General features: G+C 50.0%; 2 protein-coding genes across 2 annotated transcripts; both read right to left on the bottom strand.

Annotated features, from left to right (window-relative positions):
- Positions 1–11,037: 11,037 nt before the first annotated feature.
- On the bottom strand, positions 11,038–24,840 carry LOC144278050 (uncharacterized). The gene is made up of 2 exons (XM_077839184.1): positions 24,379–24,840; positions 11,038–11,799 (listed from the first exon to the last, which is right to left on the bottom strand). The coding sequence occupies exons 1-2, from the start codon at positions 24,797–24,799 to the stop codon at positions 11,234–11,236; spliced, it is 987 nt and encodes a 328-aa protein (XP_077695310.1). The 5' UTR covers positions 24,800–24,840; the 3' UTR covers positions 11,038–11,233.
- A 56,297-nt stretch (positions 24,841–81,137) lies between these two features.
- Positions 81,138–129,303, bottom strand: LMOD1 (leiomodin 1). The gene is made up of 3 exons (XM_077839451.1): positions 129,043–129,303; positions 82,278–83,963; positions 81,138–81,164 (listed from the first exon to the last, which is right to left on the bottom strand). The coding sequence occupies exons 1-3, from the start codon at positions 129,301–129,303 to the stop codon at positions 81,138–81,140; spliced, it is 1,974 nt and encodes a 657-aa protein (XP_077695577.1).
- Between the last annotated feature and the right edge of the window lie 12,050 nt (positions 129,304–141,353).

Genomic DNA, 141,353 nt, shown 5'->3' with positions numbered 1-141,353 from the left:
CTCTGCCCCTCGTTGGCTCCTTGAGCACTTGCACCAGGAAATTGTCCCCTACACTTTCCAAAAACTTCCTGGATTGTCTGTGCACCGCTATATTGCTCTCCCAGCAGATATCAGGATGACTGAAGTCGCTCATGAGAACCAGGGTGTATGATCTAGTAGCTTCTGCGAGTTGCCGGAAGAAAGCCTCGTCCACCTCATCCCCCTGGTCCGGTGGTCTATAGCAGACTCCCACCATGACATCACCCTTGTTGCTCATGCTTCTAAACTTAATCCAGAGACTCTCAGGTTTTTCTGCAGTTTCATACTTGAGCTCTGAGCAGTCATACTGCTCCCTTACATACAGTGCAACTCCCCCACCTTTTCTGGCCTCCCTGTCCTTCCTGAACAGTTTATACCCATCCATGACTGTACTCCAGTCATGCGAGTTATCCCACCAAGTCTCTGTTGTTCCAATCACATCATAATTCCCTGACTTTGCCAGGACCTCCAGTTCTCCCTGCTTGTTTCCCAGGCTTTGTGCATTTGTATATAGGCACTTGAGATAACCCGCTGATCTCCCCTCATTCTCAGTATGAGGCAGGAGCCCTCCCCTCTCACATGCTCCTGCTCGTGCTTCCTCCCGGTATCCCGCTTCCCCACTTACCTCAGGGCTTTGGTCTCCTTCCCCCGGTGAATCTAGTTTAAAGCCCTCCTCACTAGGTTAGCCAGCCTGCTCGCGAAGTTGCACACCGGAAGAGGAGGCGGCCATCTTAGAACTTTGAGACCAATGGCTGCAGCAGTCATCTGAAAGGTGTGGGAACCCCTGTTCAAATCCTTTCTTCCCCTTAGGTCGGGGGAGGGAGGCAACTGACCTTGGGTTTCCCACATCCCAGATGAGTGCTCTGATCACTGGACTAACAGTGATCAGCATCACCTCTTGCTGCCAGCTTTTGAATGGGGCCCAATCCATTAGGTGGTCTCTGAGCACGCCTCCCTGATCAGGCCCCACAGAAGAGTTAGGTGGAGAAGCACCTGTCTTCCTGTGGGTCATGGATAGCACCGGGCCTTAGACGGGAGACAGACATCCAAATGCTTAGCCTTAGGCCTGGTCTACACTACAGTTAGGTTGACATAAGGCAGCTTCATGTCAACCTGATTATGGCAGCGTACACACTACAGCCTTGCTCCTGCCAATTTAAGTGCCCTACTACACTGACATAATAGCACCACTTCTAGGAGAGGTGTATGGCTTATGTTGCTGTAGTTAGGGTGACATAGTGTCCATGTACACAATGCCTTACATCAGCTGTTTGCTGTCTGCCAATTTCATGACTCTATGCTGGAGCTATGAAATTGACAAGAAAGCTCAGGCCAGTGGTGGGCTCCAGCTACAGCCCAGCTCGCCCCCATCTCAGCTCCTCCCCATCCCAGCCAGGCTGCTGCCTGTGCTCTCTGCTGGGAGCCGGCTGCCCCTGAGCTCCCAGCCGGGCTGCTGTCTAGTGCCCTGGCTCCTTGCTCAGGGAGCCGAGAAACCTGGATGGCTGCTCCCTGCTCCCAGTGAATAGGTGAGAAGCCCAGGTGGCTGCCCCCTGCTCCCGATGAACCCCTGGTGGGGAGTTGTGTGGAGCTGAGAGTTTTGGCTCTCAGCCCCCCCACACTGCTCCTCTTCAGTCGGTGGAAGCACTTCTGGTGAGCATGCGCACCACCGACAGAAGGAGGGTAGTGTGGACATCAGCCACTGCCGTAATTACAAAAAAACGAGGAGTCCTTGTGGCACTTTAGGGACTAACAAATTTATTTGGGCATAAGCTTTTGTGGGCTAAAACTCACTTCATCAGATGCATGGAGTGGAAAATACAGTAGGGAGGTATAAATACACAGCATATGAAAAGATGGGAGTTACCTTACCAAGTGGGGGGGAGTCAGTGCTAAAGAGCCAATTCAATTTAAGTTGGAAGTAGGCAATTCTCAACAGTTGACAAGAAGGAGTGGAAGTCACTTTTGTAGTGTTAATGAGGCCAGTGTAAACAAGGTGGCCCATTTCAAACAGTTGACAAGAAGGTGTGAGTATTTAGCAAGGGGAAGTTAGTTTTTGTAAAAACAATGAGGAGTACTTGTGGCACCTTAGAGTCTAACAAATTGATTTAGTTTCTGTAGTGACCCATCCACTCCCAGTGTCTATTCAGGCCTAATTTGATGGTGTCCAGTTTGAAAATTAATTCCAGTTCTGCAGTTCTCGAGACTGGGAGTGGATGGGTCACTACAGAAACTAAATCCATTTGGTAGACGCTAAGGTGCCACAAGTACTCCTCATTGTTTTTACAAAAACTAACTTCCCCTTGCTAAATACTCACATCTTCTTGTCAACTGTTTGAAATGGGCCACCTTGTTTACACTGGCCTCATTAACACTACAAAAGTGATTTCCACTCCTTCTTGTCAACTGTTGAGAATTGCCTACTTCCAACTTAAATTGAATTGGCTTGTTAGCACTGACCCCCACGGGGTAAGGCAACTCCCATCTTTTCATATGTTGTGTATTTATACCTCCCTACTGTATGTTCCACTCCATGCATCTGATGAAGTGGGTTTTAGCCCACGAAAGCATATGCCCAAATACATTTGTTAGTCTCTAATGTGCCACAAGGACTCCTCGCTGTTTTTGCTGATACAGACTACCACTCTGAAACCAGTAATTACATAGGTCAATTTAAGTTCGTAGTGTAAACATGCCCTGAGGTAGCAGTGCACATGCCCACAGGCAAAAACATAGGTGCCCACGGAACATTTACCCTGCAAATGTAGGTGCTGAGTTAGTTTAGGTATCCGTAGGGTTAGATAGCAGCTGAGTGGGGGGTTTGTAGATCACAGTGGCATCTAAATCTGGGATTTAGGGCCCAAAAACAGAAAGGTATTCAGGCTCCAAACGTCCATTGAAATCAAATACGTTTGTGGATCTGGGCCCTCTTCACTTTCTCTTGGCTAAGTTAAATAGAGTGAACTCCTGGAGTCTCACTGTGACGCAAGTTTTCTAGACCTTAAAAAGGGTGAACAAAATGACCTGTGGAATTAGGAACCTATTAGTCTGAGATTGATCCTGGGTAAAATAATTGATATGGGACTCCATCAATAAAGAGATGAAGGATAGAAATATTGGAGCCATATAGTTCCATAGAAAATAGGTCTTGTCAAATGAATTTGATATCATTGTCTGACAAGTTAGTCTGGTGGCTAAGGTAATTGGATGGCCTATACTTATAGCTCTGTAAGGAGTATGTCTTAGTACCACACAACAATCAGCAGTATTCAAAATCAATATGGCCCATAGTTAATAGATTAAAAAAGTGGCTACTGAGAAATCTCACAATCCAGTGATTGTTAATGGGGAATCAGCAATTAGTGAGGTCCCACAGGGTTTGGGTCTCAGCCCAATGCTAGTCAATATTTGTATCTATGATCTGAAAGAAAATACGAAATCATTGCAGATAAATTTTGCAGAAGACACAAATTAATGGAGAGGTGAATAGCGATGGGGGCAGATCAGTTCTACAGAGCGAGGTGGATCACGTGGTCAGCTGGGCTCATTTGAACAACATGTGATTTCATACAGCCAAATGCAAGGCCGTAAATCTAGAAACAGGATGGGAAACGGTATGCTGGAATGCAGTGATTCTGGAAAGACCTTGGGATCCTGGGCCCAACTGACCATGAGCTCTCAGGCCCACGCTGTGGCTAAGAGGGGTCACATGAGTCTTGGCTGGATAAGCAGAGGAATGTAGAGTAGGAGCAGGGAATGGAATTTGACATTGGTGAGAGCAGGACTGGATACTATGTCCACATTTCTAAAGGGATGTTGACAAATTGGAGCGAGTTCAGAGTAGAGCTACAAGAGTGATTTAAGGTCAGAAAACTTGCCTTACTGTGAGAGAATCATAGAATCATAGAATATCAGGGTTGGAAGGGACCTCAGGAGGTCATCTAGTCCAACCCCCTGCTCAAAGCAGGACCAATCCCCAACTAAATCATCCCTTTGTCAAGCCTGACCTTAAAAACCTCAAAGGAAGGAGATTCCACCACCTCCCTAGGTAACCCATTCCAGTGCTTCACCACCCTCCTAGTGAAATAGTTTTTCCTAATATCCAACTTAGACTTCCCCCACTGCAACTCCTTGTTCTGTCAGAAGAGCAGACAGTCTATTCACTGGACTTGAGAGAAGCTTAGGAGTTAACTTGATGGACTATGAAGGAGCTCCCATGGCTTCACTCCTGCTGTGACCAGGTGTTCCCTGTGGATGGCTGCTCACAGGCTGCTGTTAGGTGAGCCTCAGTTCAGTGTTCAGGGAACAGCTGGCCGCAGCAAAAAGCTATTGGAGCTCACAGGCCTGGTGCAAAATCAGTCCCAGTTGGCACAGGCCCCCTTGCTGGCAGCCTCAGCAGGTGAGGAGTAATGTTGCTGTGCAGACTGAACCCCCAGATAAGGAGGGGGAGGCTTACCATGCCTTGTGCAATTAGGGTGACCAGATATCCCGATTTTATAGGGACAGTCCCGATTTTTGGGTCTTTTTCTTATATAGGCTTCTATTACCCCCCACCCCCTGTCCCGATTTTTCACACTTGCTGTCTGGTCACCCTATGTGTAATGCAGATTTGAGGGTTTCTAGAGCCTTTCAGCTGTGCCATCCAAGCTGTAAATCACCAAGAGCCACAATTTTAGGGAAGTTTAGATTCATGGATTCCAAGACCGGAAGGGATCATTGTGATCTAGTCTGCCCATCCCTGTAACACAGGCCAGAGAACGGCCCCAAACAATTCCTAGAGAAGAGCTGTTAGAAAAAACATCCCTTTTTGACTTAAACATTGTCAGTGATGGACACCACACCCCTGCAGCAAATTGTTGCACTGGTTAATTATGTTGTTACAAATGTAGACCTATTTCCACACTGAATTTGTCTAGCTTAAACTTCCAGACATTGGATTGTGTTAGACCTTCCTCTGCTAGATCAAAGAGCCCATTCGTAAATAACTATGTATTTCGCAACTGTAATCAAGTCACCCCTTACCCTCGTTGTTAAGCTAAACAGATTGAGCTCCTTGAGTCTATCAAGTTTGCTGGTCTGTGCTATGCGGGAGGTCAGACTAGATGATCACAGTGTTCCCTTCTAGCCTTGGAATCTAGGAATTAGGCCACTGAGTTAGTGGGGTTTCAGAGTAGCGGTGGCTTCTGGGATGCTTGGAGCTTGTGCAGCAGGTTCCCTATCTGCAAGCCCCCAGCAGGGCAGTTTCTGCAGGCACAAGGAAAGGGGAGAGCAGGAGGAAGAGGCTTGGCCAGGCCTATGGATTGTGTCAGGCAGGCCTGTGCGTGCCTTACTTTTCTTGGGTAGCCTGCAGTCTCTTCCATGACAGCAGGGTCCAGGCCAGAACGTCAAGGGAACCTGCCTGGCGATGGTAGGCAGCTGGGGCTGTAGTATCAGGCTGCGAGCTAGAGTGAGTCCTGGGGCCTGTCTGTGACCTTGCACAAGAAGCCCCTTTTATGTTCATTGCAGCCATGCTCTGTCCACTGTGTTGGGCAGCCCAGCCTTGGAGTCTCCCAGGGGAGGAGGCAGGGGGAGGCTGGGGCCTCTGCTCTCCTTTGCACCCAAAGACACTGCAGGGGCAGTGGAGCAGAAGCTTGGTCCCAGGGCATCAGAGCAGGGCAAGTGTCCCACACGCTGGGGCTTTGTGGTCTCTCCACTACTTGCTGCTCCGTGTGTCCACCTGATGGCAGCACGGCCGTACGTTACAGGCTCCCTGGCGGTGCCAAAGGATGGGAAGAAGGGGTGGCATCAAAGAGAGGGGCTTTGTGCCCCGAGAGGGCAGTGGTGCCCGGGGTTCTCCGCTCCCAGCAGGTGAACAAGGGGCAAGGGTTGCAGACACAGGGGTGGATTCTTGCTCACACACAGGGCTGAACACAGGATCAAGATACAATTTGTTCCAATGACAAGGCCCTTGCCTCAGTCTTTGTCCTCTTATGACTCGCTGTAGCAAATGGGAATGGCCGGTGAGCACTAACGGGGCAGGCTGCCCTATTGCACGTGGGAGGGGACTGGTCCCTGGCCAGTCCTCCAGCCCTAGCCCTAGCCCTAGCCCTGACATGCAGAGAACGGTGCTGCCCCAGGCGCATGGTGCAGCAGCCAGAGTGCTCGCTGGCCACCCGCAACAGGAGTTTCATTCCCACAAACCCAGTGTTGCAAATGCAGGAATTGCAGAGTTTGGGTGACCCCCCCCACCCCCCTCCCCAGCTGCCAGTGCGACAGGCATTGCCAGCAACTCCAGGACTGACAGGCAGCCGGTCCCACCATCCAGCAGCCCTCCGTGGGCTGGCTGCCTTCTCAGGGCTGCTCCAGAAGGCTCACCCATTACTGCCTTGCCCAAGTTACCATCACCCTACGGTGCAAGAGCAGACTGCAGCAGGCCCAGCCAGGGGCTGCGTGCGGTTCGGGCCCAGTGCAGCCATGCTACCGCACTGGAGACCCAGCTCCTCAGTCACCAGTGCTACCCGCTCCCCACGGGTGCCGGAACCCATGAGCCCAGCTCAGCAGCTCAGGCCCAGCAGGGCTGGAAGGCGTCACCGCTGGTTCCTGCTACAGGCACCAGCCCTGCAACCCCCCAGTGTGAATTCCTGCTAACACCACAATAGAGCTAGTGAGGGACCCTCCCCACTCCTGGCTGCCCCGTGCCTCTCGAAGGGCTGAAATGGGCACAGCTACCAGCTAGAAGCAGCCCTGGGGGGAAGGGGAGCCTGAGTTTTAGAGCCCAGAGATTGGAGAAGGGGGCTCCGCGCTGCCCTGGCCCTCAGGAGCAGGAGATGCTGCTCCCCCGCCCCATTGCAGCTCCCACCAGGAGCAGAGCAGGACCTAGGTTTGCCAACAGCCCTTTATTACAAAGAACACCCCTGATTTTTTCATCTCTGTGATGAAAACTTTCATCTCGGGAGTTGCTGAGTGCTGCTCAAAGCAGCAAGAAATACCCCTGGCTCATGCAGGTGAGTCCTGCTTGGTATTAATAATATGGGGAGGAGAGGTGGGGCAGGGGGCTCAGAAAACAGTCCCTTCACTTGGAAATACAATGTTGGCATCCCTGAAGCTGGGGTGGGGGCAGCTCTGTGGGCCGCGGCCCGGTCAGAGCAGGCAGAGTTAAGGCCAGGGATGGAGTGCAGTGGCTGCACTAGTCCTCTGGAGACAGCTCCAGCACGAGCTCCCTGCCCGCCAGGCTCCCTGGTGGGTGCGAAAGGGGAGGCGCTGCTAAGTGGAGCAGCCCCAAGCGGGCCCCTGGCCTGGCAAAGCACCCTTCAGGCTGCCCCACTGCAGCCCTGTTTGCAGAGGATTCAGCTTTGAGCAGAAGCCCTGCTGCACAGCCAGCCACACACATGGGATTCCTTACCCCTTCAGCCCTGATGGTCACAGCACTGCCCTGTGCTCCCTGCAGGTGACCCAGCCGCGCCGAGCAGTGGGGGTGTGGACTAGGGGGGTCGCCTCCCTTCCTCTAAAGGCTTCTTGGTACGAAGGCAACCAGCCCTAGCTCCTAGTTAGGCTGATGGGAAATTTCCCATCCAATCTTTCCCCAGATGGAAAATGGGGCCATTTGCCTTGCACAGGCAGGGTCCCTTTTCCCTTATAAGTTTTCAATTTTGTCAAAAAAGTGAAAAATCCAAAAAAAAAAAAAAAAAAAAAAAATTGGGCCAAAAATGAAGTTTTCAGTGTTTGGCTGAAAAGACTTGGTTTGCCAATGAAAATCAAAATTTTCCACTGGGGGTAAAACCTGTTTTCCAACCACTACTCTCCTAACCCTCAATGAGCAAAAAATGGACGAGTCAGGCCTTTGAAAAGCCCACTCTGCAGCTGGGGAAACTGAGGCACATAATTAAGCAACTTGGGTAAGCTCAGCCAGAGAGTCTCTGCCAGTGCTAGGAGTTTCTCCCTAGTCCATTGCCTTAACCACAAGACCATCCTCCCCCAACATCTCATGGTGTGGGGGGTAGAAGCATTGACTGCGAAGAGGGGCCAGTTCTGGCCCAAGGCCCAAATTTTAACAGTATTTAGGGGCCTAACATGCTGCCGTGCCCAGCCCACAGCTCAGCCTCATCAACCAAGATGTTCACAGGTATTTAGGCTCCTAACTTCTGTTGATGTCAGTTGAAGTAGGAGCCTAGACACCTTTGTGGATCTGGGCCAGAGTCCATTACCATAACCACTGCATTGTAACTCCAGCCAGTTCAGCACCATGCCCGTCAGCATAGCTACGCCTAGCACTGGTACCTTCATCGCCAAAAGCGGGTGGGTGAGCGACTGAGACTTGGTTCTGCCTCAGTGGAGAGCTGGCTGCTGCTGGCTGCTCTGGTACACAGCACACTGAGGGGTGGGGTGGGGTGATAGTTGCCTGCTTCTAGAGCAGCCAGAGGAGGGCTTGGTTACTAGAAAGGATTGTGAAGGTCACAGAAATATTAGCAGCCAACAGAAAGTAACACTCTAACTCGCAGCTTCCCAGCTCTCAGCCCGGAGCACCTCCTCTGGGCTACGGGTGGATGGGGTCTCTCCTGCGACATACAGGGCTGCCGCTTCAGGCAAGGAGCACGGCAGCCCAGGGAGCCACCAGATCAGAAAACAAGCCCAGATCACTAACAAATAGGGTTCTGGAACTACTCTTGGTACCAGACACTCGGTCTCAAGAGGAGCATGCCAGTGACAGCTGTTTCATGTTGATCCCACCTCCCCCTCAAAGCTGGCTGTGGACAAAACCCCTTCTACAAAGGGGAAATGTGACTGATCTGTTAAAAGGTCAGTTTTTAGATGGCTCCACCTCACAATGTCTGCTTTACCAAGGACAGGGCTTGGGGCAGATCTGTCCTGAACGGAAACATACAGGTGAGTTTTGACAGAAGGAAGTAATTAAGAGCTTGTAAAACAATAGAATGGTGGGAAACATGAACATGTACAACTCCACTGGCTCAGACCCTATTGGGCTGGAGGGGGTTGAAGGAATTAGCTAACAAACCTCTGACAATGACTGTCGAAGTGTCAGGGGACTGGAACAGGAACATTCAGTAGCCTGTTTAAAAATGGGAAGGAATGCAATGCAGACCCCGCCAGTATGTCTACCTGTCCGCCTTGCGTAAGAAAAGACATTAAAGGCAAAAGCCACCACAGATGTAGATCAACATTTTCACCCCTAATTATGTGGGATGATTGAACATGCAACACCTCTCTGTTGAAGCAGGTGGCAGCTGCTGGTTCCCTGCCCCTCTGAAAGGGAAGGCACTTATTGGGGTGCCCAATGGTAGGGTCCCACAGGGGAACATTTTTGCCAACTGACCCATGTTCAGAACAGGAGCAAGAGGGGTACAGACCGTTGGGGAAGATCTCCGATTGCAATGCAGCAAGTACAGAAATCGCTGCATTGAGTGAAGTGTCTGATAGGGTCCCCCAAAGATCTTATAAGCTGGCGAGTGAGCAAGACCATCCAACAGGGACTGAAGGAACTGGTGTTGGGTCCTTCTCTATCACTTCCCCACTTCTCTGGGAGGGAGCCTGCTAATCAGCTAAAGATGACAGGAGCTGACAATGCCTGGGGAGACAGGGAAATAATACTAAGGGTCTGGAAAGGCTTCAAACATAATAGCCAATGCCATTTCGCATGGCCTCTGCACAGAACGGAAGCAATAGGCCTTCCATGTGCTGGGCTCTGGGATGCTGCCACTGCAGTACATCCCTTTCCAGACTGGGCAGCACAGTCCCAGAGGGGGAGAGGCAACAGGGAGGGAAGTCAGAGAAAAGCAACACAACAAAGGGGCTGGAGTGATTGTTGGCTCATTAGGCCAGATCACAAGAAAGGTGCAAGCTCATGCCAATGCAGAGTAGCTAGGCCAAGGGGAAAGCCCCAGACATGCTGTCAGCCATGGACACGGAGTTTATTTCTGCCTCTCAGAGGCAGGGTGCGTGTAACCCTGCTGCTCTGGGTTAGATTCTACCCCCCACCCCTGCAGCGAGAGTCTCCTAGTCCCACTTCCTACAGTAGGGCTGAGTAGCTCCCGAGGGTGGGCAGCATTGGGAAAGCACTTACCTGGTCTATGCTGGAAGAGCCCCACAAGGACTCACTGTCGGACCCCTCATGCCCTGAGCCTGGGGGCCTGGCCTGGCTGGGATCAGAGACCCTTCCCACTTTTCTGGAGAAACAGCAGGGAAGGCTGGCCCAGCAGCTGGGCATGCTCTCTCCCTGCACTTCGGTGCTGCAGCCCCACTTCAGGAAACCAGCAGAGTACAATGAGGGCACAGGCCAGGCTGCCGCCATGGAGAAGACGGCACTGGCCAGGCACAGCAGCCTGGGCTAGTCACCTCAGAGTGTGCAGCACTTACCCATCGCCAGGCGAAGAAGGCTCTGGCCCAGGAGGGAGGGAGGGACAGGATTTAGTGTGAATAAGCATATTAGTGTCACCCTAAGAGACTGACCTTCCCCCAACCGCTCCCCGTCTCCCCTCAATAGCACTACTGTTCCGGAAGCACCTGCAGATCACTGTTGATCACAAGCTGTCTTGTTTCCTAAAGCATCCAATGCCAGCCAGTGGGGCAGGGATCTCCAGAGGGCTGAGCACCCCCACATGCAGACAAGCCAGGGAGCCACCAGCACCTCTGAAAACCCAGCCCCACGCATGGCAAGCTGGCGGCCCAGGAAATGGGTCACTCACGCAACCAACAGACGCAGCTGAACATTTCTGGCTTCATGACTCCCTGCCCGAGGATCCCCTCCTCCAACTTCCTTCCCCCCCAGCCCTAGTGACAGCCCAGTCTGAGAGAGGTGGCCACATCCCAGTTCCACGCAGAGCTCTGGGGACTCTTTCGGTGTCAGTGTGACAGGGCAGGGCTGCAGCAGAGGAGACACAGGAGGGACAGGCAGCAGAAGCAGAGAGGGCAGCAAAAGCAGTTAAGTGTTTGGGAAGAAATGCCACAACCATGCCCCAGCTACTCTTACTGGTGTGCAGCTCCCTGCACAGGCCCTGGCTGGAACAGATACTGATGGGGGAGCACATGGCCAGTTCAGAGTTTTATTGAAGTAGGGAAAGTGTGGGAGAACCATGTCCCCAACCCCAGATCTCTCTCCCGCTGGCTGAGGGGTCGTTCACGTCTCTGTTTCATGCAGCCCCTCTCAGCACTTCCCTCCCTGGCAGTGGGAGGTCCTGCCTGTCCCCCCGACCCCAGCTGTGTGATGATGTGGCCTAGGGGCCCCTCACTGCTTGGGGGTCACTTGCTGTCGGAGGTAGAGATCGCGGATCTCACAGAGGCTGCTGCTCACGCTGCTGAGGGCCTTGGCGATGATGCGCAGGATGGAGGCAGTTTCCCTGCGGCTCTCCGCATATTCCCTGCGGAAGGCTCGCATCTCCTGCACCAGCTGCTCATTGGACTGGAGAATCCGCTTCTCCACAGGGCTGAGATGGCCACTCTCCAGCCCCCCCTCTTGCAGTGCCCCAGTTACAGGGGTCACACTCTCACTCGTGTTACAATCATTCAGTGGCTCTGCCTCTTGGTCAAAGATAATACTTGTGAAATCCGTGCCCAGGGGCTCCTGCTGACCCCCCAGCTCGCTGATGGAGAGTTCGGTTTGCGAGGGATTCTGCGGGCTCTGGCTCCAACCTTCACATGGATCGTCCGGCACATGGCCAGCGCTCCTGAGGAGCCGCCTCTCTCCTCCCCGCTTCACTTGCTGATGGGTGGCCTCAGTGGAAGGCGCATGGAATGGCTCTGGCTTCACGTCCACCGGCTCCTCCTTCACCGGCTCCTCCTTCACACCCGCCCCTGGCAAAGAGGATAGATCAGATCAGATCAGACTGGAAAGAGAACGCAGGCAGCAGGCCAGAACCAGGGTCAGCAACAGAGGGCGGCTTCCCACCTGGACATGGGCCACCAGGGAAAATACAGCCCCATGCTTCGGCTCTGGATAGCCAGGGTTACTGTTGAAACCACCCCCACCAAAGCAAGGCCAGAAAAGCCTTCTGCCTCCCACTCTCCTCCAACAGGAGGGCTGGGGGTCAGCCAGAGCACAGTCTTCCAGTCTCAGCTGCCATTAAATAAGGGTTTCCAGTCCTCCCAGTTGCAGGGAGAGCCGTGTCCTAAGCCTGCCCTCCTCTGCGATTTCACCCCATGCCAGGACTGGCAGCATTGCACAGTAAAGCCATCTAGGCTACGTGGACAACATACATGTAATGGATTTAATTTTTTCCCCCATTCCAATTTTAGTAACTACCACACAAACTCCCCTGTGAAGCAGCTAGGGGTGCCACACACGCCCCTCCCATACCCAACACAAACCCCACAAACGCTTGAGCCATCTAACAGCACATGTCCTGGGTGGATCAAGAAACCTATTAATCCACAAAGAGATTAGCTGAGGATCGTATAGAATGGGCTACCATGGGTGGAAGCCTCCAGGAATGGAGATACCACAGAAGAGACTATTCCCCCTTCTCTCCCACCAGTAGTTGTGGATGGTGGTTGTGGTGGGAGGGGGCACTCTGGTAAAGGGGTGATTAACGGTAGCAGTGGAAGGCTGGTACCCAAGGGGACAGAGGTAGACTGCACTGTGTGGCTTGTGGCAAAGATAAGGTGTGTGCTTGCAGATGGAGGAGTGGTACATACTGTTTGTTAGGTGGCTTAATTTCATTTCCTTGCTTTTGTGTCAGGTACGTTGTGTAGCAACTGTAACTGCTTACCAGCAGAGCTGTGTGTACGAATTTCCAAGCATTTTTTAAGTGGTGTCGTGGGAGTGGAGGGTTACGCGCAAAGAGGGATGGAGGAGAAATGAGAGCAGATGATACGGGTATTTGAAGTACAGCTGCTGAGAGAAAATACATTTTAAATCATTCAGCAGCTGCACATGAGCCCTTCTCAGCTGTAGGATAGAATCTGATAGGAAAAACTAGTCAGTCAATCTAGTCTAGGTGCACTGTGCACAAGTTTTCAGTTCTAGCATGAACAAACAGCTAAAACTGTCCCTCCAACACACCTCCATATTCCGCGCTGCACCCCCTGTGCCCACGACCCACCCCTCTACATTTTGTGGAGCTAGACAAGGTTTATTGAAGAGACAGCATCACCAAAGTACCAAGGAAAAATTTCAACCAGAGCCCAAATAAAAAATATTTTGAGAGAGAAAAAAACCTCACGACAGCATGACGAAGAACATTCCGGTGGCCTGAAAGTGACCCCAGGTGAGTTGTCACACCAATGGGCCACCTGCTTTTCCAGGAGAGGGGAAAAAGCCCTCACAAACCTACAACCCCCAAGACAGGAAAGTGGTCCCATTTTAGAATATAACCTCAACAACGGCGCTTAATCTGAAAGCACTCTTTGAATGCCCTTCACAAATGTCAGCTAATTAAAGCCCAATTCATGCAAGTCTTCACTAACGTGGAGTCCTATGTGAAGCCCTCATGAAATCAAACGGGTTATGCAGGGTCTGTGCTAAAAGACTGCAGAGTGGCTCCCTAAGATCTCAGGGAGGTAGGCAGGCAGCTACCCCATGTCACAGAAAGGCAGAGAGCAAAGAAGTTACGTGACTTGCCCAAGGCCAGAGAAGCAGTAAGGTGCTGTATAGCCAGCTGTAGAGCCAAATTCAGTGCCGGTGTAAACACACCACTCCACTGGCGCTATTCCTGCATGCGCCAGTGCTGAATTTGGCCCATGAGTTACTGTATATGCTCCTCTGGATCTAAGCACTAATAAAAATATTGCGGAAAACTGAGCTGTCTGGATGGGTTTGTCTCACATGGGGCCAAGTGGTATTAACGATCTGGAGGATGACATGGATTGCACCCTCAGCAAGTTTGCAGAGGACACTAAACTGGGAAGAGAGGTAGATACGCTGGAGGGTAAGGATAGGATACAGAGGGACCTAGACAAATTAGAGGATTGGGCCAAAAGAAATCTGATGAGGTTCAACAAGGACATGTGCAGAATCCTGCACTTAAGACGGATAATCCCATGCACCGCTACAGACTAGGGACCAAATGGCTCGGCAGCAGTTCTGCAGAAAAGGATCGAGGGCTTACAGTGGGCGAGAAGTTGGATATGAGTCAGCAGTGTGCCCTTGTTGCCAAGAAGGCCAATGGCATTTTGGGATGTATATGTAGGGGCATTGCCAGCAGATTGAGGGACGTGATCGTTCCCCTCTATTCGACATTGGTGAGGCCTCATCTGGAGTACTGTGTCCAGTTTTGGGCCCCACACTACAAGAAGGATGTGGAAAAATTGGAAAGAGTCCAGCGAAGGGCAACAAAAATGATTAGGGGGCTGGAGCACATGACTTATGAGGAGAGGCTGAGGGAACTGGAATTATTTAGTCTGCAAAAGAGAAGAATGAGGGGGGATTGGATAGCTGCTTTCAACTACGTGAAAGGGGATTCTAAAGAGGATGGAGCTAGACTGTTCTCAGTGATAGCAGATGACAGAACAAGGAGTAATGGTCTCATGTTGCAGTGGGGGAGGTTTAGGTTGGATATTAGGAAAAACTGTTTCACTAGGAAGGTGGTGAAGCACTGGAATGCGTTACCTAGGGAGGTGATGGAATCTCCTTCCTTAGAGGTTTTTAAAGTCAAGCTTAGACAAAGCCCTGGCTGGGATGATTTAGTTGGGGATTGGTCCTGCTTTGAGCAGGGGGTTGGACTAGATGACCTTCTGAGGTCCCTTCCAACCCTGATATTCTATGATTCTGAAAGAAATTCCCAGTTCTCACCATTCCCAGCCCTTTGGCATTGCCAGCCCTACAGAGGCCAGAATGGGAAGAGATTTTTCCATGTTAAGGACAGCTCCAAAGCTACACATGCAGAGGAGAGGAGGCCAGGTGAGCTCACTTATCCCTTCATAAGGGAGGGCTAAGGATATTTTAACCCAAGCAAGAGGAATACATCAGAGCAGAGTTGGCTCAGAAAACATCAGAGTGCCAAAAGGAGGGAGGGCCAGCTGACGTCTTAGTGAGCAGTTCTGCATTCAACAGCTGTGTGGGGCAGTCTGGCACCCCAGTTTCTCAGAACCGCACATTATTGATGACATGTGACGGGCTACTTAGAGCGCAGAGTTGCTGAAGAGCTGGGAGGAACTTAGGAATTTATCAGACGAGAGAAAAGCAAGTTTTCCAGAGAGGAAAGGCATGTAACTCAGCTGATCACTGCTTGGCCAATCTAGTTTCCTTCCCTAGGAAGCAATGGCAGGGGAGGGGGTTGCCAGATAAGCTCAGGACCAATCTTCCCCCTCTCCCATTACCAACACTCCGGCACAGGCACCGACTTTCCAAAGTGCTGGGGGGTGCTTGACTCCCCAGCTCTGTCCCAGGCCCCATCCCCACTCCATCCCTTCCTACAAGGCCCCACCTCTTCCCACCCCTGCTCCGCCCAGTTCTGCTCCCTCCCCATATGCACCGAGTCCTCGCTCCTCCCCCTCCCTCGCAGTCTTCAGCACACTGCGAAACAGACTGTTTGCAGCAGGTGGGAGGTGCTGGGGGGATGGGAGGAGTGGATAGCAGGGCTGCCGGCGGGTGCTCAGCACCCACCGTTTTTACCCCGGGGGTTCTCCAGCCCTAGAGCATCCACAAAGTCAGCACCTATGCACTCCAGTGACTTCCCTGCTCACCCTCCCACCCACTGGTGCCAGGGACTCAGCCCTGACTCCTGACCGCTTGCCCCCATCCTTCTGCTCTTGTCCTTCAACATACAGATGTGCATGGCCTCTCAGATCATAAAAAGCTATCTTGACCCCAACTCCCCATAAGTTACTGCCCCATCCCCTCATTGAGAGCATGCTGCTACAGTCACTGTTTGCAACTCCTCCCCAATTCCATTCAGAGCCCTTCCAAGCCAGCACCTGCCCCCTGCATTGTCCTGAAACGACTCCTGCACGGTCCTGGTGCCCTTCATGACCCATTGGCTGCCTTTGACGCAATCACTCCTTCTCTTCTAAAAAGAATCCTGTCAGTCCAGGGCTTTCATGAGTGAGACCTTCTTTGGTTCTCCTAGCACTTCTCAGATTGCTGTCAGTGCCCTCCCTTCTCCCTCCATCTGTCCTTATGCCCAACCTGCACGGCCTCCATCCTGGCCTTGTTGCCAGTGCTCTCAGCTGCAAACTTGGCTTTGGCTACTATCTCTATGCTGCTAATAGAGACAAGCGGGTGAGGAAATATCCTTTACTGGACCAAATACAGCTGGTGAGAGAGACAAGCATTCGGGCCACAAAGAGCTCTTCTTCAGGCCTGGGAAAAGTACTCTGAGCATCACAGCTAAGGGCAAGGTAGAACAGATTGTTTAGCCAAAGTAGTTAACACACACAGTAAAGAACCGTTCAAGATGAAGTGGCCCGCTAACACCCCTGCAGTCAGAGGGGGAAAAAGTGGGGGTTAGTGGGTTACAGATTGTTGTAATAAGCCATAAATCCAATGTCTGTACTAAGGTCATGGCTACACTACCACTTATGTCAGCAAAGCTGGATGTCGCTCAGAGGTGTGACTATTCCCACTCCCAAGTGACAAACTACACAGGCATAAGCACTAGTGTGCACAGCGCTGTCAGTGGGAGAGCTTCTCCTGCCAACACCGCTACCGCCGCTCGTTGGGAGTGGGTTAATCATGTCGACAGGAGAGCTCGCTCCCGCCAGCACAGAGCAGCTACATGGAGACCTTCCAGCTGGGCGGCTGTAAGCTCTCTAGTGTAGACAGCCTGAGTCCATGATCGTTAGCATCTAGAACAGTTATGAATAGAAGCTCCCAGACTTGTCTTTTGACTGTGTTGTGCAGGTTTCCTTTGAGGATGAGGACTGCAGGGTCAGCTATAGAGAGATGCTTTGTGAAGCGTTCACCCACAGGTGGTAGGGTGTTTTTGTCTCATTTTTCTGCATGCATTAATTTCAGCATGCAGCAATTATCTCATTGCTCCTATGTAGCTGTTACTGGACCATTTAGTGTGCAGGATTGGGTACACCACATATTATGATTAGCATGTGTACGACCCATGGATCCTGAAAGGTGTGTTGTGGGGGTATTGTGGAGATATGGGGGTAGCTGTGGAGATACGGCTTCAGGTTTTGCATCTGCTGTTACAGCAGGGTCAGATGCCGCTTTGAGTAGGTGTGTCCTGGTCTGTGGGGAGCTTGCTTCTGCTGATGAGCTGATAACTCACAGACCTAACTTGACTCCAAACGTCTTCCTCTGATTCACAGACTCCAAGGCCAGAAGGGACCACTGTGATCATCTAGTCTACAGCCTGTGTGATATAAGAAATCAGAACTTTCCCCAATTAGTGGAGCAGATCTTTAACAAAAACCACCCATCTTAACTTTAAAATGGTCAGTGATGGAGAATCCACCACGCCCCTTGTTCCAATGGTTAATTTACCAATGACCCTCACTGTTACATTTACACCTTATTTCCAGTCTGCATTTGTCTAGCTACAAATTACAGCTGTTGGATCACGTTAGACCTTCCTCTGCTAGACTGAAGAGTCTATTTTAAAATATTTTTCCCCATGTAGGTACTTACAGACAGTGATCAAGTCACCCTTTGATGTTCTCTTTGTTAAGCTAAATGGATTGGGCTCCCTGAGTTTATCACTATACGGCTTCTTTCTAATCATTTAATCAAACTCCCAGATCTTCTCTGAACCTTCTTCAATTTATCAGCATCCTCAGAATCATAAAAGAATTGGCTTGGAAGAGACCACAGGAGGTCATCTAGTCCAACCCCCTGCTCAAAGCAGGACCAGCCCCAACTAAATCATCCCAGCCAGGGCTTTGTCAAGCCAGGCCTTAAAAACTTTTAAGGATGGAGATTCCACCACGTCCCTAGGTAACCCATTCCAGTGCTTCACCACCCTCCTAGTGAAATAGTGTTTCCTAATATCCAACCTAGACTTCCCCCACTGCAACTTGAGACCATTGCTTCTTGTTCTGTCATCTGCCACCACTGAGAACAGCCTAGCTCCATCCTCTTTGGAACCCCCCCTTCAGGTAGCTGAAGGCTGCTATCAAATCCCCCCTCACTCTTCTCTTCTGCAGACTAAGTAACCCCAGTTCCTTCAGCCTCTCCTTGTAAGTCATGTGCCCCAGCCCCCTGATCATTTTCACTGCCCTCCGCTGGACTTTCTCCAATTTGTCCACATCCCTTCTGTAGTGGGGGGCCCAAAACTGTACGCAGTACTTCAGGTGTGGCCTCACCAGTGCCGAATAGAGGGGAATAATCACTTCCCTCGATCTGCTGGCAATGCTCCTACTAATGCAGCCCAATATGCCGTTAGCCTTTTTGGCAACAAGGGCACACTGTTGACACATATCCGGCTTCTCATCCACTGTAATCCCCAGGTCCTTTTCTGCAGATCAGCTTAGCCAGTTGGTCCCCAGCCTGTAGCAGTGCATGGGATTCTTCCCGTCCTAAGTGCAAAACTCTGCACTTCTCCTTGTTGAACCTTATCAGATTTCTTTTGGCCCAATCCCCAAATTTGTCTAGGTCACTCTGGACCTACCCTCCAGTATACCTACCTCTCCCGCCAGCTTAGTGTCATCCGTGAACTTGCTGAAGGTGCAATCCATCCCATCATCCAGATCATTAATGAAGATGTTGAACAAAACAGCCGCCAAATGAAATTTAACATGGCCAGGTTGGATCTCCTGCTCTTTCACTTTCTCTAGCACAATGGACAGCATCTCTCAAGCCCTATGTTTTACGTGGTCCCCTCCTTTGACTAGGCTGTGCCTAAGTTCTGCTACTTCTTCCTACATGAGACCTCCTTAGATCCAGTCTTCCCACCCAGCATGTTGCCAGAATTCTCATCTGAGCCAGGATCATCCAGTACTTTCACACTTTCTCCCAGGCTACCCCTCCATCCCAGCCAGAATCCCTAAAGCCATCAATCACCGTATCCTCCTTGGAGTGTCTCCTCAAAGCTTCCCAGCCATAATGCAGCCATAGAACAGCCTGGCAGCCATAAGAACAGAACAATGACCATACTGGGTCAGACCAAAGGTCCATCTAGCCCAGTATCCAGTCTTTTGCCCCAGAGGGAATGAACAGAACAGGTAATCATCAAGTGATCCAGCCCCTGTTGCCCATTCCCACCTTCTGGCAAACTGAGGCTAGGGACACCATCCCTGCCAATCCTGGCTAATAGCCATTGATGGACCTATCCTCCATGAATTTATCTAGTTCTTTTTTTAACCCTGTTATAGTTTTGGCCTTCACAACATCCTCTGGCAAGGAGTTCCACAGGTTGACTGTGCGTTGTGTGAAGAAATACTTCCTTTTTTTTGTTTTAAACCTGCTGCCTATTAATTTCATTCAGTGACGCCTAAAGTTTTTGTGTTATGAGAAGGAGTAAATAACACTTCCTTATTTACTTTCTCCACATCACTCATGATTTTATAGACCTCTATCATATCCCCCCTTAGTCGCCTCTTTTCTAAACTGAAAAGTCCCATTCTCATTAATCTCTTCACATACGGAAGCCATTCCATACCCCTAATAATTTTTGTTGCCCTTTTTCTGAACCTTTTCCAATTCCAATACATCTTTTTTGAGATGCGGCGACCACATCAGTATGCTATATTCAAGATGTGGGCGTACCGTGGATTTATATAGAGACACTATGATATTTTCTATTTTATTACCTATTGCTTTCTTAATGATTCCCAACATTCTGTTTGCTTTTTTGACTGCTGCTGCACATTGAGTGGATGTTTTCAGGGAACTATCCACAATGACTCCAAGATCTCTCTCTTGAGTGGTAACAGCTAATTTAGACTCATCATTTTATATGTATAGTTGGGATGATGTTTTCCAATGTGCATTACTTTGCATTCATCAGCACTGAATTTCATCAGCCATTTTGTTGCCCAGTCACCCAATTTTGTGAGATCCTTTTGTAACTCCCCACAGTCTGCCTGGGACTTAACTATATTGAGTAGTTTTGTATCATCTGCAAATTTTGCCACCTCCCTGTTTACCCCTTTTTCCAGATCATTTATGAATATTTTGAATAGGACTTGGCCCAGTACAGACCTCTGGGGGACACCACTATTTACGTCCCTCTATTCTGAAAACTGACCATTTATTCCTAAACTTTGTTTCTTATATTTTAACCAGCTACTCATCCATGAGAGGACCTTCCCTCTTATTCCATGACAGTTTACTTTGCTTAAGAGCCTTTGGTGAGGGACCTTGTCAAAGGCTTTCCTGAAAATCTAAGTACACTGTATCCACTGGATCCGCCTTGTCCACATGTCTGTTGACCTCCTCAAAGAATTCTAGCAGATTGGTGAGGCATGATTTCCCTTTACAAAAACCATGCTGACTCTTCGCCAACAAATTATGTTCATCTATGTGTCTGACAATTCTGTTCTTTACTATTGTTTGAACCAGTTTGCCCGGTACTCAAGTCAGGCTTACTGGCCTGTAATTGCCAGAATCTCCTCTGGAGCTTTTAAAAAATTGGCATTACACTATCTATCCCCCTGTCATTTGGAACAGAAGCGGATTTAAATGATAGGTTATAAACCACAGTTAGTAGTTTTGCAATTTCACATTTGAGTTCCTTCAGAACTCTTGGGTGAATACCATCTGGGCCTAGTGACGTACCTCCACACTCTTACAGCTGCTGATTAGCTAAGAATTGAGCACACAACTAGTCTGTCCCAAGACATCAAATTATTTCTGTTCCCCCATCCTTGCTTCATGCACCTGTTATGTCTGGCCTTTGAAAATATAAGATCCTTGGGGCAGGCACTTCCATTTACTATGGGTTTGTACACAGCACGGGGTCCTGGCCTGGTTGAGGCCTCTATGCATTACCACAATATAAGCATTAGACAACAACCTCAATGGGAAACTGTAGACATAGATGATGGGGGGCGGGGGGCATGTTACATACTTGGACTTCGCTAAAGCACCTCATACTCTGTTTCACTGAACCTGTCTCACAGTTGGGTCAAATTGTTTGGCCAGAAGCACTATCATTTGTAACAGAAAGTGGCTGAAAGGCTGCAGACAAAGGGGATCACCGGGTAAGGAGAAGCGCCTGGTGTGGCATTAGAGGGAGCAGCGTTAGTTGTCCTTTTAACATCTCCATTACTGACTGGGAAGGAGTGGGAATGATGTATCTGACTATAACAGTTTGGGGAGAGCTGCACAGAATCATAGAATATTAGGGTTGGAAGAGACCTCAGGAGGTCATCTAGTCCAATCCCCTGCTCAAAGCAGGACCAACCCCAACTAAATCATCCCAGCCAGGACTTTGTCAAGCCGGGCCTTAAAAACCTCTAAGGATGGAGATTCCACCACCTCCCTAGGTAATCCATTCCAGTGCTTCACCACCATCCTAGTGAAATAGTGTTTCCTAATAACCAACCTTGACCTCCCCCACTGCAACTTGAGACCATTGCTCCTTGTTCTGTCATCTGCCACCACTGAGAATAGCCGAGCTCCATCCACTTTGGAACCCCACTTCAGGTAGTTGAAGGCTGCTATCAAATCCCCCCTCACTCTTCTCTTCTACAGACTAAATAACCCCAGTTCCCTCAGCCTCTCCTTGTAAGACTATAACAGGGTTCAAAAGAGAACTGGATAAATTAATGGAGGTTAAGTCTATTAATGGCTATTAGCCAGGATGGGTAAGGAATGGTGTCCCTAGTCTCTGTTTGTCAGAGGGTGGAGATGGATGGCAGGAGACAGATCACTTGATCATTACCTGTTACGTTCACTCCCTCTCGGGCACCTGGCATTGGCCACTGTTGGCCGACAAGATGCTGGGCTGGATGGACCTTTGGTCTGATCTAGTATGGCCATTGTTATGTTCTTATGTAAGTCATGTGCCCCAGCCTCCTAATCATTTTTGTTGCCCTCTGCTGGACTCTCTCCAATTTGTCCATATCCCTTCTCTAGTGGGGGGACCAAAACTGGACACAATACTCCAGGTGTGACCTCACCAGGGCCAAACAGAGGGGAATAATCACTTCCCTCAATCTGCTGGCAATGCTCCTACTAATACAGCCCAATATGTCGTTGGCCTTCTTGGCGTCCACTTTAATCCCCAGGTCCTTTTCTGCCGAACTTCTGCTTAGCCAGTCGGTCCCCAGCCTGTAGCGGTGCATGGGATTCTCTCTTTTTAAGTGCAGGACTCTGCACTTGTCTTTGTTGAACCTCATCAGTTTTCATTTGGCACAATCCTCCAATTCACAGGTGGGCAAACTACAGCCCGTGGGCCACATCTGGCCCGTGGGCCCCTCAGGTGCCCAGCCCCTGAGCCCCCAGCCCCTCCCCTGCTGCCCCCTCTCCCTCGCAGCCTCAGCTCACTGCGCCTCCGGCACAATGCTCTGGGTGGCATGGCTGCAAGCTCCAGCTGGGCAGCGTGGCTGGCTCTGGCCAGTAAGGGACAGAGGGTCCCAGGGGGCAGTTGGATGGAGCAGAGGTTGGGGGAGGTGGGGTGGTCGGGGGACTTGGATAGGGGGTGGAGTCCTGGGGGCCTGGTTGGGGTGAGGGGTACTGGGAGGGGGCGGTCAGGGGACAAGGAGTGGGGGGGTTGGATGGGTCAGGAGTTCTGAGGGGGGGCAGTTAGGGGGCAGCATGTGGGAGGGGGCAAATAGGGGGCAGGGGCCAGGCTGTTTGGGGGGCACAGCCTTCCCTACAGTTTACCAACCCCGATGTGGCCCTCGGGTCAAAAAGTTTGTCCACCCCTGCTCCAATTTATCTAGGTCACTCTGGACCCTATCCCTACCCTCCACCGTATCTACCTCTCCCCCCATCTTAGTGTCATCTGCAAACTTGCTGAGGGTGCAATCCATCCCATCATCCAGATCATTTATGAAGATATTGAACAAAACCAGCTGCAGGACTGACCCCTGGGGCACTCCGCTAGATACCAGCTGCCAACTAGACATGGAGCCATTGATCACTATCCGCTGAGCCTGACAATCTAGTCAGCTTTCTATCCACCTTATCGTCCATTCATCCAGCCCATACTTTTTTAACTTGCTGGCAAAAATACTGTGGGAGAGCATGTCAAAAGCTTTGCTAATGTCAAGATACCAGGGGGGACACAGGAGTTATCCAAAGGCTCTTGCTGAAGCTAAAAATAAAAGAGCAAAAGCACAATAGTGAAAAGAAAAGAAAAGAAAAGAAAAGAAAAGAAAAGAAAAGAAAAGAAAGAGTGCCATGGAGGGCAGACAGCCTGAAAGAAAGTCTTCTCAGGGAGGGAGAAATCTGAGAGGCAGCAGTGCTCTGCACGAGCCAGAGGAAGGACTGGGAATAGCAAGACAGATGCGAGTTTGCAGAGCGATATGGCAACAAAGCAGTGTGGCACTGGGCAGCAGCTGCCGAGGTATCATGTTCCCAAGCAGGGAGGCAAGGCCCTCTCCCCACAGCTGTGTGCCAGCCACACCCAGATCACAGTGTTCTGTTCTGGAGCCTTTTGGAAGCAAAGATTTGCTTGTTAAAGCACAGTACTGCTAATGGGGAAAACTGCTTCTATTCCTGGCACTGCCAGACTCTTTGTGTGAGCTTGGACAAGTCCGTGCACCCCCACATGCCTGAATTGCCCCCTCTAAAATGGCCACGATACTGTGCTGTGATAGAGGCTTAATCCATGGATGCTGGAGGTGCTCGGATACTATGATAAGAGCCATAAGGTACAAACACCACCACCCACTGACCAAACAGAGAGAAATGGCACCCAAGCGCTATTAAATGCCCCAGCTGGGCTGGGGCCCAAAAGGAGAGACCGAGTATGTCTGCATGTCAAGCTACTGTGCTAACAAATCGAGCGGAGCCACATGGGCTGAGGGTCTAGCCGCCCAAGCACCCGCCTAACGTCGCGGACAGGTATGTGGGGGGCAGCCAGGGGCTCACGCTATGCCCGATACCCTCGGTGTTTAGCACACTCCCGTGATCAGAGCCACCGCGAGCATGTCCCCCCACACCGGGAATCACCCCCGGGGGGCGCAGCCTGCCCCGTCTCTTGTAACATGGCCTCGCTGCGAAAGCTTCGGTGAAAAGCCCCAGGGCACGCAGCTCGCGTGGGACCTGCTCCCCGGGGAGCCGGGCGCAGAGGCAGGGGCAGGCCGCCGGCTTGGCCAGGCTGCATCACGCAGCCCTTCCAGACTCGAGCCATCTCCGCACCCTCGGGCATTCGAGACCTGCCCGGGCACTGCGCCCCACAGACAAGCGGCTGCCGTGCGGCCGGGGGCGAGCCGGGGGCGAGCCCGCACTAGCCAGCGGCCGGCGCGGGCTGGACGGGCCGGGGAGGGCAGCGGGTCACGCGGCGGCCCCGGCGAAGCGGCCCCGGGCCAGGCAGCGCCGGGGGACCGAGCCCGGCCCAGGGGCGCTGGCGCGGCCGGGCCCGCCTCACTCACCCTGCGGCGCGGGCACCTCGCCGGGGCCGGGCGGCGCGTCCAGCGGGCACACGCCGTGCAGGCCCCATTGCGGGCCGAGCCCGGGCTCGCGGGGCGCGGGGCAGCCGCGGGCGTCGGGCGGCGCCTGGCGCTCCTGGCGGTGCCGGGTGATCTTGTCGTTGGCCCGGCGGCGCAGGCCGCGCCAGCGGTTCTTCACCTCGCCGATGTCGCGCTGGTTGCGGCCCGCCGCGTTGATCTTGTTGGTGATGCGCCACCAGATCTTCTGCTTCTCGTAGGCGTTGACGTTGGTGGAGCTGGCGCCGAAGAGCAGCTGCTCGTAGCGCAGCACCTCGCTCATCAGGATGTCGATCTCCTGCAGCGTGAAGTTGGGCTTGCGCTTGGGGATGCCGCGCCGGCCGGCCCTGGCCCCGGCCCCGGCCATGCTGCTCGCCGCTGCGCCCGCAGCCCGCGCCTCATGGCTCCGCGGGGCCCCCGGAGCCGCCCATGCCGCGCGCGGGCCCGGCGCGGAGCTGGCAGCCGGCGGGCGGGCGGGCGGGAGGCCGCCTTTGTCTGCGGCCGGGCGGGGAGCGGAGCGGAGCGGGGCGGGCCGGGGGAGCGGCTCCTGCGCGGCGCCGCCGCCCCCTGCTGGAGGCTGCGGCCCGGCCGGCCGGGGGGACAAAGCCCGCGGGGTGGGGCCCGGCCCGCCCGGCCCGTCGCCGGGCCTTGGGGCTCCGCTTTCTGCCCGGCTGCTGCCTGTGGGGCGCCCCGGGCTCGCCCGGCCGCGCCGCGCGGGGGAGGTGCCGGGCTGGGGCTTGGCCGGGGCCGGCTCGCCGAGCCGAGGACCCAGCCCGGACTAAGGGACGAGGAGCTTGGCGCCGGGTCCGCCTGTGTCCTGTGCTGCCCCCAGCAAACCCAGCGCCGCCGGGCACTGTGCGACGCGGGCCTGCAGGCTGGTGGATGTCCCGGCAGCGGCTCTGGGCCAGCCCCAGTGGGCAATGGACCTGCCCAGGGAACCGGGGGCTCCCGAGACCCGCCTTGGGGGGACTTTTGGCCCCACTTTCTGGCTGTGGGCCGTGAGCCCAAAGAGTCCAGGCCAAACTTGTCAAAAGGGGCCTCTGGCGCAGGTAGCAGGGGCCTTGTTGTCAGCTGGGTTTTTTAGCTGGGCTGAGGCCTCCAGCTGCAGTACAAGCAGCTCAGCAAATCAGACCCAGGGGGTCCCAAGCTGGCCTGCTAAAATTTGAGGCACCCAACATCGGTTGCCGTTTTTGAAAATATGGACCTTTGTGAGATGCCTGAGGCCAAGCAGTGAATCAGTGTCCATCCACCCAGGACGCAGTTTGTTTCAGGCTGTCAGTCCCATACTTAATCCAGAATGTCTTCTAGGCAGGTTGCTTAACCTCTTGGAGCCTCTGCCTTTCCATCTGTGTGTTGAGGATCATGCCTCTTACTCAACATACATAGCAGCTAACAGAGGTGCAGGCCACTTGTCACAACCTGAATTGCTGAGTAGGGCCTAGGAATTATTGTGGGGTGGGTCTCTGGCCTGTCTATCCAGGAGGTCAGACTAGATGATGACAATGGTCCCTTTGTTACACCAATAAAATAAAAACCAGGAGGATCTTATTAAAGGGAAAAAGGCAAAATACCACATTTATTGTGAATACAGAAAGAATCGTAGTAAGCAGTTAGTTATAGCTATAACATTCCATTCAATTTCATAGTTATTCACACACACACAGGTTCTGCAAGGTTGTTATCATAGTTACCAGCCTTAGAGTTGCTCATGCCAAGCCACTGGCCAGGTGGCCTGGACCTGAGGAGGGAGCAGGGCCTTGTTAGATGCTCATCTAACGCTCCTCCTGGAAGTTGATTTGCAGAATCAGAGCCCCAAGTTCTCACTTTCTAGAGTCCATTTTTATAGGAATTTCTTCCTATGCCAGTCTATGGGAATTGCTTCATCATGCTGTTGCTGAATCAATCAGCAGATGGCACGTTCCTGATGGCTCCCTGCTGCTAGATGTTATCTTGTTCTTTGGTTCTCCCATTCTTGAGGCTGTTGGGTGGATTCCAGTCTACCCTCTGGGGGTCCTCTGGTTATTTCCACTTGACGCCTTCTTCAGCCGATGGACACTGGATTCTTAGGCTGGCACCTCCCTGATCATTCAGTTATTATCCACACCAAGCATCCATCCGCATACATCCTCTATCTCTATTTTAATCACAATTGTTAATACAACAAAAGGGCGGGGAGTGTCTGGGTGCTGTTTCTGTTGTTACAGAGTATTGTTTTGAGTCTCTCTCTGTGTGAATTGCTTTGAGAACAGACTCTGTCTTAGAATGTAGTAACGCAATTAGCAGCTTGCAAGTTTCACATATCGAGGGAGAGAAACAGTACCAAAAATCAAGAGACCTCTTAATTAGTAATACCCTGGAATTTAAACTATGGGGAATCACACTCATTTGTGATTTTAATACAGAACTTCTTTAATATGATCCAACACCTTCTGACCTTGGAACCTAGGAATCTATGAGTACCCCCGTAGGCCAGCAGGAAGCAATGCTGTGTACAGGCAGCTTCTGGAACAGCCTGTAGCCAAAGAGGGTCTTAGCAGAGCCACTCTTGTCCCATGGGGTTTGTCGCTTCAGGCAATGGGATAGTACCTGCCGCGAGGGGTTGCTTTTACATTGATTTAACAAATCTGTAATGAATAGTTGAGGGATGCAGCCAGTTCCCCTTCTTCACTCTTTACTGTCCACTTGATTCCTACCAGCCACTCAGCTTTGTTTTGTTCTTTGGTAGAAATAGGGTGTTGGGTGCATTCTTGTTTGGTAGAGACCTTTTGATGTCAGTGGAAGATCCATGCATGTTGGTGCATTAGTCAGACCCTAAATGTCTACAACAGATTGCAAAAGGAATGCAGTTCCAGAGTGCATCATGTTACGTACTTGTTCCATCCATCTTCTCATTGTGGGATGTGTTGTTGCAGTAGGAGATTACCTGGGTGACTAGGATTGGAATGGTTGATTTGTCTGGTGTTATGAAGTGTGTTGATTTAGAGTGTGGCAGGATTCACAGTGTGCCTGTTGAACTCATGCATTTGCCTTTTTAATTCTGTTTTGTAGGAAGTAACATCTGGATGTTTTTGTTCTCTGTTAGTTCACAGTAACACTGGAGATAAACTCTCTCTCTCTCAGGAATTCATCATCTGCTGCTGATTTGTTCTGTTGATTTGTTGTACGTTTGTCTGCATTTTCGGAGGCAGAAAGTTAAGGTTGGGTGAGTGGTGTAGGTGGGGTAGTGTACAGGGCCAAAGGCTCTCAGCATAGGCACTCTAGGTCTGTGCCCAGGGCCCCAACCCCTGGAGCTGTGATTTAAAACAAAACCAAGAGTCTGATGTAAAGTAAGTTTCTAGCTCATAGTTTCAAAGAAAACCTTGAAAATATGAGCAGTGTGTGGCTAACGTATGATGCCTCCATCACAGCCTGGAGCAGCAGCTGTCAGAGGGGTGAATTGCCTCACAGGTGTGAAGGGCTGTTAGCTCAAAGACACCCCCCTTCCAGGAGCTCTGCCAATACCAGCTCAGCAGAGGGCTGTGTCCGGAGCCCAGCCTACCCGCATCAGTTACTGGAGTAAGTGTTGGGGGCCCTCTGCTGTCACACCTGTCTCCCGGGGGACGCGGGGGGATACCTGCTACCATTCCTCCTACTCCTGAGGAGATAAGGGGCCTGCTGCATTCCTGGGAAGAAGAATGGGCCCCACGCTGCTGTACCTGCCTCTCTGGAAGTGGCCCCCCTGCTGCTAGCACTCATTGCTCTGGATGAGGGCCCTGAGGCAGGGCTGAGCTGCAAGGGCTTCGTATTGTGGGGTGCCGCACAGTGTTCCCTCTAAATTTCCCACGCATGTGCGGAATGAATGTTGGTATGTGCATCAATATGGAGGTGACGTGTCACACATCCCCTCCATATTGGTGCACATAACAACATTCATGTGGCGGGGTGGGGCCGAGGGATACGGAGGGTGGGAGGGGGATCAGGGCTGGGGCAGAGAGTTGGGATGTAGGAGTGGGTGAGGGCTCCGGCTGTGGGTGCGGGCTCTGGGGTGGCGCTGTGGATGAGGGGTTTGGGGTGCAGGCTGCCCCAGGGCTACAGTGGAGAGAGAGGACTCCCCACAGCTTTCTCTCCCCGGAGCAGCACCTGGGCTGCGGGGAGAAGGGCGCCTCTTCCCGCCGCGGTATCTCCGGGGCTGGGGCTGTGGGATAGGTGCCTCTCCCCTGGCCACCCTAGGTCCAGGCCGGGGTTGGGGCCTCTCCCCACAGCCGCAGCAGGTCAGGGCTGGGGGAGAGGCATCTCTCCCCCCCCCCCATAGCCCTGAGCGCCTGTGTGGCTCTTACTAGTCTGCTGTGCCGCCATGCAGCTTAGCGGGGACTTAGGTGCCTAAGGGCCTGGATTGCCGGGGCCAGCCCAGAGGAGGCAGTGGTGAAAGAGCCGGAGGAAAACTGGCAGGGTCGGCTAACTTGATGCCAGGCTCTTCAAGCTTTGGTTGGTGTGTCCAGAGTGACCCGCCCTTTGGACTCCACTCAGCACACTTCCTAAAGCTCCTTTTCATGCATTTCTTGTGGGGATGCAATAAACAAAGGCCCAGCTTCTCTCCAGCTAAACCCCCTGTACAGCTGCCCCCACTGGCACCAGGGGCCTGGTCTCCGGCCAGGCTGGCGGTGTCTCAGGAACACCTTGCCCCACAGCTGTCAGCATTCCTGCAGGGGACAGCAGCGGGGCAGTGAATCTCCCCTTCCCTCCCAGGGAGAGCGTCTGGCCCGGGGGTTGTTGCCAGGCCTACTCTGAGGGCTGTGAGCTCAGATCTGGGCACGCTCCTGGATCAGCTGGAAGGCTCCATGTTTCTGGCATCCTCCTAACTGTCAAGACTTCCCCCACCCTGAGCAGCTGCCTCCAGTGTGCCCTACCGTGGGTGGAGAGCTATGGAGAGTGCCCTGCTGAGGCCTCGGCAGGGAGGCTGGGGCACAACATTTGGCCCCCCGACTGGTTGAGAAACTGTGTGTGTGTGCGGGGGGGGGGGAGGGGCAGGATGGTTCAGGGGGTTGCCAGTGGGTGGAGAGGGAGCGCAGCCCAGGTTCACCATGATGGGGGGGAAGGGAAAGAGGACCTGCCCTTGGAGGCAATGTCATGATGAGACAGTTGGATCTGGACACTTGCTGGCACATATGTAAATAAGATGAGCCACATATGCAAATAGGCACATTAGGGTGCTGATTCATTTGCATAAAGTCACCAGCCGTCTCCACTGTGTAGGCTAGCAGGTGCACGGAAGAGGAAGCCTGTAGCCCTGTGTGAGCTCTTCCTTGCCTTGGCCTTTGCCTGTCTCTCCTCTCCTCCTCCTCGGGGCTGAGGGAGAGGGGCAGCTGGCTTGCAGAGCAGGTTTCTCCACTCTCCCAGCCTAGCTACACAGTGTGTTTGGGTGGCTTCTGACAGACCAGCTGGCTATCTCTACTGCAGACACTCCCCTCTGCTCTGAGCTCTGGCTTATCCCAGTGAGAACATTGAGCCCCCAAAGAGGTCAGGGCTTTAGCTGACACTACCTGCCACCTTGGCACTGCATGATAAACTTCCCTGACCCCACACTGGCTGCTGTGACCCCACTCTCCCAACTGCTTGCTGCCTCTCCCCTCAGCACCTCCATGCCTGTCTGTGAAATAACTCTCAGACTCGCCTCTGATCTCCTCTCCTGGCTGGCATCTCACCACGAGTATGGGCTGGCTGGTCAATTTCTGCCATTGTCATTTCTGGGCTTCCATGACTCCATCCTCTTCTGGTTCTCCTCCTGCCTTTGGTGTATTAGCAATGCTGCTTTCTGTGGGGGTCCCGCAGGGCTCCATCTTGGCCACCTCCTCTTCTGTCTCTACATCCTCTGTCGGGATGATCTCAGCTGCAAATGCGGCTTTGACTATCACCTTTGTGCTTATGATCCTCAGATGCAGCTCCCTGCTCCGGTTCAGGCTTGTGATTCTTACATTAGAAAGGAGAAGTATAAGAGGGGACATGATCTAAGTCTGTAAAATACTGACTGGTCTAGAGAAGGGACATGAAGAAGTGTCTGTTCTCCCTGTCTCACAACACAGGAACAAGGGGGACATTCAATGAAACTGAAAAGTGGGAAATTCCAAACAGAAGAAATAATCTTTCACACAGCATATGATTAGCATGTGGAACTCATTGCCACAGGATGCTGAGGCCAAGAACTTTCCAAGATTTAAGAAGGGATTAGACAGTTATATGGACAACAAGAGTAGCCAGAGTTAGAATAGTTAAACAAATTCAATATTTGTAGTGGGGATCAGTCCTCTGGTTTAAGGGCTTAAACCCATCTCTAGCTAGTAGGGTTCAGGTTGAGACTCCCCTGTGGTGCAGATTATTCCCCTTCTGCCCAATGCGGGGTTTCTTGCTCTTTTCTCTGAAACAGCTGGTGGTAGCCCCAGTCAGAGACAAGACACTGGACTTGACAGACCGTGGGTCTAATCCAGTCTGGTAGTTCCCATTTCCTATGTTTCCCCAGTTAGTGGAAAGCCGGGGCAGGGCAGTGGCTCATGCAGGGAGTTCTTGACAGGGCCAGGCTCGGAGGGATTTCTAAGGGGAGTAAATTCATAGAATATCAGGGTTGGAAGGGACCCCAGAAGGTCATCTAGTCCAACCCCCTGCTCGAAGCAGGACCAATTCCCAGTTAAATCATCCCAGCCAGGGCTTTGTCTATAAATTCTCTATATTATTTTGATTTAGAATAAGAAACATGCCCATGCAAGCAGCTACCAATTCCAACCTGCTCAACCCTTCACCATTCAGACCTCAGGGGTTCAGGAGTCAAATTACAGATCGACCTTACCCAAAATAGCCACAGTCGTGTGAATTCATTGTTTCATTTACTATGGTGCTGTATAGTCATATTTAAACAGTATGACAGAAAATATTTAGTTTATATGTATGTATATATTAGGGCTGTCAAATGATTAAAAAAATAATCTCAATCATGAGATTAAAAAATATTATGATTAATCACAGTTTTAATCGCACTGTTAATAATAGAATACCAATTTACATTTATAATAAATATTTTTGGTTTTTCTACATTTTCAAATATATTCATTTCAATTACAACACAGAATACAAAGTGTACAGTGCTCACTTTATATTATTTTTATTATAAATATTTACACTGTAGAAAGATAAAATAAACTGTATTTTTCAATTCACCTCATACAAACACTGTAGTGTAATATCTTTATTGTGAAAGTGCAATTTACAAAGGTAGAATTATTATATTTTTACATAACTGCACTCAAAACCAAAACAATGTAAAACCTTAGAGCAGAGGTTCTCAAACTGTGGTCCATAGACACTCTATTCAGGTGGTCCGCAGATAGTTCCCTCTAAGGTGCACACCTGGGAGGCCGCACACAAGAAAATGAAGGGCCACCCACCTAATTAGTGGAGCTGCACAGGCGTGGCTCCACTAATTAGGTGTCTGGACCCTGGAGAAGACACACATGTAAGGTGAGGTGGTGGCCTTGGGGGGAAGAGGGGGTAGGTGGGAGGGGGTAGTGGGGTGAGAAGATGGGGTGGGGGCATTTGGGACGTGCAGGGCTGTGGCAGCCAGAGAAAGAGGTGACTTTCCCCAGCTTGGGGGCTGCCGGGGCGGGGGAGAGCCCTCTCCTTCCTAGCCCCAGCTCAGGGGCTGCCGCGGCGGGGGAGAGAGGACACCATCCATTACATTAGAAAGGTAAGACTACTGATATTAAAATATGAGTTGTGTGCTTTTATTTGTAGAACAAAAAAAAACATTAATTAATTTTTTTTATATAGTGCATTTGGAAAGATCATTAAGTGGTCCGCTGAGACCCTGAGCAAATTTCAAGTGGTCCGCGAAAAAAAGGTTTGAGAACCACTGCCTTAGAACCTACAGATTGACGCATGCAGGGGCATACAAATGTTTGACATATCTGGCACGTAAATACCTTGCAACACTGGCTACAATAGTGCCATGCGAACGCCTGTTCTCATTTTCAGGTGACACTGTAAATAAGAAGTGGGCAGCAGTATCTCCCATAAATGTAAACAAACTTGTTTGTCTGAGCGATTGGCTGAACAAGAAGTAGGACTGAGTGGACTTGTAGGCTCTAAAGTTTTACATTGTTTTGTTTCTGAGTGCAGTTATGTAAAAAAAAAATTCTACACTTGTAAGTTGCACTTTCACGATAAAGGGACTGCACTACAGTACTTGTGTGCAGTGAATTTAATACTGTTTGTTCATATTTTTACAATGTAAATATTTGTAATAAAAATAAGATAAAGTGAGCACTGTGCACTTTGTATTCTGTGTTGTGTTGTAATTGAAATCAATATATTTGAAAATGTAGAAAAATATCTAAAAATACTTATAATAAATTTAAATTGGTATTCTATTATTGTTTAACAGTGGATTAAAACTGATAAATTAAGACTTTTTAAATCTAGTTAATATCTTTTGCATTAATTACATACATTAAGTGTGATTAATTGACAGCAGGAAACACATTAAAGAGCCGCTTGTGGCTGGTGAGCCTCAGTCTATTGCTGGTCTGACAGGAGCATCCCCATCCATCAGAATGTATATCCAGCCGGTGCTCCATTTGTGCCAGGGCTGAGCCCCCACACCTCTAGGGTTGGCAGTTCATGGCCCTGGCAGCTCTGAGCTCCTGGCCAGCAGCCACAGCTCTCCAGCCACCCAGCTCTGAAGGCAGTGCCGCCAGGGCCAGCCATAGGGGAAATGGTGAACTGGATGTATTTTGGTGGCCCTGGTCCCGGAGGGTTCTCTGGGCTTCCCCCATCCCCTCTGGGCCCCTCTGCCTCCCCTCAGTGCTTAATTTGTCATGAAAGAGCCCTGGCAAACCCCAGCACAAATTAAGCACTGCACAAGGCACCTGCAGTAGAGAATCCAGTGAGGAGGTTTGTGTCAGGCAGGGACCCACAGCCAGCCAGCTTGTCTCTGGTGCAGTCTTCGTCAGCAGGACTCCTGGAGAGCTGCTGGCAAAATAAAAAGCTGCTGCCCTAAAAAGAATCCCCGAGGGAGGGTGGCAGTGAATGCCTCTGGGTAGGGTGACCCTATTTCCCTAAGCTGGTAAAATTACTCCCGTTCAGGCGAGTTCAAGGGCAATCAGTCAGAACTATGCAGTACAAACGGTCAAATTAACAGCAAGTTGACTGAGCCCCTGTTAAAAGAAATACTGTGTCAGGTGGGCAAACTTTTTGGCCAAGGGCCACATTGGGGTTGCCAAACTGTATGGAGGGCTGGGTAGGGAAGGCTGTGACCCCCAAACAGACTGCCCCCCCATCCGTCCCCTCCCACTTCCTGCCCCCTAACTGCCCCCCTCAAAACCCTCGACCCATCCAACACTCCCTGTCCCCTGATCGCCCCCTCTTGGGACTCCCCTGCCCCTAACCACCCCCCTGGGACCCCACTCCCTATCCAACCCCCCTGCTCTCTGTCCCCTGACTGCCCCCCCCGAACCTCTGCCCCATCCAACCGCCCCCAGTCCCCTGACTGCCCCCCGGGACCCTCTGCCCCTTATCCACCCCCCCCCGCCCCCTTACCGGCTGGAGCCAGCCATGCTGCCCTGCAGGAGCTCATAGCCGTGCCACCCAGAGCATTGCAGCGGAGGTGCAGTGAGCTGAGGCTGCGGGGAGGGGGGACAGCGGGGGAGGGACTAGGGGCTAGCCTCCCCGGCCAGGAGCTCCGGGGCTGGGCAGAAGGGTCCCGCAGGCCGGATGTGGCCCGTGGGCCATAGTTTGCCCACCTCTGTACTATGTAGTTGGATTCTTTTTATTTGCCATCTTAACTTTAAGGCTTTAGGGTTCACACGGGGAGAGGTGACGCACACACTCCCGTATACCTCTTTCACACAGGAGGCATTGTGCACCAGGGCCCAGGGAACCTTCAGCGAACCCAGCCAGAGACGTGGCTCAGCAGGGGAGGGTGCCTAGGGGATGCAGCAGCCCCGAGGACCCTGGGGGCAGGACCCGGGACGGGGGGGTTGGTGAAGAGGGTGCTAAGCCCCTGCCTGGGGGGGCTGCTATGGAGGGTCAGGGCGTGAACATGCTGGAAATCACTCCCCGCCCCCCCGCCACTCCACAGCTTTGCGGTGCAGGCTTGGCACATGCAGGTGCAGGCTTGGCACATGCAGGGCTTCGCTCCACCTTGCCAGCGCCCGAGGCCGGAGGGTCTTGGGCTTTCCCAGCGTGCCAGCCTAGCCCGAGACAGTGGGGGAAGGAAGGAGCCGGCCGGCTAGGATGTTGGTGAGCTGAGTGCGCCGTTCTCCGCACAGTGCTGGGAGCGGGACACGCCCTTCCGAGGGGGATGTGGAGGCACAGCGGGACTGAGGGGCAGGGGGTGAAGGGACAAAGGAAGGAGAGGGCAGGGAGCACGTAAAGGCCAATGGGTGGGCAGCAGAGGTGACACGTAACCAGCCGCAGCCTGGCACCTTCCCACACTCGCTGGCTGCCGCGGCACACAGCACAAGCCAGTGCCAGCTGGAAACAGGACGGAGCAAGGCCCTGCCAGCCGAGAGCTGGCTCACTGGCGGGGCTGCGCTGACGGACCGCACAGGGAGCGGCCGCCCCCACGCGCTGCAGCTTCGCCCTGCCGCCAGCCTTGCACCGCCACCCCCATCCTCGGCCACTGGACCCTCCCACTCGCCGCTGGTGGGCAGGTGACTGGCGAGCAGGGAGCCAGCCAACAGCAGGACCCGCCGGAATGGATGGAGGGGACAGAAAAGATGGGACAATTTGTCCATTCCTAAGAAAAAATCGAGACACCTGCAGGAGGGCTTAAATCAAGAGTCTCCAAGTCCTGGCCTGTGGGCCATCTACGGCCCGAGAATGTCCCCAGTGTGGCCCACGGGGCTCCAGCAAGTTGGGGGACGAGTCTCTCCCTTGGCCCCACCTGTCGCCCCTGGGCGCTCCCCCCGCACGTCCCCCAGGTGATTTAAAACGGCCCGGGGCCCTTGCTACAACCAGCAGCACAGCGGAGCTGAGCGGCTTCCTGCCTGCTCGCTCCACCTAGGGAAGGGGGCAGGGTTCACTGTGGGGAAAAGTGGATGGGCTATGGCCTCTTGGTCCTTCCTGTTCCGGCACCACAGGCAGGAGGGGAGTCTGGCACACTGTCTGATTAAGATGAAAGAGATGATCTCATCCCAGTGAACTGTACACCTGCAAAATAGAGACAATTTACCCAATAGCCAGGATTTTCCATCAAGGAAAACAAAATTAATGTGTGGGCCTCTCAGCAGCCACTGAACCCCTATTAATCATAGAATCCTAGAATCTCAGGGCTGGAAGGGACCTCAGGAGGTCATCTAGTCCAACCCCCTGCTCAAAGCAGGACCAATCCCCAACTAAATCATCCCAGCCAGGCTATTAAATCAGTTAATGGCATAGGTGCTGAAACTGGGGGTGCTAGTGCACCTCCTGGCTTGACGGTAGTTTTGTTCAATGGCTCTCAGGAGCCCCACTGTAAAAAATTGTTCCAACACCCCTGGTTATGATGGTTTTGCGGGTACAAGGTATGCAGGATTGGGCCCCACATGTGGCCCCTCAAAATGCCCTCTTTTGACAATCCATTTACAGCAGCCCCAAAGTAAGAAGAGCTTCTATAAATCCTTATTTGGAGCTCTGAAACTCCTACCAGATAAACATTCCCATTTTACAGTCCCTTTTGTGTTCAGCTCTTAGCTAAATTGTTCCCCTTAAGAATCTGATGGGTGGTGTTAGCTCCAAACTATTTTCCATTCTTTTAATTTTTAATTAAATGTTTATTGAAGACTTAGATATCAGGCTACGTGGAGTGGCTCACGACTGTGAGTGCCGACCTCAGCACAGACTGTCAGAAAACAGGGAGACAGGCTAAGCTGATGGTGTGTTCTGTAATTAGATTTCACGAAGCCGGTAACAAATGTGAACTCCTGGATCGCTGTACCAGTCTTACCATGGAGTCACAGACACTCCCCCTAGATTTTCCAGTCTATCTTGCCACACAGACAAACTGGACTTTGTGATAAAAGGTCACTTAAAAAATCACACCACATCAGGTTGCTCCCAGTCCCAAGAGACCAGTCACTTACCCCAAATCAGTTGGTTCTCTAGATCTTACACCAAAGACAATGTTGGCAGCCTATTTTATAGTAAACTAGCTCAAGGTTTATTAGCTAAGAAAAGGAAGTGAGAGCTATTGAAAGGTTAAAGCAGGTAAAATGTGTGCACAGGTGAGTCATAGTTTGTAATTCCAGATGATGGCAGTGATGAAATAAATTTACATAAACTTAGCTTAGAATCGTATAGGTTAGCAACCACTTAGCAAGTTCTATGTTAGCTAAAAATAAAAGAAATAATAAAAATATATAAACAAATGCAAACCCCTGCATAAAGGGTATACATTTTGGACTTGGACATACTTTGTCTGCTGTTACCCAGTCTTTACAAAACTAATCATTTGGTTGATTAGGCTAATCAATATTGCAGCAGTTGATTCCAGTGCTTAGTCTGAAGAAATGCTCTTTATTAGAAATTAATCTGTAGGTTGGTTCTTCCTGCCGGGGTGCTGGAACAATCTGTATAATGGGGGTGCTGAGAGCCATTGAACCAAACTTGGTGAGGCCACATAGACTATCAGGGTGGGAAGGGACCTCAAGAGGTCATCTAGTCCAACCCCCTGCTCAAAGCAGGACCCATCCCCAATTTTTGCCCCAGATCCCTAAATGGCCCCCTCAAGGATTGAACTCACAACGCTGGGTTTAGCAGGCCAATGCTCAAACCACTGAGCTATCCCTCCCCCACATCTGGAGTATTGCATCCAGTTTTGGGCCCCCCACTACAGAAAGGATGTGGACAAATTGGAGAGAGTCCAGTGAAGGGCAACGAAAATGATTAGGGAGCTGGGGCACAAGACTTACAAGGAGAGGCTGAGGGAACTGGGGTTATTTAGTCTTCAGAAGAGAAGAGCGAGGGGGGATTTGATAGCAGCCTTCAACTATCTGAAAGGGGGCTCCAAAGAGGATGGAGCTCGGCTGTTCTCAATGGTGGCAGATGACTGAACAAGGAGCAATGGTCTCAAATTGCAGTGGAGGAGGTCTAGGTTAGATATCAGGAAATACTATTTCACTGGGAGGGTGGTGAAGCACTGGAATGGGTTACCTAGGGAGGTGGTGGAATCTCCTTTCTTAGAGGTTTTTAAGGCCCGGCTTGACAAAGCCCTGGCTGGGATGATTTAGTTGGTGTTGGTCCTGCTTTTAGCAGGGGGTTGGACTAGATGACCTCCTGAGGTCTCTTCTGATCCTAATCTTCTATGATTCTATGAAACTGTAAACCCTATATATAATAGCAGCCACTTCAAGTCAGGGGGTGCTGCAGCACCCCGCACATCCGTAGTTCCAGCACCTATATCCTCCTGTGCAAACCCATACATTCTAGCTTTAACAACATTACATGCCAATTCTGAGACAGACATTGCAGGTAAGAAAACCTTCTTGATCTCTCACAACACGTGATCTATACAGCCAATAGGAGTCTGCTATAGGCTTTAAAAACATTAATTAGGGGCTAGATTGTCCTAGAAAGGTGTATATATAAAGAGGGTGTGTGCACCAGGGGAAGTGCCGTCTCTTCCTGAGCTCTTCAGAATATTTTAGGATTAGCAGACAAAGCCCTGGTCTACACTATGAGTTTAGATCGAATTTAGCAGTGTTAGGTCGATTTAACCCTGCACCCATACACTCGACCAAGCCTGTTTTGTCGACTTAAAGGGCTCTTAAAATCGATTTCTGTACTCCTCCCTGGTGAGGGGAGTGGCGCTAAAATCAACCTCCCTGGGTCGAATTTGGGGTAGTGTAGACGCAGTTCGATGGTATTGGCCTCCGGGACCTATCCCAGAGTGCTCCATTGTGAGCACTCTGGACAGCACTCTCAACTCCAAAGCACTAGCCAGGTACACAGGAAAAGCCCAGGGAACTTTTGAATTTCATTTCCTGTTTGGACAGCGTGGTGAGCTCGCCAGCACAGGTGACCATGGAGTCCCAGAATCGCAAACGAGCTCCAACATGGACCGAACGGGAGACGCTGGATCTGATCGCTGTATGGGGAGAAGAATCCGTGCAGGCAGAACTCCGTTCCAAAAGACGAAAATGCCAATCTGTTTGCCAAAATCTCCAAGGGCATGATGGACAGAGGCTACAACAGGGATACACAGCAGTGCTGCGTGAAAGTTAAGGAGCTGAGGGAAGCCTACCAAAAGACAAAGGAGGCAAACGATCGCTTCAGGTCAGAGCCCCAGACATGCCACTTCTATGATCAGCTGCATGCAATTCTAGGGAGCGCCCCTACCACTACCCCACCACTGTCCATGGACACCTGCAAGGGGGGAGTCTCACGCAACAGGGATGAGGATTTTGTGGATGAGGAAGAGGAGGAGGAGGAGGAGGATAGCACACAGCAGGCAGCAGAGAAACCGTTCTCCCCAACAGCCAGGAACTGTTTATCACCCTGGAGCCAATACCCTCCCAACCCTCCCAAGGCAGGTTCCCGGACCATGAAGCCAGAGAAGGCACCTCTGGTGAGTGTACCTTTGTAAATATAATACAGGGTTTAAAAGCAAGTGTGTTTAATGATTAATTTGCCCTGAAGACTTGGAATGCATTCGTGGCCAGTATAGCTACGAGAAAAGTCTGTTAACGTGTCTGGGGATGGAGCAGAAATCCTCCAGGGACATCTCCATGAAGCTCTCCTGGAGGTACTCTAAAAGCCTTTGCAGAAGGTTTCTGGAGAGGTCAGCCTTATTCCGTCCTCCATGGTAGGACACTTTTACCACACCAAGCCAGTAGCAAGTAGTCTGGAATCACTGCAGTACAAAACATTGCAGCGAATGGGCCCGGGCTTTGGTGGCATTCAAGCAACATCTGTTCTTTATCGCTTTGTGTTAGTCTCAAGAGAGTGATATCATTCATGGTCACTTGGTTCAAATAATGGAAATTTGTTTAAGGGGACATTCAGAGGTGCCCGTTCTTGCTGGGCTGTTTGCCTTTGGCTGAAAAGAAATCATCCCTGCTGTTAGCCACGTGGTGGGGGGAGGCTCGTTCATGCTGAGCTGTTTGCATTTGGCGGACAGGGATCTTCCCTGATACTAGCCACATGGTGGGGGGTGGGGGGACGGTGAAGTGATCATCCAAGAGAATGGGGGGGGGCAGTTTTGGGTTGTGCTGCACATTCATCCTAAAACCGCAACCCCTCCTTTTAAAGGGCTAACCCAACGGGCTTTGCTTGGTATGGGAAAGGAGGGCGCTGCTGTTTGAAACCATTCCCACATGTTATGAAGGTTGAAGAAGCCAAAACCCTTTGCCTTACCATGGCTGCTTGCAAGCCAAATTCTGTTGCCCAGCCGAGCATGTGTTATGTCTCACACCAAACAGGCAGGCCCTCAATGTAAGAGGCAAAATGCGACCTTGTACCACAAGCACATGTGCTATGTAATGTGAATCGCTTGATTCAGTGTGAAATAGTCTTCCCTTTGTTCTCTAAAATGTACCTATTTAAATACTGCTCTCCCTTTTTTTCCTCCTGCAGCTGCAAATGTTTCTATGCTCCCCCATCGTCTCCATCCCAGAGGCTAGCGCAGATTAGAAGGCGAAAAAAACACACTCACGATGAAATGTTCTCAGAGCTCATGCAGTCCTCCCCCACTGAAAGAGCTCAGCAGAATGCGTGGAGGCAAACAATGGCAGAGACCAGGAAATTGTCAAATGAATGCGATGAGAGGAGCGAGGAGTGCGATGAAGGGAGGCAGGATGCAATGCTGAGTCTAATGGGGGAGCAAACTGACATGCTCAGGCATCTGGTGGGGCTGCAGGAAAGGCAGCAGGAGTACAGACCGCTGCTACTGCCCCTGTATAACCGCCTGCCCTCCTCCCCAAGTTCCACATCCTCCTCACCCAGACGCCCAAGAACGCGGGGGGGGGGGGGAGGCTACGGGCACCCAGCCACTCCACCCCAGTGGATTGCCCACGCAACAGAAGGCTGGCATTCAATAAATTTTGAACTTTGGTGTGGCCTTGTCCTCCCCTCCTCCACTACCCCACCCGGTGCTTCCCTCCTCACCCACCCCTCCCGGCAGTTATCCCCCTATTTGTGTGATGAATTAATAAATAATGCATGATTTTGAAACAATAATGACTTTATTGCCTCTGAAAGCAGTGGTCGAAGAGCGGAGGTCGGTTGGCTTACAGGAAAGTAGAGTCAGCCAAGGGGGCAGGTTTTCATCAAGGAGAAACAAACAGAACAGTCATACCGTAGCCTGGCCAGTCATGAAACTGGTTTTCAAAGCTTCTCTGATGTGCAGGGTGCCCAGCTGTGCTCTTCTAATCAACCTGGTATCTGGCTGTGTGTAATCGGCTGCCAGGCGATTTGCCTCAACCTCCCACCCCGCCATAAACGTCTCCCCCTTACTCTCACAGATATTGTGGAGCACACAGCAAGCAGCAATAACAATGGGAATATTGGTTTCGTTGAGGTCTAACCAAGTCAGTCAACCCATCTGTGCTTGTTTCCCAGGCCCAGAATCGGCGTTCCACGGCATGAACTTGCCCCATTACCACTATGTTGTCCACATTACCGAGGCCCGTACTTTGAGAGAAATCTGTGTCCATGTCCTCATCACTCTCCTCACCGCGCTGCCGTCACCTCCTCGCCTGCTTTTGCAGGTGCTGATTCTGCATATACTGCTGAATAATGCACGTGTTGTTTACCATGCTCATAACTGTCGCGGTGATCTGAGCGGGCTCCATGCTTGCTGTGGTATGGCGTCTGCAGGAGACCAGAGTGGCAGCGGAAGTGGTGGATGACGACGGATGCCACGAGAATAGATATTTATACAGAACGATGGGAGGACCTGTGAATGGATTCATGGCACCAGCAGAGCAGAGTTGCAGCGGAAGCGGTGGAGGACGATGGTTAGCACCGCGCACATTTCCCGAGGAAGAACACAAGTACCCGGGAGCACATGACAGACAACATGGAGAAATTCGCTACTGAGACAAGAGCAGCAGAGCAGAGTTGCAGCGGAAGCGGTGGATGACGATGTAGGTTAGCAATCCTACTGCACTGTCTGCTGACAGCAGTTTGGCGTCTGCATGGAAAAAAGGCACGAAATGATTGTCTGCTGTTGCTTTCACGGAGGGAGGGGCGACTGACGACATGTACCCAGAACCACCCTCGACAATGTTTTTGCCCCAGCAGGCATTGGGAGCTCAACCCAGAATTCCAACGGGCAGCGGAGACTCCGGGAACTGTGGGACAGCTACCCACAGTGCAGTGCTCTGAAAGTCGACGCTAGCCTCGGTACTGTGGATGCACTCCGCTGACTTAATGCGCTTAGTGTGAACATACGCAATCGACTGTATAAAATCAATTTCTAAAAATTGACTTCTATAAGATCAACCTAATGTCGTAGTGTAGATATACCCTTAGACTCCATTAGGGAACTGATAGGCAGAATCCCCTGGGAGGCTAATATGGGGGGGAAAGGAGTCCAGGAGAGCTAGCTATATTTTAAAGAAGCCTTATTGAGGACGCAGGAACAATCCATCCTGATGTGCAGAAAGAATAGCAAATATGGCAGGTGACCAGCTTGGCTTAACAGTGAAATCTTCGGTGAGCTTAAACTCAAAAAGGAAGCTTACAAGAAGTAGAAATTTGGACAGATGACTAGGGAGGAGTATAAAAATATTCCTAGAGCATGCAGGGGTGTAATCAGGAAGGCCAAGGCACAACTGGAGTTGCAGCTAGCCAGGGATGTGAAGGGTAACAAGAAGGGTTTCTTCAGGTATGTTAGCAACAAGAAGAAGGTCAGGGAAAGTGTGGGCCCCTTACTGAATGGGGGAGGCAACCTAGTGACAGAGGATGTGGAAAAAGCTGAAGTACTCAGTGCTTTTTTGCCTCAGTCTTCACAGACAAGGTCAGCTCCCAGACTGCTGCACTGGGCAGCACAGCCTGGGGAGGAGGTGAGCAGCCCTCAGTGATGAAAGAGCAGGTTAAGGACGATTTAGAAAAGCTGGACATGCAAAAGTCCATGGGTACAGATCTAATGCATCCGAGGGTGCTGAGGGAGTTGGCTGATGTGATTGCAGAGCCATTGGCCATTATCTTTGAAAATTCGTGGTGATTGGGGGAGGTCCCAGATGACTGGAAAAAGGCAAATATAGTGCCCATATTTAAAAAAGGGAAGAAAGAGAAGCCGGGGAACTACAGAATGGTCAACCTCACTTCAGTCCCTGGAAAAATCATGGAGCAGGTCAAGGAATCCATTTTGAAGCACTTGGAGGAGAGGAAGGTGATCAGGAACAGTCAACATGGATTCACCAAGGTCAAGTTATGCCTGGCCAACCTGATTGCCTTCTATGATGAGATAACTGGCTCTGTGGATATGGGGAAAGCGGTGGATGTGATATATCTTGACTTTAGCAAAGCTTTTGATACAGTCTCCCACAGTATTCTTGCCAGAAAGTTAAAGAAGTATGAATTGGATGAATGGACTATAAAGTGGATAGAAAGCTGGCTAGATCATCAGGCTCAACGGGCAGTGATCAATGGCTCGATATCTAGTTGGCAGCCGGTATCAAGCAGAGTGCCCCAGGGGTCGGTCCTGGGACCAGTTTTGTTTAACATCTTTATTAATGATCTGGATGATGGGATTAATTGCACCTCAGCAAGTTCACAGAGGACACTAAACTGGGGGGACAGGTAGATAAACTGGAGGGTAGGCATAGGGTCTGGAGTGACCTAGACAAATTGGAGGATTGGGCCAAAAGAAATCTGATGAGGTTCAACACGGACAAGTGCAGAGTCCTGCACTTAGGACGGAAGAATCCCATGCACCGCTACAGACTAGGGACCGAGCGACTAGGCAGCAGTTCTGCAGAAAAGGACCTAGATGTTACAGTGGACGAGAAGCTGGATATGAATCAACAGTGTTCCCTTGTTGTCAAGAAGGCCAACAGCATTTTGGGCTGTATAAGGAGGGGCATTGCCAGCAGATCAAGGGATGTGATCATTCCCCTCTATTTGACATTGGTGAGGCCTTATCTGGAGTAGTGTGTCCAGTTTTGGGCCCCACACTACAAGGAGGATGTGGAAAAATTGGAGAGAGTCCAGCGGAGGGCAACAAAAATGATCAGGGGGCTGGAGCACAAGACTTATGAGGAGAGGCTGAGGGAACTGGGATTGTTTAGTCTGCAGAAGAGAAGAATGAGGGGGGATTTGATAGCTGCTTTCAACTACCTGAAAGGGGGTTCCAAAGAGGGATGGATCTAGACTGTTCTCAGTGGTAGCAGATGAGAGAACAAGGAATAATGGTCTCAAGTTGCAGTGCGGGAGGTTTAGATTGGATATTAGGAAAAACTTTTTCACTAAGAGGGTGGTGAAACAGTGGAATGGGTTACCTAGGGAGGTGGTGGAATCTCTTTCCCTAGAAGTTTTTAAGGTCAGGCTTGACAAAGCCCTGGCTGGGATGATTTAGTTAGGGATTGGTCCTGCTTTGAGCAGGGGGTTGGACTAGATGACCTCCTGAGGTTCCTTCCAACCCTGATATTCTATGAGTCTATGATTATCCAGCGGCTCCAGTCGTCCCACCATGTCTCCGAACCCCTTTGGGACAATGCACATCCCTGGGGCACATGAAGGAAGCAGCTCACTCCTATGCTCCCCTTAGTGCAGGGCCTGCTATTGTCTCTGCCCCTTGCCAAGGGGCCTGTCATGTATCAGTCCTTGGCAGAGTGCCCCCGAACAGGGACATGGGAAATGGATGATTTTAGATTAAGCATTTATCCGAAGGCATTACTGCAGCGTGATGCTGCTGTTTTTGAATGGCATCAGATTGTGACATGAAAGACAGAGGGTAAGAAAATGCAGCGGTCACTTGCCTGGCCCCCAACGACGGGTTCTTCCTCCACAGCACGAGCCGCCCGCAGAAGCAGTGGCAGCTCCATCAGCTTCTGCCACAGCTGGACTTGCTGCTGCTGCTGTGGCTCCTGGTGGCTGGCACTCCGCCCGCGGCTCCAGGCGGGCTCTGTGCTGCCCCACGGGGCTGCATCTTGCCGAGCCCACGGCCATCCCGCAGCCTGCTGGCCACTCCTGGCTACCAGGGCGCCATCTCAGATTTGGGTGGGGAGGCAACTTTCTCCGTGATTCCAGGGGCTACTGAGGCACCTGAAAGCTCCAGTTGTTTTTGCAGATAATAATTTAGGAATTAGCTGCTGATTTCACTGAACACACACAAACTCACAAGAATATTTCCATCAATCATAATTGGAATATACAGATAGGGAAACAAGAAAAACGCTGCTTGAGGACTTGTTAGCGTCAAAATCCAGTGATTTACACTCTGAATTGGGCCGGCTAAAACCGGACGAGTGAGTGAATAGTTCAATCAACAAACCATTTCTGGTTTTAGGATATTTATTTTATATATCTTGACATGTGACATGGACACCTCGTGGTGTTCGTAGTCTTGTAGCCGCGTTGGTGCCAGGGTATGAGAGCCACAAGGGGGCTGAAGTAATATCTTCTATTGGACCAACTTCTGTTACTGAAAGAGACGAGCTTGTAAGCTCCACCGAGTTCTTCTCTGTGGGCCTATAAGCTCTGTGGAGCTCAAAAGCTTGTCTCTTTCCCCAACCAAAGTTGGCCCAAACAAAGATATTACGTCACCCGCCTTGTCTCTCTCAGTTTGTGCTTTAACAGCTTTAAAGCATGAACTCTTTGAATCTCATCTTCTACTGTCATTAAATAATTATTGGACCTCCCCTCATAATTTTCCACAACTTTAAGTTGATAAAAGTACAAAAAAGCTTAAAATAAACAATTGATATTGCCCCCCAAAGCCATAAACAATAAACACTGTGTCCACCAAGCCTGTTTATAAGTCACCAGAGCAGCCGGATTGAAGTGGGGGGAGGGGGCGGAAGGAGGGCACAGTCTATCCCCACTAGAGTTTAAGGGCCTGAAACTTGAAGTCACAATCACACAGTGTCCTCACACTAACAGCAGGAACCCCACCAACTTCCAGAGGATGAACGAGGCTTGCAGGATATGGAATTAAGTCAGAGATGGGAGTAAAGAAAAGAGTTGCCTTATTCTTGATGCCATATAGAAATGAGCACAGCACTTTGCCCAGCAGCTTAGACAAGGCCCTGCCCCAAGGAATGTCAGTATTCTGTTATGTAGAAACAGAAACAGTTACAAACCAGAAGCTGGAGGGTGGGGATAGATGGTCAGGGATTAACTGCTGGGAACACCACCTGGGACAGGGGACAGGGCCGTGAGTCAGCATGCTGCTCCCTGTGGCCCCCATTCCCGCTCCAGTTCAGATGGGGGCGGGGAAGGAAGGCACATGGGGGGAGTTGATCCAACACCTAGTTATCTCCGTCCTGTGCACCTGCCTGCCTAACTTTGGGGAGGCAGCCCCTGAGGCCAAGTGAGGGAGGCTGCTGAGCCAGGGGAGCAAGGGCATAGTGTGTGTGTGTGTGGGGGGGCACAATTTAAAGGTTCTCCCCAAGAGCTCAAGTCATGCCCCAGCAGCCCTCAGTCTCTCCTCCAGGAAAGCAGCAGCCCCTCCCTGCAGCTCCCAGCTGTTTGTCTGCCTCTCTATCCAGGCTGCAGCTCGCACTTGGCCGTCTCCAGCAGCTGCTGCACAGGGAGGGGGCTGTCCAGAAAATCCTGGCAGAAATCTGGGGGGTACCTGACCCTACTTGACCCCCCACATGTCAACCCTGCAGGAGAGGGATTGGAGCAGGCTGTGCACATGTGCAGAGCACAGCATGTGTAATAAATGAAGGGTGGGGGTGTTGGATCATATTAAAGAAGTTCTGTATTAAAATCACAAATGAGTGTGATTCCCCATAGTTTAAATTCTAGGGTATTACTAATTAAGAGGTCTCTTGATTTTTGGTACTGTTTCTCTCCCTCGATATGTGAAACTTGCAAGCTGCTAATTGCGTTACTACGTTCTAAGACAGAGTCTGTTCTCAAAGCAATTCACACAGAGAGAGACTCAAAACAATACTCTGTAACAACAGAAACAGGACCCAGAGACTCCCCGCCCTTTTGTTGTATTAACAATTGTGATTAAAATAGAGATAGAGGATGTATGCGGATGGATGCTTGGTGTGGATAATAACTGAATGATCAGGGAGGTGCCAGCCTAAGAATCCAGTGTCCATCGGCTGAAGAAGACGTCAAGTGGAAATAACCAGAGGACCCCCAGAGGGCAGACTGGAATCCACCCAACAGCCTCAAGAATGGGAGAACCAAAGAACAAGATAACATCTAGCAGCAAGGAGCCATCAGGAATGTACCATCTGCTGATTGATTCAGCAACAGCATGATGAAGCAATTCCCATAGACTGGCATAGGAAGAAATTCCTATAAAAATGGACTCTAGAAAGTGAGAACTTGGGGCTCTGATTCTGCAAACCAACTTCCAGGAGCATCAGATGAGCATCTGACAAGGCCCTGCTCCCTCCTCATGTCCAGGCCACCTGGCCAGTGGCTTGGCGTGAGCAACTCTAAGGCTGGTAACTATGATAACAACCTTGCAGAACCTGTGTGTGTGTGTTTGTATGAATGAATGTGTGAATAAATATGAGATTGAATGGAATGTTATAGCTATAACTAACTGCTTACTATGATTCTTTCTGTATTCACAATAAATGTGGTATTTTGCCTTTTCCCCTTTAATAAGATCCTGCTGGTTTTTATTTTATTGGTATAACAGGGGTAGCCCCTGTTTATGAACACCCAGCCAGCCAGTTAGCTGTAAAATCCTCCTTGGTGTCTTTTCTCTGCTTGTTTTACCTGTAAAGGGTTAACAAGCCCACAGGTTAAAGAAAAGGAGTGGGCACCTGACCAAAAGAGCCAATGGGAAGGCTAGAATTTTTAAATTTGGGATGCATCCGATGAAGTGAGCTGTAGCTCACGAAAGCTTATGCTCAAATAAATTGGTTAGTCTCTAAGGTGCCACAAGTTCTCCTTTTCTTTTTGTAAATTTGGGAAAGAAACTTTCCCTTTGTCTGGTTTCAGAGTAACAGCCGTGTTAGTCTGTATTCGCAAAAAGAAAAGGAGGACTTGTGGCACCTTAGAGACTAACCAATTTATTTGAGCATGAGCTTTCGTGAGCTACAGCTCACTTCATCGGATGCATCCCAAATTTTTGTCTGTTCTCTCTGGGCTGGAGGGACAGAGCAGCAATGCTGAAAGCAGCTTAAGCCAGGTATGATCATAAATCATCAGATCATGCTTAGAACTACTTATCTGAACTCCAATGTGTACATAGATCAGAATGTTTAGCTAGATGCGATCAGGGTTATTGCTTATTTTGGCTTGTGAATCTCCTCTGTGCTAACTCCCGATGCTTTTGTTTGCTTGTAACCTTTAAGATGAATCCCCAAGAAAGCTATTTTGAGTGCTTAATTTTTTTAATTGTTTATTTCAAGATCTAGCAAAAAATCTAAGTTCCAGGTGTATTTTTTCCCTTTTTGTTTTTAATAAAATTTACTTTTTTTAAGAACAGGATTGGATTTTTGGTGTCCTAAGAGGTTTGTGCATGTTGTTTGATTAGCTGATAGCTAGTTAATTTTCTTTGTTTTCTTTTTCAGCTCTTCCCGGGAGGGGGGCTTTGAAAGGGCTTGAGGGTACCCCCCAGGGAGGAATTCCCAAGTGCTCCTTCCTGGGTTCAAAGGGTTTTTTTTGCATTTGGGTGGTGGCCGCGTTTACCAAGCCAAGGTCAGAGAGAAGCTGTAACCTTGGGAGTTTAATACAAGCCTGGAGTGGCCAGTATTAATTTTTTAAATCCTTGTGGACCCCCACTTTCTGCACTCGGCGTGCCAGAGTGGGAATTCAGCCTTGACAGCGTGCACTCCCCTACCTGCCAGGGGAAACTGGAGAGCCCCAGCCTCAACAGGCGTGGGGCTCTGAGGGGGCGATACTGCAGGCCCACCCCCACCACAACCTAGACAGCGGGAGGCTCCGAGTCTCCAGCAGGGACACACTCCCCCTCCCCCAGCCACATGAACCTCAGCCGTTCGTCCCAGAGAGATCGAGAGCCTCTTCCAGCTCAGGTTTCAGAGTAGCAGCCGTGCTAGTCTGTGTTCGCAAAAAGAAAAGGAGGACTTGTGGCACCTTAGAGACTAACCAATTTATTTGAGCATGAGCTTTCGTGAGCTACAGCTCACTTCATCGGATGCGTTCATTTCCACTGAATGTAGCTCACGAAAGCTTATGCTCAAATAAATTGGTTAGTCTCTAAGGTGCCACAAGTCCTCCTTTTCTTCCAGCTCAGGCATGGCCTCTAGCAGCGGGGCCTCCATTCTGGGAGGGAGGGGAGCACCGGAGACCCTGCTCTGGAGGTAGGGCACCAGCAAACCAAGCACGTGCTTGGGGTGGCACAATTCCAGGGGTGGCGTTCCGGGTGGTGGGTTTTTTTGGCTTCGGCAGTTGCGCTCTTGGAGGTGGTTTTTTTTTTGTTTGTTTGTTTGTTTTCTTGGGGCAGCAAAAAACCTAGAGCAGGCCCTGTCTGGAGAAGTTACCTGACTGGTCCAGTTTCCCCCTGCAGCTCGGCTCCATCTGCCCTCTCCAGTGCTGCATGTCTGGACACCGCTTGCCTGCCTGGCTGCCTCCATAAGCCCAGCTGGCTCTTAGCAGGTATCAGACAGCGTCCCCTGAGCATGGTGCTCTGGGCAGTGGCCCAGCTTGGCCACCAGCCCTGTCACGGTGCCATGTCAAATTGCTGCTGGCAGTGCAGCCTTCAGAGCTGGGCGCCCCGCAGTAGCCACCGCTCTCCAGCCGCCCAGCTTGAGCCCCGGCGCCACTTTCATTACAGATTAAGCACTGTCTCCATAGCCTGCCTCTCTTCAAAGCTCAACAGAGTCAAGGGGGCCATGCACCGTGCCCTGAAAGCCACTAGGGAGAACACCCTGTGAGCCACCCACTCTCTATGATACGGGGGAGATCTAGCACCAGCCCTGCCCACTGTCACAGGGTGGCACAGAGGGAGTTCGCCCGGGGAGAGCCCACTGAGGCTGACATCTTGCCGGCTTCTCTGAGTAGTTACTTCAACTCCTGAGGAAGCTCGTAGAAGGAAGGTAATATGGATGGGGAGTGTTCAGCTGTTGTAACCTGCACTGGATGTGCCATGTTTGTCTTTCTTCCACAGGACAGAAGCAACTTTGTCTGTACAAAGTGCAAGCTGGTCTCCATATTGGAAGAGAAGGTTCAAGGTCTGGAGAAACAAGTATCGACCCTGCGTTGCATAAGAGAAACTGAAGATTTCCTGGACAGACGTCAGGATATGCTTCTATGGATACAATGTTCTGAAGATTCAGTGCAGGCTGCACAGTGGGGACAGGAGGACGGGGAAGAAATTTGGCATCATGTGACCTCCAGAAGAAGAAAGGGGAGCGTCCATGTTCCAGCAATGCAGATACAGGTAAGCAACCGTTTTCATCTTCTCTCCACAGGTACTAATGCGGAGAGTGGAGCAGATGATATGTCTGAGGGAAGGGAGCAGAAGGAGACTCCGCCGACTGGAAGGCATGAGATGCACTGTCCTAGGGATGGGGGTTCCATGATGGTGGTGGTCGGGGACTCTCTCCTCAGGGGGACTGAGTCATCTATCTGCCTCCCCGACCGGGAAAACTGAGAAGTCTGCTGCTTGCCAGGGGCTAAGATTCGCGATGTGACGGAGAGACTGCCAAGACTCATCAAGCCCTCGGATCGCTACCCCTTCCTGCTTCTCCATGTGGGCACCAATGATACTGCCAAGAATGACCTTGAGCGGATCACTGTGGACTACGTGGCTCTGGGAAGAAGGATAAAGGAGTTTGGAGGCACAAGTGGTCTTCTCGTCCATCCTCTCCGCGGAAGGAAAAGGCCGGGGTAGGGACCATTGAATCGTGGAAGTCAACAAATGGCTACGCAGGTGGTGTCGGAGAGAAGGCTTTGGATTCTTTGACCATGGGATGGTGTTCCAAGAAGGAGGAGTGCTGGGCAGAGACGGGCTCCACCTAACGAAGAGAGGGAAGAGCATCTTTGCAAGCAGGCTGGCTAACCTAGTGAGGAGGGCTTTAAACTAGGTTCACTGGGGGAAGGAGACCAAAGCCCTGAGGTAAGTGGGGACGTGGGATACCGGGAGGAAGCACGAGCAGGAGAGAACAAGAGGGGAGGGCTCCTGCCTCATACTGAGAATGAGGGGCGATCAGCGAGTTATCGCAAGTGCCTATACACAAATGCAAGAAGCCTGGGAAACAAGCAGGGAGAACTGGAGGTCCTGGCACAGTCAAGGAATTATGATGTGATTGGAATAACAGAGACTTGGTGGGATAACTCACATGACTGGAGTACTGTCATGGATGGTTATGAACTGTTCAGGAAGGTCAGGCAGGGCAGAAAAGGAGGGGAGGGATAGGATACAGAAGGACCTAGACAAATTGGAGGATTGGGCCAAAAGAAATCTGATGAGGTTCAATAAGGATAAGTGCAGGGTCCTGCACTTAGGATGGAAGAATCCAATGCACCGCTACAGACTAGGGACCGAATGGCTAGGCAGCAGTTCTGCGGAAAAGGACCTAGGGGTTACAGTGGACGAGAAGCTGAATATGAGTCAGCAGTGTGCCCTTGTTGCCAAGAAGGCCAATGGCATTTTGGGATGTATAAGTAGGGGCATAGCGAGCAGATCGAGGGATGTGATCGTTCCCCTCTATTCGACATTGGTGAGGCCTCATCTGGAGTACTGTGTCCAGTTTTGGGCCCCACACTACAAGAAGGATGTGGATAAATTGGAGAGAGTCCAGCGAAGGGCAACAAAAATGATTAGGGGTCTAGAACACATGACTTATGAGGAGAGGCTGAGGGAGCTGGGAATGTTTAGCCTGCAGAAGAGAAGAATGAGGGGGGATTTGATAGCTGCTTTCAACTACCTGAAAGGGGGTTCCAAAGAGGATGGCTCTAGACTGTTCTCAATGGTAGCAGATGACAGAATGAGGAGTAATGGTCTCAAGTTTCAGTGGGGGAGGTTTAGATTGGATATTAGGAAAAACTTTTTCACTAAGAGGGTGGTGAAACACTGGAATGCGTTACCTAGGGAGGTGGTAGAATCTCCTTCCTTAGAGGTTTTTAAGGTCAGGCTTGACAAAGCCCTGGCTGGGATGATTTAACTGGGAATTGGTCCTGCTTCGAGCAGGGGGTTGGACTAGATGACCTTCTGGGGTCCCTTCCAACCCTGATATTCTATGATTCTATGATTCTGTGTATGTAAGGGAGCAGTATGACTGCTCAGAGCTCAGAAACTGCAGAAAAACCTGAGTGTCTCTGGATTAAGTTTAGAAGCGTGAGCAACAAGGGCGATGTCGTGGTGGGAGTCTGCTGTAGACCACCGGACCAGGGGGATGAGGTTGCCTTCTATGATGAGATAACTGGCCCTGTGGATGAGGGGAAAGCGGTAGATGTGTTGTTCCTTGACTTTAGCAAAGCTTTTGACACGGTCTCCCACAGTATACTTGCCAGCAAGTTAAAGAAGTATGGGCTGGATGAATGGACTATAAGGTGGTTAGAAAGTGGCTAGACTGTCGGGCTCAACGGGTAGTGATCAATGGCTCCATGTCTAGTTGGCAGCTGGCATCGAGCGGAGTGCCCCGGGGTCGGTCCTGGGACCAGTTTTGTTTAACATCTTTATTAATGATCTGGATGATGGGATTAATTGCACCTCAGCAAGTTCACAGAGGACACTAAACTGGGGGGACAGGTAGATAAACTGGAGGGTAGGCATAGGGTCTGGAGTGACCTAGACAAATTGGAGGATTGGGCCAAAAGAAATCTGATGAGGTTCAACACGGACAAGTGCAGAGTCCTGCACTTAGGACGGAAGAATCCCATGCACCGCTACAGACTAGGGACCGAGCGACTAGGCAGCAGTTCTGCAGAAAAGGACCTAGATGTTACAGTGGACGAGAAGCTGGATATGAATCAACAGTGTTCCCTTGTTGCCAAGAAGGCCAACAGCATTTTGGGCTGTATAAGGAGGGGCATTGCCAGCAGATCAAGGGATGTGATCATTCCCCTCTATTCGACACTGGTGAGGCCTCATCTGGAGTACTGTGTCCAGTTTTGGGCCCCACACTACAAGAAGGATGTGGAAAAATTGGAGAGAGTCCAGCGGAGGGCAACAAAAATGATTAGGGGACTGGAACACATGACTTATGAGGAGAGGCTGAGGGAACTGGGGATGTTTAGCCTGCAGAAGAGAAGAATGAGGGGGGATTTGATAGCTGCTTTCAACTAGCCGAAAGGGGGTTCCAGAGAGGATGGCTCTAGACTATTCTCAGTGGTAGCTGATGACAGGACAAGGAGTAATGGTCTGAAGATGCAGTGCGGGAGGCCTAGGTTGGATATTAGGAAAGACTTTTTCACCAGGAGGGTGGTGAAGCACTGGAATGCGTTACCTAGGGAGGTGGTGGAATCTCCTTCCTTAGAGGTTTTTAAGGTCAGGCTTGAGAAACCCCTGGCTGGGATGATTTAGTTGGGGTTGGTCCTGCTTTGAGCAGGGGGTGGGACTAGATGACTCCTGAGGTCCCTTCCCACCCTGACATTCTACGAGTCTATGATACAGTGCAAAGGCTGTTCTGGCACCAAGGTTCCCTGCTACCCAGTGAAATGACTAAGGACCTGGGTCAGACAATGGAACCTCAGAATATGGCATGGTAGAAAGGGCAGCAAGCGTCCACCAGTAGCAGCAAGGAAAAGCAGCCAGTTTCAGAGGTGTGACTGCAGAGATGTTGTTTAATATTCTCTCCCTCCTAGGGTGGGAGGTGACTCTGGGTCTCTGCTAACCAAGGACAGCCAGCTGTGAGTGGGCTGCAGCAGAGGGAGAGGGGAGTGATGTGCTAAAGGGACATTCATTCATCTGACTTTTCGCCTGAAGGTGGGAAGCTGAGGCAAAGGATACTGCCCAATGTGGGGTTGGGTTTCCTTAGGGTCATATATTTTTGAATGTGATTGTGAAGTTTTCCCAAACTAATGCTGGCTCCCTTTTCCTTTTAATTTCTGTTGTTATACCCAGACTCACTGCCTGCGAGTGGGGAAGTATTGCCTCTTAGAGGCACCCAGCAGCGGTGTTTAGATTACTGGGAGCCAATTCTGTTTTGTAATCTTAAGAGGAACCTCTAGATCAGCGAGACTCAGACTGAGGGTCAAGAGCAGCAAGTGGCTCTTTAATGTGTCTCCTGTGGCTCTTTGCAGCACGTGATATTAAAGCACGGTGAGTGCCCCGACCACTGTCTATTGGCTGTAATTGCGGGGGTGGGTCCTGAGAAGGGGCAGATCCAGGAGAGGGTTCACAGCTATGACTCCTGAGTGGAGGGACGTGCCTCTTTCCAATCTGTCAAGGCACCTAAGGGTCAGCTCAAGGGGAGGAGCTGGGCCTGAGTCCCACCGCCTTCTCTGCATGTCGCCCCTGGCAGCTGCCCATTCAGCATGCTGGCTTCGATGGTCCCTTTCTTAAGTGCCTGACTCTGCCCATGTGTTATATGGGGGCCTGGGCACCTAACTCAGGGCTGTGAATTCCCTGGGCAGCAGGGCACTTAGGAGCTAGGTGTCACAATGCTCAAGTCCCCATTGTGAGCATAGCACCTAGACTGGCCTCAGTTTCCCATCTGAGAGCACTGCTGTACGTCTCTGGGGTATTGGGAGGACAAATGCATTGAGGTCGGAGGTGCTTAGGCACTATAGTGACAGGGGCCATGGAAGTCCCTTAGAACGCTGTGCTGCCCGCAGGGTATGGTCTGGCCAGCCGGTGTGTGCAGCCAGCTTCTGTGCTAGCCAGAGCTTCTGTGTAGCCGTCTCTGTCGGGCCCACATCGCGGTTGCCTAGCCTAGCGCGAACCCAGGCAGCCCACGCCTCCTTAGTGTGAGGTTTAGCCCTTCACCTTAAAAATGCCCATGAATTCCGAGATCTTGGCCTCTGTCAGAGGTGCTGAGCGCTCCTGGTTCCATCTGCCACCAGCCAGAGCGGCAGGGGCTCAGCCCCTCCAGGAACCAGGCCCGAGTTGGCTCAATTTGGGCTCCCCAAACCAGGGTGAAATGAGCTGGATTAGGAGTGAGGGAGCAGAGAATTGCCACCACATGAGGGCGCTGCTGCATTTGCCAGCCACAGCTGGGCTCCATGCCACACTTACAATTATTTAGATTTTGGTGTGATCCAAACGCTACCTAATTCCCGGCCGTTTCTTGTGTGTTCAGGCTACTTCTTTGGATCCTGCCTGAAACGGTTGTATAGTGTTGCGGCACACTGTTTCAGAGGCTGCATCGTTCCACCCAGAGGTGGCTGCAGTAGGGTGAATGGGAAGTGATTTCTAGAGTGCTTTGAGATTCTTTGTCTTGAAGGGTGTTGTGCAGTGGCGGGTTAATCATTTTGCCGCCCCTAGGCCCTGAAATAATTGCCACCCCGCCCCAGCAGCTCCCTGCCCCCCCGCCCCAGGTCACCTCCGCTCCGCTTCTGCCACCTCCCCTGAGTACGCTGCCGGGTCCTGCTTCTCCCTGCTCCCGGCTAGCGCTTGTGCGCAAAACAGCTTCACGAATGATGGGGGAAGAGGGGGAAACGCGGCGCGCTCGGGAGAGCAGGCAGGGCTGGGACGGGGATTTGGGGAAGGGGACCAATGGGGCAGGGAGGGGGCGGGGAAGGGGTGAGTTGGGGCGGAGGGCGCAAACCGGCGCCGGGGGAAGCAGCCTCTGGCTGCTATTATAAATTTGCCCCCCCGGCAATTTTGCTGCCCTAGGCCTAGGCCTTGTCGGCCTAGGTGTTAATACACTGCTAGCGTGTGAATGAGAGCGTGGCAGAAGAGATGAGAAACACAAAGGATTGCAAACTCAAACTGACCTGGGCTGTGTCTGTGACGGCCTACGACCTCCCAGCTGGCTGCTTATGGAGGCGTTGCTCATTACTGAAGGCCTGTGAGCTCCTCTCCTACATGCTATAGCCAGGGAGACCTGATGACCATCATCGTGGCACTTAGCTGTGGCTAACAAATGCCCTGGGTTTGCTTTATCAGCCTGTTCAGTGGGTAAAAGCCTTCACCATGGGTCTAGCATCAGGGCAGAGTTTGGTGACCATCAGGAGAAGGAGGGCAATGCTTCCTGGAATTCTGGGCCAGGGAGCAGCAGGCCGGCGGGGTGGCAGGGGGGCATGAGGAGACGTTCAGGGAGTGGTGGGAGGACAGAGAGCTCCAGATGAGCATGGGGCAGGTAATGGAAACGCAGCCTGCGCTGCTAGAGAACACATGGGAACAGGCAACCTTCGTGCCTTGCTTTGCAGGACATGGAGAACACTGGGGACTGGCAGACGCATTGCACCCCTAGGAGAGCCCCCTGCACATCCCCAGGGGAGCAGCCATGGCCTGAGGTACTGCAGTTTGTACGGCTCTGCCAGGATGTGTGTCTGCTGCATGGGTTAGTTTCGGGTGCACTCGGTCTAGGTGGGGAGCCATTTCCAGGCCGAGCGCTGCCCCTCGTGCATATACACGCCCCAAGGAACCTACCTCTATCACAAAGGCAAAGAGCTCCCCTCTACTGAGCAGCCCTGCTATTAGTCCACTGCTCAGAATTAGCTTACAGCCTCCCTTTCCTGCTTCCCGCTTTGTGCAATCCCCGGCATGCAGATAGCATAGGAATCCAGACGTGGCATTAGACGCCTCACCCTGCTCTTCCATCTGCCCGAGGCACAGACCACATTCGCTCTGCAGCCACTTAGCTGGTGGTTACTCTGCTCATTGCTCCTGCGTGGCTTCATGAGCCACGGGAACTGGGCTGGACAGTCCCAGGGATGCGATGCCCAGTGATGTCAATTAGGCAGCTTGGGGAAAAGTCCCTTGCTGCAGTTTCAATAGTTCATGATGTCTCTGTATATCCTGCCCCCCCAGACCTCCTCCCACCCGTCCAGTGTCACTGTCTATAAATCTGACCCCATGTACACTAACGCCTACAGAACCAGTGAGCTGCAGCCCTTCCTATTCCTGTGTTCAGAGTCTAGGGGAGACTGGCACAGATTTGGAATATTGATCTTATCAACTGCCACAATCAGGGAACCCTGACTGCATGAATTCATCTGTTATATCCTGCACAATGCTCACTGTCTCCCTGTGCAGTAGGACATGCTGAATTCCCTGGCAGACATCCATCAGTGCCCCACTGCAGATTGACTCACAGACCAGCAACAATCCAGTGTGGCAAGTTCCCATATTGCTGGGCCGCTCCACACGGGTGGCAGCCCTGTCATAATGCTGCAGGTCTGGGTAAGCTTGGGACACGATTCCAGGGACATGGCCTTCTGCACCTGGCAGTTCTGGAGGCACTGCAGGCCATCCAAGGTCTCCAGAATGATTCAGTCCCACCCTTCAGTGCTTATTGGTTGGACCCCAGATTGTCAATCCACTGAGTGTAGCTGCTTTGAGCATAGATCAAAGAGGAATGGCTCACCAGGCTCAGCACCCCCATGCCTCTTGGCTGAGTCCATCTGTCCACAGAGTCTAGTCTAGTGTAGCAGGGTCTGCTTTCCTGTCTTAACAACACACAGGAGCACTGCATTCTCTGTCCCTCAGCCATGATTACAATGAGCACAGGCATAGGTGCCTTCTAGGGGTGATGGATATTTGACCCCTTCTACTGCAATTCCCTCCAGTGCCAGTAAGAACCCTCCATTGTGCTATGAGAATGTCCCTGAAGCCAATGCGCAGTGTCGGGAACCCTGGAGTAGCTCACGCACTGCTCCGATGTACGCACGGTGTAATGTGCTGCTCTGTGGACACAAGCCCTGCAAAGTACACGGGTGCAAGGGCAACAGTGTGAACACCCTTCATGAACCAGCTGTGCCGAGCTAACTGAGCCGTTAGACCTGGCCCCAGTGTGACTCCTGGGCAGAGACAAGCCCCAAGACTTCCCACGGGAGACAATGGACTTAGAGTTTTTATCCTGTCTGTGCTGAACAACCTAATGCGTCTGTGGGGAAGATAAAAAGGAAAAACTCAGCAGGATCTGAAGAGAGATGGAGGGAGAGCCGGAAAGAAGCAATTAGGACAGGACAGGCTCCTTGGCCATGGAGTCCAACGCAGTCAACCTTAGCACATAACCCCCTTCAGAAATTGATCAGGCCCCATCTCCAAATGAGTTGCATTTACCTTTTTCATGGCCACACTGCACTGGTAGCTCATAGTCGTCCTGTGACTGAATAATACACCCAGGTGTTCTCCTCCTCTGTTGTTTCCAACAGATGAGATGACAGTTTATAGAAGAAATTCTTGTTATTAGACCTTAAGTGCTCAGCTTTGTATATTAAATTTCTGTTGCTCCAGTCCTTTATGTCATCCCGTTCTTCCTGTACAATCTTCTGATCCTTCACAGTATTGACGCTGTCTCATAACTTTGTGTTGCCAGCAACTTTCATTTTGCTCACGTCCTACTTTTGTGTCAAGGTCATTAATGAAAAGATTAAATAAGATGGGGCCCAGGACCCATCCTGCAGAAAGTAGATTAGACTCTGTCAGTGAGAAAAGAAACAGGAGAAGAACAGGAGCATGTGAGTGGAAGTGAGAGCTTGTGAGAAGCCAACCTGACCAACCTCATTGCCTTCTATGATGAGATAACTGGCTCTGTGGATATGGGGAAAGCGGTGGACGCGATATATGTTGACTTTAGAAAAGTTTTTCATACGGTCTCCCACTATATTCTTGCCAGCAAGTTAAAGTAGTATGGATTGGATGAATGGGCTATAAGGTGGATAGAAAGCTGGCTAGATTGTCGGGCTCAACAGGTTGTGATCAACAGCTTGATATCTAGTTGGCAGCCCTTATCAAACGGAGTGCCCCCGGGGTCAGATCTTTATTAATGATCTGGAGGATGGTGTGGATTGCACCCTCAGCAAGTTTGCAGATGACACTAAGGTGGGGGGAGAGGTAGATATGCTGGAGAGTAGGGATAGGGTCAAGAGTGACCTAGACAAATTGGAGGATTGGGCCAAAAGAAATCTGATGAGGTTCAACAAGGACAAGTGCAGAGTCCTGCACTTAGGATGGAAGAATCCCATGCACCGCTACAGGCTGGGGACCAACTGACTAAGCAGCAGTTCTGCAGAAAAGGACCTGGGGATTACAGTGGACGAGAAGCTGGATATGAGTCAGCAGTGTGCCCTTGTTGCCAAGAAGGCTAATGGAATATTGGGCTGCATTAGTAGGAGCATTGCCAGCAGATGGAGGGACGTGATTATTGCCCTCTATTCGGCACTGGTGAGGCCACAGCTGGAGTACTGCGTGCAATTTTGGTCCCCCCACTACAGAAAGGATGTGGATAAATTGGAGAGAGTCCAGCAGAGGGCAATGAAAATGATCAGGGGGCTGGAGCACATGACTTACGAGGAGAGGCTGAGGGAACTGGACTTATTTAGTCTGCAGAAGAGAAGAGTGAGGGGGGATTTGATAGCAGCCTTCAGCTACCTGAAGGGGGGTTCCAAAGAGGATGGAGCTCGGCTGTTCTCAGTGGTGGCAGGTGACAGAACAAGGAGCAATGGTCTCAAGTTGCAGTGGGGAAGGTCTAGGTTGGATATTAGGAAACACTATTTCACTAGGAGGGTGGTGAAACACTGGAATGGGTTACCTAGGGAGGCGGTGGAATCTCCATCCTTAGAGGTTTTTAAGGCCTGGCTTGACAAAGCCCTGGCTGGGATGATTTAATTGGGGCTGGTCCTGCTTTGAGCAGGGGGTTGGACTAGGTGACCTCCTGAGGTGCCTTCCAACCCTGATATTCTATGAGTCTAAGCTTGTGTAATGGCCCAGCATTGATGGATGAAGCTATAACTCCTGGCACAGAAAAGTGTCTGTTGCACTGTTTAGTGTACACTGTCAAGCTGTCCTGCGGGGGCTCAAGAGCACGGGTAGACTGGTAGGAACTAAACCCCAAACTGGCTGTGAGTTCTATACTTAGATTTCACCAACCAATTATCAAGTGCAAACTCCTCAGGAGCTGTAACAGCCTGACGATGGAATTACAGACACTCCGATCTGTCCTGCCACCCAGGTGAGCTGCCTTTGTGTTAGGTGGTCCCTTACACCAATGATCATAGCACTAATCAGGTTACTCCTAGTTCCGAAGGACCTGTCACTTACCCCAGGTCAATTGCACCTTAGATGTCACACCAAAGACAAGGCTTGTGGCCAATCCTATAATAAACTAGCTAATGATTTATTAAATAGGAAAAGGAAATGAGATTTATTTACAAAGTTAAAGAACGTAACTCTAGATACAAAAATGAGTTACAGTCTTAAATTTCAAAAAGTAATAAAAGCTTCTATAATAAGCAAGCTCTATATGTCCAGGCTAAGCAGCTGGGAATCCCTTGCTTATGCCTAGAAACCTTGCCCCTCAGAGTCCAAGAAGCACTGAAATCCAGTCCCTGCTTGTTAGAGTTTTTTATTCCCTTCTGTAGTGGGGTGGCTGCCCCACTCCTGGAGAAGAGGGATGAAAAGCAGCCCTAGAGAGGGCTATGTCTGGGGAAAAGAGTGAAAGCAGCAAAGCTAGGCTGATTGAGGAAGCAGCCACAACTGTGGACAGCTCAATCAGAGCCCAGTTGGCCCTTCTAAGAGGGCTGGGGGCCAGGAGCTGGAGGAGAGAAGGACTGGGCTGTCTGGGAGAGAAGGGTACCTGAGGTAGAGCAGGGCTAGGGAGCGGTAAGAGGAGCTGGGGAGCTCCAGGCTGCAGGCCTTGTGCAAGGCCTAAAGAAGCTACTGGGGCTGCAGAGCTACCGTCCCGGGTTAGGCAGAGGCAGCTGGTCCAAACCCCCTTGCCAGTGATGAGTGGTTTACAGACGGCAGTCTGTCCCAATGAGCAGGAGCTAGATGATGACTGGCAGTAGCCACCGAGGCAAGGTGGGCTGAGAGAGTTGGGGGTTCCCCTGGGAGGGGAGACCCAGCATGTGGGAGTACTGCAGTGGGCAGAACCCCAGCATAAAGGGGCACCAGGGGCCGGGAAGGACATGGGGGCCTCAGGCAGGCGAGACACTGGCCAGCAGAGGGTGCTCCAAAGCTGGTGAAGAGCTAATTCCCAAGAGAACCAGCAGGAGGCACCTCACCAGTGAGTGTTTGCTTCACTACAGCTTCCCGTCTTCTGCAAGCTCAGCCGATGGGAGGAATTCACTTGCGAGACTCATCTTCCTGGGAGGGGCAGAATAAACCAAGTCTTTTGTCCTCTTTAATTTTCCACTCTAGGCCATCTGGTGGTGCTGGGCCTAACTTGTGGGACAGGACATAACTCCTTCCGCTGAAGTCCAGCATGTCCCACTGATCCATGTCTCCCTCCTGGCTGGTGGGTCACACCATCAAACACGTTGATGTTACCTTACAGTGTGGGATACAGATGTTATGAGTGGGATTAATGCTACAGCAACTCACAGGCGTTTCATAAAGCCTAAAAACCAAACACGTTATAATTCTGATACCTATTTGAACAATACTGACAGCCAGGTGAGCAAGACTGATCCCAGCTCTGTACTTGTCAGTATTCAGCTAAGGCACCTTGGCAAGAGCTGGCACTTGATCTGCCAGCATCGCAAACACTATCTAAGATGTGGCGCTGACCTCCGTCACTGTAGTAGCTGGGAGAGCAAGATGTTTGGAGTTTGAGGGCTTGTTTAGCTAGAAGGCCCCAAACGAATGGGGGGAAAATGGCAACATTTCAAGCAATGTCATTTTTAAAAGCTTCTCTGTGAAAGTGAGCCAGTATTCACTGAAAAATGGTAGAGGAAATTCACATATCTTCTGAAGGGCTACTGCCAAATTTGGAGATTAACTTCAGTTACTAAGGGTAGGGATTTGAGTCCTGCATTAAGTGGAAAGCACAGCTAACCATGGAATCCCTCTGTCTCTGCAATGTATATACTGCAGCTGGGACAGCCCTGGGGACTGGTGGCCTCTGGCCATCCAGGAGAGAGGGGCAGGTACAACGGGGGCCTCAGGGCAAATTCACTTCAGCCTCTCTGCTGAGCCGGCCAGTGGGGCGTCACTCACTGTTCACTGTGGTCAGGCATGTGTGCTGAGGATGCCAGTTCCTTAGGAAGTGGGCTGAGCCAACCCTCTTGTCCTGACTCATCACACGCAGGCCAGCAAACAGCCAGCAGATAGAGATGTCCTGCAGTCCCTGCTGGGCTGGATTTGCCCTGCTGGCTCCATTGCCCGTTCCCAAGAACCCTCCATCAGGCAGCACCATGGGAGGCAGGGTCAGTCCTGCTTTGGCATCGCTGGTCCATGAGGAGGTTAGCATCGGTTGTGGATTACATCTGCCTGAATTGCCAGGGAGATGATGTCACACATCCCTTTGCTGTTCTGCTGTTCTGGATGGGTTTTGGGGCCCCCACTCCTGGCTCTTCACTAATGCAAATGCCACTCTTAGAGCTGAGAAAAGAGATGATGGGAAGGGAGCGAGGAGCAGAGCTGGATCTGAATAAAGCTGTCAGCAGCGGGGTGAGGGTGGGGGTGTAAGAGAGAGAACCTCGCTGGCAGTGATCTGGCTACAGCATAGCTCTAAGCTGCAGTGCAGACGGGCATTGAATCATGCTCTATAACCAGACTAGAGCATGAGCCATTGCCCAATCTAGGCAGCAGGCCCTGTCCCGGCTGGTGAGTAGTAAGAATTTGTATTGGGGAAGGGAGGCTGCAGCACAGCCTAGCTGCTTGGGAGAGGGTTTCTCTTCCCCCCGCAGGAGTGTCTCATTCCTCTCCATTGCTACGCCATGAACAATGCACCTGAGTGACAGCCTGCCACAAAACTACTCCAGGGGGAATTCTGCGCCAAAAAAATTAAAATTCTGTACGCAATATTTTTAAATTCTGCAAAATTCTTCATATTTTATTTGTCAGAATAAGACCATATAATCACACCTGTTTCAATTATTTTGGTAATTTATTTCAAAATACCTGTTGGCAAGTACGTCTGTAACAATAGAGACAATAAAAAAGATTCAGGAAATATTTTCTTTTGTCAAATAGAATCCTTACTAGGCATATAAATACAGAACTTTGAGTAACTCATTTAAACTACAATACAGAACCGTATTTCCTCCCTCCCCCCTCAGAAGCAGTGGAAAGGCTTGTGGGAGTCAGGGGTAACAGAGGAGCTGAGGAAGAGGGACGGAGCCTGGCAGTGAACTTGGAGGATTGTGGGTGGGAGAAATATGGAATGGGTGTTTTGGGGGAGCAGGGAGGAATTGTTAAGGAGTCTCCCCCATGCAGGTCCTGACTGACTCCTAGCCCCTACCATTCAGTCAGGCACATTTGCCCCCGTCCCCATATGTCCTTACACCCGCACTCAGACACCCATCACGTGTCCCTGCACTCTCCCATATGTCTCTGCACCCCCTTCTCCATCCCCCCATGTCTCTATGTCCTCACTCAACCACCCCCCTTCCCCATGTGTCCCTGAACCCCCTTCCTCATCCCCATGGGTCCCTGTTCCCCCTCAGCAACCCCACTTCTCCCATGTGGCCCTGCACCTCCACTCCTATTCAGCCCCTGCCCCAGTCTGTCCTCCCCTACAAACCCTTATGAACCTCAGTCTCTGACCTCCCAGCCCCACACTGTCTGTCCCCCCATAGCCCTTCTCCTGACAGGTGCTGCCAGGCAGGCAACCTCTTCCCTTCCTTACTGGCAGAGGGGGCTGCTCCTGCCCCGGAGTGGCTGCTCTGTTCTAGCATCACAGTGGCCCCTGATGGGCAAAAGGCGGAACTGCAGCAACTTTCTGGCAGAAGTTATTTTAGTGGAAAAAAATTATGCACAGCACAATAATCCCCCCAGGAATGCTGAACGCGGAGCCCCCAGCACTGAGGTAAGGGGCTCTCAGACAAGCCAGCAGCTCTGGTCTCTCAGAACAGCTGGCTGGTCTGAAAACCAGGGTGAGACATGGAGGGTTTCTGCTATAGATGTTAGCTGAGAGCTGTTGGTCGAGCTGTCACAGATGAGCCCACCATTTGTTGCCCTGTCCCTAGGGTGTGTGAGAGAGATTTCAGGGTGTGTTTTTTCTCTCTCTCTCTCTGCCTGCAGTACTCAGATGGTCTGTCTTAGTCTGGCTTTAGGCCTGGGGGGAAAAGCCCAGAGATTGCCCCAGGGGAGACAGTGCTGAGCCCACCCTGGGGGGACTGTCCTGCGGCTGGGGACAGCAGAGAGACCCTAAGAGGGGACGGTACAGACTGCCCTGGTGTATGGAGTGAGGTCATTTTCCTGGTTATATTCAATGGTCCCTTTCCATCCCCATGTTACACCCTCCCGCCAGAAGAGCCTATGCCTGGAGGCAGCAACGCTTCTTCCCAGCGGCAGGGCCATGCAGAACATGCCCTCATGGTACAGGTTTGTGGCTAGCAGCTGAGCTAACAACCTGGCCAAATTCTCATCTGATCCCCAGTAACCCGAACCATTCCCAAACAGCCCCACTCTCTGCAGAGTCCCTGCAGTGCAGACCGACCCTTCCAGGCAATGGGCCCAGGTAGCGAAGGAAACCCCAATCCCAGCCCCCACTCCATTGACAGAGAAGGGGCAGTTACAGATGTGTTAGCTAAGCTCCCCTTAGCTTCAGCTCTTCACATACACCCTGATTGTGGCCGACGCCCTTGCATTCCTGCCCCGCCCAGGAACCCCCTGGAAATTTACTGTGAGAGAGGGGCAGTCACATGCTGCAAATTGTGTCCCAGAGGAAGGGGTCCTGGTTCTGCTAGCCCCCGGCTCTGGCAGCTGCTTCCTATGGTCTGGGAGATGCATGGGTGTAATGATGCTGTCTTTGGTGGGACAGCTGTATTTTAAAGAATCCTTATTGAGGGCTCAGGAACAAACCATCCCGATGTGCAGAAAGAATAGCAAATACTGCAGGCGACCAGCTGAGCTTAACAGTGAAATCTTTGGTGAGCTTAAACTCGAAAAGGAAGCTTACAAGAGGTGGAAACTTGGACAGATGACTAGGGAGGAGTATAAAAATATTGCTCGAGCATGCAGGGGTGTAATCAGGAAGGCCAAAGCACAGTTGGACTTGCAGCTAGCAAGGGATGTGAAGGGTAACAAGAAGGGTTTCTACAGGTATGTTGGCGACAAGAAGAAGGTCAGGGAAAGTGTGGGCCCCTTACTGAATGGGGGAGGCAACCTAGTGACAGAGGATGTGGAAAAAACTGAAGTACTCAGTGCTTTTTTTGCCTCAGTCTTCACAGCCAAGGTCAGCTCCCAGACTGCCGCACTGGGCAGCACAGCCTGGGGAGGAGGTGAGCAGCCCTCTGTGATGAAAGAGCAGGTTAAGGACGATTTAGAAAAGCTGGACATGCACAAGTCCATGGGTACAGATCTAATGCATCCAAGGGTGTGGAGGGAGTTAACTGATGTGATTGCAGAGCCATTGGCCATTATCTTTGAAAATTCGTGGTGATTGGGGGAGGTCCCAGATGACTGGAAAAAGGCAAATATAGTGCCCATATTTAAAAAAGGGAAGAAAGAGAAGCCGGGGAACTACAGAATGGTCAACCTCACTTCAGTCCCTGGAAAAATCATGGAGCAGAGCCTCAAGGAATCCATTTTGAAGCACTTGGAGGAGAGGAAGGTGATCAGGAACAGTCAACATGGATTCACCAAGGACAAGTCATGCCTGACCAACCTGATTGCCTTCTATGATGAGATAAGAATGCTCTGTGGATACGGGGAAAGTAGTGGATGTGATATATCTTGACTTTAGTAATGCTTTTGATATGGTCTCCCACAGTATTCTTGCCAGCAAGTTAAAGAAGTATGGATTGAATGAATGGACTATAAGGTGGATAGAAAGCTGGCCAGATTGTCGGGCTCAACAGGTTGTGATCAATGGCTCAGTGTCTAGTTGGCAGCTAATATCAGGCGTAGTGCACCAGGGGTTGGTCCTGGGGCCGCTTTTGTTCAACATCTTTATTAATAATCTGGATGATGGGATGGATTGCACCCTCAGCAAGTTCGCAGATGACACTAAACTGGGGGGAGTGGTAGATATGCTGGAGGGTAAGGATAGGGTCAAGAGTGACCTAGACAAATTGGAGGATTGGGCCAAAAGAAATCTGATGAGGTTCAACAAGGACAAGTGCAGAGTTCTTCACTTAGGACAGAAGAATCCCATGCACCGCTACAGGCTAGGGACCGAATGGCTAAGCAAAAGTTCGGCAAAAAAGAACCTGGGGATTACAGTGGATGAGAAGCTGGATCTGAGTCAGCAGTGTGCCCTTGTTGCCAAGAAGGCCAACGGCATATTGGGCTGTATTAGTAGGAGCATTGCCAGCAGATCAAGGGAAGTGATTATTCCTCTCTATTTGGCACTGGTGAGTCCACACCTAGAGTATTGCATCCAGTTTTGGTCCCCCCACTATAGAAGGGATGTGGACAAACTGGAGAGAATCCAGCAGAGGGCAATGAAAATTATCAGGGGGCTGGGGCACAGGACTTATGAGGAGAGGCTGAGGGAACTGGACTTATTTAGTCTGCAGAAGAGAAGAGTGAGGGGGGATTTGATAGCACCCTTCAGCTACCTGAAGGAGGGTTCCAAAGAGGATGGAGCTAGGCTGTTCTCGTGGTATCAAAAGACAGAACGAGGAGTAATGGTCTCAAGTTGCAGTGGAGGAGGTCTAGGTTGGATATTAGGAAACACTATTTCACTAGGAGGTAGGGTGACCAGATGTCCTGATTTTATAGGGATAGTCCCGATATTTGGGGCTTTTTTTTTTTAATATGGGCTCCTATTACCCCCCATCCTCTGTCCCGATTTTTCACACTTGCTATCTGGTCACCCTACAAGGAGGGTGGTGAAACACTGGAATGGGTTACCTAGGGAAGTGGTGGAATCTCCTCCCTTAGAGGTTTTTAAGACCCAGCTTGACAAAGCCCTGGCTGGGATGATTTAGTTGGGGATTGGTCCTGCTTTGAGCAGGGGGTTGGACTAGATGACCTCCTGAGGTCCCTTCCAACCCTGCTATTCTAGGATTCTATGACACAGCTGAGAGTATCAATTCAGGACAAATTGCCTAGAGTAGGGCAGTCACAGCCCTAGGCTGGTGGTTTTCCACCTCTAAGGCACACCAAACAAGAGGACTTCAGTCTCACCCCACTGGCTAACCAGAAGTCATACAAGCAATTTCATAGAATCATAGACTCATAGGATCTCAGGGTTGGAAGGGACCTCAGGAGGTCATCTAGTCCTTAGATACTGCAGTTTCCCAGTATCACCACCAGTGCCACTCGTTATTGGGACAAATGGTTATGAAAACCAATACCCCAGTAAAAGAAAAACGGTTCTCCCGATCCCAAAGGACCAAGCCCCAGACCAAGGTCAATATACAAGTCAGATCTTACCCACAAATCATGCTGTTGCCAATCCTTTAGAATTTAAATCTAAAGGTTTATTCATAAAAAGAAAGAAATATAGATGCGAGCTAGAATTGGTTCAATGACATACAGTGATGGCAAAGTTCTTGGTTCAGGCTTGTAGCAGTGATTAAATAAATGGCAGGCTCAAATCAAGTCTCTGGAGAACATCCCCAGCTGGGATGGGTCATTGAGTCCTTTGTTCAGAGCTTCAGTTTCTAGCAAGTTTCCTCCAGAAGTAAGAAGCAGGAGTGAAGACAAAATGGAGATGCTGCTGCTGCTTTTTATAGTCCTTTTGCTATGCGGCTTGTGCTTCCTTTGTTTCCAACACAAGCCACCCAGCCCATGGCCTGGAAACACCTCAGAGTTCTGTCCACAGGCAGGTCCCTGCCTGCCTGGCTGAGTCCCCAGGCGCGTCTGCCTTCTCTCAGTGGGTCAGTTGCGTAGCTGAAGGTCCTTCATGGGCCACCCAGCAGGCTGGGCAGTGCTGGCACCAGTGTCCGGGGTGTCACCCAGAAGCACAGCACAAGTTTGAAATACAGGCAGTCTAGAGCCAATAATTATAACTTTAAATACAAAAATGATACATGCATAGAGACAGCATAATCATAACCGGCAAATCATAACCTTGTCACAGACACCTCACTCGACAGCCTTTGTACAATATTTGCTGCAAATATAGAACAGTGGTTGCAACAATGATCTACACGGTCACAGTTTATGTCAGTAACGTCACAACAGGCGACGCCCATCTCCTTTTGTCACTTGCACTCCTGCCCCTTACCCCAAATCCCTCCCTCTCCCCTGCCAGGTACCTCACTCCAGGTACCATCTGCACCATGGGAAAGAGGGCAGCACAGTAGGCACGAAAACAGCTGAAAGCTTCCCGGCTCCCCCAGGCTGTGCCAGAGACCTGCTCCCCCGGTGGCAGATGGCGGGGAGATGCACTCAGGCACATGCAGCGACCCCCTGGGGGCAGAGCCCCACCAGTCCCCCTGCCTGTGCTGGCAGCCGGCTTGGCCTCTCCCGTCTTCCACCCCGACAAGAACCAGGATCCACACAGGCTGCCCACGGGCGCCCACTTCCCTAGTCACCATCTCCACATCTGTCACGATTCTATAGCTCTCTAGCATATCCCCCCTTTGTCGACTGTTTTCCAAGCTGAAAAGTCCCAGTCTTTTTAATCTCTCCTTCCCGTGTATTATTCCCTTGTGACGGATTCCCACCCTTCTCCGGGATGCACCTGATGTCCTGGGGTTCCACTGAGCCTGCCCGTTCCACCAGCCTGGGCTCCCTCACCTTGTTCTGCTGCATACACACACAAACAAATAGGGACACACCCCGCTGCAGAATGACACCGATACTGAAATCAGTGCTGCATGGAAGGCTTTCAGCTAGGGAATTGCCCAGCACTCAGGTGCACACACTCTCTAGAGTGTAAACCCAAAATTATATTGTCTTGCGCTGCATAGAAAGCTGTAAAGCGTGAGCTCGTGAAATCCGCCACCTCCCTCAATGTGGAAGAAGATATGCACAGCTTTTTGCGTCTCTCCCCTCCCCCCCCCGCCCAGTTACAAATTACACAAACTTCATCTTACACAAATTACATAAAAGTCATCTTGGGTGGGGATTCAATGAAGAACGAACCAAGATTAATTCACTTCCCAGCCTTAAATAGGATTTGCTTATGGCAGGAATCCTTTGTTTCCCAGTTTGACCCACCCACCCCCTCTTAATGGCAAACCACGAGAAGTCCAAGATCATGTCCAGTATCAGGTGACAGGCTGTTTGTATACTGTCTGGTGGGTGTTCCCCAGGTGAAAACACAGTTGTAATTGTTACATAGTCAATATTCCTAACTTCAGATTCAGAAATGATACATGCATACAAATTGGCTAATCATATTCAGTAAATCAGAACCTTTCCAATGATACCTCACATGACCCATCTTGCATAAAATACATCTTATGTATGCCATATTCATATCATAAGCATATTTCTATGAAGAATATGGGGCGTAATGTCACACCCCGTCCAAGGACCTTGCCTCGTAGCATAGACGGCCCTGGTGTGTGACAAAGGACCAGCCAACAGACTGTAGAGATGCTTTGAGAAGGTTTAGCTGCTGTATGGCTCTCAAATGTGTTCCTAGACAACCCCCTTGACAGGATATCACCTTGTGGAAGAGAGGAAAGAGTGGTCACTTGGTGATATGTAAGAAAATTATTGAGAAAGATGCTGCTGTCATGAGCTTTTCGGGTGTCAGTGTCTCTGGGGTAGGGGCTTTGCTCTTGTGATATGCCTGGTAGCCTGTCTTAGTGGGCCAGTAGAAAGGCCCAGAAATGTATACTTGCCTAGGGATGGGTTAATCTGGCCCTGGCCATGTGCCACCTTTGCCCTTCTAGGCTGTTACACTTATGTGCCACAAGGCTCAGGTGACGGGTTTCCCGCTGCCACCCCGATGGCCAGCTCCCGATCCCCACCCCAAGCGTCTGTGATGTCCAGGCCCTCCCTCCACCCCCAGGAGTCTGTGGTGGGCAGAGTCCCCTCCCGCCAGGAGCGTGTGATGGCCAGACCTTCTCCCCCGTGGGAGTCTGTGATGGCCAGAACCCTGCCTCCCCCCCAGGAGTCTGTGATGGCCAGGCTCCCCTCCCCCCAGGAGCTGTGATGGCCAGACCTTCTCCTCCGCGGGAGTCTCTGATGGCCAGGCCCTTCATCCCTTGGGACTCAGGACCTCCGTCCCCACCCCATGATGGCCAGGACCTCCCCATCCCCTTGGCCTGCTGTGACTGTGTTGGGGGCAGCAGGAGGGAGTTGGGCCTTGTTTTCTTTCCTTGGGGGTGCAGCAAGCAAATCCCAGCGCCCTTGCTGGCCTGGAGCTGGCTGCCTGCCCACAGTTAGGAAGAACAGAGGAATGAGACTCCGTTTGGGCAGCTCTGTGCATAATGCCCAAATATAGACATTTCGCTGGGTCCCAAGAAGCCAGCTTTGGAACCAGACTCGGCAGCCGGCAGCATCTGTAGCTAATGTGGGGGTGTGAGCCTGACCCAGCCATCTGCTGCAGGGCTCAGCTGAATGAGCAGCAAGGCCTGGCCAGGGAGGGCTCCTTTGGCCTGGTACAACCCTGAGCCCACCTTGCCCAGTGAGCCGGCTGGCTGTATGTTTGCACGCACATGCATGGGAGTGTCTGGGTAGAGGTGGGGGCTGAACATATGTGTTTCTGTGTGCATGTGTACACCCAGGCATGTGTCTGTGTGTACTGGGGTGTCCACATGGCAAACTCTTATGTGGTGTTCCTGCCACCCGGCTAATGGCTAAAGAACTATGGTTCCCACTGGCATTTTGTTAAATGGGCCTTTTCCATTGTCCCCTCTGAAAACTCCTCTCGTATACATGAACTAAGCCCAGAGCCTGAATGGGTAGCAACAGCCTCACTGTGAGTGCTGGAAAATACAAAAGCCCGACAAGGAAGGGTCCACCCCACCCCCCACCAGCCGTTTAAGGGCTCATTGGCGAGGGTGAGCCATCCTGGGACTAACCTGTCAGGTGGGGGCATTGCTGTGGGACACAGACTCTGGGCCTGGCAGTCAGCGGCCGCCTCCCAGCACAGGGTGGGGCTGACATGCCCATGTTGATGTTTTGGGCTCAGCCTTTGGTCCCATTGCCAGTGATGGGCTGTCCCCGTGGGGCACAGGAGTAGCTCTGCAGTGACGCTGTCCTTGCTTGGAAAGGACCCAGAGGACAGTGTTGGGCGAGTGCTTGTTTCCCTGTAGGGTTCTTTCACCTGAGTGTGTGTGTGTGTGTGTGTGTGTGCTGAGTGTGAATGTGCTGTGAATGGATGTGCTGGGTGTTGATGTGGGTGTGTTGGGAGTGGGTGTGCTGGATGTGGGTGTAGGTGCCTTCTAAGTGGGTGTGTGGGAAGCGGGTGTGCTGGGTGTGGGTGTGCTGGGAGTGGGTGTGCGGGAAGTGGGTGTGCTGGGTGTGGGTGTGTGCTCTGAGCGGGTGTGCTGGGTGCGGGTGTGCTGGGAGTGGGTGTGCGGGAAGTGGGTGTGCTGGGTGTGGGTGTGTGCTCTGAGCGGGTGTGCTGGGTGCGGGTGTGCTGGGAGTGGGTGTGTGGGAAGTGGGTGTGCAGGAAGTGGCTGTGCTGCGAGTGGGTGTGCTGGGTGTGGGCTCTGAGCGGGTGTGCTGGGTGTGGGTGTGCAGGAAGCGGGTGTGCGGGAAGCAGGTGTGCTGGGAGTAGGTGTGCTGAGTGTGGGTGTGAGGGAAGCGGGTGTGCGGGAAGCGGGTGTGTGCTGGGAGTGGGTGTGCTGGGTGTTGGTGTGCGGGAAGCGGGTGTGCGGGAAGCGGGTGTGTGCTCTGAGTGGGTGTGCTGGGAGTGGGTGTGCGCTCTGAGCAGGTGTGTGGGAAGTGGGTCTGCTGGGTGTGGGTGTGAGCTCTGAGCGGGTATGCTGGGTGTGGGTGTGCAGGAAGTGGGTGTGTGGGAAGCGGGTGTGCTGGGAGTGGGTGTCCTGGGTGTGGGTGTGCGCTGTGAGCGGGTGTGCTGGGTGTTGGTGTGCGGGAAGCGGGTGTGAACTCTGAGCAGGTGTGCTGGGTGTGCTGGGAGTGGGTGTGCTGGGAGTGGGTGTGCAGGAAGCGGATGTGCCGGGTGTGGGTGTGGGCTCTGAGTGGGTGTGCTGGGTGTTGGTGTGCGGGAAGCGGGTGTGCGGGAAGCAGGTGTGTGTTCTGAGTGGGTGTGCTGGGAGTGGGTGTGCGCTCTGAGCAGGTGTGTGGGAAGTGGGTGAGCTGGGTGTGGGTGTGAGCTCTGAGCAGGTGTGCTGGGTGTGGGTGTGCAGGAAGCGGGTGTGTGGGAAGCGGGTGTGCTGGGAGTGGGTGTCCTGCGTGTGAGTGTGCGCTCTGAGCAGGTGTGCTGGGTGTGCTGGGAGTGGGTGTGCAGGAAGCGGGTGTGCTGGGTGTGGGTGTGCTGGGTGTCTGTGGGTTGTGCGGAAGGGGAGCTAAGCTGCAGCGGTGGCTTTGCGCCTGGCTGACACTACGGCCTTGGCAGGTCTCTGAGCTCCAGAGCCAGAGCCCCGTGCTGCCACAGTGCTTCCCCTCCTGATGGTCATCGACCCACCTTCGCCCTCCACCCCTGCTGCAGGAGGTTCAGCACCAAATCTCTGCTCCTCCTGGACACTGTGGAAAGGCTGCTGCTGCCACAAGGCTCTGTGGGTTGGTCATAGAAGCATAGAATCATAGAATATCAGGGTTGGAAGGGACCTCAGGAGGTATCTAGTCCAACCCCCTGCTCAAAAGCAGGACCAATCCCCAATTAAATCATCCCAGCCAGGGCTTTGTCAAGCCTGACCTTAAAAACTTCTAAGGAAGGAGATTCCACCACCTCCCTAGGTAACGCATTCCAGTGTTTCACCACCCTCCTAGTGAAAAAGTTTTTCCTAATATCCAACCTAAACCTCCCCCACTGCAACTTGAGACCATTACTCCTTGTCCTGTCCTCTTCTACCACTGAGAATAGTCTAGATCCATCCTCTCTGGAACCCCCTCTCAGGTAGTTGAAAGCAGCTATCAAATCCCCCCTCATTCTTCTCTTCCGTAGACTAAACAATCCCAGTTCCGTCAGCCTCTCCTCATAAGTCATGTGTTCCAGACCCCTGATCATTTTTGTTGCCCTTCGCTGGACTCTTTCCAATTTATCCACATCCTTCTTGTAGTGTGGGGCCCAAAACTGGACACAGTACTCCAGATGAGGCCTCACCAGTGTCGAATAGAGGGGAACGATCACGTCCCTCGATCTGCTGGCAATGCCCCTACTTACACATCCCAAAATGCCATTGACCTTCTTGGCAACAAGGGCACACTGCTGACTCATATCCAGCTTCTCGTCCACTGTCACCCCAGGTCCTTTTCCGCAGAACTGCTGCCTAGCCATTCGGTCCCTAGTCTGTAGCTGTGCATTGGTTCTTCCGTCCTAAGTGCACTGTTCGGCTCTGTAGACCTGGGCTCATCTGCTGGATTTAGGTTATCAGGGAAAAATCAGTTTGTAATTTATGAAGCCTTGACCCAGCCTCCATGCCTGGCCCTGCCATTCATCAAGTGTCTGGAGGGCCAGCTAGTCTCATTGCTTCTGGGTTTCACCGGAGACTCTCCACTGGGGTCAGTGGCGAGAGTGCCCCTAGGGTGACCAGGTGTCCGGTTGTCGACCAGAACACTCGGTCGAAAAGGGACCCTGGCGGCTCCGGTCAGCACCACCGACTGGGCCGTTAAAAGTCCGGTTGGCAGTGCTGCGGGGCTAAGGCAGGCTGGTCCCTACCTCTCCTGGCACCGTGCTATGCGGCGCCCAGAAGCTGCCAGCAGGCCCGGGTCCTAGATGGGGGGCATGGGGCTCCGCATGCTGCTGCCCCCGCCCCAAGCTCTGGGAACCGGCCAATGGGACCTTGGGGGGCGGTGCCTGCAGGCGAGAGCGGTGTGTAGAGCCTCCTGCTCCCCCCGACCTAGGACCCGGACCTGCTGCCAGGAGAGGCAGGCAGCCTGCCTTAGCCCCACTGACTGGGAGCCGCCTGAGATAAGCCCATGCACCAACCCTGAGCCCCCACCTCCAAACCTGGAGCACCCTCCTGCACCCCAAACCCTTCATTCCCAGCCCCACCCCAGAGCCCTCACCCCCTCCTGCACCCCACCCCCCTGCCTCAACCCGCTGCCCCCCCCCACTCCAAATCCCTTGGCCCCACCCCCCAACCTGAAGCCCCCTCCTGCACCCTAAACCCCTCATCCCTAGCCCCACCCCAGAGCCCGCACTCCCTGCTGGAGCTCTGACCCCCTCCCACACCCCAACTCCCTCCCCCAGCCTGGAGCCCCATCCCGCACCCTGAATCCCTCATTTCTGGCCCCACCCTGGAGCCCGCACCCCCCAGTTAGAGCCCTCACCACCTCCCATAACTCAACCCCTTGCCTCAGCCCAATGAAAGTGAGTGAGGGTGGGGGAGAGCAAGCCACCAAGGGAGGGGGAATGTAGTGAGCGGGGGTGGGGCTTCGGGGCAGGGGTGGAGCTAGGGTGTTTGGTTTTGTGCGACTAGAAAGTTGGCAGCCCTACCCCCAGTTTGCACTGGGCAAGCAAAGAGCCTCCAATCACTGCCCTTTACTTTGCACTGGTTAAGATTTGCCAAGCAGCTCTGGAGTTTCCCAGCAGTTGAGCATTTATCTAAATGTGCCGGGAGTCCTCAGCATCCCCCATCAGGAGAAGGCATTTCCTGCCAACAACCAGCCGGAGCAGCAGAATTCCTGTGGGGAGGGGCAGCACCCATTTAAACACCTGTTTACACCAGGAACAACGTGTTCCCAAATCAGCGGTGTGCATAGATGCAACAGTTCCCTCTTGTGCAAATTCTCCCTGGTGGTTTAGTTCCAACCCAGGCCAGTCACGTTACCGTTCGTGCCACTGGCACCCCGCGGCCCGGGCCCGTCTTCACCTGCAGCCAAGGGCAGGTGTCCTGTGACTGTAGCACTCCCCGGCTGTGGTAAACGCTGCAGCAAGCCCCAGGTGGGCTGTTCCCCCAACCCCAGAGCCATCCATACTGATCACAGGCAGCGTTTGGTGAGCTTTATTAGTGACACGGTGGGTGATGTTGTACATGGTGCAAACATGTTTTACAGTCACAGAGGACAGAGCTGAGAACGGCCGTGGTGTTTGCTTGTAGCTTCACACTTTCAGTGTATTCTCCACAATGTCCTTCCCTTTCTGCATGGCAGGCTGGCGCCTCCACTGGGTGGTTCCAGGGGAACGTGACTTGGCTTCTGTTTATAGATCGGCATCTCCAGCACTTAAAAAGCCCTTTGCAGACACTAATGAAACTCTCCCCCCGCCCCCTGAGATGGGCATTAGTCCCTTGTTATACTGAGAGACACTGAAGCGGTGAGGCTACGTGACTTTGCTAGGGCTACAGGGAGTCCGCATCAGCGGTGGGTTAGAACTGAGCTGTGCCTGGCTCTGAGGTCTACGCTCAGTTCATTAGCACACACGCCACGGGGACAAGACAGCTCAGAGTGTGGGGTGGGCAGGTAACTTGTACTCTGTGCAGTAGCAGAGCACGCAACATTGTCCCCCACATCTTCAAGATGCTGCTGGCAGGTCTTTTGAGGTTACTCATGAGCATCAGTGGGTGTTGGGCCAGCTCAGTGACTGGGTCTTGCTCTGTCGGGCCACAGGGAGATCAGGGATTGGTGCCTTTTGAGGTCCCCCAGACCTGATGTGGGGTCTCAGATGGATGCAGTGTCAACATGATTATCCTCTGGGGGGAATGGGAGCTTATTGTGCTGCTCCATAGCACCTCCTTTGGCCAAGCTCAGGGTCAGGCCCATCCAGCCGCCTAGCAAGCTTGGGTGTAAACCACTTGTCAGGGTGTGTCAGATGTCCCCAGCTGTGCCCAGTCTCCAGAGGCTGGGAGTCTGTTGCAACTCCCAGTGCCAAAGCCTAGTTCAGGCCCTCAGCTCTGGAGATCCCTGGTTGATCGCTGGTGTCAGCCAAGAGGGCAGCTGCCACATGCAGCCCTCAAGGAGGCAGGTGTCGTGTGTCTGACACTGACATGAGAACTTGGGGTGTCGGCCAGACCTGAAAGCAGGGTGGTTTCATTTCTCATTGGCCAGCCTGGTGGCCCATTCGCTCCTCATCAGCTTAGAGCAAGTCACGCTTGGCAGCCCACCTGTGCAGTGTGAGCGCCTGAGCTCGCTGCAGATTGTCCCCACTGTCCGATGGCAGAATGACGACACCAGCTGCATGTGTTTATCCCCCAGCAGGGAGAAGTGAGAACAGAGCCCTCCATAACAGTCAGGGCCTGTGCCTAGGGCTGGCATTCTGCTTCCACGTGCCCTGCCCGGCTCGCCGTGCACTGCACCATGCAGCATCTGGGCCCCCACCAAGCCTTGAGCCCACTGTGCTCACACTGGCTGTACCACGTGGCTGCAAGGCCCAGTCCCTGGCGACCAAGCCCAGCAAAGCGGACGGGGCCCCATCTGAGCACACCTGCATATTGATCAACCCACGGGCAGGGCTGAGCCTTGGGCTGGCCGCGCGGGCTGCCCCCTTTCAGAAACTGGGACTTGCAGGACCTCAGATGGCTCCTGGACTTGGGTGCAGCTACAGGTACCAGCAGGTGAGTCAGGCCTAGGCGCTGACTCCATGGGTGCTGCAGGGCTGGAGCACCCATGGGGAAAAATTAGTGGGTGCTTAGCACCCACCAGCAGCCAGCTCCTCCCCCTCCCAGCACCTCGTGCCCGCCTGCTGCCCCGCCGATCAACTCCTCCCCCTCCCTCCCAGTGCCTCCCGCCCGCTGCAATCAGCTGTTCCTTGGCGTGCAGGAGGCGCTGGGGAGTAGGAGGAGCGGGGAGAGGGGGAAGAACGGGGTGGGAAGAGATGGGGCAGGGGAAGGGGTGGAGTGGGGGTGGGGCCTCGCGCGGAGCAGGGGTTGAGCACCCCCGGGGCAAGGAAGCAGCCGGTGCCTGTGGAGTCAGGTGCTACCTCGTGACACGGAGCAGGGGAGGTTCCCCTCATGCTGATGTGTTACTGCCCCTCAGTTCATCTCACCCAGGGCCAGGAGGGCCACGGGCCAGCAGCACGTCAACCGTCCCCTGCTTTCTCATCGCTGGCCGTCTGGTGGGACTCTGAGAACAGCCTGGCCTGGGACAGCGCTCCCCTGGGGCCCTGCCCTGTGCTTTGGGGGAACTGCCCCCTCCCCAGAGAGCAGTTCTCAGGGCCCCCCTTTCCCCGACAATGGTGGCTTAGAGTACCTGGTCTACTGTGAAAACGACACAGTGCGTGGCCAAAGGGGATTTAAAGGCACACAAAGCGATGAGCCCAGAGAACGGGCGCGGACAGGCGGGTGTGGGGCATAAAGCTCCAGCTAAAACCTTCCACAAGAGCAGACCCCAGGGTGTGATTCTCTAGATCCCCCTGCTCCACTGACACAGACCCCCCCCGCTCCTCGGGTGCAACCCCCCCCCGACACAGACCCTCCCCCGCTCCTCAGGTGCAACCCCCCCTGCTCCACTGACACAGACCCTCCCCTGCTCCTCAGGTGCAACCCCCCCCCCTCCTCTGACACAGACCCCTGCTCCTCAGGTGCAACCCCCTCTGCTCCACTGACACAGACCCTCCCCCGCTCCTCAGGTGCAACCCCCCCCCTCCTCTGACACAGACCCCTGCTCCTCAGGTGCAACCCCCTCTGCTCCACTGACACAGACCCTCCCCTGCTCCTCAGGTGCAACCCCCCCCCTCCTCTGACACAGACCCCTGCTCCTCAGGTGCAACCCCCTCTGCTCCACTGACACAGACCCCCCCCGCTCCTCGGGTGCAACCCCCCCCCCGACACAGACCCTCCCCCGCTCCTCAGGTGCAACCCCCCCCTCCTCTGACACAGACCCTCCCCCGCTCCTCAGGTGCAACCCCCCCCTCCTCTGACACAGACCCTCCCCTGCTCCTCAGGTGCAACCCCCCCCCGACACAGACCCTCCCCCGCTCCTCAGGTGCAACCCCCCCCTCCTCTGACACAGACCCCTGCTCCTCAGGTGCAACCCCCTCTGCTCCACTGACACAGACCCCCCCGGCTCCTCGGGTGCAACCCCCCCCCCGACACAGACCCTCCCCCGCTCCTCAGGTGCAACCCCCCCCTCCTCTGACACAGACCCTCCCCCGCTCCTCAGGTGCAACCCCCCCTCTGACCCAGACCCTCCCCCGCTCCTCAGGTGCAACCCCCCCTCTGACCCAGACCCTCCCCCGCTCCTCAGGTGCAACCCCCTCCTCCGGCACAGACCCTCCCCCGCTCCTCAGGTGCAACCCCCCCCGCTCTGACACAGACCCTCCCCCGCTCCTCAGGTGCAACCCCCCCTCTGACACAGACACTCTCCCGCTCCTCAGGTGCAACCCCCCCCTCCTCTGACACAGACCCTCCCCCGCTCCTCAGGTGCAACCCCCCCCACTCCAACACAGACCCTCCCCCGCTCCTCAGGTGCAACCCCCCCCACTCCAACACAGACCCTCCCCCGCTCCTCAGGTGCAACCCCCACCTCCTCCGACACAGACCCTCCCCCGCTCCTCAGGTGCAACCCCCCCTCTGAAACAGACCCTCCCCCGCTCCTCAGGTGCAACCCCCCCTCTGACACAGATCCTCTCCCGCTTCTCAGGTGCAACCCCCCCTCTGACACAGACCCTCCCCCGCTCCTCAGGTGCAACCCCCCCGCTCCGACACAGACCCTCCCCCGCTCCTCAGGTGCAACCCCCCCTCCTCTGACACAGACCCTCCCCCGCTCCTCAGGTGCAACCCCCCCTCTGACCCAGACCCTCCCCCGCTCCTCAGGTGCAACCCCCCCTCTGACACAGACCCTCTCCCGCTCCTCAGGTGCAACCCCCCCTCTGACACAGACCCTCCCCCACTCCTCAGGTGCAACCCCCCCTCCTCTGACAGAGACCCTCCCCCGCTCCTCAGGTGCAACCCCCCCTCCTCTGACACAGACCCTCTCCCGCTCCTCAGGTGCAACCCCCCCACTCCAACACAGACCCTCCCCCGCTCCTCAGGTGCAACCCCCCCCACTCCAACACAGACCCTCCCCCGCTCCTCAGGTGCAACCCCCACCTCCTCCGACACAGACCCTCCCCCGCTCCTCAGGTGCAACCCCCCCTCTGACCCAGACCCTCCCCCGCTCCTCAGGTGCAACCCCCCCTCTGACCCAGACCCTCCCCCGCTCCTCAGGTGCAACCCCCTCCTCCGGCACAGACCCTCCCCCGCTCCTCAGGTGCAACCCCCACCTCCTCTGACACAGACCCTCCCCCGCTCCTCAGGTGCAACCCCCCCCGCTCTGACACAGACCCTCCCCCGCTCCTCAGGTGCAACCCCCCCCCCTCTGACACAGACACTCTCCCGCTCCTCAGGTGCAACCCCCCCCTCCTCTGACACAGACCCTCCCCCGCTCCTCAGGTGCAACCCCCCCCACTCCAACACAGACCCTCCCCCGCTCCTCAGGTGCAACCCCCCCCACTCCAACACAGACCCTCCCCCGCTCCTCAGGTGCAACCCCCACCTCCTCCGACACAGACCCTCCCCCGCTCCTCAGGTGCAACCCCCCTCTCCTCCGACACAGACCCTCCCCCACTCCTCAGGTGCAACCCCCCCTCTGACACAGACCCTCCCCCGCTCCTCAGGTGCAACCCCCCCTCTGACACAGATCCTCTCCCGCTTCTCAGGTGCAACCCCCCCTCTGACACAGACCCTCCCCCGCTCCTCAGGTGCAACCCCCCCGCTCCGACACAGACCCTCCCCCGCTCCTCAGGTGCAACCCCCCCCTCCTCTGACACAGACCCTCCCCCGCTCCTCAGGTGCAACCCCCCCTCTGACCCAGACCCTCCCCCGCTCCTCAGGTGCAACCCCCCCTCTGACACAGACCCTCTCCCGCTCCTCAGGTGCAACCCCCCCTCTGACACAGACCCTCCCCCACTCCTCAGGTGCAACCCCCCCTCCTCTGACAGAGACCCTCTCCCGCTCCTCAGGTGCAACCCCCCTCTGACACAGACCCTCCCCTGCTCCTCAGGTGCAACCCCCCCCTCCTCTGACACAGACCCTCCCCCGCTCCTCAGGTGCAACCCCCCCACTCCAACACAGACCCTCCCCCGCTCCTCAGGTGCAACCCCCCCTCTGACACAGACCCTCCCCCGCTCCTCAGGTGCAACCCCCCCGCTCCGACACAGACCCTCCCCCGCTCCTCAGGTGCAACCCCCCCTCTGACACAGACCCTCTCCCGCTCCTCAGGTGCAACCCCCCCTCTGACACAGACCCTCCCCCGCTCCTCAGGTGCAACCCCCCCGCTCCGACACAGACCCTCCCCCGCTCCTCAGGTGCAACCCCCCCCTCCTCTGACACAGACCCTCCCCCGCTCCTCAGGTGCAACCCCCCCTCTGAAACAGACCCTCTCCCGCTCCTCAGGTGCAATTCCCCCTCTGACACAGACCCTCTCCCGCTCCTCAGGTGCAACCCCCCCCTCTGACACAGACCCTCCCCCGCTCCTCAGGTGGAACCCCCCGCTCCGACACAGACCCTCCCCCGCTCCTCAGGTGCAACCCCCCCCTCCTCTGACACAGACCCTCCCCCGCTCCTCAGGTGCAACCCCCCCCTCCTCTGAAACAGACCCTCTCCCGCTCCTCAGGTGCAACCCCCCCTCTGAAACAGACCCTCTCCCGCTCCTCAGGTGCAACCCCCCCCTCTGACACAGACCCTCCCCCGCTCCTCAGGTGCAACCCCCTCCTCCTCTGACACAGACCTGCCCCGAGCCACTGGGGAAGTCGTCCCCCCTCGCTCTAGTGGCGCAGACTCCCCTGCTTCTGCTCCACCAGCACAGCCCCAGCACCAAGGGCAGAAGCACAGTGACCGGCGCTCCGTCGTGGAAAGCATGGCACTAGACACTGGCTGCTCTGAGCCCTGACGATGCTGGGGGAGGTGACATCCCTGGGCCAGCCCTCTGCAAACTTCAGTTATTTCTTTGCACAAAATATCAGCATCAGGTGCATCTCCCCAGCCCCCCAACACATTCAGCCAATACTAACTGTCTGTGGCAGTCAGCATCTCTCCCCGTGCACTGTACGCTCCCTTTTCCTTTTCAGGGCACCGGAGATCCTGAACCTGCAGAGAGGTGGCAATTCGTTTCTGCCCCAAGCATTCTCCTGAGTTTGGCTCTGTGTCACTCCAGACAATGTCCCGCTGCCAGTTCTCCCCGACAGACTCCAAGCCGAGAGCAAAGCAAGGCTTTTTGGGGTTCAGGTCGCTGTCTGTGTGCTGTTCCGTATTGGCAGAGCCACGCAGTTCAGGAGATGAGGACCCAGACATTCAGGGACATCCATCCTGCATCTGCTGCACTTGTTAACTACCTCATGCTCCAAACTCTGTCAGCAGAAATAGGAACAAACACCCTCCCCCCATTCCTGCAACCCTGCCCCCATCTTGCACTGGCATGTCGCACGCTGGTGCTGGCTAAAAGAAAGAGCTTTAAGATTTTAAAGAATGTAAAAATGAATACCAGGTCTGCCGCACACGCTGCATCCAATGACCCCAGGGCCCTTCTCAGGGCTGTCCCCCTTAGTTGGACCCCACAGAGAACACTGCTCCTCCAGCTCTGGGGCAGGCAGATGGACACTGCAGAGTCCCCAAGGACTGGTCATGTAAACAGTCATGAGAAAGGCAAACATCCTATTTTCTGCCACAGGTCTCATCCATGCGGGAGATCCAGCTTCCATATCCTATTGCAATAATTTTGGGACCTCCACCTGCCAAGATAAAAGGGTCGGTTACCCTTCGGCACAGGACTGGAACCAGGGGGTTACTGGAACAGGTTGGGCTTGTTTATTTTTAAATGAATTGAGTGAGCCAGGTGTTGCATAAGTAGCCATGAGGAGTGACTCTCTCTCCAGTGGGCAGGCAGCAGCAGCAGCTCAGGCCTCTGTCCCCTGTACCAGCTCGAGAGGGTCGAGGGGAGTTCGGTCTCCATGGGCCATTCAGTCTGTGCCTCTCGCTGATGCCAGAAAACCAGCTGCAATATGGGCAACTCAGGTGGGGCCTGCAATTCCCCAAGCCTTTACTGAGAGACAGGGCACCCCATTACCATTCACCTGAGTTACCAGCCTTTACACTTGACACTAGCAAGAGATCTCTGTCCTCACACTGAGCCAGCCAGAGCCTGTGGTGTACCATCTGAGCTCAGACAACAGCACTGGGCTGAGATGGCAAAAAAGACAGATGTTCACCCCACTAACACCTGGGAGGCCTCAGCTGGGTCCCATGGCACATGCCTCTGGATACTACACTGAGCACATGCCCAGTTATCTGTGGCTGGGTTATTGAGGGAGAAGTTGGAGAAAATCCTCAAGCTCAGAGTGTGGAGACGCCCCAGAGACTCAATGCCCGTGGGCCTGGGGAATCTGGGCTCACCCACTGTCGGACGGTGACTCATTGGAGGTTTCAGGCTCTTGAGCTCATCTGAAGCCAAGTCCCCCAGCAACTGGCCATTGACTTAATTTGGCTGCTGGAAAGAATATAGCCAAACTGCTCTGGAGCCTTCAGCCAGTTGCTTTGGGGTTACTGGGCTTTGCCGAGGCAAATGGCGAGAGGATCTCGGGAACTGACTAACGTGCCAGAATTCCGTCCCAGAGGCTGGTTCCGATTGGCTGGCACACGGAGACTCTCCAAAGCAGGTTAAGCCTCCCATATTCAGTACTTGGGTGACATGAACGTGGTGTCCAAATGTGCTTGGACTCAAACACTGGGGTGGGGGTGGGGAGGGATGGGAGGGAAGGAATCTAAAGCTAGACCTGAAATCTTGGGTCACCCAATGAACCTGGTAATGTTCTGTGGAGATCCCAGCTCCTCGGCCCCTCACTTGCCTTCTTTAGCTGTTTGACATTGCTGGATCGAATGGCCGCCAACAGCTGGTCCCTTGAGTTCTTCTCCTGAGCAGGAAGTGCCTTCTCCACCATCTTCCTCTGGGTGGCTGGAGAGAGAGAATTCCTTATATTTTCATTGATCAGGGGTGGGGCTAGTGGAGGTGGGGGTGGGGGAGGTGCAGCCGGAGGCCCACCCTTCTTAGGAAAACTTTTAGGGGAAGACCACGGGGAAGATTTTGGGGATGACTGTGGTGAAGGCTTGGGTGACCCCTTTAGCAAGCCGCCTGCCTTTGGCACCTCTAGCAGATCCTTCTTCTCGCTACGTTCCTGAACCTGCTTCTGCTCCTGCAGGCGTTTCTGCCTCTGCTTGTCCATGTTCCTACTCAGCAGGTTTGTGACTGTCATGCGGGGACCTGCCAGTTCAAAATGATAGCCCAGCTTCAGGAGGGTGGTGTTCTCCTTCAGCAGCTTGGCTATCTCCATCTCCGTCTTCCCCCCGCAGATGTGTCTCTGGTTATGGAAACGCAGCTCTGTCAGGGTGTTGTTCTGCAGCAGTGCACGGAAGATGGCCAGGATCCCTTTACCCGTGATGTGGTTAGAGTCCAGATTGATGCTAGTTAGTGTCTTGTTTGACTTCAACATAATGGCGATGGCAAATGCCACATGGTCATCAGCATGGGTATTGGCCAGTGAAAACACTTTGACCACGGTGTTAAATTCCAAGGCCTCTGTGAAGCGCACCAGGATTTCACTGGTGATGCAGTCGGAGTTATTGACATTGACTTCCATCATCTCTGGGTCATTATTCTTCACTCTTTCTAAGGGCTCATCAAAGATACTGGAAGCTGCTTCTTCCTCTTCCTTGGTCTGGCTTGGGGGGCTATCCACAGGTTTTGAGGGGCTGTTTTCTGGGATCTGTTTAGGCCCTGTCTCTGGTGACAGAGGAGGCTTTTCCTCAGTGACTCCTTTGGAGTCTGTAAGTGATTTCTCCTTACCATCAACCTTTGAGTATTTCTTTAAAGCTGAACACCTTTCTTCTTCTTTACTCTCCTTTTCTCTCTTTTCTTCTCCTTTTCTATTCCTTCCTAGCTCTTTCTTTGGTGCTGCAGTCTTCTCTTCTTCCTTTCTGTCCTTTCCTAGCTCTTTCTTTGGTGCTGCACTCTTCTCTTCTTCCTTTCTGTCCTTTCCTAGCTCTTTCTTTGGTGCTGCAGTCTTCTCTTCTTCCTTTCTGTCCTTTCCTAGCTCTTTCTTTGGTGCTGCACTCTTCTCTTCTTCCTTTCTGTCCTTTCCTAGCTCTTTCTTTGGTGCTGCAGTCTTCTCTTCTTCCTTTCTGTGCTTTCCTAGCTCTTTCTTTGGTGCTGCAGTCTTCTGTTCTTCCTTTCTGTCCTTTCCTAGCTCTTTCTTTGGTGCTGCAGTCTTCTCTTCTTCCTTTCTGTCCTTTCCTATGAGTTTTTTGTCCATGGCCTTGTCTTTGTCCTTGGGGGCCTTTTCTCCTTTGGGTTTCTCATTGCGTTTACTCTCTAGTTCTTCTTTCTCTTTGTAACTTGTTCTCTGAGCACATTCTCCTTTGTTACGTTCTTTTCCCAGATCAAAGTCTCGTTTCCTGACAAGGTCTTGGGAACGAGCTTCCTTGCCCTTTCCTTCCAGATTCCTGGGGTCTTTCTTCCTCTCTGCTGGCATCCCTTCCTAATGAGAAAGAAAATTAGAGGAAGAAACAACAAACTATTAGATACAACTCTGTGACATTATCTGATTAAAATATAACCATATAGATCATTGTTGCGACCACTGTTATATATTTGCAGCAAATATTGTACAAAGGTTGTCGAGTGAGGTGTCTATGAAAAGGTTATGATTTGCTGGTTATGATTATTCTATCTGTATGCATGTATCATTTTTGTGCATGAAGTAATAAGTATTGACTCTATACCTGGATTTCAAATGTTTGTTCCTGGGGGAGCACCCACAAAGTAATTAGTCAGCACATCCTGGCGGGACTATTCAAATGGAGTGGCCCATCGAGAGAACATTGAACTGACAATGGACCCTCGGAGATGCCCTCTGCACTGAATGGAATGTCCTGCTGTGACTAGGTGACATGCCTGGACATGGGACTTGCCCAGGTGACTCCAAACGCCATCTTGCTGCTGTGATTTTCCACAGTAAGAACAATGGGATGCCCTCCACATGGCAAAAGCTATAAAAGGCCCTGGAAACACCTCCATTGGGTCTTCAATCCTGCATCTTACCTCAGGAGGAGCTTCTCTACAAATTGAAGCTCTGAACAATGGACTGAATGACCGGTCCAAGCTGTGGATGTACTCCTGAAACTTGATTTGAACCTGCAGTTTATTCCATCACTGCTACAAGCCTGAGCCAAGAACTTTGCCATTACTGTATGTAATTGATTCCATTTAACCAGTTTTAACTCTCACCTTTCTTTCTTTCTTTTTATAAATAAACCTTTAGATTTTAGTTAATAAGAATTGGCTGTAGCGTGTACTTGGGTAAGGTCTGAAACATTCATTAACCTGGGAGGTGATGTGTCAGATCCTTTGGGATTGGCAAAACCTTTTCTTTTATATGATGAAATAAGATTTACAGAAATTTTCATCATATTTGACATGGATAACTGGATGGAGGCCTGAGGCTGGATCACAGAATCATAGACTCGTAGAATATCAGGGTTGGAAGGGACCTCAGGAGGTCATCTAGTCCAACCCCCTGCTCAAAGCAGGGCCAATCCCCAACTAAATCATCCCAGCCAGGGCTTTGTCAAGCCTGATCTTAAAAACCTCAAAGGAAGGAGATTCCACCACCTCCCTAGGTAACCCATTCCAGCGCTTCACCACCCTCCTAGTGAAAAAGTTTTTCCTAATATCCAACCTAAACCTGCAACTGCAACTTGAGACCATTACTCCTTGTTCTGTCATCTGCTACCACTGAGAACAGTCTAGATCCATCCTCTTTGGAACCCCCTTTCAGGTAGTTGAAAGCAGCTATCAAATCCCCCCTCATTCTTCTCTTCTGCAGACTAAACAATCCCAGTTCCCTCAGTCTCTCCTTATAAGTCATGTGCTCCAGTCCCCTAATCATTTTTGTTGCCCTCCGCTGGATGCTTTCCAACTTTTCCACATCCTTCTTGTAGTGTGGGGCCCAAAACTGGACCCAGTACTCCAGACGAGGCCTCACCAATGTCAAACAGAGGGGAATGATCACGTCCCTCAATCTGCTGGCAATGTCCCTACTTATACAGCCCAAAATGCTGTTAGCCTTCTTGGCAACAAGGGGACACTGTTGACTCATATCCAGCTTCTTGTCCACTGTAACCCCTAGGTCCTTTTCTACAGAACTGCTGCCTAGCCATTCGGTCCCTAGTCTGTAGCTGTGCATTGGGTTCTTCCGTTCTAAGTGCAGGACTCTGCACTTGTCCTTGTTGAACCTCATCAGATTTCTTTTGGCCCAATCCTCTAATTTGTCTAGGTCCCTCTGGATCCTATCCCTACCCTCCAGCGTATCTACCTCTCCTCCCAGTTTAGTGTCATCTGCAAACTTGCTGAGGGTGCAATCCACACCATCCTCCAGATCATAAATGAAGATATTGAACAAAACCGGCCCCAGGACCGACCCTTGGGGCACTCCACTTGATACTGGCTGCCAACTAGACATGGAGCCATTGATCACTACCCATTGAGCCCGACAATCTAGCCAGCTTTCTACCCACCTTATAGTGCATTCATCCAGCCCATACTTCCTTAACTTGCTGGCAAGAATACTGTGGGAGACCGAGTCAAAAGCTTTGCTAAAGTCAAGGAATAACACGTCCACTGCCTTCCCCTCATCCACAGAGCCAGTTATCTCATCATAGAAGGCAATTAGATTAGTCAGGCATGACTTGCCCTTGGTGAATCCATGCTGATTGTTCCTGATCACTTTCCTTTCCTCTAAGTGCTTCAGAATTGATCACTTTAAGCAGGCCCGTCCTTACCCATATGCAAAGCATGCAGCTGCATAGGGCACCAGGAAATTTGGGGCACCAAGAAATTTGGGGCACCAAATTTCCTAGTGCCCTGTGCAGCTGCGTGCTGCTCCAGCCCCTGCTCCAGCTTTTCCCCAGGCCCCTGCCTCTGCTCTGCCCCAGCCCTGCCTCTTCCCTGCCCCAGCCTGGCCCCCACTCCCCTGAAGATTGCAGCCAGGCCTGACCCTGCACTCACCAGCAGCGGTAAGTGGAGCGACCTGTCCCCAGCCTGCTCTGCTCCCCTGGCTTCCAGACATGGGGGGCAGGGGGGAACCACTCCCCAGCACTTGCCAGTGGCGTGGCTGGGAGCCAGGGGAGTGGAGCAGGCTGGGGCCGGGTCATTCCACTTCCCACAGGAAGTGGCCAGCCCCCATCCTCCACGGAGGCCTGGGGCCAGGCCCCCCCTCCCCCACGTGGAGATCTGGGCCCCACACAGGCCCCCCACCGCGGGGGGAGGGGGAGGCTGCATAGGGCACCAAAATAGCGAGGGATGGCCCTGACTTTAAAGGAACTGTGTTGTTTGGAATTCTGAGTTTCCAGTGAGGTAATAAAGAAGCTGTTTTATGTTGGTTTGGTAAATCTAGGTATTGGAATATCCACCAGCTTTATGGGGATTGTCTGCCCCATTCTTTGCAGTTCACCCTAGTTGAATGACCACAGCTGGCTCCCCACTAGGACCCTGGTCACAAACTCCCGTAACTGTCTAGCAAATATAACAGAGTAACTGGGTAGCATTCTGTTTCTGTTATTTACTATAATGTCAGTGCTGCTTAATGCAAAACAGTTCTAAATTCTGTTGCTATTCATGGTTTTCAAAGGTAGATTAATAACTCTCTGTATTAATCTGGGTCCCCACAGTATACAATACACATCCAAACACACCAATCAGGCATTGTATGATGCATGCAGTGTGTTGGTAGCTCATGAAAAGAACAGAAGACTTGCCAGACACGATCAGACCCAGGTTCCATCTCGCCCAGTACCCTGTCTTGGACAATGGTCAGCACCAGATGCTTCAGAGAAAGGTGCAGAAAAAACTCCAGTAGCAGATGTGGGATTAATATGCATCCCCCATGACAGTCTTATCCTAATTCCTACTTGTTAGAAATTGACAAAATAAAGGAGTGGCTGAAATGGGACTTGATTAATAAATATTTAAAGGAGGGTAATATAATTAATTAATAAAAAGAACAGGAGTACTTGTGGCACCTTAGAGACTAAGAAATTTATTTGAGCATAAGTTTTCGTGGGCTACAGCCCACTTCATTGGATGCATAGAATGGAACATATAGTAATTTGAATTAATATGCAAACTAGATACCATTAACTTAGGTTTGAACAGAGACTGGGAATGGCTCGGTCATTACACTAATTGAATCTATTTCCCCACTTTAAGTATCCTCACACCTTCGTGTCAACTGTCCGAAATGGGCCATCTTGATTATCACTTCAAAAATTTTTTTTCCCCTGCTGATAATAGTTCTTCTTAATTAATTAGCCTCCTACAGTTGGTACGGGTACTTCCGCCTTTTCATGTGCTCTGTATGTATAAATATCTTCTTACTGTATGTTCCATTCTTTGCATCTGATGAAGTGGGCTGTAGCCCACGAAAGCTTATGCTCAAATGTTAGTCTCTAAGGTGCCACAAGTACTCTTTGTTGTTTTTGCTGATACAGACTAACACGACTGCTACTCTGAAACCTATAATTAATTAATGGAAGCCACTGGCATGAAGACTGAAGTGCTCAACATCAAGAAAAAAAACAAACTTTTTTTTCTGAACGTACAGGCAATGTACAAGACAGGGAAGCTAGCTCAAGTCACAGCAGAGATGAGACACAACAGTTTACACATCCTGGGTGTCAGTGAGCAGGTGGATGGGATCAGGAAGACTAACAATAGCCTTGGGAGAATTCTGCACGGGATGATGGACAACATCATGAGGATGTTGCTACCCTTTTGAAGAAGGGAGTGGAATGGTCCCTGCTTGAATGGAAGTCCATCAGCAGCAGATTTATGAGAGCCAGACTGAAAGGGAAAAACAATAATATCACCCTGATCCAGAGCTATACTCCAACAAATGACGGTGATGAAGAAGCAAAGGACAAATTCTACCTTAGACTACAGGTGTAGTTAGAGAGAGTACCACGCCACAACCTAACTATCATCATGGGAGACCTGAATGCCAAGGTTGGTAAGGACAACACAAACAATGCCAGAACAATGGGAAGACATGGGTGTGGCAGCGTGAATGAAAACGGAGAGAAACTTGTTGATCTCTGCAATATGATCGACCCAATCATCAGTGGAACCCTATTTCAACATCGTGAAATTCACAAGATGACATGCTGTTCTCCAAATGGCAGAGATAAGAACCAGATTGACCATATGATGGCAAAAGGCGACGCTCACTGACAGATGTGAAAGTGAGAAGGGGAGCAGATGTTGGCAGCGACCATCACCTTGTGACAGCCTCCATCAAGCTAAAACTGAGAAGTGTGGGTCCACCAAACAAGGGACATAGACGTTATCACGTTAGCAAGCAAAAGGTCCCTGAAATACAGAAAACCTTCGTTCTGCAGTTAAAGAACAGGTTTCAGGCACTTGCAGACGATGAAGAGGAGGGGAACACAGATGGGGGGATCAACAAGAAGTGGGACAAAGTAATAAAAATCTATAAACAGGGCAGTGAAGCCTGTCTAGGCTACAAGCAGAAGAAAAGGAAGGAGTGGATTACACCCAGCATATGGAATGCCATAGAAAGCAGATGAGCTCTGAAGAAAAAAGTTTTAGACACAAAATCCCAGAAGCTAAAGGACAAATACCACAAGCAGTACAGCAAGGCACACCGAGAGGGCAAACACCTTGTGAGAGCGGACAAACAACATGATACTGATAATCTGGCAGCACAAGCAGAGGATGAAGCTACTTGTGGTGAACAAGGAACTGTCTTAAAAAAAAGACGGTACTTATCAGTGTAAATGGCAGACACCAAGAAACACACGTAACAGGGACAAACAAGGCCATCCACTGACAACAGAAAAAGAACAAGAAATATGCTGGACAGAGCACTTCAAAGAATTGCTGAAGGCAGAAAAAGATCTTGATATCAACTCAGACACTCCAACTAAGGAAGAGATCATCCACGCCACCAAATCCTTAAAAAATTGGAAAGCTCCTGGCAAGGACAACTTGAATGCAGAATTGTTCAATGTAAATCCTGAGTTAGCAGCATCTATCCTGGCCCCTCTATTCCCATCAGTCTGGGAAAGGGAAAAAGTGCCAGATGAGTGGAACAATGGGGTTATAGTGAAGATACCATAGAAAGATGCTCTCAGTGATTGTAATAACTGGCATGGTATCACACTTTAATTTGTGCCAAGCAAGGTATTGTGTAAGCTCATAGTCCAGTGTATATCAGAGGCAGTTGATAGCATTCTCAGAAAAGAGCAAGCCGGTTTTTGGAAAGGGCGTGGATGGACAGACCAGATCTTCACTCTACAAAACAAAATAGAATAATGCTCAGAATGGCAATGGCAACTCTACATAAACTTCATAGACTTTGAGAAGACTTTTGATAGCATTCAGAGGACCAGCCTATGACGTATTCTGCAGGCATATGAAATCCCCCTCCATATAATCAACATAATCAAAAGCTTCTATTCCAACTTTACATGCAGTGTTGATCAAAGTGAGCTGTTTTGAAGTCAAAACAGGAGTACGTCAGGGGTGTGTCATGTCTGCAATCCTCTTCAACATTGCCATCGACTGGGTAATGTGGTGTACAACAGAAGACATGCCAAGAGGCATCAGATGGACACCCTTCTCATTCCTTGAAGACCTGGACTTTGCAGATCATCTTGCTCTCCTAACACATACCCAACACCATATGCAAGAAAAAACAACCTGACTCAATACATTCAGCCAGCAAATCGGACTGAAAATCAACCGTAATAAGACAGATATTGTGACCCTTAATATTGCCTCACCATCACCAGTATGGATAGAGGATCACATTCTCACTAATTTAGTAAACAGTCACATACTTGGGCAGCACCATCAGCCAGGATGGCGGAACAAGCCAGGACATCTGGAACAGAATCAGTAAAGCCAGGAACACCTTCAGAAGCTTAAATACAGTCTGGAAATCATCAAAATACAACACCGAAACCAAACTCAAGATTTATCAGAGCTGCGTTTATACTATATAGTGCAGAATGCTGGGGAATGAGAAAGTATGACAAGTCCAAACTGTCTTCATTCCACACAACCTGCCTCAGAAAAATCCTCCCTATATTTTGGCCCAGAACAATCTCAAACCTATTATCTATTCACACAGTGCAGCCAAGAAGATATGAGCACCACCGTTGCCAGGAGGTGCTGGCGATGGATTGGCCATGTGCTTCGAATGGAAACTGATTCCATCACCAGAGTGGCAATAAGATGGACACCTGAAGGCAAGCGAAAATGAGGCAGCTTAAAAACAACCTGGTGAAGAGCTGTGGAAGCGGAGCTAAAAATCCTGGGGCACAGCTGGGGAACCATTGAAAGACTTGCCAGAAACAGACAGGAGTGGAGGAGCTTCGTCGCTGCCCCAAATGCCAGAGGGTACTAGCTAACTAATATAATTAATGCCAAATAACATGGATTTATAGAAATAGATCCTGCCAAACTATCTTGTTTTGAGGAAATGACAAGTTTGGTTGATAATAATAGTGCTGATGTAATTTACTTACACTTCTGTAAGGTGTTTGATTTGGAATCGTACCACATTTTGATTACAAAACTAGAATGATATCAAATTAACCTGACACACATTAAATGGATTAAAATCTGGCTAAAGATTGATCTCAAAATGTAACGCTAAATGGGGAATCATCATTGAGCAGGTGTGTTTCCAGTGGGGTCCCACAGGGATTGGTTCTTTGCCCTTTTAAACATTTTTATCAATGACCTGGAAGAAAACATAAAATCATCACTGCTAAAGTTTGCAGATGACACAAAAATTGGAGGAGTGGTGAATAATGGACAGGGCAGGTCACTGATTCATAGTGATCTTGGATCACTTGGTAAACTGCGTGCAAGCAAACACTGCATTTTAATAAGGCTAAATGCAAATGTATCCATCTAGGAATAAAGAACTTAGGCCATACTTACAGGGTGGGGGATTCTATCCCAGGAAGCAGTGATTCTGAAAAAGATTGGGAGTCCCGGTGGATAATCCATCTGAACATGAGCTCCCAGTGCAATGCTTTGGCCAAAAGGGCTAATGCCCAAACAGGGGAATCTCCAGTAGGAGTAGACAGATTATTTTACCTTTGTGTTTGCTAACTGCTGCTGGAATACTGTGTCCAGTTCAGGTGTCCATAATTCAAGAAGAATGTTGATAAATTGAAGAGCCACAGGAATTATTGAAAGATTAGAAAAGAAGCTCAGTCTATATAACTTAACAAAAAGAAGGTTAAGATGTGACTTGACTTCAGTCTATAAGTAGCTACATTGGCAACAAATATTTAGCAATGGGCTTTTCAGTCTAGCAGAAAAAGCTGCATGATTCAATGGCTGGAAGTTGAAGCTAGACACATTCAGACGGTAAATAGGACATACATTTTTAACACTGAAAGTAATTGACCAATAGAAGAATTTACTAAATGTTGTGGTGGATTCTCCATCACTGGCAATTTTTAAATCAAGATTGGATATTTTTCTAAAATATCTGTTCTAGGAATTATTTTGTGGAAGTTTTATGGCTTGTATTATACAAAAAATTAGACTAGATTATCACAATGGTCCCTTCTGGCCTGGAACCTATGAATCTATAAATTCTTGATTTTACTAATTCATGTGGCAGTGAGTTCCACAGTCTAATTACACATGGTGTGAAAATATATTTCCTATTATCAGTTTTGAATTTCCCACCTTTCATTTTAATTGTGTCCCCTTGTTCTTCTGTTATGAGAAAGGACAAAAGAAGGTCTCCATCTCCCTTCTCTAGGCTAATCATTTTTTCCTATCCCCATCGCCTTTCTTATGAAACAATCGCAAACTTTTCAATCCTTCTTCATAGGAGAATTTTTCCAGGCCCTTGATCATTCTTGCTGCCCTTCTCTGGATGACCTCTGCTTCTGCAATATCCTGTTGGAGATGGAGGGATCAGTGCTGCACACAGTATCCAGATGAGGCAGCACCTTTGATTTCTACAATGACATTATGAACATTGTGTTTGCTTCTTTGATGACAGATGGATGTTGAGCCAAAGTCTCACTGAGCTTCTGCAATGACATCCAGGTCCTATTCCTGACATGATACAGTTAGAATAGCAGCCTGTAAGGTGCATGAGTACTTCACATTTTCCGCTACGGTGGGCATTACTTTGCATTTATGGACACTGAAATTCATTTGCCATTGTGTTGCCCATTCTGCAAGCTTGTTAGGTCTCTTTGACGTTCCTCACAGTTCTCTGTGATCCTGATTAACTTAAAGACTTCTGTGTCATCTTCAGATTTTGCTGCCTCACTGCTCATGCCCCTTTCCAGCTCGTTAATAAATATATCGAACAAGACAGGGCCTAGTACAGAACGTCAGGCCCTCACTGTTCATTTTTTGTCAGAATGCAAATTGGTCAGTTAGTTCTATTCTTTGTTTTGATCCATGACAATACTTCGCCTTTCATTGCATGACTAGCTAGCTTCTTTAGTTGCCTTTTGTGTAGGACCTTGTCAAAGGCCTTTGAAAGTTTAAATTGTCAACCAGTTCTCCTTTATCCACTACTTTACTGACCATTTCCAAGTTTCTAATAGATTAGCAAAACATGGTTTTCCTTAGCAGAAAAGATGCAGAGCTGTTTAGATCTTATATGTAGCATGATCTTACAATTTTATTATTCTATGTTTGATCATAATTTCAACCAATTTACCAGGTACAGATGTAAGGCTTATTGGTCTGTAATTCCTCAGATTGCCTTTAGAACCTTTTATAAATGTTTCTAAATCTCAATACAACACGAGTTACCCTCCAAGCTCCCATGCTGGAGTGCATGCCTAGAACAGGGCCTAACAGTGTCCAGCCCCAGCAAGCTAAAGGAACATCGGATTAAGTAGGAGGCTCCCCGCAGCTGTCTGGGACATGTCCAGCTGGGTAGCTCAAGTAGAGCTGTAACATGAGTATGCCATATCGCTTTTGAATGTATCTATTTTTTCTGAGCCTGTCTTCTTCTGACACCTCATTCTCTGATAGTACCTCATCTTTATTACCAGGAAAGAGTGTGTTTGTAGTAGGAATCTCCCGAACTTCCTCCATGGGGAAGACTGATGCAAAGAAATCATGCTGCTTCTCACCAATGTCCTTATCTTCCTTAGTTTTTCCTAGTCCTTTTAAACCCTGGTGATTCAGCAGACACACTGGTATTTTTGCAGGCTTCCTGCTTCTGACACACTTAAAGAATTTCTTGTAGTTTGTGTTTATATTTTTGTGCTCTTCAAAACCCATCTTAGCCTCCCTATTTCTTTGTACAAATATTCTGCTGTTGTTTAGGCTCCTTTTCATTGGCTTTGTGAGGGTTAGATTTCTACATCCTGGAGGATCTCCATTTGACTCAAATAACTTCTCCTGGTGTGTTTATTTTCTTGTGGCTTGGGATTTGTCTCCTATTCTTTATGTGCCTCACAGAGACACAACACAGCCAGTCCACTCAAAGCAAACATACAGGGCAGCTGTTCCACCCCATGACCAGACCGCTCGGAGCTTGCACAGCATCCCAGCATCTGTCACTTGGAGAGCACATTTGGAGGGGTGGCTTGGGTTGTTTGTTTCTTGAGTGAATTAAAATCCTCCCCTGAATTCTGGGTCTGAGGCCTGTTAGTTTAACCCCATTGCACACGTCTGTGGTTCGTGAAGTGCAGAGGGACTGCTCCTTGGGATCCTCTGCAGTTAGTATGGTTTTGACTTTGTGCACTACATAGCTTATGGGTGGGGGGGGGATCAGATCTGTGTGTCACTCATTGATCCTGGGAGAGTTTCTGCCTCCCCTAAGAGTTCAGAAGGGAACAGAGTGGGCTGAGCCTACTGGGGAAGTGGGAAAGGTTTTCTGTCTGAAGACAAGCAAAGGGGAACATTGCCTTGCACTATTGCTAACAGGGAGCCACCCCACTCCCCCGCTAGGTGCTCAGCTGGGCTCAGAGCTTTAACTATATGAATTAACCTGGGTCCCCCTGCTGCTCTGGCCAGCAGGGCTCAGCGCTGCAGGAGGGCAGGAAAGCATGCCCCAGAGGACTCGGCAACACCACAGATTGTTTCTGAACAGAGTGGCATGGAGGTGTTGGCAGAGGCAGCGCCATCACCGCGGGCCCTTTGAGGCGTAGGGGAAAAGGAGAAGAAACAGGGCTCTGTTTTGCTCTGATGTAGGAACCTGCTAATACTGGTCTCAGTTGCAGGGAACTCGCGAGCTGCTGGCACTGAACTGCAACCAAAGCCCAGAACCTGGAAATGGGCCAGCACAAAAGCCAAGTCCAAAGATGATTGACGTCTGTGGAAATTTGCAGTCAGTGCTGTTCCCCTTCTGTATTATGGGCCAACCCCCAGCTCTGAACGCCCCTGCCCACAGAGATCTTTGGCTCTGGCTCAGATTCAGTTCCATTCCAACTCTTTCCCTGCTGTGCAATGTGCAGTTCGCAAACCTGGGGTTAAATGAATTCCACAAAGACAGACGTTTTTCTGTGGAACAATCTGGCCTGGCTCTAAGTGCGTGTGGAGCTGCCCTTGGAGTCTGTTTGTACTTGCAGCATAAACAGATGCCATTTGGGATGGGAGTTCTGTTTATTTCATTTCAAGACTTCTTGGCTGCCCATCTCAGATCTAAGCAAGCAGCAGAAGGGCATACACCAGCCTGAACAACAGCCCTGCAGCTGCTCCTCCTGCCAATTCCATGTGCTCCAACCTGGAATGCAAACTAGCCACTGCAGCCACCCACCTGGGAGAGGAGATGCTTTGCTGCTTGGGGAGGCAGCTTCGGGGCCTCACCAGCCCACAGTCCAGCTCCTCCTTCTTCTCATTCTGGATGCAGCTGCTGGGAGCAGGCAGCTTGAGTTCACCTTGGGTGGTGGCATTTCCCCTCTCACGAAGGCGAGAGCCCCTTTCTGAGATCTAGGTGGCGGCATCTCCAGCTCTGGAACAAATATGGCTAATCTGTGTTGGTTGCTGCCAGACACTTTCTTTGCTTCAAGCAGAAGCAAATGAGGCTCATTCTTGTCTCCAAATCAGGGATCTCAGCAGCAGGCTCAGGAGTCTTCCTGCAGCCATCGTACACCGACCCTGTCCCAACTCCCCAGTAAGGGCACTTGCATGGTAATATGATCCCTTTGCTCCCCTTGGTACCAGCCCCATCATCAGTAAATGCTTCTCTTTTGCTTCAGGAACCCCCTTCTCCTGCTCTATCAACAGCGGCCCATCTCCAACACCACCCTTTGCCAAAGAAACATCTTCCCTTCTTCACAGCACAGCAACCCCATTCACCACCCCCAGCCGCCCAGTCATGAGCTACCCCTCCATGAACTGCTCCTCCAGCCCCTCCCTCTCGGCAGAGACCCTGCCTCCTTGGCTTTAGCTACTACCCCATGTCCCCATTATTGCGAGTATTCCCCAGACAATAGGACATCACTCAGCGCCCTGGCCTATCCCCAGCTGCACAGCTCAGGCGGTGTTCCTGTGTCCTGCTCCGTAAGGGGAATAAGCCTCAGGCTCATCACACCTGTGGATGGCAGGCGCACAAGCACAGGGACTTCCTCTAGCTGGGAGCATTAGCACAAGCTCAGTGCAGTCTCAGAGACGCGGTCGTCCCAGGGAAGCCATAGCCAGGGCAGCACTATGTTCCTATTACAACAGTATTTGAGTGGGTGGAAACTCCCTCACTCATTGCACTTTGGTGTGGGACTCTCCCTGGTGGGCTTAAGCCACCTCTGACCCCTACAAATCCATCATGCCCCCATGCCCCACCCCCATTGAGCCCCTACACAGCCATCATGGCTCCTGGCCCCACCCCCACTGAGCCCCTACACAGCCATACCACCCGGCCCCACCCCCACTGAGCCCCTACACAGCCATTATGCCCCCTGGCCCCACCCCCACTGAGCCCCTACACAGCCATACCACCTAGCCACATGGGGCATGATGCTGGAAGATACTTTTATGACCCAGTCTGTACTATTACATGACCAAGGATACTCTGATCTCATGGGTCAGGTTGGACAGAGTTAGCCATTTGCACATTGGTTGTCTGTCTCTTTGTGTTCACCTGTCTTGTCTTGTGAGTGTCTTGGGGCAAGGAGTGTCCCAGTTTGTCTGTGCCCTGCACAATGGGTCCCACTCCTCCAAGGGGCCCTTGGCACTACTGAAATATGAATCAATAATAATAGTATTCATGGACATGGGCGGGGGGGCAGGAAGAACGTGTGCCGCCCACACTCTGCTGTGACCCAAGAAGATGGGTACTGGTAACAGCTGGTATTCTGGGAGTTCCACTCACCCTCCTGCCTCAAGTAGAAGGAATCCCGTCTCCCCTGATCTTTTCAGCTCTTTACACAAGTGCCAGCCGCTCACTCCACATGCCAGCTGCTCTGAAAGCTCTTTTTTTCTCAGCTCAGCCAGTGCAGCTTGGCACACTGGAGACTCTTGAGCCCCTCCAATTCCTTCAGGTTCAAATCAGGGCATCTTACAGCAACGGTCTGGACACACCTGGGACCCAAGGATGCCTGGCACCATATGGCTAAGCAGCAAATAATGAGGACTCCCTGGAGAAAGGGAGGCTGTGAAGGAAGATATGGGAGAGAAGGAGATGGAACATGTCCTACACTAGGAGCGGCACAAAGAAAGAATAGGAGATAGGTCTCCCCCAAATCTGAAGAGCCTTAGAGCAAAATAGGACACGGGGCAGGTCCAGGCTTAGCAAATCTGCAGTAGAAGCAACAGTTCCTATCGCTTCCAGCACAGTAACACTTAATTGCCATTATTCTTCATCACATTCCCATCTCTCCAGATACCAGTGGGCATGTTTAACTCCTGGGCCCACTGCAGGGTTGGGTTTGTGGGTTTGCTACAAGTTTCATCTTCACAAAGGCTCCAGTAAGCATTGTCTTGAGTTTCTTTGCTCAGGCAATGACAGAGCCTCAGGAATTCATCCTGGGGAGAGCAAGACAATTTTCAAGAGGCATAAACTGGCTCTGAAGTCTCTGTCCTTGCAAAGCTGAGATCACTGGAATCATGGCTCTGAAAATGATTTTCACATCACTTCTTCCGGAGCTCTCTGAATGGACTGTTCTTCCCTAATGTCCAAAGCCAAGCACAGCTGCCCAAGGGGGGAGGGTAATTAGCTTGAGGGGAGCTGGGGAACAGGGGAAGGAGGAGGTTTCAGAGGCCAACGTGGCAGGCTGAAGCAAGAAGAGCCCAGTGCAAAAAACTTTCTCTCTGGAAACTGGTAATGGTAGTCTGACAATCCGCGAACACTGAGGTCTGTGATGTGGCTAAAATATCCGTCAGTCATTCTGGAAGGGAAACAGAGCGGTCTAAATACACAGCTCGCAGGAATGCAAATAGGAGATGTGGATACAGTCACCCCTTAACCTTCTTTGTGTTAAGCTAAATAGATCCTTGAATCTCTGGCCAGGCCTACAGTACAGACCTATATTGGTATAACCACATCACTCCAGGGTGTGAAAAATCCACCCCTGTGCAACGTAGTTACACTGACCTCACCCCCCACGTTGACAGCGCTATGTCGGCAGGAGTGCTTCTCCCATCCACACAGCTGCCTCCTCTCGGGGGGTTGAGGAACTACGCTGATAGAGAAGTTCTCCTGTCCGCATAGGAGCTTCTTCACTTATGCACTACAGCAGTGCAGCTTTCCAATGCAGTGTTTTGAATGTAGACCTGCACCATCACTCGAAGGCAGGTTTTCTAATTCGTTAATGATTCTCATGGCCCCTCTCCAATTTATCAACAGCCTCCTTGAATTGTGGGCACCAGAACAGGACACAGGATTCCAGCAGCAGTGGCACCAGTGCCAAATACAGAGGGGAAATCAACCCTCTAACCTACTTGAGGTTCCTCATTACCCCTGTGGCCACAGCATCGCAGTGGGGGCTCCTGGCCCCACTGCAGTGAGATGGCTAAGGAAGCAACTACAATCCAAGCAGAAGTCAAGGTGGTGTTATCACTACTGAATACTGCACTAGCAAGATCCTTACTAAAGGCTGTGTCTAGTCCTTGTGCCCAAACTTTTAAAAAAGCCATTTAACTCCAAAAATATTCCAGGTCTAGAAAACAGACCTTACAGTGAGAGAATAAACAAACTCAATCTATTTAATTTAACAAGGTCAAGGGATGACTTGCTCACAGACCATCCGGTACCTAGTGGAGAAAAGATTTCTGACAGTCTAGGGATCTTCAGTCTAGCAGATAACGGTGTAACAAGGTAAGTTGAGGCTAGACAAATTCAAATTAGAAATAAGGTGCAAGTTTTTAACAGTAAGTGTAATTACCCATTGTAACAACTCCCAAGGGCTGTGCTGGATGCTCTCTCACTTACAGTTTTATATCGGGGCCGATGTATCTTCTTCAAAAATCTATCCTCTAGCTCAGTGGTTTTCAACCTGTGCTCCGCAGACCCCGGGGGTCCACAGATTATGTCTGAGATTTCCAAAGGGGTCTGCATCTCTGTTCCAAATGTTTTAGGGGTACACAAATGAAAAAAGGTTGAAAACCACTGGACTAGCTCATCCAGAAGTGAGGGGCTTGACACAGCAGAGATCACTGGGGGGATTCTCAGGCCATCGGACTAATTTATTATAATGACCCCGCCTGGCTGCTGCAGCCTAGGCCACTGCCTTAGCCACAAGACCCTTCGTCCCTTGCCTTGCAGCCCTCCCTGCTGCTACGCAAGGTGGTCAGTGCTCATGCCAAGCCAAAGAGTCTGACATACTCTGTTTCATTCAGTCACTGAGTTCTCAACGATCAGCCTTGTGGAACATGAGTGTCTGCACAGAATGCTAGAGCCTCTTAAAGGTACAGTTCTCCACACAATGTATGCCCCTCCCCCTCCGTTGCACCCTGCCAATCTGCTCCATCTCTGCTGCCCTGTTCACACCACATCTGTTTAGGCTTTTCCATAGTGCTCTGACACATTTACTTCTAATAGGTCTAAAAATGAATGACAGTGCAAATCTCCCATCTGAGTGTGTTTCCCTAGTCATCCTGGAGCACAATTATTAGGGTTAAGGTGAACAGATAACAAGTGTAAAAAATCGGGATGGGGTGGGGGGTAAAAGGTGCCTATATAAGAAAAAGCCCCCAAAATCAGGACTGACCCTATAAAATCGGGACATCTGGTCACCCTAATTAGGGTAGTGTTTTCATACCCACTGTCAGGCATTTAAAAAGAAGTCTTAACAAAACCAGCCGGGTGCTTGGCTGATTAATCACTGGTGTTTTGATGAACTGAAATGACTGCTAGTTTCCTCTAAATAGACTAAAATGAGCATTGCTATTGCTTGCTGGTGACTGCACTCCCAAACCCACTCAGATGTTTCCTTAAAAGGAAAAGGAGACTGAGAACTTGTCTGGAATCTGAGCATTACAAACTAGTGATTCCTCCCCAGTACAAACTGCCAGTCTTCTACTGCAAAGTTTGTTTGTCAGAGACAGACATTTGTAGGGTTATTAAACAGACATCATTTGACTCTGGAGATTCACCTGTTGGTCTGTGGCATTTAGCAGAAGTTTGGCGTGAAGGTGAAGTGCAGCACATTGTGTTAATATTTTTAAGAAAAGAACTAAGGGCTAAAGACCACATTGCTCCTTCCTGAGTCCTGGGGTGGGTCAGCTAGTAGAATTCTCAAAAGCTATTTTGGTGCCTAACACTCACTGAAATTAATGGCAGTATATCTTTGAGGATCTGGGCATTAGACCTGGTCTGCACTACACAGTTAGGTGGACAAAAAACAGCTTTTGTTGACCTAATTATGTCAGCATACACACCACAGTCCTGTCCCACCAATGTAAATGCCCTACTACAGCGACATAACTCCACCTCCACGAGAGGCATAGGGCTTATGACAGTGTAGTTAGAGTGACACATTGTCTGTGTAGACACTACATTACTTACATAGGCTTATGGCTGTCTTGTCAATTTCAGGTCTCCATGCTAGAACTGTGAAATTGACAAGAAAGCCAGGCAGCAAGAGTCTGGCTGCCCCCAGCTCCCCAGTCCCACCCTGACTGCTGCCTGGAGGCTCCCTATTCAGGGACCTGAGAAGCCTAAGTCGCTGCCCCTCTGCTCTCAGCTGGGAGCAGGGAGCTGAGAGCCCAGGGAGGGACCTGGGCTCCGGCGGGGAGCTGTGCGGAGCTGAGAGCCAGCAGTTGGTGGAAGCACTCTTGGTAAGCACGCGCACTGCCGACAGAAGGAGGGTAGTGTGAACATCAGCCATTGCAGTCATTACTACAGTGGCTGTAAGTTGACCTAACGTAGGTCGACTTAGGGCTGTAGTGTAGGCAGGCCCTTTGTGTAGAACTCAATTAAAATGCAGATGTTACATAGGAAGGTTGCGACCCAGAGGCCCACTGGTGGTTCACTACTGTGTGTCAGCAACTCTTGTCAGGCACACTCACCACACCTAACAGATGGTTGTCATGATCTGTATCTAAAAGGTGTCACATACGATATCACATACAAACTGGTAACACACTAGTCCCAAAAACCATTGCCTGGTGCACATATCGGAGGGAGGAAAAAGAGTTATAAATATGGGCTAGAATTATGTTCTTAAAATGCATTTGGCAAGCAATGCCTAAGCCACGCCTGTTGCAGACACAGGAATGTGTTTCAACCTGCCTAAATGTGTACAGGGTGTGATCAAAGACAAAGAAGGCACCTGTACATGCAAGGTGAACAAAGCCATCAGGAGGGTGAGTGGGGAAAGAGGAATACTTAACAATCTCAATGGGGGATGGAGACTGCACTCCCCCAGGGAGCCTTCCTGCCTCTTGAAACAGGGTCAATGTGCTTTGGGAAGACACCATGGCATCCACACCCCAGCAGGAGAGAGACGTTTGGTCTGGGCTGACTTTTCAAAGAATCCATTTCCAGGTTTACTGGACTATGAAGGCAAGGGATCTGACCCTCAAGTGATAAGCAAGTGAAACACCTGATTGTATACAATATGTCTGTATGATAAAAGTGTACTGAGTGAGGTCTTTTCGGAAAGCCTGAGACACACTGGGGAATGATATCATTGTGAAATGTCTGTTTTAAGACTATAGGAGGAATTATGGATACTCACAGATATCATGTGTTACAGTCTGTGACCAAACGCATGGAGAAACAGACAGGAGGGAAGACAGCTATCGACCTATCTCCAGTGTCAATTAAGCATCATGGAAGGAACACAATGGAAACCCTATTTACATATGAATCAGCAGGGGCATGGGAAGCCCACAGGAAGGGAAGAACAGCAGGAGGTCCTCCTGCTTCTTGGAACACGGTCAATGAGCTTTGCGAGAAGCCATTCAGGAATCCATCACTAGGAGGGTTCCAGGGGCCAGAGATACCGAAATCACAAATGTTGAGGAACCTTCAGTCAAGGGGGTTGAAGGCACTAGGAACCGACTTTAGGTGAGAAACCTGCTTAGGCAAAGACTAAGTTGCTGAAATTACATTTTAGTCTTAGAAGCGGATTTTTACTTTTGATTGTTGCCCTTTCTAACTTTATTCCTTACTCTTGGTATCATTTAACCTTTTTGTTAAATAAACTTGTTTTACTTTTACTATAAGCCAGTACAGGCTATGATTGAAATCAGAGTGTTTGTCAAACCCCAGTTCACTTAATGTGCTACAGTGTATTGTCTCTTTACTGGAGCAATGAAATGAATAACTCCTCGGAGTGCTACAGGCGAGGGCTGGACACTGTAGGGAGACGTCTCTGGGGAACTCGGGAGCTGGGGATCGCTGTCTGTTGACTGTCAAGCAAAGCTTGGACTGGCAGAGCCCTGAAGAGTTTGCTGGCCAGGCAAACACGCTGGGATGTCAGGGAGCTGTCACACAGCTAAGCAGCAGTAACACTCTCCTTTGCGAGGTTGAGAGGGGTAGTGCTGTCACTCACAGTTCTGGGACTCCCAGCAGATTGTCACATCTGCAGCTGACTCTGGGGAAATGCAGAACTGGAAGGGTGTTGGGGTCACTGCAAAAGGTAACTGGGCGGTGAAAGCCATGGTGTGGCTGCTTGCTTGTCTGCCAGCTGGTGATGTCAGGGCTATGAGCCACAGCAGCCCCTTACTGGTCTGGGCTGAATACCAAAGTGTCACAAAGGTGCTGTGGCATTTTCATAGCTTCCTAGGTTCCAAGGTAAGACGGGGCCATTGTGACATCTAGTCTGAGCTTGTGTGTAACAGCCCAGAGACCTGCCCCACAAGAATTCCCAGAGAAAAAGGGGTCATCTCGATTTACAAATTGCTAGGGGTGGAGAATGGCTAGCTAAAGAACACCAGTAATGATGTGGATGATAACCTGGATGTTCACATCACACAGCCTTCACCAAATGGCACCCTACTTAGCCATCTCAGCACAGGAATCAAAGAGTGACTGGATCGTGGAGACAGAAATTCCACTCTGTGCCTAGAAGTGGTCTCTTCAGGGCAGAGGCAGATATATTGGTGCAGGTGATGTGAGGAATAGTTACATGCTGCCACCTGTGAAGTGCTGGAGGGGACTCTCTTAAAATCCTGCAATATAACAGACGGGAAGGCAGGGGTGATTTCCCTGCCTCTCTGTTACATCATCCCTGGTAGAGAGTACAGATCTACAGGCTTGGTAAAAGTACATCTGAAGAGAATGTTTCGCGTTTGGAATAGACCAGATTACACCAAAGAACCAATATTTTCAAACCATGTCCTGGGTTACTAGAGCGCAGGCCCTGGTTCTCATGGGAGACTTCAATCACCCTGATATCTGCTGGGAGAGCAATACAGCGGTGCACAGACTATCCAGGAAGTTTTTGGAAAGGGTAGGGGACAATTTCCTGGTGCAACTGCTGGAGGAACCAACTAGGGGCAGAGCTCTTCTTGACCTGCTGCTCACAAACTGGGAAGAATTAGTAGGGGAAGCAAAAGTGGATGGGAACCTGGGAGGCAGTGACCATGAGATGGTCGAGTTCAGGATCCTGACACAGGGAAGAAAGGAGAGCAGCAGAATACAGACCCTGGACTTCAGAAAAACAGACTTTGATTCCCTCAGGGAACTGATGGGCAGGATCCCCTGGGAGAATAACATGAGGGGGAAAGGAGTCCAGGAGAGCTGGCTGTATTTTAAAGAATCCTTATTGAGGTTACAGGGACAAACCATCCTGCTGTATAGAAAGAATAGTAAATATGGCAGGCGACCAGCTTGGCTTAACAGTGAAATCCTTGCAGATCTTAAACACAAAACAGACGCTTACAAGAACTGGAAGACTGGACAAATGACCAGGGAAGAGTATAAAAATATTGCTCGGGCATGCAGGAGTGAAATCAGGAAGGCCAAATCACACTTGGAGTAGCAGCTAGCAAGACATGTTAAGAATAACAAGAAGGGTTTCTTCAGGTATGTTAGCAACAAGAAAGTCAAGGAAAGTGTGGGCCCCTTACTGAATGGGGGAGGTAACCTAGTGACAGAGGATGTGGAAAAAGCTAATGTACTCAATGCTTTTTTGCCTCTGTCTTTACGAACAAGGTCAGCTCCCAGACTGCTGCACTGGGCAGCACAGCATGGGGAGGAGGTGGCCAGCCCTCTGTGGAGAAAGAAGTGGTTTGGGGCTATTTAGAAAAGCTGGACATGCACAAGTCCATGGGCCGGATGCGTTGCATCCGAGAGTACTAAAGGAGTTGGCGGATGTGATTGCAGAGCCATTGGCAATTATCTTTAAAAACTCATGGCGATCGGGGGAAGTCCCGGACGACTGGAAAAAGGCTAATGTAGTGCCCATCTTTAAAAAAGGGAAGAAGGAGGATCCTGGGAACTACAGGCCAGTCAGCCTCACCTCAGTCCCTGGAAAAATCATGGAGCAGGTCCTCAAGGAATCAATTCTGAAGCACTTAGATGAGAGGAAAGTGATCAGGAACAGTCAGCATGGATTCACCAAGGGAAAGTCATGCCTGACTAATCTAATTGCCTTCTATGATGAGATAACTGGCCCTGTGGATGAGGGGAAAGCGGTGGACGTGTTGTTCCTTGACTTTAGCAAAACTTTTGACACGGTCTCCCACAGTATTCTTGCCAGCAAGTTAAAGAAGATGAATGGACTGTCAGGTGGATAGAAAGTTGGCTAGATTGTCAGGCTCAACTGGTAGTAATCAATGGCTTCATGTCTAGTTGGCAGCCGGTATCAAGTGGAGTGCCCCAAGGGTCGGTTCTCGGGCCGGTTTTGTTCAATATCTTCGTAAATGATCTGGAGGATGGTGTGGATTGCACCCTCAGCAAGTTTGCAGATGACACTAAACTGGGAGGAGAGGTAGATACGCTGGAGGGTAGGAATAGGATACAAAGGGCCCTAGACAAATTAGAGGATTGGGCCAAAAGAAATCTGATGAGGTTCAACAAGGACAAGTGCAGAGTCCTGCACTTAGGACGGAAGAATCCCATGCACCGCTACAGACTAGGGACCGAATGGCTCGGCAGCAGTTCGGCAGAAAAGGACCTAGGCGTTAGAGTGGACGAGAAGCTGGATATGAGTCAACAGTGTGCCCTTGTTGCCAAGAAGGCCAATGGCATTTTGGGATGTATATGTAGGGGCATTGCCAGCAGATCGAGGGACGTGATCGTTCCCCTCTATTCGACATTGGTGAGGCCTCATCTGGAGTACTGTGTCCAGTTTTGGGCCCCACACTACAAGAAGGATGTGGAAAAATTGGAAAGAGTCCAGCGAAGGGCAACAAAGAAGGGGACTGGAATACATGACTTATGAGGAGAGGCTGAGGGAACTGGGATTGTTTAGTCTGCAGAAAAGAAGCATGAGGGGGGATTTGATAGCTGCTTTCAACTACCTGAAAGAGGGTTCCAAAGAGGATGGATCTAGACTGTTCTCAATGGTAACTGATGACAGAACAAGGAGTAATGGTCTCAAGTTGCAGTGGGGGAGGTTTAGGTTGGATATTAGGAAAAACTTTTTCACTAGGAGGGTGGTGAAACACTGGAATGCGTTACCTAGGGAGGTGGTGGAATCTCCTTTCTTAGATATTTTTAAGGTCAGGCTTGACAAAGCCCTGTCTGGGATGATTTAGTGGGGGATTGGTCCTGCTTTGAGCAGGGGGTTGGACTAGATGACCTCCTGAGGTCCCTTCCAACCCTGATATTCTGTGATTCTATGAATGTGTCTGCAGAGCCCCTCCAATCTGCCCCCAGCTGGCAGTGCTCTGCCCCACTCTCCATGCACTCTGCTGAGCTTTCCTGGTTCTCAGGGATAAAATGTAAACATTGCCAGGAATTGGCAGCTAAACATGAACGTGTTTGATAAGGGGAGCTGCTTCTCTCCTTGGTTCGGAGAGGGGTTTGGTTTAAATGGGTAAACAAACTAAAAGATTTCTTAGACTTTCCTTCCTTCTCTGTAAAGCACATACACCGTGGGACATGGGGTTTATCAGTTATGGGGAAATTGTTTGTGGGAGCCCCTTGTTCAAATATTGGCTGCACATCACTCTAGACACTGTCCAGGAATGTCAAAGTCTGCACCTTTCACCAGTGCTAAATCCTCCTAAAATCTAGTTAATTCATCTTACAGTGTGTAAGTATCCTGTCTTTAAAGATGGTGAAACCCAAAAGATCCTACGATAAACAATCTGGGGTCTTCCAAAAACATTCCAACCTGATTGCTAGATTGATTCAGATATGTGCAAGGTGAGTAATATCTTCTCATCAGGCTGTGGCATGGCTGAGTGGCAGAATGAGAACAAGCTGTGAAATCAGAGCTGAGCCAGGGTCTTTGGAGACAACTGTGTTGTTTGCTTAGGACTCGGTGTGATGGTACCTCCCAAACAGCATCATCTTTCACCATCAGAGCGCTGAGCATTGGAAATTATGGACCATCAACTCCTGAGTGATCCAGGGCTCCAGAAACTCCTTGCTAATGTCTTGCAGTGATGGGTGCTTCACTAAACCCTGAAATAGACACATCCAAATCCATGTGTCACTTGGGGAAATCTGCTCTCATGGAAGGCAGTGGAGGACCACATACCATCTAGTCCACAGAGAAACTGGGAGGCAATTTTCTGTACATCCAAGCCTTGTCCACGCACAGAAATTGCACTGATTTAACAACACTGATTTCTAAGTTGAGTTAATTAAATCAGCGCAACCCCTTTGAGTGGATGCTCTTAAATTGGGTTAGGAATGGCTAACACCCATTTAGCTTCTTCTATTTGTTACTGAATTACCCTAAATTGATATTTGCCACTCTTCAGGTGGGTCAAGAGCATCCACACAAGACAGCTGCACAACTTTAACTAAATCAATTTAGAAAGTGATTTAGTCAAACCAATGTAGTTTGTGTGTGTAAACTGGACCTCAATGAAAGAGACTTCCTTTTTCTCAACCTCTCATCAACCAAGGAGCAGGAGTTAGGCCCAGATCCTAAAACATATTTAGGTGCCTAGCTCTCATTGATTTCACAGACAGCCCCTTCCCTGACTCACCCAGGTATTATTAAGGGCACTGTCTTCTGCATGGCCACTGGCAGGCAGGAGTTTTATCTTGTCTTGGGCAGATAATCTCTAGAGAGGAGTTTGTGCCTTGCAAGCAAACCTGAACAGCACAGAGAACATAGGGCAGCCTGGGTAAAACCTGAGACTAGGGTGACCAGACAACCCAATAAAATCGGGACTGTCCCGATTTTTAGTTCTTTGTCCCGCCATTTGTCCCGATATTGCGGCTTTGGCTGCTCAGGCCAATTTTTTTTTTTTTTTTGCTTCCCCTACGTGTCCCGATATTTTGTCCATTTCATCTGGTCACCCTACCTGAGACAAACATTTGTCCCTCTTCTCTTCCCCCCACTCTATTGTTAAAAACCTTCTACAGCTGACAGAACGTTCCCTGCTGCTCACTGTCTCTGAGCTCTATGGAGGAAAAGTGGGGAACCCACAGAGTGAACGGCAAAGCTTTGTCAGGTCCTGACCACCATCTTGGATTTGCAAGACAGCGATGGGCAGTGCATCAGGGGTCTCACAAGGGCCTGGAGAGGGTCTGGGGAGTTAAAGAGGCAGCTATCAAGAAACTGTGAGTGAGATGGGACTCTCTGGAGCAGACCACTATGTGTGGGAAGCTGGTGTCAGTTACTCTAATGAAGGGATTTAATCATAATTACTGCCCTGCAAGCAACCAGCCCAGCTGCTTGCCCAAGATGCTTCTGCATGTTCTACAGATGCTACTCAGAAGGCCTGAGGAGCACCAGAAGGTCTCAAGATCTACATAACAGCCTCCTGTTAGATAGGACCCAGCGTAAAGGAAGACAGAGTGGGACAAGAGTGCTCAGCGAGAACCAAGAGTGCGGAGCAGCCCCACCAACACTGGCTGAGGTGGAGACGGAGAGCAGCTGACAAAGGGGAGGAGTCAGGGGAAGAGGACGAAGACGAAGGGGAGGAGCAGGAGCCAGCTGTAGGGAAGTGAGTAGCTGTGATCAAGGGAAGACACAGGCCCAGGAAAGCTGATGGTGAATGGGAGCATCTCTGCCAGAGCCTTCTCCTTCCCACAGAGACCTGAGGAAAGCTGCCAACAAGTAAAGGCAGGTTATTTGAATTTTCATACACCTGTTATCATAACATCTGGGCAAATGGGAGAGATTAATTAACCCAAACTGTCCACAACTGAGAGGACACACACCTCCCTTCCTTGTGCTTCCCAGCCAAGCATAAATAACCCAGGCATGGGCCACAGACAACTAAATTCCTGGCAAAAAGATGTGTCCTTGGCCATATTCTGAAGGTTACTAAACTCCGACTCCCAGTGGCCACCAGAGGGAGCAAGACCTAAAGTGGGGCTTGGCTTGCCCCTGAAAACGCGCTTCTGGGACAGCTATTGCAGCAGTTCCTGGAGACAGAGGGTTCTAAAAACCAGACGAGGATGCCCTTGCTAATATCGAGTAGCACCTTAGTCTGAAAACAGTCACATTCTAATCAGTGTGGTTACTAGCACAGTAAAGTACGACTCATCGTGAGCAAAGGATCCCAATCTGCTCCTAAGGTAGCCAGGTCCTATGAGATACATTCTCCCCACCTCCAAGGAAGTCTGGCACTTCTCTACCTGAGCTCCTCCGACCACATCCATTCTCCAGTGGGGATCTTCCCTCCCTTTGGTTAGCTAAGCCCATTTCCCACATATGCTGAAGTCCCTCCCAATGCCTGGTGCACTGCCTTGCCAACCAGAGATCCTATCTCTAGAGTTTCCCTAATAAGGGGATTCCCAGACTGCTGATGACTTACATTTTGGCATATTTACTTTTTTTGGCAAGACACAGTGTGACTCTGGCACTGGCAAATTGACATTGGCTTCCAGTATCAAGCAGGGATGCCATTGCTGTTGTTACAGACCCTGCCTGGCCTCCCGCCAACCCTGCACGTACCTAATGCTTGAACAGCGTCTTTTCTGTTCCTTAGCCATGCCTTTCATTCATCTTAACAAGGGGCACAAACTTATTCCACTTCCCCTCTGATCAGGCCGAGAGAGTCCACCGCCTTTCTCCGCTCCCCAGGCCAATGGTCCTGAAACATGCTCCTACAGAACTGGAACACTGTTCTCCAGAGACTGACCTTCTCCTGGCCCTAAGTCTAGGCCTAAACTGGCTTTGCTTGCTGAGCTGAATACAATGAACAGACCTTAAGATTCAGTTCTTTTGTCAAAAATGACATTTTACAAAAATAGCCCCATCTCCTTGTGGGTATTGTGAAACTAGTGCCCAGAGATCCAATTAGGCTGCTGGATGCGTTGCACATGGACGGTTTTGTTTCTCTAATAAACCCCATTTTAAAAAGTCTGCAGTCTCCCTTCTGCCTGTTTCCTTTTTGAGCCCCACCTCCCAGCACTGCTACCACTGAAATGAACATTCCTAAACTGTAGCCCCCTGCAAGGCCTTTGATAGAGATCAAGAATAGGAGGCACACCCCCATGACTCACACTGCTGTCACCTCCCAGCTCATTTTCTGCAATGACCTTTATCTTGGGCTCCTCCAAAGAGCACCGAAAGGGTTTGTAGGAATGTGAGAATTCCCAAGCAGATCGGACCAGGCTCCATGCAGTTCAGTATCCTGTCTCCAGTAGTGTCTGGTACCATGTGCTTTAGAAGAAGGTGCAAGAATCCCATAATCACAATTATGGACTAACTTGCCCTTAGGGGAAATGTTTCCTAACCCACACCAGTTAGTGTTTGGCTTATGCCATGATGCATGGAGATTTATATACCTTATGTGTTTTGTCCTATCTAATATATTGTGAATGTTCTCATTATCCTATTTAAAATGTCTATTTCTTTTCGGAAACCTGCTCAACTCTTGGACACATTGATATATTGAGGCAATGAGTTCCACAGGTTACATATGCATTCTTTAATTAAAACTTTTAAATCAATTTTAAATTTGTTGACTTTCAACTTGTATTAGGAGAGTGTAAATAGAAACACTATATCAACCTTCCTAAATCGTTCATTATTTTACCTAGACAATTATTATTTCATTACCTAGACAAATTAGAGGATTGGGCCAAAAGAAATCTGATGAGGTTCAACAAGGACAAGTGCAGAGTCCTGCACTTAGGACGGAAGAATCCAATGCACCGCTACAGACTAGGGACCGAATGGCTCAGCAGAAAAGGACTTAGGGGTTACAGTGGACGAGAAGCTGGATATGAGTCAACAGTGTGCCCTTGTTGCCAAGAAGGCCAATGGCATTTTGGGATGTATACGTAGGGGCATTGCCAGCAGATCGAGGGACGTGATCATTCCCCTCTATTTGACATTGGTGAGGCCTCATCTGGAGTACTGTGTCCAGTTTTGGGCCCCACACTACAAGAAGGATGGAAAAATTGGAAAGAGTCCAGCGGAGGGCAACAAAAATGATTAGGGGACTGGAACACATGAGTTATGAGGAGAGGCTGAGGGAACTGGGATTGTTTAGTCTGTGGAAGAGAAGCATGAGGGGGGATTTGATAGCTGCTTTCAACTACCTGAAAGAGGGTTCCAAAGAGAATGGATCTAGACTGTTCTCAGTGGTAGCTGATGACAGAACAAGGAGTAATGGTCTCAAGTTGCAGTGGGGGAGGTTTAGGTTGGATATTAGGAAAAACTTTTTCACTAGGAGGGTGGTGAAACACTGGAATGGGTTACCTAGGGATGTGGTGGAATCTTCTTCCTTAGATATTTTTAAGGTCAGGCTTGACAAAGCCCTAGCTGGGCTGATTTAGTTGGGGATTGGTCCTGCTTTGAGCAGGGGGTTGGACTAGATGACCTCCTGAGGTCCCTTCCCACCCTGATATTCTATGATTCTATGATTTTATACACCTTCATCATGTCCCCTCTTGTGTGTCTTCTCTCTAAACCAAATAGTCTCAATCTTTTCAATCTCTCCTCTTACGAAAGTCTCTCCTGGCCTCTGATCATTCACATTGCCTTTCTATTTCTGCTGTATCTTTTTTGGGATGTGGTGACCAGAACTGGCCCCAGTATTCCAACCAAGGGTATATCACTCATTTATAGAATGACATTATCACATTTTCAAAATTATTATATACACCCTAATATCTTGCTTGCTTTTCTGACTGCTGACTGCTTAGCGGAGGTCCTCATTGAGCTGTCTACAATGGTGCCCACACCATTTCCTGAATGGTTATAATTATTATATAGCCCACTAGGGAGTCTCAGTACTATAGATTATTTCTTCCAACATGCATTATCTTACACATGTCAACACTGAATTTGATCTGCCATCATGGCTTCCATTCAGGTAGCTTTGTTCTGTCCCTCTGAGGTTCCACACAGTCTTCCCTCGTAGTGACTAACCAGACACAAGTGACTTTGTGTCACCTACAAATGTTACCACTTCACTTCACTTATTTCCCATTAAAAAATATTGTAAATACATCTCCTCAGCTAGTGCAGAATGCAATGGCCCTCCAGTAGGGTGCGCTGTTACAGGTGTACAATACCTGCAATCTGCACTGCTTTTACATTCACTCAAGCTCTTGTTTAGGATCCATGAAGTCCTAGCTGGTCTGGGGTCCAAGGATCTGTGAGTCTGCTTTTATCCCCGGTTGTTTGTCCCATTGTGGCTGTTATGAATACAGGACATGGTTGCTGTTGGTTCCTGAGATGGAGTGTACAAACCCCACACTGGAAAGAAAGGGGCTAAAGAGCTACTCTGGGCCCAGGTGCCCCCACCCCACCATCCTGACACAGGCTGGAAAAGGAGTGTACGGGGGGGGCAGAGTGGCTCCGTGACTGGCCAACAGGGGAGCTGAGCTGACCTGCACCCCAGGAGCCCTTGCTGCCTGAGGCCTGGCTGTAGCGACCTGACTGAGCCCACAAAGAAGGGACCTGTGCTTCTCTGAAGGCCAGAGACTCTAGCGTGGTTTTTAGTTCTTGTCTTTACTTGGTGGGAGGAGAGGGGATTGGGAGGGTATGATCCAGGAGGCAGCTGCAGAGCACTCCAGGGTGCAGGACTTAGCTATCTGCTACTGGGACCTGGATCAGAGCCTGGTAGAGAGGGAGGGCCAGGCTCTACTGTCAACCCCTAGGAAGGGACAACTACAGAAGATCTGTCCCTGATGCGGGAACCCTAGTTGGAGGAAGACCCTGAAGATACAAGGGTTTGGACCATAAGACCCTAGCCCAAGGGGGAAGCCCTGAATCTCCTGGTTATCCCAAAGACTTCCCTGTTATTGGACTCTTATATACACCCCAAAAGGGGTGGATATGAACACAAGACCTGGTTGGAGGGCTGAGTCACTGGAAGCAAAGAGTGACACAGGGCGGGCAGTAGCAAGAAAGGAGGATGCCTGGGAGGAAGATAACCTCCCTCACACCCCCGTGACTATTAGGTGGTGCCGGCAATAAGTATGTCCCTTCCCAGAGCCTAGAAATGAATCATCCAGGTGGGGTACCAGTGTAGAGCTTTCCCCTGCAGAATCTGATCTCTCTGATCATTGGAACTCAGGTTTGCCAGCCTCTGAGGCACTGTGTTGCTGTCAGCTCCAATTCTGTACTAAGAATTTACCATCGCAGCGTGCCTGGGTGATGTATCATTACAAGTCCGTCATTTGGCCAACTCATATGTGTTGAATTTAAATTGAATGTGGGGTGTTTAAATGCTGTGGAAATGGAACTGCGTAAGTAATTAAATAAAAACAAAATTAAATTAAAAATGGCACTGCTGCGACAGCTGCTAGAATCCTGTGTCCAGTTCTGGTGTCCACAATTCAAGAAGGATGTTGGAAAATTGCAGAGGGTTCAGAGAAAAGCCACAAGAATGATGAAAGGATTCGAAAACCTGCCTTATAGTGACTGACTTAAGGAGCTCAATCTACTTAGCTTAACAAAGGGAAGGTTAAGGACTGACTTGATTAGAGTTTATAAGTACCTACATGGGGAACAAATATAATAATGGGCTCTTCAATCTAGTAGAGGAAGTCTAACATGATCCAATGGCTGAAAGCCAATGGGGGAGGTCTAAGTTGGATATTAGGAAACACTATTTCACTATGAGGGTAGTGAAGCACTGGAATGGGTTACCTAGGGAGATGGTGGAATCTCCCTCCTTAGAGGTTTTTTAAGGCCAGGCTTGACAAAGCCTTGGCTGGGATGATTTAGTTGGGGATTGGTCCTGCTTTGAGCAGGGCATTGGACTAGATGACCTCCTGAGGTCCCTTCCAACCCTGATATTCTATGATTCTATGAAGCTGAATCTAGACAAATTCAGACTGGAAATAAGGCATAATTTTTTAATGGTAAATTGTTGCAGTGGTTACTCTAACTAAGGGTTGTGGTGGATTCTCCATCAATGACAATTTTAAAATAAAGATTGGATGTTTGTGTAACAGATCTGCTCTAGGAATTATTGTGGGGCAGTTCTTTGGTCTGTGTTAGACAGGGGGTCAGACTAGATCAGGGATAGGCAAACTTTTTGACCTCACATCAGGATTCCAAAACTGTATGGCGGGCTGGGTAGGGAAGGCTGTGCCTCCCCAAACAGCCTGGCCCCCGACCCCTATCCGCCACCTCCCACTTCCTGCCCCCTGACTGCCCCCCTCAGAACCCCCGACCCATGCAACTCCCCCTGCTCCTTGTCCCCTGACCACCCCCTCTTGAGAGCCCCTGCCCCTAACCACCTCCCCGCCCCCTGACAGGCCTCCCAGGACTCCCACGCCTATCCAACCCCCCTGTTCCCCATCCCCTGACCGCCCCACCGAACCTCTGCTCCATCCAACTGCCCCCCGCTCCCTGTCCCCTGACTGCCCCCTGGGACCCCCTGCCCCTTATCCAACCCCCCACCCCCCACCCCTTTACCATGCCGCTCAGAGCAGCATGTCTGGCAGCCACGCTGCCCGGCCGGAGCCAGCCACACCGCTGCGCTGCCCGTCAGGAGCTTGCAGCCCCGCCGCCCAGAGTGCTGGTGGCACAGCGAGTTGAGGCTGCGGGGGAGAGAGGACACCAGGGGACGGGACGGGGGCTAGCCTCCCCGGCCAGGATCTCAAGGGCTGGGCAGGACAGTCCCACGGGCCGGATGTCGCCCACAGGCCGTAGTTTGCCCACCTCTGGACTAGATGATCACAATGGTCCCTTCTGGCCTTGAAATCTCTGAATTTGGAAACACAAATTAAATTCAGGAGGGTATTTGGAGTTGGATTTTTTTTGCAAGAAGGATAGTCATGAATAGGCACTGGCAGAGCCACCTGTGCCAGCCCCTGTTTCTGGTGCCAAGGGCAAATGAAAGACACATTGGCCCAGAAGGTGAGGATTAGCGGGAATACCACCCTGGAATGAGGAGGCATGGGAGGTTCAGTAGGGATATACAGTACTATTTTCAAAACTGCCTTAGGACCAGATTTTTAAAGATATTGAGGTGCCTAAAGATGAAGATGCCCATCTACTGGGACTGTCTGCACTGCGTAGGCTCCTAGGGAGTCAGGCACTTCTGAAATCGCATTGGGCACCTATCTGCATCTTTGGGTGCCTAAATACCTTTGGAAACCTGGCTCGTAAACACTTTTGCCTGAGACCCAGATGCACAGAATGACCTGAGAACCCTAACCATGGCGCTCTGGGATATTCCTATGTGGGGCTCTCCCACTCTTTCCTCTTGAAGACCCTTAAGTTACAAAACTAATTGGGCTAGAGACAGAGTGAGAATGAGTCAGTTGTGTCCTACCCACTGGAGTCATTTCGCGCTCTGTCCCTGGCCTGGTTAATAGTCAACGAGAGAGGCTGAGGGAGACCCGCTTCAGACTATCCCATAGTCCAGTGCTTAGGGCACTCAATTGTGAGGTGGGGGACCCCTATTCAAATCCTTTCTCCTCATCACACGGAGGGGGAAACTGAACTGAGGTCTCTCACATCCCAGGTGAGTGTGCTGTGCATTGAGCTGATTCGCAATCCCTTGATTCGAGGGTGATCTCGACCACGGATTTACGTATGGCCCTGAGATAACTCAGGAGTCCGATCCTGGAACCACAGATCCACCCACAGTAAGTACAGACATTTTGTGGCAGGCCAGCTGCCTGCTGGGAGAAAGTTTTTTCTTTTTCCTTCCTTCTCTCTCTCTCTCTTCAGCTTCAAGGGCAAGGCGCATTTCCTTGAAGCGGGACACTGCCTGATGAAGGATATGGCACCACTGGGGTCGGTTGGTGGCTTGCTCTTCCCAGGTTGTGATGTCTTTTTCTTAAGATGTGCTTTCAGTGTGTCTTTGTAGCGTTTCCTGTGATCACCTCAGGATCTCTGAACATGGGTGAACTGAGAGTAGAGGACTTGTTTGGGAGGTGAGAGTCTGGCACCCGCACACAATCTCCAGCCCAGTGAAGTTTGTGCAGGAGGATCATTATTTTCAATGCTGGTGACACTGGCTTCAGCGAGGATGCTGGAGTTCGTTCAGCTATCTTGCTACTTGACGCGAAGGAGCTTCTAGAGGCATCGCTGGAGGTACCACTCTTGAGGTGCTGTCAGTAGGTCACCCAGGTTTTGCATCCATAGAGGAGTGAACGAACAACAATTGTCTTATAGGCCTGGAGCTTTGTGTCCTGCCATAGGTCATGGTCTGTAAAAACGCGTTGGAGCAATTTTCCAAAGGAAGCACTTGTGCGCTGGATCCTGTACTGGATGTCACTGTTGATTTTTGTGTTTTGAGAAAGTTGGCTACTGAGGTAACAAAAGTCTGTCTCCAAAGTCTGTCCCTCAATGGTGATTTGTGGTGGGTCATGTGCAAGCCCAGAAGCAGGTTGCTTTTCAATACTGAGTGAGAGTTCTAGGCTTCGGTAAGCTTGTGCAAAAAAATCCAGAGTAGACTGAAGGTCATTCTCAGTGTGCACAAGGATAGCACAATCATCAGCATACTGAAGATCAGTAATGGACACCCTGAGGACTTTAGACTTCGAGAAGACGTTGAAGATTAAAGACCCACCCATCCATTCTGTATTGAATGTCAACTCCATTCGGGAGGTGATCTTCAACGAGGACCAAAATGACTGCTAAATAGATGTAGAACAGGGTCAGGGCAATAACGCATCCTTCTTAACCCCCGTTCTGATGATGAAAGGCTCCGTCTCTAGGCCATTACAGAGAACCATGGCAGTCATCTGATCATGGAGAAGCCTGAGGGCATTAATAAATTTTGGAGGGTAGCCAAATCTGGCCAGCACCTTCCGCAGGGCTTCGTAATTGACAGAGTCAAAGGCCTTTGTCAAAATGATGAAGGCCATGTACAGGTCCTGATTTTGCTCCTGAGACTTTTCCTGAATTTGGCAGGCAATGAAGATTATGCCTGTTGTCCCTGGGATGGTCTAAAACCACACTGAGATTCCGGCAATATTTCCTCAGAAAGGGGAAGTAATCAGTTTAAGAGGATACAGGCAAGAATTTTCCCTGTTGTAGATAGCAAGTCAATGCCGCGATAGTTTCCACACTCTGACTTATCTCCTTTCTTAAAGATTATAACGATGTTAGCATTTCTCAAGTCTTCTGGAATCTTCTTATTATACCAGATAAGAAGAAAAAGTTTGTGGAGGTTCGTTACCAGTTCTTCACCTCCAAACTTGTAGACCACAGCTGGTATGCCATCTGGCCCTGCTGCCTTGTTTTTCTTAGTTTGCATAATAGCTTGTGTTACTTCTTTGAGGGTGGGGAGGTCAGCAAGAGATTCTCTTTCATGTCGTTGATATTGTTGTGCACTGGGATAGAGGTTATAAGAAAAGCCTATTTTTCTCCTCCCCCAGTTATGCACCTAAATACCTTGGAGGCCCTGGATTTTGGGGACTTCTGAAACTTTTACCCAGAACATGATACTTAAATAAAGCAGGGTTATCCAAATGAAGGGCCACATGGTCTGTGGGCCAAGAGGTGAGACTTTTGCATCAAATGGAACAAACTGCAGTTATCTTCATCTGGAGAGGTGGCCTATGGAGATTAAAGATTCTAAAAGTGCTGGCCTCTGGCTTGTTCCAAGTATCTCGGCACCTACCAATTCAGCCTGATCATGCTGGCCAATAACTGGTCTGTTTACGTTTCCTCTTCAGCGGGCCCACTGCTGTGCAAACTGTACTCACCTAATTCCTCGCATTTTACTGCACATTCAGAACAGATGAGTACAAGTGACATATCTGGTCCCAGTTCTGGTCACTGCTCAATCTGGCCTGATAACGAGTCAGATGGAAACATGGCTCTTCCACAAGTATGAAAGTCCTAACCAGAAGTGACCTGATCTTGGTTCTCTCAGCAGGAGGTGGTATATTCAGGGTCCCCTTCATTGCCTTATTTCTTCAATTTAGCTGTTTCCTAGGAATTCTGTGGGTGTTATTTATCCCTATTTGCCACTAAGCTTTTGGTAAAGGTAGTGAGGGAACTGAGAAGGGATCATGTAGTTTCATCATGTGATATTTCACCATGATGATGTTTTGCCACCATCAATACACAATTGGTTTGCAAATATTTGAAAAGAACCCTCTTCATTTGATGCTTCTATCCCCACACTGCACATGTTACCATGGGGGAAGATATAATTGCCCTGAAAATGTCATCTCCTATGAAATACAGCGTGAGAGGATGCATGCTCCGAAGTGCCATGGTGCCCACTGAGACATGGGGAAGATTGAGTGACACAGCTGGTTCAGTGTGACTGCCCCATCGGGAGTTGAGTCAGAGAGGCCATTTTAATGTATCAATGACGTAATAATGCTGAGGGGAAAAGCGATACATAAAGCATCTGAATTCCCTTTCTGCTCTATAAGTCAACTTCCAGCTACCCATAAATAGAAAATGAACACAATTCCCTCATCAGTGGCAACTCAGTCCATATAAATTAAACAATACAGTGTCTCCATGTATTTCACTGCAGTCCTATATAGCTGTCCTATATGTAAATATGGAATGAAGATGCTTTTATAGTTTGGTTAGAAATTCAGAATCATTTTCTCCCTCCATTTGTGCCCTTAGATGGAACTAACGTTTTTCAGCTAGGAAGTTTGTTTTTGGAACATCCTAAGAACCTCTGGCCAAACTTTATACTGCAACTCACCCAGTTCCTTTGGAAAACACAAATCCTGCAAATGGCCCTTTTCCTAATAGCATTAGAAACAAAATATTTTTATGCCATTGTCTTACACAGCATTTACATGAAAATGCAGTTCATATCTGTGTGCATATCATCCTAATTGTTCCTGCTTTTCATTAAACTACAAACTTTTCCTATTTTCATTGTTCGCCCTTTCCCTTTTTAACCAGACCATTGTGCTGTTCCTTAGCTGTCTAGGAGCTCATAGTCCTCATTGCAATGCTTGTTATGTTTCCAAACGCAAAGAGCAAACCTTTACTTTGTCTACAGTAATTTTCATTTTAAACTAAAAAAAAGGTGTGGGGGAGAAAAGAAAAAGGAAAGAACACAAGTAAAGCTTTAACAAAGCTTTTGATATGGTCTCCCACAGCATTCTTGCCAGCAAGTTAAAAAGGTATGGATTAGATGAATGGACTATAAGGTAGATAGAAAGCCTGCTAGATTGTCAGGCTCAACGGGTAGTGATCAATGGCTTGATGTCTAGTCAGCAGCCGGTATCAAGTGAAGTGCCCCAGGGGTTGGTCCTGGGGCCAGCTTTGCTCAACATTTTCATTAATGATCTGGATGATGGGATGGATTGCACCCTCAGCAAGTTCATGGATGACACTAAGCTGGGGGGAGTGGTAGATAAACTGGAGGGCAGGGATAGGGTCCAGAGTAACTTAGATAAATTGGAGGATTGGGCCAAAAGAAATCTGATGAGGTTTAACAAGGACAAGTGCAGAGTCCTGCACTTAGGCTGGAAGAATCCCATGCACCGCTACAGGCTGGGGACCAACTGGCTAAGCAGCAGTTCTGCTGGGGATTAAAGTGGATGAGAAACTGGATACAAGTCAGCAGTGTGCCCTTGTTGCCAAGAAGGCTAATGGCATATTGGGCTGCATTAGTCGGAGCATTGCCAGCAGATGGAGGGACGTGATTATTCCCCTCTATTCGGCACTGGTGAGGCCACATCTGGAGTACTGTGTCCAGTTTTGGTCCCTCCACTACAGAAAGGATGTGGACAAATTGGAGAGAGTCCAGCAGAGGGCAACGAAAATTATCAGGGGGCTGGGGCACATGACTTACGAGGAGAGGCTGAGGGAATTGGGCTTGTTTAATCTGCAGAAGAGAAGAGTGAGGGGGGATTTGATAGCAGCCTTCAATTACCTGAAGGGGGGTTCCAAAGAGGATGGAGCTCGGCTGTTCTCAGTGATGGCAGATGACAGAAGAAGAAGCAGTGGTCTCAAGTTGCAGTGTGGGGAGTGTCTAGATTGGATATTAGGAAACATTATTTCACTAGGAGGGTGGTGAAGCACTGGAATGGGTTACCCTGGCTGGAATGATTTAGTTGGTGTTGGTCCTGCTCTGAGCAGGGGGTTGGACTAGATACCTCCTGAGGTCCCTTCCAACCCTGATAGTCTGTGATTCATGACAGAGAGTACGGGATGTGTGTCTGTTCTGCAACTAGCTATAGAATGGCTGAGAACTGAATCCATGTGCGCTCTTCTCTGCAGTTGCAGGGCGAGTGTAAAACTGATCAGCTGCACATTTTTGCTGCTGGTGAACTCCATTTATGAGCAATTTAATATAATAAAACATATTACTTTCTGTTTGATAATCAAAAAGTTAGGTGAACAAAGATGAAATGAGCTCCTCAAAAAAAATCTTTTCTACTAATATAGCCATATAGTGCAAAGTATCTGTATTTTCTAAAGGATCTGAAGACACAAACAGGTACTGCAGACAGCAAGATTCATGCCTACAAAGTCTCAAGTGTCTTTCCCCTCTTTTTAAAGAACTGATTGTAGGTTATGATACCCTGCCTATTCCAGAAACTGGAGTGGATTTAATTCCCTACAATTAAAGTTAATAGAGAAAGAAAGGGGATTAGTTGTTCTATTCTGGATTGTTAGAGAATGTTTCTCCAAAGGCTTTGTTTTGGTGTTTTGTAAAAATTGTTGTAAGAAAGAGACATATAGGCAACCTGGGATTGTGAGTGGTCACTGCCTGTTCCATCTCCAGCTACTGTCTGCTGGAATAGCCCCTATCCAGAACAGACACACATTAGTGTCCTGTCAGTCTGCATTCACTTTTCAGTGTGCTCTCTGTGTGTTAGTTGGGGGGATGCATGTCCCACTGCCTCTCCCTGATTCCTGGACCCATAGCAGCATCTGTTCTCCTTCCACAATTTCACAGAAAGGGAGTGATCCACATGCAGCTGGGGAGGGTAACCTCACACACCCCCATGGTCATTGCAACAGCCTATTGCTTGCCTTGCAGACCGGGCTAAATGAACACCAGACAGTGAGGTTACATGAGACCATGACAATGCCCAGAGCAAGGTCTACGGGAAAAGAAGTGTGTGTTGGGGGAGGGGAGAAAGAGAGAGATGGTCTCCACAGTTGATGAAGGAACATGCCTGGCAAGTCTACAGAAACAGCTGGTAAACAAAGTAGCAGAGTTTAAATGCATCAGTGTTAGTCACAAAATCCTTAACATGTTTAGAAAATGATACAACCATTTGTTTTCTTCTTTTATGATTTCCCTCAAACCTGTCCCAGCTACCCAAGTCTGGAGCATGTTTTTTCTAAACAGTGTCAGAAAAAAATAGCAAGCTCAGGAGTATGCCAATGAAATTTAAGAAAATCTCTCAGCTCTCCGCAGCTTCTACACAGAGTTAAAGTTTTGTAGATTTAGCTTTTGGTGGCATTGTCTCCCAAAGATGACACAAGCATAAATCCTGTATTCAGAACTGCACAGCATGAAGTACTGCACCAGCCCAAGTAACAATTCAGAGAGAGTAGTAGGAACCTTTGGGAGACCTTTATCGGGAACTCAAGTGTATGTTGTTGGGGCTCTAGACTGCTGCTCTCCAACTGAATATTGTTTTCATATATTGGTGCCTCTCTTAGAATTGGTTCCTTGGGGCAATCCAGTCAAAATAAAAGGAGATTTTCAGCCAATATTACACCAGTTAGGGCTAACACCCAATGTTTCCATTGCTCTACATTCTCCAACCATCCTCTGAAAGCTAGACTCTTCAAATGCAGTACATTTGGAGTACGTAAACTACTTCTGAGATCCCTTTTCAATAGTTGTTAATTTCGAAACATGGCATGGAAGAGCAAAGTTCTGCCCAGCAGCAATGTTATTTAACAAAAGATAAACTGTATTGCCCCAAAGCATAGGGAAATCCTCAAGCATATTGGTTCAGACAAAACCTCCTGTAGGGCATGGGACATGTGAGCAATAGGAGGCTCTCGAAGGTTTAATTGCTCTGAAGTGGGAGTCTGTCCACTCTGAACACTCCTGGTCCCACAATGAGCTTCACTCCTGGCTTTCAGAAGCCCCTGCTATTCCAGTGCCAAATCCCAAAGTGCTTACTCAGGGAAAACTCCACTCCTTCTGGCTTATGTTTGGGACAGCTTTTACAGGCTCTGTGACTGGAAAGCAGGTTGCTGATCAGAAGTCTCTAATGGTGCGGTTTGGGAGAAGAGAACCCCCATAAAACAGTATTTATTTTTGGTACTAGGATAGTGCCCCTATGTGCTCACACTTTTCACACATAGGAGAAGATGCAGTCTCTGCCCAGGCTGGTGTGAAAAGCATAGGCTTGTTGTTGTGAGTGAGGCTGTGGATGGATGGGGACTCTAAAGGAGAAACTAAAATTTCCACCAAGTGTAAAACGGGCAGAGAGGCAAAGCAAAGAGTCATCAATCCATTGCCATGGAGCGTGGAGGAAACACCAAGGCCCATGGGTTTCTGCTATAAAGGCAAATAGCAAGAGAAGGGGTAGATATACTCCTAGAGAGAGATCAACAATGTGACTTACGAACCTACCTGACACTTTAGGCCTAAGTCCAACATTTAGACACAACCGAGATTCTCAAAATCCCTGCTCAGCTGCCACCTAGCCTTGAAGGTGCCGATTAGGATTGCCAACATTCTGATTGCAGAAAACCAAACATCCTTGCCCTGCTCCGCCCCTTCTATGAGTCCCCGCCCACTCCATCCCCCTTCCCTCTGTTGCTCGCTCTCCCCCACCCTCGCTCACACATTTTCGCTGGGCTGGGCAGGGGTTGGGGTGCAGGAGGGGGTGAGGGCTCTGGGCTGGGGGTGTGGGCACTGGGGTGGGGCCAGAAATGAGGGGTTCAGGGTGCAGGAGGGGGCTCCAGGCTGAGGCAGGGGGCTGGGGTGTAGGAGGGGGTGAGGGCTCCAACTGGGGGTGTGGCCTCTGGGGTGGGTCCCGGGATGAGGAATTTGGGGTGCAGGAGAGGGCTCTGGGCTGGGACCGAGGCATTTGGAGTGTGGGAAGGGATGTGGGCTCCAGGAGGGAGCTTGGGTGTGGGAGGTGGCTCAGGTGCTGGGGCAGGGGGTTGGGGTGAGAGAGGGCATGCAGGGTGCGGGCTCTGGGAGGGAGTTTGGGTATGGGAGGGGGTTCTGAGCTGGGGCAGGGAGTTGGGGTGTGAGAGGGGGCAAAGGCTCTGGCTGGGGGTGCGGGCTCTGGGGTGGGGCTTGGGATGAGGGGTTTGGGGTGCAGGAGGGGACTCTGAGCTGGGCCAAGGGTTTTGGAGTGTGGGAGGGGGCACAGGGCTGGGGTAGGGGGTTGGGGCATGGAAGGGGGTGAGAGGTGCAGGCTCCAGGCACCACTCACTTCACGTGGCTCCTGGGAAGCAGCCAGCATGTCCCTCTGGCTCCTAGGTCTAGGGATGGCCAAGAAGCTCTGCGTGCTGCCCCTGATCTCAGGCACCACCTCCTGCAGCTCCCATTGGCCAGGAATGGGGAACCGGGTCCCTTTTCGACTGGGCGTTCTGGTCAAAAAACAGATGCCTGGAGACCCTAGTGCCAATATTTCTGCCAGTGAGGTTGTGTGCCTACCGCCTGCCCAAGCTCCAGTGGGATCTTCAAACTAGTTATCCCCCTCTTCTTGCCTGGGGGCCCAATTCAGAAGGCATGCTCAGAGCATGCCTCAACTTCCCCAAACAGACTGGAGAAGAGGGAGAAGTAGCAACAGCTTTTAGCCTACTGGTTCACACACTCACCAGGACAAGGGAGACACATGTTCAATTCCCCACTCTGTGAGCAGGGATTTGAACTTTAGAGTTCTGACTAATGGACTATGGGATGCTCTGGGGTGGGTCCCCAGAGATAACGTGTGTGCAGAACATAAACGAAGAGGAGAGGTCTGGCAAATAGTTAGCAGAAATCACTCTAGACAGAACCCAGCAGGACAACTCTTTATTCAGTTCCTCAAGCCCCAAAACTAGAGAGAGAGAGAGAGAGAGAGAGCCAAGGAAACCCAAAGCACAATTCCTGGTGCTCAGCAACACTATCCCCACAAGAACAACCCCCCCATATATATGCCAGTGAATTTCACTCAGTGATTCCTGCATTGAGCCCATAGTTTGTGATTGAATTAGAGCTTATTTTTTAGAAAGAGCCATCCAATCCTAGTTAAAGACTTCCAGCAATGGAGAATCCATCACGTCTCCCTAGGTACACTGTGCCAATGGTTAATTACCCTCACCATTAAAAATGTGCACCACATCTCTAGCCTGCTTCAGCTTCTAGCCATTGGATCTTGTGCTGCCTTTGCCTGCTAGATTAAAGAGCCCTCTGATATTGAAAATCTTTTTGTAGATCCCTGACCTAAATTTCACCTCAATGCCTACTTTCACATAAGACCCCTGATACATGGATCTCTGTGCAGGTCTGAGGTTCTGTTAAGTGCTTCTAAAGAGAGACAAGGGCCTAAGGCTAATGACTGAACTGGGAGATATTTTCACTCACTAGCAACAGGAAACAAAGGTTCATTAATGCATAACCAAGATGTGGACTTGGCTCCCCAGTGCAGAGAAGCTCACTTCTATTTTGGGTTGTTTATAAACATCTTCATGGTTACCCAAGTTTGCCCTTTTCACCTCACTCCTCCAAGATTCAGCAGGCATTTGGGATGTCTGGAGCTAGTCCTCAGAAAACAAAAATCAGTTCAAGAGATACTTCAAGGGTTAGCAAGGCTGAAGCACTCTCTGTACAATACCACAGTTTGCTCCTGTATATTTTGCCAGATCCAGGAAAAGTGATCAGTTCTTCCCAAACAAGGGCTACAGCAGAGCTAGAATGGTCTCCAAGTGCTTCAAAGAGTTCTCATAAATATTAATACTCTGCTACTAAGAAGAATGGGGGTGGGGGTGGCAGGAAAATTGCAACGTGTCTACAATCCACAGCCCCATTGGTAAGTATCATTTTAGCCTAGCAGTCTGGTCAGTATCTCTTTAAAAGGTGCATATTTAAGATATCAACAAAATTCTCACCACTGCCTGGGTTAGCGTGTACAGCCTTCCTCCTGTAATCCTTGTTAAAGGCACTGGAATGTTAAACAAAACCAGGCAAGCTCTGGGCAGGTCATGAGGGCTCTGTATTGCTTGTCATTGGACCTGTGAATACCCATGCCGCCTTGCAAAATTAGCTGCTTAGCAATAATGTCGTGCAGCATGAGATTCTAACGTGGAGCTAGAAAGAAAATCCCCTGGATATTTAACATCCGTGTCCCTTTTCGACAGTGTTTTGGATTCAGGCACTTTCTATAGTTTAAGGAAGAAAAAAACCTGGTCTCATTTCCAGTTACTGGAAACTCAGACCCAATAGATAGTAAAATCTTTAAGATGTTTCTACAGTCATTACAGTCAAAAGAAACTTTACGCCCTTCCCTTGTTGGTCCTCGCCCCATCCCTTCCTCACCCATGCTTTCAATTCTGTTTTCTGCTTGTAACATTTTTGCTTGATTTATTTAATCAGGAGCATGAGACCAGGGTGTGCAGGGAGAATACATGGGGGCTTGTAAAGCACAAAGCTGAAAGCTAAGTGACTTCACCCCCTCCACAAGATCCAATAGTAGCTCCAAATGTACAGCCAAAGATAATCATGATATAAAATCTAAACACAGGGAAAGTGATTTGTGTAGTCACTGGGCATTATTGCCATGGTATTAACTGATAACACAGAGAGCAAATCAGAAAGCTCCAACTGTGTCCAGTATGCTAAAGCTGTCTAACAAAATAATAGTAATTCTGTACATGCTTCCTACATTCTAGAGAGTAACAAAAGTGGCCTGTTTTCGGTGATAGCCACTGTGGTCGTATGAGCTCTCTCCCGAGCTGTGTGGCCCACGAAAGAGCAGAAGGCACTGAACTACTAGTGCTGGGACTTGGTATTTTACAAGTGCTAATCTCCAGTTCCTAACAATGCCAAGAGGGGGAAGGGGTTGAGGGATATTTTTTTCTTTCCCTCCAGGGATGGAAATAGAAGAAGTAAGTTAGCTCCACAATATCCAATTACTGCAATGCAATCTAACTGGGTCAATTTTACCAAAGAGTTTGACCAACAGCCAATAAGCTTTGTCTTCCACAGCCTAAAGTTACTGCAGGTCAACTTAGAGAGAAAGCAGCACCCTCAAGACGCCAGGACCATAGCCCCATCCTTCCAGCCACAGAGCAACTAACCTCGCTGTTCTCCTTCAAATCTCTTCTTACTGTGCACTTCTACTCTGAAAAGTGAGTCACTGCCACAGTCCTTCCCCTCACCCACTCCACCAAAAAGTCCTTCTCCCACAACACACACCCCCCGCCTTGGGTGAATTTGCATATTTTCCAACTTATTTAAAGTTTAGCCTTAATGACAACATTCCTAGCTTTCTAGTTTTCGAAAATCACGTTTTCCTTTCTCTTCCTTTTTATTACAGATACTTTCTCATCTAACTCCAGCTCAGGGTTAGTGTTGCCTGTGAATAAAAACTATGTGCCATCACCATAGATGCCAAATGCAAGAAGTAGCAGAAGTCTTCTCACAATCTATTGAGAACCAGCGCATCTCATGCAGCCTGATTATTTAGGCTTTCCAAATGACAGCTCTTGAATGCTCACTAAAAAGAAAAGGAGTACTTGTGGCACCTTAGAGACTAACCAGTTTATTTGAGCATAAGCTTTGCATAATGCTCACTGTGAACTTGGGTTGTCTGCATACCATTGCAGAATGCTGACTGTCGCAAACCCTTCCTACCATCATTTTGTAGATTCATAGACCATAAAGCCAGGCAGTAATCATCTAGTCTGACCTTCTGCATAACACAGGCCAGTGGACTGAATTAATTCCTCTATTTAAACTAGAGCAGATCTTTTAGAAAAACATCATCTTGATTTTTAAATTGCGAGTGATGGAGAACCCACCACAGCCCTGGGTAAGTTGTTCCAATGGTTAATTACTCTCACTGTAAAAAAATTGCACCTTATTTCTAGACTGAATGTCTGGCTTCACCTTCCAGCCATTGGATCTTGTTAGACCTGTGTCTGCTAGACTGAAGAGCCCGCTGTCATGAAATTGCTGTTCCCCATGTAGGTACCTAGCGCTTGATCCACAAAGGGACTTAGGCACTGTAATGTGTAACTCCAAGATGCCCGGCCACCTCACAGAATCCTTAGCCCTTCATTAGGTGTCCAGGCTCCCTATGCAATGTGTGGAGAGCATTAGACATCCAAGAAAGGGATCTCAGAAGCCAACAAGCTGCCTAAGCTGGGCAGGAGTGAAATGTATCTAAAAACAACACACCAAAAAGCCATCCTAGTATAGACCCAGGTTCAAGTCCCTTCTCCAAATCAGGCAGAACAGGGATGTGAACCTGGGTCTCCCCCAGCCCAGCTGAGTGCCCTGACCACTAGCATGAGGTGCACACACAATGTCAGCAGTGCTTAAGTTGGACTTAGGCACCCGAGGACCTTTGTTGATCTAGACCTTATGGACTGTGATCAAGCCACCCTTTTCTTTTGTTATTGAGATTGAACTCCTTGCCTCTCTTACAGTAAGGCAGGGTTTCTAATCCTTTAATCATTCTCACGACTCTTATCCAAACCCTCTCCAGTTTACCAACATCCTTCTTGAATTGTGGGCACCAGAACTGGACACAGGATTCCAGTAGTAGTTGCTCCAGCCCCAAACACAGGGGTAATATGACCTCCCTACTCCTACTCAAGATTCCATTCTTTACACAACTATTTGTTTTATGGTAACAGGAATTATTCATTCTGCCTGGTTTACATTGCAAAGAGCACATCTCCCATTGCATGCCAGTCAGCAAGTGAGAGAATAAATTTGGACCTGTGGTACTAAGGTGAACTGTACTTTACAGCCGTAGTATCTAGACAGTGAGTTGTTAAGTACCGTCTCGGGGAGTGGGCAGAAGTCCATCAACCTACACGGAATGTCCTATATAGATCATTGTGGAAGTCAGTGAGTGCCCTGCTAGAGAAAAACTGCCAGGCCACATCAGAGCAAGACCAAATCCCGCAGCGGTATTCAAACCACGGGGAGTGGGGAGAGAGAGAAATATTGAACTCTTCGTTTAGATAGCAAATATCTTGTTTGTTCCTCCTAAATCTGCAATATTCTGGCAGTACCCAGAGGCCCCAACCAGAATTGAGGCTCAAATGCTGTACAAATACATAAGACACAATCCCTGGCTCAAAGAGTTTACAGTCTAGTTTAGGGCTTGATTACTCAGCTGTGAGCTGGCAGATTCAAGGTGTCCCTGGATAAACTGGAACAGGTAAGAAATTAGGGCCAATACAGACTGTTAAAATGGGTATTTCACATAAGCCTTTACTATGCTCACACTGTTTTTTTCCCTCAGTCCTGTCCTTTTACAGCACCTACAGTCAGGCTTGGGACATGGAAGCCTGAAGACAAGTAGAGGGACCCATCATTCACCAATTAGGTGCGGCTCCAGTTTGCCATAGTAAAAACAAAACAAACCTTGCAGAGAATGGCAAATAGGAGCCAACATTTCCCCACCCTCCCAAGGCTGAAGCAAATGCTTTGTATTGCTACTCCATAGGGTAGTAAATGTTGCAGAAAAATGGAATTGGTTTCCATCAAAGCTACATATAAGAAGCCTTGAATGGGAGGCACATGACAAAGAAACCACAAGCCAAACTCCTCATCAGAATCAGGGCTGAGAGCAAGCCATTGAAAGAGAGAAAATCACAGTACCTGAGAAACTGATGAGACTTTCCAGGTAGAGAAAAAGAGAAATGAATAGAAAAGAAGCATAAATAAATCCAACTCTAACAAAAGAGTGAACTTCAGTTGAATTATGTTTACAACAAAAATCACAAACCAAATGGCTTAGTGCAGGGTTCTCAAACTGGGGGTCGGGAGGTTATTACATGGGGGGTCGTGAGCTGTCAGCCTCCACCCCAAACTCTGCTTTGCCTCCAGCATTTATAATGGTGTTAAATGTATCAAACAGTGTTATTAATTTCTAAGGGAGGTCGCACTCAGAGGCTTGCTGTGTGAAAGGGGTCACAGGACACAAGTCTGAGAACCCCTGGCTTAGTGCACTGCAACACCTACTTCTGACACTGATTTTCATAGGACAGCAAACCCACCACCCATCTTTTCTGCTATTCCAAGAAATCTTTCCAATATTTGTATATGATGAACTGAAAAGACTGGGGTAGTGGAATTCTCCAAAACCAAAGAGAACAAATGTGGAGAACACACAACTGTGGATTGTTTTAATGCACTGAAGTCTTGAGGTGTATTCTGTTGGGAAAAGCTGCCTCCCATAAAAGCCTTGCCAAAGGATGTTAGCCTTACATTAGTTCGTAGATTCCCAGAGTCAAACAGAAACCAATTTCAGGCAGTAGCAAGGGCTTCTGTACTTCTGAATAATGTTGGGATTTCAAGAATTTCCCTGACCCCTTCCCACTGCATCTGCCCATCCCCTGAATAGAAAGGGATGCCATTTAGATTTCTCAGCACCCAGCCATGGAACTTGCCTGCTCACTTTCCTACATGCCAATTGTTCCTAAATGTTAGTTTCCATTCTGTCCCCTAAGATAGCCTGATGGAGTTCTCTCCAAATGTCCCTGTTTACAACTCAAATACTGGCAGATGTGACTTACGTCCACTGACAGTTCCCTCTGAATAAGTTTCTTGGTCTCCTTTTCACAGTAGTTGAGCATTGCTTCTCGGTTGTATAAGCCAGTTGAGTGCTTGTCAGTTTGGTTTCTCTGCCTGAGCCCCAAAGGGATGCTTCCATCCGGATCAGCCACATCCAACTCCTTTTCTAGCTCTTCCATCTCCTCTGGAGACAAAGTAGACAATAAGCTATCAATATCTGGATCTTCACTGACTTGCCTTCTGTATTTTGCTACCCTGGACATCTTGGCAGTTTGTAGGTGAAGCACAGCTGTGATGATATGCAAAGCCAAAGAGTGGAGGAAAATTAGTTAAATAATAGAAGACCAGAAGCTACTTCCTCCCCTCCCCACCGTTCAGGTGCTGAAGTGTTAAATCTAAGCAGCTCTAACTTACTGCAACCTAGGATAAATTGGTTATAAAGGGGGGACAGGGGTTGGTAAAATAGCTGGCCAATTACATTTAACAGCTGTACAGCCTGGTTCAGAAAAACCAATCAGGAAAGGCAGGAGGCGGGCTTTCTTTCTATCAGAGGAGTTTGAAACCTGAGGACATTCCAGGGAATCTGGAAGAGCTGCATGACCAAATTTAGTACTGAACGTTTAGCCTTTTAAAGGCAATGGGACAACGCAGTGAGAAAATATGCAAAAACGCACAAGCTGCTAGGCTGGGGCTTTGAAACCAGTGAGGAAAGAACCAGAGCTGCAGATCTTTAGGATGTGTCCATATGCAGCTTCAAGATCTGACAGCAAAGGCATTAAAGCTACTTGTAACATACAGTTTGCTTCCCCATCACAGAGGTGAAATGTGTAGCTGGAACTCACATTCTGTCAATTCCCAGCTTTCTGATGAATTTGATAATAGTATGCGGGAGACCATTATATGCCTGCACAGGATTTAAGAAAGTTTTCATTTTCACAAAATGTTCCCTGTATATATTTACAGTTCCCTGAAATCTCTTACAATCTCCCGTCCTTTTAAGGCAAATCTACATTCTTTCATTTGGAAACCCGTACAATTTCCCCCTTCTAAAAACCCCATGAGTACATTGGATATTTCTGGCTACAGGTTTTTAAAATTGAAGATGACTATTGCCTGATTGGTATGTGTATTGGGTGAGCAACAGCAGGTGTCGAAGAGAAGGTGTCAAAGCAAGGGAAACCCATCCTGTTTTGAAAGAAGTGAGAAGCTGAGGAGGACGAAGTGGGAAAATGGGTATCTTCCTCTGGAAATGGTACATGATCGGATCTGCAGCAAGCAGATCTAGATGACTATACGTTCAGGGAGCTGTCAAAGGTCTGTAATCGACAGTTATATCTTCACATCATCTTGGCTCTTAATCATATTTTCCTTTTATGGAGGTATTAGCATAGCTCTAAATGGCCTATCTTCCCTATAGTATGTCACAGTGAGTGCTTGGTGTATTAAAATATTTGTTCTCAAGATAACTGCACTTCTGACACCTTTGTGGCCCCCTTGATGACTCCCCACTTAGGTCTCAGGTCTCTAGCTGTCACTTTTCTCAGGGCAGAGACCCACAACACTCTTCCTCTAGACCTGCAATCAACCAGAATTCTCTCAGCCCTTCAGCAGCACTGCAGTCCAGTTCTCTCAGGGGCGGTGACAGGGTTAATCAGTGACCAGCCAAACTTCAGAAAGCAAAGTACTATTTATTCAGAACAAAACCATTATAGAGAAAACATCTCTTAAAAAATAAACGGCTTATACATAGCCTAGTTTACCTGGTGTCACCAAAGTATTTCATGTTCGCTCAAGGGCTCTCTCCCAGTCTCATGTTCATTTTTGACTCCCAGATCAAGGCTGCCTCTTCATACAGTTTGCTGTTCTTTATTTGCCAGGCCTTTTGAAGCAGATCAAACCAGTCTACACAACTTCCCTGGGATTAAACTTCCAGACTTGTTACCATTTGAGGAGGCATCGGAGTGTGTTGAGCACTTCAATACTTAGGTAGGATAACTACAATGAACACTAAACATGACTTAGAGATCTGACACAAAATGGGACTTGTTTCAGAGTGGCAGCCGTGTTAGTCTGTATCAGCAAAAAGAACGAGGAGTACTTGTAACACCTTAGAGACTAACAAATGTATTTGGGCATAAGCTTTCATGGGCTAAAACCCACTTCATCAGATGCATGGAGTGGAAAATACAGTAGGAAGATATATATATACAGAGAACATATACAGAGAACATGAAAAGATGGGGGTTTCCATACTAACTCTAATGAGACAAATCAATTAAGGTGGGCTATTATCAGCAGGAGAAAAAAAAACTTTGGTAGTGATAATCAGGATGGCTCATTTCAAACAGTTGACAAGAAGGTGTGAGTAACAGTAGGGGGGAAAATTAGCATGGGGAAATAGTTTTTAGTTTGTGTAATGACCCATCCACTCCCAGTCTTTATTCAAGCCTAATTTGATGGTGTCCAGTTTGCAAATTAATTCCAGTTCTGCAGTTTCTCGTTGGAGTCTGTTTTTGAAGTTTTTTTGTTGAAGAATTGACACTTTTAGATGTGTAATTGAGTGTCCAGGGAGGTTGAAGTATTCTCTGACTGTTTTTTGAATGTTATAATTCTTGACGTCTGATTTGTGTCCATTTATTCTTTTGCGTAGAGACTGACCGGTTTGGCCAATGTGCACGCTTGCACATGATGGCGTATATCACATTGGTAGATGTGCAGGTGAACGAGCCCCTGATGGTATGGCTGATGTGATTAGGTCCTATGATGGTGTCCCTTGAATAGATATGTGGACAGAATAGGCAATGGGGTTTGTTGCAAGGATAGGTTCCTGGATTAGTGTTTTTGGTGTGTGGTGTGGGTGGTTGCTGGTGAGTATTTGCTTCACGTTCAGGGGCTGTCTGTAAGCGATGACTGGCCTGCCTCCCAAGGTCTGTGAGAGTGAGGGATCGTCCTTCAGGATCGGTGGTAGATCCTTGATGATGCACTGGAAAGGTTTTAGTTGGGGGCTGAAGGTGATGGCTAGTGGCGTTCTGTTATTCTCTTTGTTGGGTCTGTCCTGTAGTAGGTGATTTCTGGGTACTCTTCTGGCTCTGTCAATCTGTTTCTTCACTGCAGCAGGTGGGTACTGTAGTTTTAAGAACGCTTGAAAGAGATCCTGTAGGTGTTTATTTCTGTCTGAGGGGTTGGAGCAAATGCGGTTGTATCTTAGAGCTTGGCTGTAGACAATGGATCATGTGATGTGGTCTGGATGAAAGTTGGAGGCATGTAGGTAAGTATAGTGGTCGGTAGGTTTCTGGTATAGGATGGTGTTTATATGACCATCGCTTATTAGTGCTATAGTGTCCAGGAAGTGGATCTCTTGTGTGGACTGGTCCAGGCTGAGGTTGATGGTGGGATGGAAATTGTTGAAATCCTGGTGGAATTCCTCAAAGGCTTCTTTTCCATGGGTCCAGATGATGAAGAGGTCATCAATGTAGTGCAAGTAGAGTAGGGGCATTAGGTGACGAGAGTTGAGGAAGCGTTTTTCTAAGTCAACCACAAAAATGTTGGCATACTGTGGGCTATACAATGCTGCTGACTTGAAGGTATACATTGTCCCCAAATGTGAAATTGTTGTGGGTGAGGACAAAGTCACAAAGTTCAGCCACCAGGTTTGCCGTGACATTATCAGGGATAGTGTTCCTGATGGCTTGTAGTCCATCTTTGTGTGGAATGTTGGTGTAGAGGGCTTCTACATCCATAGTGGCTAGGATGGTGTTTTCTGGAAGATCAGCAATGGATTGTAGTTTTCTCAGGAAGTCAATGGTGTCTCAAAGATAGCTGGGACTGCTGGTAGGGTAGGGCCTGAGGAGAGAGTCTACATAGCCAGACAATCCTGCTGTCAGGGTGCTAATGCCTGAGATGATGGGGCATCCAGGATTTCCAGGTTTATGGATCTTGGGTAGCAGATAGAATACCCCTGGTCAGGATTCTAGGAATGTGTCTGTGCAGTTATCTTGTACTTTGTCAGGGAGTTTCTTGAGCAAATGTAGTTTCTTTTGGTAACCCTCAGTGGTTACCAAATGGCCTGTAGAATGTGGTGTTAGAGAGCTGCCTAGCAGCCTCTTGTTCATATTCCAGCCTATTCATGATGATGACAGCACCTCCTTTGTCAGCTTTTTTGATTATGATGTCAGAGTTGTTTCTGAGGCTGTGGATAGCGTTGTGTTCTGCACGGCTGAGGTTATGGGGCAAGTGATGCTGCTTTTCCACAATTTCTGCCCATGCTCATCGCCGGAAGCACTCTATGTAGAAGTCCAGCCTGTTGTTTCAACCTTCAGGAGGAGTCCACGCAGAATCCTTCTTTTTGTAGCGTTGGTAAGAAGGTTTCCGTGGGTTAGTATGCTGTTCAGAGGTGTGTTGGAAATATTCCTTAAGTCGGAGACATCGAAAGTAGGATTCTAGGTCACCACAGAACTGTATCATGTTCGTGGGGGTGCAGGGGCAGAAGGAGAGGCCCTGAGATAGGACAGATTCTTCTGCCAGGCTAAGTGTATAGCTGGATAGATTAACAATATTGTTGAGTGGGTTAAGGGAACAACTGTTTTGGCCCCTCGTGGCATGTAGTAGTTTAGATAGTTTCGTATCCTTTTTTCTTTGTAGAGAAGCAAAGCGTGTGCTGTAAATGGCTTGTCTAGTTTTTTGTAAAGTCCAGCCACGAGGAAGTTTGTGTGGAAGGTTGTTTTTTTATGAGAGTATCCAGTTTTGAGAGCTCATTCTTGATCTTTCCCTGTTTGCTGTATAGGATGTTGATCAGGTGGTTCCACAGTTTCTTTGAGAGTGTGCGGCACAATCTCTGAGCATAGTCTGTGTGGTATGTAGATTGTAATGGATTTTTTACCCTCAGTCTTTTTGGTATGATGTCCATCTGTTTGCATTTGGAAAGGAAGATGATGTCTGTCTGTATCTGTACAAGTTTTTTCATGAAGTTGTTGGATTTCCACTTCATATGGCTAAATTCAGTGCCTTGTATGGTGACAGGTTTCAGAGTGGTAGCCGTGTTAGTCTGTATCAGCAAAAAGAATGAGGAGTACTTGTGGCACCTTAGAGACTAACAAATGTATTTAGGCATAAGCTTTCGTGGGCTAAAACCCACTTCATCAGATGCATGGAGTGGAAAATACAGTAGGAAGATATATATATACAGAGAACATATACAGAGAACATGAAAAGATTGGGGTTGCCGTACCAACTCTAACAAGACAAATCAATTAAGGTGGGCTATTATCAGTAGGAGAAAAAAAACTTTGGTACTGATAATCAGGATGGTCCATTTCAAACAGTTGACAAGAAGGTGTGAGAAAAAAGAAAAGGAGGACTTGTGGCACCTTTGAGACTAACAAATTTATTTGAGCATAAGCTTTCATTTATTTTTTTCATTTATTTATTTATTTATTATTATTTTTATTTCGTTTATTTCGTTTCATTTAGCTCACGAAAGCTTATGCTCAAATAAATTTGTTAGTCTCTAAGGTGCCATAAGTCCTCCTTTTCTTTTTGCGGATACAGACTAACATGGCTGCTACTCTGAAAGAAGGTGTGAGTAACAGTAGGGGGAAAAATTAGCATGGGGAAATAGTTTTTAGTTTGTGTAATGACCCATCCACTCCCAGTCTTTATTCAAGCCTAATTTGATGGTGTCCAGTTTGCAAATTAATTCCAGTTCTTCAGTTTCTCATTGGCTAACAATTTAATTCGGGGATAAGCTTTCGTGGGCTAAAACCCACTTCATCAGATGCATGGAGTGGAAAATACAGTAGGAAGATATATATATGCAGAGAACATGAAAAGATCATGTAGCTCCCATTGTATTCCTGGTTCAATCACTAGCCAGTCCACAAAGATACATGTAACATTTATAAATTTAATAAAATAGTCTGAATATTCTGTGCTTCATACGAAGCACTGCATCTGTCGCATAAAGGACTTTGTAAACTACATAACCCTAAATATCAAATAGAAATCAATGTATGTGCATGAAAACATAGGCTAGATACTTAAGATACTCTGAATGTGTTTTTTGTATTTTACACACAGCCCTGTGTTCCGGCTGCCCTTTCTTGGGACAGTGTCAGGTAGGGGTTGGGAAAGTGTGACGTGCCCCAGGGTGCAACCTGAACTGCTAGGTCCCCTTAACTCTCCAGCCTAGGGTGCCTTTTGCAATGCTTTGCTAGTGAACAGCAAACCTCTCCAGGCTCTGATCCCTCCCAGCACGCAGTCACTCCCAGCTCAGTACATGAATACTATGCCAGCCATCCATGAAGAGGGCGATACTCATGTTCCCCTCAGTCCAAGCCTTGCCCCCCCGAAAATATGCATTTTGTACCATTCAGTAGCTCACTGGACCGTACATGCTCATAAATCAGTCCATCATTCCAACAAAGAGTAATGAATGGGAATCAGCCTTTTTGTCTCATGGGGAGGCTTCCCAAACCCTTCAATCAAACCCACTGGTTTAGATAAAACAGTAAAGCAAGTTAATTAACAAGACAAAGATAGATTTTAAGTGATTTACAGGTGATAATGTGTACAAGTCAGAATTGTTTACAAAAGAAATAAAAAGAAATAAAATCTAATTTCTAAACTTTACCCAGGCGAATAGTTCTAAAAGCAAAATAGGTCGTCTCACCATTAGCTGCAATGTATTTCACAGGGTGCTTCTTTTTTCCAGCCTAGGACCACTCCCCTTAGTTCAGTGTTCTTCAGGTATTCCTTGATGTCCTGGGAGGTGGAGTGGAGAGGTAGCCAGAGGCCTTTTCCCCCCTTCTTATATTCTGACCCTTTGTATTGGAAAAATCTTTGCTGGGTCATGGGGTCAGCAGTTCCACTGCATACAAGCTGTCCTTCAGGTGAATTGCAAATACTTTGTTTATACCTTCCTCCTCTGCTGGTGGATGTCCAAGTAGGTAATGGCTCTTTAGCACCTTGCTGGTGTACAAGTCTGTCTTTGTCTTTGAGAAAATGGTCTCAGGGCGTTACCCAGAGCTACAGCATATTTCAGTAACAATCATATAGCACGATCTCATAGCTCCCTATACAATGTTGATACACACATTTAAACAGGACAATGATGTTCAGTAGATTATGAGTTTTCAAATGATACCTCACAAGGCATACTTTGTATAAAACATATCATAACCATATAAAAGTGGTGAACGTGAGGTACAGAGTGTCATATGGGGTACAGGGTGTCACAGAAAATGTGTGCAGGGATCTCTTTCCCACCTTGCATTTCTGAACAGGGGGCAACTCCAATCATACACTTCATGTGAAATCCTGGCCCTTTAAAGTCAATGGGAGTTTTGCCACTGACTTTAATAGAGCCAGGATTTTACCCTTTGTGCCCCTGGAGCACAATATGCAGGACAGCCAGAGTGCCACTAGCAATGTAAAATATCCCAAAGGATGTATGCCCTGGGATATCAGAAGTGGGACTCTGGCCTCAACCTCTTCCACATCATCTGGCAGTCTGATGCTAGCACTTGGGGAAGGCATGCTGCATCCTTTTAGTTTAGCAGTTGTTACTCTGTGTGCAAGCCTTAGGGCGCCTGGAGACATTCACTCAGATGTTCTTCACCACATGCAGAATGGCTCTAGAAACTGGTATTGGTGTGGTGCCCCTCTGCATTCCTAAAATTCATCAGAGGCTGAGAAAGTCACAATTTGTCCCACTTTTTCTTACAGATCAGTAGGCCAGGAAGAAAGCAATGGCCAAGTTGAAGGGTAGTATCTTGTGGGTACCATAATGATTAGTATTATGTTTGGTGTTATTTAACATTTTAACTAATGATTTAGAAGAAATAAAATAGCACATTAATGAAATTCACAGTTCGTACTAGAATGGGAGGCACTGTGAACATCAGGAAAGGACTAATGTAGAGGAAACTAGGCATGCATGTCCAGGGAAAGTTTAGAAGTGTAAGGATTTGCCCATTTATGGATATTATGAGTTTCACCAAGAGAATTATGTTCAGAGACAGCATCGAGTTGTCAGAGATGAAGACTCAAGATGGGTATGATACCATATGGAAAATAAATTTCCTTCAAGGAAGCTCATATGCAGCACCGGATTTTAAGTGAGGTTCTATCAGTCTGTGTACTTATCAGGATCACCATATTAATGAAACACCTCTCAAACATTAATGAGCATGTCTGTACAACACTCCTGTGAAGTACAGGAGCATTATTAGCCACATTTACAGATAAGGAATTGAGGCACAGTAAGATCAAGTATCTTGCCCAAGTTCACATAGAAAGTCTGTGGCAGAGCTGGAAATTTATTCCATATCTCCAGATTGCCATGCCACTGCCTCAGTCTCAAGACCATCCTTCCTCCCCTTCCTCCTTCTTCCCATTTCAGGCTCTTTATAGCCAAATAGAGCAACATTAGAAATTAATTAATTCCTCTCATCTGTTAAATTCTCCCCTCTGTTCAGAATGTCCAGAGAGAGCTGAGGTTAAAATCATCACTCACTCAACACATACAAAGTCAAAAGCTTTCTCTGTTGTTTTACAATATGATGTTCTTGGACAGATAGATTACTTGCTTGAGGGTCTCTCTTCCCCACCTGCTTCCAGCTCACACAGCTGTGATTCACAATTGTCATGAACCTTTTGGGTCCAACATTCTACTCCCATTAATTTAACAAGGGACAAATATCCCCTCTCACCTGAGTCTTATTGCACTTTCACACATAATGCCCCTCAGATAAAATATCTCCTATTTACTGATGATGGGAAATTAAAACATTTTTTGGCTGAGGCTGCCTGCCCTGAATCCTCTTCATTCCTGTCTTCCCCCATATGCCTGATGTCTCACTTCCATTTGGGGAAAAAAATTACATCTAATAATTTAAATTTGGGGGGTTGTTTTAAATCAAGAAAATAATCAATCCCTTACTGGAAGGGGATTCTGATAATGTTGGGGCTCACAGATTCAGAAATGTCTTCTCAGCAGCTTGCTAGACACCACTCAGCGTACTATTCCCCAACGAACCTATCTGATGTCACTTTTGTAAGTGGGGGAATAGTCCCACTATTGTTTGTGTGGAACTTTCCTGGCTTATACACTATCCCTGTGAAATGGGCTCCCTTCCACTCTCCTGTGTGGCAGAGTCCTCGTAACCCCAACAAAGCTGGGCCCAGGATTCCTGGGGGGCTCAACCCCCAACTTTGTCATGGTCACTTATGGTAGGGGCTAGGGTGTCCCTACTTCAGGATGCTCTCTCCGGTCTGGACACTTCCCTGACCCACTGATCATTGCATATAGTTCAAAGCAAATACAATTTATTTAACAGCAATCAATTTTAAAAAAATAAGGAAAAATGGGAAAGGTTAAAGGAAAACCCGTCACCCCGCTCTGTGGCATGGGGACGTCACAACCAGCCTCTCTGGGAAGTAAGGGAAGTTCAGTCTGTTCCTCACATGTCCCAGTCCTCCTGCCCAGGCCCTGGCTGTGCTGCAGGGATGCTGTGGGTCAGACACTTGCATACCCTCAGGCTCTAGGTGGCAGGATCCTTCTTCCCAGCATCGCCCCCACCCCATTGGGGTTACGATCCCCCTCCAAGTCTGGCGTTCAAGGCCTCTTGGCTGGTGGCATCTCCCTGAGCTGGGCCCGCTGCCCAGGGTCCCCCCTCGCTCTGCCCAGTTGTTCACCACACCCAGCTCCGGACAGCCCCAGTCTCAACTCCAGCTCCACCCTGCCTCAGCACTGCTACTCTGCCTCCAGCTCTCTAGACTGCTTTTTCTGGCCCCTCTAGCTCTGGTTTCTGTAGTTCTCCTCCCAGCACAGATCTGCTCCCTGGGCTGCTTTTGTTGTTGCAGCTCTGCTCTCAGCTCAGCTCATCCCTGCACTGCCTGAGGCAGCTCCAGCACACCTGGAAGATGGGATCCCAGGCTCCTGACTCCCTCATTGGTTTGCCTGCCCTGTCAATCAGGCTGACCTGGAGCATTGGCCTCTCTCCATTGTTCCTGGGGACTATCAATCTCAGGGTCCTGATTTCCCATTGACCCTTCCCCTTTCTTTTGGTACTTGGAGCTAGCAGCCAAAAAAACACCACTGAGTTTTAGTAAAGGGCCAACAGTCCCCTTACACTTTCATGGCTATAGTCACTGCAGCTATGGCACTTGGGCAGTGACAACCAAAAACAGTTGCACCTGAGATGTTGGAAGCCCTCCTGAGAACTCTCCCCAAGGGCTGAGGTTTATGGATTTGCTTGTTCCCTTAGCATTTAATTTGCCACAGTCAGTCCACCATTTATTAGAGAAAAGGGTAAGAGCTGTCTGAGAACCCGAATCCCACTGTCACCATGGCATTCCCATAGCTCCCAAGTGATTGGCATTGGGTGGATCAGCTGATTGTGTAGCCACATGTATTAATACAAGAAATGAACTCTATGTTGGAAAGATGTTCCACGCTTTAGCAAAAGTAAAGGCTACACAGCTAGGCTGCAGCTTTGAACTGAACATGGTTTTCCCCTCACACACTCTACCCTTCCCCTCTTTTTTTCCCCAGGGTCCTGCCTAAATGTAACCACAGCACCATCTTCTGGCAGCCTTCATTATTGCAGCACAATACATTTGAAATAAAGCTACTATCCTCTTCTAAATGAACACAAATATGAACTTGCTGCATTCAGTTATAAGAATAAATCTTTACATGTACAAGAACGTCTTTTAACACCTCTGTAAACAGCAATATAAAGAAGAAAAAGAGGGCTTCGCCCCCATTGTCTCAGTCAATTATTTCCTTTAGCAGTTGATTGTTTTGCTTGCACGGAAAAGTCAGTCCTCAGGGGGATCTATTCCCTCAGTAGTTTTCAATTTGTGTTCTGCAGTCCCCTGGAGGTCTGAAAACTATGTCTAAGAGGTCCGCAAAAGATTGTCATTACCACAGAACAGCGGTTTTCACCCTTTAGTCTGTGGCTCCCTGGGGTCCACAAACTGTCTAAGATTTCCAAAGGGGTCTGCACCACCATGTGAAATTTTTTAGGGGTGCACAAATGAAAAAAGGTTGAAAACCACTGAGTTATCTGATCCCCAGGCACACAAAGCACGTTGATAAGTGCTGCTTCTGATGATGCTAGGCCAGAATCACTCTCTGTTGCCCCAATTACAACAGGAGGAATGTCTGAGTACTCTTTGGCTGCTTCGTTAGGGGAAGCTGCCAGGATAAGGGGTGGGAGCCACAAAAGTACTTAGGTGCCTCTGTCCCAGTTTTGGCTCCTCTGTGATCCACAGAACTCCAGTCAGCTCCTACGGTTTTCACAAAAGTCCACTAGCAGCCCACGTTTCTGCCTCTAGGAAAGGAATCACTGCCACCTCCTGCTCTGTGATTCAGCCGGGAGTGGGGGGGGCACCACAGAGAACCCACCACCCTGGGCTCAGACGAGGGGGGGAAGGGCACCACAGAGAACCCACCACCCTGGGCTCAGACGGGGGGAGGGGCACCACAGAGAACCCACCAGCCTGGGCTCAGACGGGGGGGAGGGGCACCACAGAGAACCCCCCAGCCTGGGCTCAGACGGGAGGGAGGGGCACCACAGAGAGCCCACCACCCTGGGCTCAGACGGGGGGGAGGGGCACCACAGAGAACCCCCCAGCCTGGGCTCAGACGGGGGGGAGGGGCACCACAGAGAGCCCACCACCCTGGGCTCAGACGGGGGGAGGGGCACCACAGAGAGCCCACCACCCTGGGCTCAGACGGGGGGGAGGGGCACCACAGAGAGCCCACCACCCTGGGCTCAGACGGGGGGGAGGGGCACCACAGAGAACCCCCCAGCCTGGGCTCAGACGAGGGGGGGAGGGGCACCACAGAGAACCCCCCAGCCTGGGCTCAGATGGGGGGGAGGGGCATCACAGAAAGCCCACCACCCTGGGCTCAGACGGGGGGGAGCGGCACCACAGAGAACCCACCACCCTGGGCTCAGACGGGGGGGAGGGGCACCACAGAGAACCCCCCAGCCTGGGCTCAGATGGGGGGGGAGGGGCACCACAGAGAACCCCCCAGCCTGGGCTCAGACGAGGGGGGGAGGGGCACCACAGAGAACCCCCCACCCTGGGCTCAGACGGGGGGGAGGGGCACCACAGAGAACCCCCCAGCCTGGGCTCAGACGAGGGGGGGAGGGGCACCACAGAGAACCCACCAGCCTGGGCTCAGACGAGGGGGGGAGGGGCACCACAGAGAACCCACCACCCTGGGCTCAGACGGGGGGGAGGGGCACCACAGAGAACCCCCCAGCCTGGGCTCAGACGGGGGGGAGGGGCACCACAGAGA

The sequence above is a fragment of the Eretmochelys imbricata genome, chromosome 21 (genome assembly GCF_965152235.1).
Source record: "Eretmochelys imbricata isolate rEreImb1 chromosome 21, rEreImb1.hap1, whole genome shotgun sequence".
Lineage (NCBI taxonomy): Eukaryota > Metazoa > Chordata > Testudines > Cheloniidae > Eretmochelys > Eretmochelys imbricata.
This window is presented reverse-complemented; position numbering and strand designations above follow the sequence as displayed.

Bases quoted from the DNA above. Each gene is read 5' to 3' on its own strand.
- LOC144278050 (XM_077839184.1), bottom strand. From the start codon at position 24,799: ATGGCCGGGGCCGGGGCCAGGGCCGGCCGGCGCGGCATCCCCAAGCGC. The intron at 11,800-24,378 runs GTGAGTGAGGCG...CCTCTTTGCCAG, and splicing joins CGAGGTGCCCGCGCCGCAGG to GGGCGGGTGTGAAGGAGGAG.
- LMOD1 (XM_077839451.1), bottom strand. From the start codon at position 129,303: ATGTCCAGGGTAGCAAAATACAGAAGGCAAGTCAGTGAAGATCCAGAT. The intron at 83,964-129,042 runs GTAAGTCACATC...CTTTCTCATTAG, and splicing joins AGAGGGAACTGTCAGTGGAC to GAAGGGATGCCAGCAGAGAG. The intron at 81,165-82,277 runs GCAAGTGAGGGG...TTATCTTGGCAG, and splicing joins ATGTCAAACAGCTAAAGAAG to GTGGAGGTCCCAAAATTATT.